At 30.2% G+C, this 120,538-nt stretch overlaps 2 protein-coding genes across 3 annotated transcripts; both read left to right on the forward strand.

Annotated features, from left to right (window-relative positions):
- Positions 1 to 44,603: 44,603 nt before the first annotated feature.
- LOC148313045 (uncharacterized) lies at positions 44,604 to 108,872 on the forward strand. 2 transcript variants are annotated; one of them, XM_088269543.1, is made up of 5 exons: positions 44,604 to 44,702; positions 105,076 to 105,108; positions 105,308 to 105,361; positions 106,773 to 106,946; positions 108,737 to 108,872. In XM_088269543.1, exons 1-5 carry the CDS (start codon positions 44,697 to 44,699, stop codon positions 108,821 to 108,823), a joined length of 354 nt encoding a protein of 117 aa, XP_088125669.1. In that variant the 5' UTR covers positions 44,604 to 44,696; the 3' UTR covers positions 108,824 to 108,872. The 2 variants fall into 2 exon arrangements, with proteins under 2 accessions (XP_088125669.1, XP_088125662.1); XM_088269536.1 differs by lacking the exon at positions 44,604 to 44,702 and adding an exon at positions 104,522 to 104,573.
- A 2,053-nt stretch (positions 108,873 to 110,925) lies between these two features.
- LOC148313046 (uncharacterized) lies at positions 110,926 to 119,401 on the forward strand. The gene is made up of 11 exons (XM_088269500.1): positions 110,926 to 110,995; positions 112,800 to 112,856; positions 112,956 to 113,030; positions 113,582 to 113,749; positions 114,074 to 114,145; positions 114,226 to 114,318; positions 116,169 to 116,336; positions 117,164 to 117,235; positions 117,602 to 117,694; positions 118,191 to 118,358; positions 119,258 to 119,401. The coding sequence occupies exons 1-11, from the start codon at positions 110,948 to 110,950 to the stop codon at positions 119,333 to 119,335; spliced, it is 1,092 nt and encodes a 363-aa protein (XP_088125626.1). The 5' UTR covers positions 110,926 to 110,947; the 3' UTR covers positions 119,336 to 119,401.
- The last annotated feature ends 1,137 nt before the right edge of the window (positions 119,402 to 120,538 follow it).

The raw sequence follows: 120,538 nt of genomic DNA on the forward strand, positions 1-120,538 counted from the left end.
CTTGCTTTATTTCTTTTGTGTTTATTACCATCATTCGTGTTTATTACAAACGATCTAAATTAATTAATTTAATTTTGGAAAATTTCTAAATAATTCAAGACTTATTTTTCTAATTATGGGATCCTACAAATTTTTTTAATTAAATTAGATTAAAATATAAATCAAGGGAAGTTTATTCCTTAAAATGAAACATATTTTTTGAACAAATTCAAATATTTACATTTTTAGCACCAGCGTTTTATTTTGACATTTAAATGTATGTAAGTGTATTTGATTATTATTTTAGAATTCTTTACATGTTCAGTAGTTTAAGGTATTTCAATATTTAAACGTAAAAGTAATAAATCGTAAAGAAGCATATATTAATATTTGAGTTACAGTCAAGGTTTTGTAAGAAAATAAAATAATTATTCTCATTTTAAACCCCTAATAGCTCTGAGGCATGCTGCTTAAAAAATATTATCGTCAACTCCCAGAAAACAATAAAAAATGGGTGGAGCATAAGGATCGATCACTACATATTTAATAATACACGTTTTAGTTTTTGCTGTGTTTCAAAAAGTTCCTGCTTACTTATTATTTGCAAAGGAAAACACGCATTTAAAAACATTTTTTGTGATAAAAATAAAGAACCAGTTTTTAAAGAAAGTTAGTTCTTAAAGATTTATTGAACAGGAAAGAAAGCACGTTATATACAAATATATTTATAATCATATATTGGATTTATTTCCTATATAGAGAAATTTATTTCCTATAAGAAATTTAATGATGACATTGAATACATATTTCCGAAATGATACAATTTAATCGAAAATAATACGTAAGTATTTGATCATCTACAAAACTTTCAACGTATTACCTACCGTCTGATTTGTTTACTAATAGCATCTTGGTAATATTTTTATACCACTTACATTTGTAACTTGTATATTTAAAATATTCAAGTACCTTGAAAGTGGTCAGGTTAGGAGTCGTAACAATCGGCGGGTATGTATGAGGAGATGCACGAACGTGGAAGAGGCGAAGAATGTTTGCAAGGACAGAGTGGTGTGGCGCTCTATTCTCTCTGCCTACCCCTGCGGGGAAGTGGCGTGATGGTTAGTTAGTTAGTTAGTTAGTTCAAGTACCTTTCGCGTACCAGTTGGAAGCACCATCTAGGGAAATTTTTGTGAAGTAAACACCATAATCCTTCTGATTTAAATGCGACATTATTTTCGATTTATAACAGTCTATAAGCACTTAAATTTGACATGCTTGACATCACTAGCCATCTTTGCTGTTCTTTTTAACTACCTACTTAGACTCTTTCATTTTATAAAAATTAGTTTATATTTACAAAGGTGTATATATAATATATATATGAATAGATATTTTCAACATAAACTATTTTCATATATTATATTTAAGTTTACATGGTAAAAACCACTTCATACGATGTATTTATCATACATATTATGTAAAACTAAAAAATACAGTCAAAATGAAAAGATATTAACATTAAAAGAATGGAAACTCAAAAAACCTTTTTTTATTTATTTAAGTATTATTCTATTTCCAATTAACAACATTAATAATAATTATTATTATCTAATTTAAAAAATATGATTATGATCATAATTTATTAAATTAGATTTTTTTTAAGTTAGCTATTTTAAAACATCTTCGAAGAATATTAAAATATTATTTTAATTGAAGGCATTCCCGTGTTTTGCATAATTCCTATAAGCTTGATGCCATTTTTCTTTTGATGCCATCAAAACTTTTGATTGTAATTATTTTTAATTTACTCTTCCTCTCATGAATATTCTATTTCCCATTTTTCACTCATCGCCATCTTCAATGTACATGTTTTGCTTTTATATTTTTAAAATCATGTCATTTATCAGCAGGATTTTTTGTGTGGTCTGGGAAAAAATGAGGGATTGCTTATTATTTTTATCCCCGAAAAGTACACAAATTCCCCAAAATTATCTTATTTTTAATTTCGTATTACAACATGCATTAAAATATTCATTGACCCATAAATGTTACATATCATAAAGAAAAGAGATATCCACTCACAATGAATAACAGAAACCCGGTTATTTATAGATGTATCATTGGTTTTTTAATTTATTATTTTAAACTCTGTATAACATTCAGCAAAGTGCCAATGATTGAATTTATTTATCGATTTGATTTTTAAAGTATGTTTATTCTAAAAGTATTGTAAAGTATGTTTATTTTAAAGTATGTTATTGTAAAATGCTGTTATATTTGCAACGTTTTGAGTGTGTCCAAATACTTGTTCACAAAATCTGGATTATCTCCAATTACAGGAGTTATTTTCATTTTATTTTTTGACATCTCATCAAAGATGAAGAAGAATATGGATGTCTGGGTATTTACTGGGCTGACGACCGTCATAGGCTGGTTTAAGTGATCACTTTACACACGTGTCACATTCATCAATTCTACCCATTATTGACAACCACACTACTCAAATTCTTGGAAGTTCTATATATAAGAACCAATTTAGAAACCTTGTTCTTGAATCTCTAGAACTTCACTACAGACATCTTTTTTTTATATTTGAGTGGTTTGATGTACTCCATCAATTTGAGAAAAATTCACTCCATCAATCAATACAAAAATCGGTCAATATTTGAAATTTTCAGAAAAAAATTGTTGGTTTTGTACACAGGTAATGGAAAGGATCATTTTTCCAAAAAAGTCCTGAGCATTTTTAACATACATAAAATAATAAAAAATATCAGCAGTAGAACGGTTAATAAATATAGAACCATTAAAATGTTTAATGTAGAACCATACTGAAGGACCTTATTCAATAAATAAGCGCCATCTCTGTTAGTTCCTATCAAGTGAAGATGAAAATTCTACATTCAAAAGGTCTAAGCTCAAGAAATAAGATACGTACATCTATGAATGCCGAAAATATTGAGATTCACAGGAGATACGTCTTTGAGATAATGGCATGGGACGTTTGTGAGTGCCTACCTCTGTACTTTGAAGCCTCATGATGGGGAATTAGATTCCCAATTTGAATAAGGTGCCATGTGACCCTCATTGTCGTGACGTCATCACCTACGTGCAGGGGCATTCAACGAGAAGAGCAATTTGACAAATATTGTGTCTTCGTTTTCTAGGGATGGAAAGATTGATAAAAATATAAAAGAGAGTGAATGCTTTGAGCAGAGTGAATGGAGCACTGAAATCAGTTACAACAAATAAGAACCTATCAGCGAAAGCTAAACTAGCAGTACAAAAGCTGAAACGAGTCATTGTACAAAATTCAATGTGTGTAGGTGAAGCTTGGAGTTGGCAGAAGAAAGATGAAAGTAGAGTAAAGGCAGTTCGAATGTGTTGCAAAGCAATGTATTTCTGTTTGATTTTCCCTGAAATTCGAACCAGGGACCTCAAGTATGGCAGCCAATCGCGATAACTACTACTGTGGAAATGGAAAAATATGTTTAAATCATTATAAAAAAATGCAGAGTTTAAATGTTCCAAAAAGTTTTCTTTAATTCTTTTATATTATTTTTGTGATGTAAATATTGTAAACAGAGATTAAATGAATGAAAAAAATAGAATATAATAATTACATTTTTTTTAAATATTTTTCACAGATAAACACGTATAACAGATACTTTGTGGTACATTTTATAAACTTTGTAGAACAAAACTACTTTGTTTTTAAACACGGTTATATTTGAAGTATTTTAATCCCGCCCACTCACCTACATAAATATGAATACTTCAATACTTTAGATTTAGAACATATTTAACCCTGACGATAACAAGGTTCTTCTCAAACCCAGTTGGAGAAAAGTACCAATAAAAATGGTTAAAACCAAATAACATTCTCTTTATCATTCATCGTCAACAATACTTTTATATGCGAAAAAAATATTTATTTACAGCCGTAGCCAGTTTGTAAATTTTAAATAAAATACATGTAATAATTGTTGTATAAAATAATAATCTCTTATAAGTATATTAAATAAGTATAAAAATATTGGACAAATACATCAACCTGAAGTATTGTAATAATATTTTATAAAGATAATAATCACAACATTTTGAGTATGTCCAAATACTTGTTCACAAAATCTGGATTATCTCCAATCAAAGGAGTTATTTTCATATTATTTTTTGAGATCTCATCGAATATGATCAAGAATATGGAAGTCTGGGCATTTACGGGGCTGACGACACTGAAATTGGTGAATGTTACGTGTGTAAAGTGATCATTTAAACCAGCCTATGACGGTCGTCAGCCCCGTAAATGCCCAGACTTCCATATTCTTCTTCATCTTTGATGAGATGTCAAAAAATAATATGAATATAATCACAAGTTGATTCCAATTAAAAGTTTGATTGATATAATCTCCTTATTCCTGGAAAAATATACAATCTTAAAACATCTGCAGTAGACGCAACCTTATTGGTGAACGGCTACCCACAGCCGCATGGGGTGGAATGTTGAGAGCATTTCAATGTAAAGCCTACCACCTCTCCGAGTATCAATTCCACCCCACCCGGAACACCTGCTGTGGAGAGGGAAACATTACAACTCATTTGCAACGGCGCGAAAATTGAATGCATTCCATTATTGTTGTTAGGCTGATCCGTAATTTGCCACAAAGCCTATCTACTTATTCATTTCCCGTGAATCCGCACCGCGAAATATATATTTCCTGTTTTTTTTATATCTTTGAGACGCACTTCGATATGATTCTCTATACCTTTTAAACATCGCCGTCAGCGGTTCCCTATATCAAAGTACAATATGCAAGCCTAAGATTTTTTATTCTACAAATATATTTTGAAGTATATATTTTTTTATTTTAACACTTATAAAAAATAAACAGCTACAGGTGAAAAGTAAAAATTTACTTTTTACCTGTACAGCCATAAATTTTCCTAAATATTTTTACCTATTTATCATTTTTTATACATAAATATAAATGGACTCAGGTGGATAGTTTCACGGATTTGAAATCAGAGGCTTGACTCCTACTAATTGATTTTTTTCAAACAAAAGCCTTGTAGGCTTACGTGAAAAAAGGATTGAATCAAAATATTAGCTACAACATTTTGAGTGTGTCCAAATACTTGTTCTTGTTAATATAAGAGTTTCTGCTTAGTAAAAAGCTTCTTTACGTCTCACCAATAGATGTCTCTAGTGAAGTTCTAGTGATTCAAGAACAAGGTTTCTAAATTGGTTCATATATATAGAACTTCCAAGAATTTGAGTAGTGTGGTTGTCAATGATGGGTAGAATTGGTGAATGTTACACGTGTGTAAACTGATCACTTAAACCAGCCCATGACGGTCGTCTTTGATGAGATGTCAAAAAATAATATTAAAGTATTAGCGTAAAATTCATATTATGCAGTTCTACAAATCAAACGCCAAATCCAAAAATAATAAATTAAAAAATAGAAGATATAAAAATTCTCAAGAAAAAAAATAATGCCCATTACATATAAATCTTGAAAAAATATATAAACAAAAGACTTTTATACCATTAATTATAAATTACATTAAACCTTGAGTGTAGAACCTCTCCAAGCACAAGAGCTCAGTATCTTTTTTGGAGAGGCACAGCGATTCTAAAACTATAAGTTTGCCATACATATACATATATATATATATAAATGTTTAGAAATTGTATTATGTTGTACTTAAAAATGTAACTATATTAATTAAATAAATAAATAAAAAAAAAACAAATAATTTTATTACTCCTTAATTGAAAATGCGTGAATTTCAGAGAGTAATAATCTCATTGTTATTGAAATGTGACTGAAATATGGGAATAGTTTTTTTTTTCATAACTTCACAGTAAAGCGTTAAGCTCTCTCTTCTATTCAACAGCGATCCCTTCCTGAAAATCTTTTCAGCTAAAGAACAGACTTGAACTTTTCAAACAAAAAGCATTCCGGATGCCAGACGATTTCGATGTAATGTTTTGCTAATTTCAGGGCAACGCAGATGTGCAAAAGCAACAAAAGAGTTTTTCAGCCGGGCAGATAATTCTGCATAATACATATAATAAGAAACGCCGACTTTAGACGCAGGGATACTCCCGGAAAATTAAGGAGGAGAGCAGACTCGTTCTTTGGGAGAATGCCAACTATATTATACATTGCACACAAAGCGTAGATTGATATCTTTCTACTCGCGACTTTTGTTTCACCTACTTTTTGTATGTGGACCAGATTACGTCTGCCGGAGCTTCTGGGAAAAGTGGGGACAATAGCACCGTACAAAAGATGCACCAAACCGCTGCAATATCCCGACGTTTCGGATGCACCCATTTTGTTTTTGGTCTAGCCTTTTGTGATTCCTTCCTTGCGCGGAGCAATAACTGGCTGAATACTGATTTGCCGGTCGGTCTTCGTGGTTTTCAAACATTTCACGGATATTGGTTCCAATTGGTCCGCGCGATCGAAGGAACTGACGCGGAACATAGAGCTTTAATTAAATACAACGTAACTATCTTAGTATCTATCTAACAAGCCACTCACTCCCTTGCAGGAGTAAGTAGAGACAATAAAACGCCACACTATTCTGTATTTTTCAACAATCTTCGACTCTTCCATATTTAAGCTTCTCTTCATACTTAAATCACGAATTATCACGACTTTTGACCAAACCACTTTCAAGTTCTTTACATACTTGATCATTCCAAGTTTTTCTCAGTCTTCTTCTGTTCCTATTTATAACTACATTTGCTTTGTAAATTTGTTTTACTGTTCTTTCTTCACTCATTCGTTCTACATATCCTAACCATCTCAATAAACTTTTCCTAATTTTATCGATAGTGCTTAACAGTATTGAATCTCAGTCCATATTTCACTAATCTCAAAAAAAAATTAAATAATTTTATCTTCAAACGAGCTTAAACAAACATTTTCTGTGTGCAATAAAATTGATGTTAGTGCTTCAAATATTGATTATGTTATATTGAAAATTGTGTAAAAAGGGATTTACAAAGAAAATTTTTAATGGTATTTACCATACCAAGTATGTTAAAAAAAAATAAAAACAAGAATAAAAACAAAAATTATTTAACAAAAAATGCAAATTTGGTGCTCCAAATAAAGATTTATAATCTATTTTCTAAAAATCGTATCAAAAAGTGACAAATCACTGTACTTCAACCTTTTTAAAGTAGTATTTTTTGACGACACCATCTTCACGATTTTGTTGTCTTTTCAAATGGCAAATATTTACATGCTAACGTTACATATGCACTGCATATGCAGCCGAAGGGAAAGTTTTCATGGTTTATTTAAAACATCATAACACTCTAATTTCCGTAAATATTTGAGCATCAGACTCGCAGCGTAAAGCAGCTAAATTCTATTTGCTAGCAGCTTGTCGCGTCTCTGAGTAGGGGGAGGTTTAGAACTGAAAAAGAACATGAAAGTGTATCTGGGATTGGAAATAGCTTTCAGTTTAACGCTCCATTGATCGGATAATTTACAACGGCGATGGCTGTTTACTATTTACGGTATCACGTATCACCATGTTTAGCGCACTGAGTATTTCCATGCAATTCCGGATAAACATGCCAAATGCCGCTTTATGTGCGGCTGTGGATTTACCGGATTTTATTTTTATATCATATGCGGATTCAGATTTGCTTTATCGAATATAATAAACATTCAAATAAACTCACAGATGTATATATTTTTGGACTTGATAGTGCTTTTATGATTACTTTTGGAATGAAATAAATACGAGTTATTGTGCCATAAATTTCATTTCAAGATGAAAGATACGGTGTTTGAAAATGATATAAAAAAATAGTGGTATTTACTAAGTAAAACTTGAAAATGAATGAATTTAATTTTTACATATAAATATAAATACCCACATTTAATTCGATGCAAACATTTTTTCAACTTCATGCTTTTTGAAATTTCGTGATAACTTTTGTACGTGAAAATGTACTTTTTTCAAAATATGTAATTGAGACGTCTTACTTTAATTTATTTTCATGAAATAAGCAATAAATAAAGTAAGACAACAATTATGCACTTGGTTTTTTCTTCTTTTATTTTATTTGAGTACTTGTCGAGATTCATCGTTACCAATATCACCAGATTAGTCTGATATTGTCGGTAATGAAGAAATCTGGTCATTGATCAAATCAAATAAACGTGTAAAAAGCTATCGTTATTTTTTTTTATTGAAAGTCAGTTTCACCAAAAAATATCAGGTCAAAACTTTAATTGAAGCATTTAATAATTATAATATTTTATTAAACATAAAATGTTGAGATTGAACTTAAAAAAATGTAAGATGTTAGATTTTTTTTTACAATATTGTAATCGTTGCAAACTTAAACAATTTTTGTTGAAAATAAAACTTTATACTAAAAACAAAACATACAAATAATTGAATGACGGATGTTTATAAAGTATATCAAGAGTGACTTAATCTGAATAAATTTTATAAGTCTATAATGGAGGACCCCCTCTTCTTAAAAGTTAAAGGATTTCATTTAGTGTCAAATGCACAAAAAAAGAGATGCGAACAAGTGTTCTCGATATCTGCTCCCTTTTAAGAGAACAAAGCCCAAAAGACACAATCAAATAATTTTCGGACGAATCTATCCGAGCTCTTACCAGGCAGAGAGGAATGGGAAATGGCATCACCCTTTATCCAAAAATCCCGAGTGTCGATTGCTCGGGATAGCCAGGAAGCACTTGAGCTATATCCCCACAAGGCATTCGGGATAAACAGATAAAACTTTAGCCAACTTCAGCCGTTATTCCGCCTCATGGACAGGTGTTGAGATGAAATTTGTAGCAGCTTTGTACTCCATTCTGAGAAGCGCGAATTTGTTTATGATATTTTTTTCGAGTTCAGAGTTTGAGAGATATGATCTGTTTTTGTTCTGCAAAATTTATCACGTAGAGGGGATTTTTTTAAGAAAAAAACAAGGCAGAAGGATGCGTATATATCTCTCGAGAATATTACATCGCTTTATCACTTGAATGTATCTACCCCCTTAAAAATTTAAGCCTGAGTCAAATTTCAAATACCTTTAGAAAATATTTAGAATGGTATCTCGTTGAAAAACATTTTCATTAGACAAAAACGTATTATTTGTAAGACAAAAATACATAAGCGTTTTTATATTGAGTAGTAATATATACATAAGTGTTAATCAATTGAACACTTATGTATATATTACTACTCTTGAAACTATTTATGAAAAAGGTAAACAATTGAGAAAAAATCCAAGGATTAATAATGTCTGAAAAGCTGCCAGAAAGTTATAAAAATAAAAGAAAATTAAATGATTTACAAAAATATATTTTTATAACTGTAAGAATGCTAAATGGGTTATTGGATACGAATGTGAAATATAGTACTTACTTAATGATTGTACTTAAAATTTATAATAACTAATATGAGGAAACAATAAAAATTAAATAAATAACATTAAAACATTATAAAATACAATTGTTTGCATTCTATCCAAATGTATTATACATATGTAACGTATGTTCCAAAAACGTAGTTCTGATAGGTGCTTTTAAGTAGTTCGAAATAAATTTCCTAGGATATTACGGTTGGCATCCTTTATCCACATTATCTAATTAGCATAAAATTAACACATTCAGTAACGAAGTCATTGATATTAATTTATGTTAATTACTTGCGTTAGAAATTCAACTGATAAAACAACTAACCCAATTCATAAAAATAACGTAGATAAAGTTAGTTTTAAAACGGTTTGGAGTTATCTTCATATCTACCAAGATGTCATTAATCGTATATATATATATACTATTAATGATAAAATATTTTTTTTAAGTACTGACCTTTACTATTTGAAAGTTTGTTTCTCAGTCCAGAGCTTCAGGTATATATAAGTTCAGGATAATATTTAATACATATTACTGCGAAAAAACACATATGTATTTTGAACTTCGGGTAATCAAATCAGGAACCTCCAGCGTAGTAGCTTTACATGCAAAGCACATCATTGTTAATATTTGAAACATTATTTTACTTCACGTCTGCGTTTAAAAAAAAAATACAAATTACATCGCAAGTAAAATAAAATATTACCAGTACAATTGTTTGATTATTGACATTAATAAAATTTGGCATTGAATATTTGTTTTTTAATTAAATTTAAGAGATACATAACAAAATTACATCAGCAGATTCTAAAAAAAATCACGTTTAAGAAGTTTTTAATGAGTGGGTACACAAATATTGGAACATCTGAGGATTCACCAAATATTCAAAATTCAAATCGAGAATTTGAAAAAAGCTCCAACCCTCATCCCCAAAGGTTATCCGAAGTTCACAGAATGATACCCCCGGCATTATAAATTAAAAGCTTACGTTCTATTGCGGCTAAATAGCTCAATTTATCATGTTAAACTGACATTCTGCGGAGTGAGAGAGACGGAGATATATATCGTGGAGGGGATGATATACCGCGACGAATTGTTGCAGACATACGTTTTCGCTACAATGCTTGTCAACGTTCTTATCTGTGACGATTTTTCCCCGGCACAATAGTGTGTTAGTGGTGCGACCGACATCTCGGGTATTTATTAGTGAGACTTCTCGATTTCGTGACTTTTAAAATCTGATAACTCCATAAAGTAAAGATATTCTTTGGCCAATTGTAGAGAAATAATTTGAAATTCAACATTTGATAAACACATCTTATATACCTATTACTGTTCTAAACAGTATCTGAAAATCAGTGATTATTTAAAATTGTTAGTTTCGGAAAAGCTCCTTACAATTATTAAACTATTTTCGGATGTGTACATGTTATATTCCATTGATTAAATGAGTAAAAATGCTTAAAAATTAAACAAATTTTAAATATTTAAAAACCAAATTTGTAAAATTAAACATGAGAAATAAGAAAATAAAATACAACTGAATATAAATTAGCTTATTTTTGTTGTTGAAAAAAGTGGCTGTTAAAAAAAGTGGCTACTAAAATTATGCTTTTTGAGCAGACATTTTTTATACATTCCATAACAAATGACAAAATGGATGGCAATTCAAACGCCCCTCACATCAAGCAAATTACTCAAAAATTGGTATTTTCTGAAAAGAATAGAACAATCATTAAAAATATGGGAATATCATTATTTAATTTTTATATGCAGTTTTTTCTGATTTTATCCGAAAAATTCGGAAGTGGAGGTATCAAATTCTGAAGCAAACTTGCCTACTTTCATTATAAGGGGTCCTGTTTTCCTCCCTGGACGAGTTATTTGGGTCGGGAAATTCGAATGACATGGGAAATTCGGTTATATATTGCACTCGCTTATTATATTTGTGTCATTAATTGAAAAGAAAAACACGACGTGCTACAAGCGACCAGAATTAATACAATGATAATAAAACCCCATTCCAACATGGCTACTATTTAGGTCTTAGAGGAATAATTGCCCTAATAAAAGCCTATGTTTATAAACAATAATATTTAACCGTGTAGTAAGGAAGGGAAAAACCTTACGATTTAGGAGTAGTGGAGTGTTATAAACCCCATTAATTATTACCAGTTCAGAGGGAATAAAATAAAATAAAACTTTAAATGTTGTTCGTTAATATTTTTTCAATCTATTAATATTAAGTCCATTTCTGTTGTGTAGTGGTCAGTGCATACCTCAAGGTACTCTAAAAGATCCATGGTTCGATTCCCGGGGGTTAATTAAATATAAGTGAACATTTTTTTCAGACATGATTATTCATCCTACAAAAAAAGTTTGAAAAAATATATGGTTACAATAGTTTTTTTTATGTAAGTTAATTTGTGGCTTTCACTAAAATCATAGAATCGCTTCATAAATTTTTGTTAATAGACCATTTGCATATTGGAATGATAATATTTCAACCGAAAATGATGCAGAATTTGACACATCACAAATCATGAAGCGGGAGCACGTCTGACATTCATCATTTTTACGGCCGTCACTGCAATCGTACAACGCACATGGCTGTGACGCTGCTATATCAAAACCTCGTAAGAATTATTTGAAGAAAATAATATTTAAATTTACACATTTAAAGCTTACCCATTTACACATCGGTAGTATTATAAATTTTGGGATTTATTCAGCTTGTACATACAAAATATAAACATAGTTAGATTGAAAATAATAAAAGGCAAAAAAATAATTTCACATATATATTATCAATATTTTTTTTTGTATTTCAAGAGAAAAGAGAAGAGAGTGTGGGTTTTTTTGAATATATGTGAGGGTGTGTGTGTCCTGAAAAAAGTTCGTTTTATTTAAGATTTAACCATTAACGAATTTTACAACTAATTTAAAAGGATAAAGCTAAAAGTCCTTTGTAAATATCATTGCAATTTTATAACTGAATAATAAAAATTAATTTTTGATCATTATTTATCATCAGTATCAACCATTTATGCAACTGTTTAGCATTCCGTTCCCAAATCGTATAGTCAAAACAAGTTTTGATGTAAAAAAAAACAAATATCCTTTTGACTAAAATATTTTTTTATCAATTGATTCGGCACTTTGTGAAAAACCTATAAATTTTTACTCAAAATTTTCTTTATATATGATGTTAATAAAATATTAATAATAATAAATAAATAAAAATCTATTTGTTATTTTTTTATTGACATAATATATTTAGACTAGTTACAGAGAATACTTCATCACTTAACGTAAATTTGGTGATAAACGGATAAGGTTAATTTACCCATACGCTATTTTGAATTTTGACTGTCCCATCGTTACACGTCACAGAGTGCACAAGGTACTTTCGGTCCAACAGATTCGAGATGAATTTGTGGAGTTTGGTCTACCATGAAATTAATGGCTTCGAATTTAATTTAGGTATGAAAAAACGCGCAGGTTGTTGGGAACCATCGTGACATATGGCGGGTCATTCGTCCAACTTCATTTCAAAGGGTGCACTATGGATCAATCTCTAACAGATAACGTCAAAAACAAATTATGTTTGGTACAGGCCTACAGCACAATGCCATCCGTTTACTGATTTCGATCATACTACATACTATTGCAATTCATTTGGTGCGGGAATATCATTAATTATTATTACATTTAAAATAAAAATGATAATTATGGATAATATTGATACATAAGTCCATTAAAATAATAGTGAAAAAAGATGTCTGAAAACAAATTGACATTGTAAACAATTTGTTATTTTCAACGTATGTTGAAAATATTAAGTTGTTTACAGAGACAGGCGTGGTGAGAGAACTGTCTGATATAATAACAGCTGTGGATGTTGGTTGATCATGTTATAATTTCCTTTTTGTATCTGTCTGAGTGTGTCCGCCTCCGTAGTGTAATAGTCAGCACGCTGAACTACCGTACTAGAGATCCCGGGCTGAAGGTGATCAGCCATCCGCTTCAGGTACCAGTCCAGTGTAATATTGAATAAATATTAGAGTGAAAAAATCACTTAAATTTTTTGACACCCCTCCTGGGAATCGAACCCGGGATCTCCATAACGGTAGCTGAGCGCGCTGACCATTACGCTACGGAGGCAGACAAAACATAGTTTTTAGCTAATTTACATAATTGATAAAAATTTCAACCTTCCAACTTAATTATTGTTTTCATAACCTATCAAATAATAATTGATACCTGATTCAGTCAAATTTGAAACCTTTTGATATTAATCATAACATCAGTTTCTCGTGTAACGAGCTGTATAATGCGGAGTTAGGCTGTCTTAAAATAACACCCCAGGTCCTTGAGAGAAACTTGAAGTATTTCGGCAGAATTTGCATAAGTAAGTAGTTATGCAAATGGGGTCTACCAGCTCGTCCAGTAGCAGTCCACTTAGGCTCCGTTAGTCCTTCATTACCTGCATTGTGAGCGAGGGTACAGAAGGTCCCTTTTAAGGACCTCCCATCATAAAAGAACGATTTCGGGATATCCTCGTGATGCGGAAGTCCATGAGAGAGAGAGAGAGAGAGATATTTTCAATATTGAAGACGTTATTCCAAATTGATTTGTTCAATTTTCATCTCAATGGAATGGATTTTATTGTATATTAATTTATGTATGTATTAGAAAAATTTAAGATTTTATTAGTTCAGTTTTCAACCGTTTAAGTACTGAGATTTTTAATTTTATTTACGACTAGTTTCGAAAACGACAGATGTTTTCATCTTCTGGTACAAATTAAAACTAATAATAATAATAAAACCCTTATCCGCACCCCAATGGTGCATAGGGCACTGCGTCATATAAACGCAGTGTTATCTTGATCGTTTACGCATGAAGGAAAGGTGATCAGCCCTCCGCTTCAGGTACCAGTCCAGGGTAATATTAAATAAATATTACAGTGAAAAAATCACTTATATTTATTTTACCTCCCCTGGGAATCGAACCCAAGACCTCCAGAACGGTAGCCGAGCGTGCTGACCATTACACTACGGAGGCGGACAAAATTAAAACTAACGAACAAAAATATATTTAGGTGTATATAGGTTAATAAATACAGGGAGGGGGTTAAAGAACAAGATTTTTTGTAAAAGGAAACATTGATAATGATGGTGACGTATTTTGAAACAGTATATTATTAATTATTGTTAAATCCGAATTCAAATTAAATTTATTTAATGAGATTTTTAATGTTTATTAGAATTGCAAAAAAAGCTTTTTAGCTTGAATGCAAAATTTTTAAGTAAATAGACATTATAAGGGGAGAAAACAATAGATTTCTTTTTTTAAAAAGTGTTTTAATTAAAAATTACTCAAATAATACATTAATGCAATAATTAATTCATTCATTATTTTTTTACAGAGTTTTTGGTAAGGGAATGTAATTAACTATAAGTATTTTAATGTTTTTAATGTTTAAGAATTAAATAAACTCTGATGATGACAAGGTTCTTGTCAAAACCGGTAAGTTAAAGTGTACTTTTATTAAAAAGTGGTTAAAACAAAGTTGTTTAATTTTATAAAGTTTTTAAAATGTGCTACAAAGTATCTGCGAAAAACTTTCAAGAAATAAAAATCAACAGCTCTAATGAAAAATAAGGACTATGAAATAATAAATATACTTGGATTTTTTAGACTTTCATTGTCTATGATTTATCAATGCATATGTTTTAGTAACAAAATAAATAATGCTTTTAAAAATTTTATAGCTCTCTGGGCGGATTTGTTTAAACACATTAATAAAATGTCATTAAGTATAAATTTGAAAAGCGTTTAAAACGATAAAGGGTAGACAAATGATAGGTGTAATAAAACGGTCATAAAATAAAAATATCGGAAGTATGAAAAGCTCCATACTAAAGTTAATTCATCCACGAATATTTTAAAGAGTAAAAAAAAAATCACAGTAATTTTGCATCTAATGGCGATATTAAAAACCTTGGTAATATCGATAAATTTATGCATGATACAAAGCTTTAAGCACATAACTACAAGTGAGTATTTTTTAAACGGTAAACTTTTTGCTAGCTTTTTTTGTTTTCATTTAAATATTTTTTAAATTATTGTTCAACAAAACTATCAAATATAATGTCTTGAGAAAAATAAAATAAAATGAAATTAGAAGTATCTGAATTATTTTTTAGTATGTAAGGGTGAAATGGGAGAGTGAAAATCGGGGTGCATAAATTAAGGGATAAAAAAATGTTATTTCTCAACCATGTATTATCGAAAATACTTATTTTTTATTTTTTATTTTTGACAATCTTAATATTTTGTTTGCAATTTCAAGATGCATTAGTATAATAAAACAAATAAGTATGTAAAGTTAATCATTTTTAGCAAAATAATATTTTTTCTCAAAAATAAAAAGAAACACTGACGTAGTTCAAATTATATCAACAAGGATATGTAAACAATATATTTATGTATTGAAACATAATTAAGGTGACAAATGTTTCGTAAATAAAATTTAATTAACCGAACATCATTTCAACGAAGAAATTTCTTTTCTCAAACATAAAGAGATACACAGAAGTGGTTAAAATTTTATCAACCGGGGCATGTTGATAATATTATGATTTTTTTTTAAAAAAATTGGAAATTATACAGCCTGTAAAAATTAGTTAAATTGACAATAATAAAATCAAATGAACAAACATTCCACATGTATGTATGTTATGAAAACTGTTGTATATTAAGAGACAAAAGAGAAGAGACGATATGTGCGTGTGAGTGCGTGTGTGAGGATGTGTACACGTGTGTGTGTGTGTTTGCGTGTGCGTGTGCGTGTGCGTGTGCGTGTGCGTGTGCGTGTGCGTGTGCGTGTGTGTGTGTGTGTGTGTGTGTGTGTGTGTGTGTGTGCGTGTGTGTGTGCGCGTGTGTGTGCGCGTGTGTGTGCGCGTGTGTGTGTGCGTGTGTGTGTGCGTGTGTGTGCGTGTGTGTGTGCGTGTGTGTGTGCGTGTGTGTGCGCGTGTGTGTGTGCGTGTGTGTGTGCGTGTGTGTGTGCGTGTGTGTGTGCGTGTGTGTGTGCGTGTGTGTGTGCGTGTGTGTGTGCGTGTGTGTGTGCGTACGTGTGCGTACGTGTGTGTTTTAAAGTGACCATACAATTTTTGTAAGATAAAAGTTTAGTAAGTATGTGAGATTTTAATAATTTAATATTTAATTTAAAGTTCATTTAAAATATATTTTTAATGGATTTTAAAAAACGCATTCCAATAAAGCTCTGCCTTGGAATTGTATTAATATAACTATCACTCTTTCTATTGTATATCAACCGCTTGACAGGGAGATGCGCTTTTGCAGCGTCGGCGTCGGCCGGATGCCACGCGACGCCGACGCTCGATTTGGTGGAGGAGGTCGATCAGTATTGTGCCAGAATGTTGAACTGTTATTTTGTGGTTCCTGACTGCGTGCGGAGACGCAATTTATCACTGCACCATTTCCGATTATTCGTAAATATATAAATCTTATCCTTTGACTTGATTTTAGTAAGTGTATCTTATTTTAAATTTTAAAATGGTTACCAATTTTTACTTAATATTATTTTCAATTTTTAGTGAAAATGAATCAATTTTATAATGAAAAATATTTTTGTTTATTTAGACAAATTATACTTAATTGTAAACATTGAAATAAGGACAAGCTTATCAACAGATACCCCTACCGTTGATATAAAAAACTTCTTATTCCTCTCACACATAAAAACCCTTGTCTCATATGGAAAGACATATTTATATTGCATATTTGAATGCAACGTTTTGTCAAAATTTTAAAAAAGATTTTGTAAAACAAAAATCTTTAAAAATGTTGATAAATATGCCCCCTTAATTGAAATCTCTTAAATACTTTTCATCGCAAAATTACATTTATGGACTTTAGTTTACAGTTCAATGGATAGAGTTGCAAATGCACATCATTACATTATACAGTACCAGAACAGAGAGTGGCAGACAGTGTCGATTTATTGGAATCGTATATAAGGCAGACGTTAACGATATGTCGACGGAATCCATTTAGGTATACAAATTACACGTATATTGCATTTCCGATACGATGTGCAATTTCTTCTGTCATTGTTTTATCCACGTTATTTATTCAAAGCATTATATGACATTTTGACAGAACCACCTGCATATGTCTGGACTAAAACTACCATTGCACACACACATACACATATACACACACTCATACATTGAATACCCATAAACTATGTAATTTATAACTTCAGCTAGACTGATTTGAGTGCCTTTCATCGTTTTTCCTTCATTATTATTTTTTTCATTGATACAAATAAAATTTGGACGTGTATATTTTATTTAAAGATTTTAATGTTTATTTATCCTTTACATTTAGTATTTTAATTGGAAATTCATAATAGTTATTTATAATTTATGTGAAATTAAATATTTTCTATTTTATAACTGAAAAAAAGAAGACTCAATTAAAAAAATATATATATTTGACATTGTATTTTTCATAATGTATATTTCAACTTATATAAAACCTACATATAAAATAACTAAATAGAAAAAATCATAATATTCACGTTCATTTTTTTTGGCAATGTTTTGAAAATGCTTATATAAAAAAAATATGTGCAGTATAGTGAGTTGATTATAAAATGTTACTAAATAAATATGTACATCCGGTTTTCACTTTTAAATTTCTTATGAAAAATACCGAAGTTAATAAAATGTGAAAAAATATATTTGAATTATCTTGTTATATTATGTGATGGCATATAACAGTCACATTTATTATAATAGTCAAATAGCAATAACATAAATCAAAGTACAAATAAATAAAAGTCATTACAATTGCATTATTTTAATTGTTATGTATTCTGTATGTACATGTTGATTATTTTAAAAATAAAAAATAAATTATACATTTTCCTATTATAATTATAATTTACGACTATGCTTGTCTCAGCATAATACAACATTCAAGTAAATCGTTATTGCATTAATGTATCATTTGTAGCGAGTACACGTAATGCATACCGTTTAAAATATTCATGCAGTAGCTGTCACATTAGGCCACGGTTGCCTTCATTAGCCAGAGATGAATCAGTGTTAAATGGCCCGAAACTAAATAATAGATAATGCAAAGCGCCCTATAAAGGGAGCTTTTCTAGTTTAGTTTGAAAGATAGCTTGAATGTAAAAGCTTTTCTTCCCCGCACGCTGCACATCTAAATGCACTTCCCGGAGCCCCAAAACATGGTATTCGTGAAACCATTATTGTAAAACACTTCAGGTTTGTATATTCTTGTAAGAAAGCAGACAGCCACCGCCATGAAGTTTGCGAGAGTAATTTTCCAGGCACGTAAATATAAAAGTTGAGTTAAAGCATTAAAATTAAATGCATTAGAGAGAATTTTAATAACATATATTATGTGCAAAGTTTATATATATTTTTATAAGATTCAATAGTTAACCGCTTCTTTTCAAGGCTGATTAATATTAAAACACTATCGACTTAACAAAATTCTAAACATTTTTGGCCATTAGGTAAAAGAGTTTGGATAGATTTAATTTTTTAATTTTTTTTTATTAATATTTGTGTTTTTATTATTTACAAAATTATTTCTATTTCATCCTATTTCTGTGAATTATAATAAATCATTATAAGAAATAGGTATCAAATTGTGGTACAGTGGGCTCGAACCGAGAAACTCTGACTTAAAAGTCTGCGACACTAACCACGGGACCACAACCTGACTTTTTTATTTAGATTTTGCATTTATATGTGCAGCGTGCGAAGGAAGAAAAGTTTTAACATTCAAGCTTTTGTGTTTTATTATTAATCAGTCTTGAAAATGAAGCGGTTAGCTTCGAGACCGGTAGACATTATAATTAAATTGTAATTCAATATTAATAGTGATTTTTGAACAAAGTTACATTTTAATTACAAAATGGAAAATCACAAAGTTAGTGCTTCAAATATAAATTTAAGAACTTGGTTGTGTATAAGTTTTGCAATTCACTATTAAAAATGTAATTTTGACTTATATCTATGTAATTTTTATCCTGATATTCGTTTAAGATCTTATTTTTTTTACAAATACGAAGTTTAAACATACTTTCAGACTGAGTATCAATTAAATCTACGAATTAACATAAAGTACGTTGTCTAATTTGTCCTACTCATTCAACTCTTCCCTCAAATATAATACAACAAGAGCGTGTTACGGACGCGATTAGTACTTAAAAGTGATATATAGACAGAACTTAACGAACGCATGTATAACACTATAACGGGGAGGATGCCTCAAAACGTCCCCTCGATCCATTCAGCGCTAACAGCCCCATTCGGGCAACTGCGGAATGCAAATATACGACTGGGTGGTTGCTTATCAGATTTTTTCATTAAACATTTTACGGAATTACATTACTGGCTTTTGTTATTTTTATTCACGACATCCAAAGATAAAAACTATTTTAATTTATAGAAAAATAAATTGTTCAAGATTAAACTAATTTTCCGGAGGGTTGGAAATTGGCAGTTTATGAAAATTGTAGATTCGAGATTACAACTTATTAATTAAACGCTTGAATATTATTTTGAGATAATTTTGATAAAATATATTGGAGTAATATTCATTTATGTTAATTTTATTATCATTCGTGTTTAAATACCCGAATTTGTATAAAACATGGTTTCATTAATTCAACTCTTTTAATTAATACTTACATGGGTATCAAAAGCACTTGTCAATGTACCAAAAATACAAATTTGTTACAAATACTTTTGTAGATTTAATCTTCGACGAATCGTAATTGTGATATTGGTATCTCATAGAGAAAAAATATTTCTAAATATTTTTTTAGATAGAGAGAACTAACTTATTGTCCGCAGGGGTAGGCAAAAAGAATAGAACGCCATACCAATTTGTCTTTGCAAACAATCTTCGCCTCTTCCACATCCATGCATCCCTTCTTATTCATCCCCCAGTTATCCCAATGCATGACCTGACCACTTTTAAGTGTTTGAAATACTTGATCGTGCTAAGTTTGCCTCGGTCTTCCTCTGCTCCCATTTTCTACCATATTCGTTCGACAAATTTGTTTCACTGCTTCTTTTCACTTTTAAAAAACAGTCAAATTTATTAATTACATTAAAAAAAAACATCTAAAATAGTGTCATCCTTAGTGTAGTTGTAAAAGCATTTATTTTAGCTATTGTGCTAGAGGTCTCGGGTTCGATTTCTAGGGGTGTTTAAATAAATATACGTGACTTGTGTGTTTGTACTTGTGACTGGTGTTTTTGCCTATGAAACGTAAAAAACATGATTTTTTACCAACATTTTTTTTGACCGCAATGAGAGCGCCATTTATTGAACATTGCAGTAAAACTCGCGGTACTAAACATTGTTCATGGCGGACAGCGAGTTTCTTGACAGTTGCTGTACTTAGTATTATCAATGTTCGCTCTTATATTTTTTCATAGATTTTAATTATTTTTATTGCTCCACAAGCATTGCGAAATTAGACATATTGAAAATGTTAGCTTTTTTATTAACTTTATCTTGTATTTGTCAACAGAGTAACGGTATCGCGTAGCTAAATACATCTTGAATTATACGAGTATCAAGAAGGTAGACAATGTTTTTTTTCTCCTTTGTAAAACAGTATCTTATATTCTCGTAATAATAAATTTCCTTCCGCTATTATTTTTGCTCACAAAATGGTAAATTCGTTATTAAATTTCTCCCTGTAATTAATTTCAAATATTTGCTCTGGTATTGAAGCAGGTTAAGCGGCCAACCTTTGGAGGTCATTTGCCTTGTGCCTCGCACCCTGTGCCCATATCGCGTACGCGAAGAGCTTTCTTTATACTGCAGACAGGTCGTTAAATTTTAAACCAATACCCCACAGGGGTGCATTCATCCCCCACCGGGGAGAGGGTTAAACAGATTATGAATTACGATATTTGAACGGGGTCCGCGCCGACCCCATAGAGACAAAGGGTGAATCGAGGTTGGGTGGCGCATTGTGCGGCGGGCTTTTTTTACTACCCATATCCCTGCGATCACTAATTGTAAAATGGATACATCCACTGCAGGTTTGACAATTTAATTTTAAAAGGACAAAACAATGCAATAACGACACCTACCTACGTTATTAAACACCTTTTTTTCAGTATACAAATATTGATATGAAAAGGGGATGCAATATATATTTGGTAGAGCTTAAGTCTACCAACATTTCTTTTTTTTTAGATGGGAATTGCATTTATCATTTACTTTACTTATTATGTACAAGATTCAAAGATCATTAAGTGGATTTTCGTTTCTTATAACTAAATAAATATGTTTTTATTTCAATCTGTGTTGGGGACAGGAAGGATAATCTAGTGTGGGTATTTCTGGGTGTATCCAGATCCTAGTTCACATATCTAAGAAAAGATTCGTGGACCTAAAAATGTTGTTAACAAAATCGGCTTCATACTGTTTTTGGGCGATTCCATTCTAAGTTGTTTTTTGGAGTTGCTACGCAATGTACAATAAAAATTACATTTAGTAGTTTTTTAATCAATTTTTTAAATAATATTTTTTAAATCATATTTTCATATGGTGTACGCAGTGTGTGGAAGTTTTTGATAAGGGAACGTAATTAACTATGAGTATTTTAATGTTTTCGAATTTGATAAACCCTGATGATGACAAGGTTCTTGTTGAGACCGGTTGGTTAAAGTGTACTAACAATAAAAAAGTGGTTAAAAAAAAATTGTTTAATTTTAAAAAGTTTACTGAATTATTCACCCTATGAATGATAAAGGTATCTTAACTTGAGATGAAACATCTATCATTTAAAAAAAATATTGAGTTCTTAGCATTAAAGAGCTTGGCTGGCTTGGATGATAACTTTTTACACTCGTTTAACCTTTACCACTTCACAGAAAATCTCAGAAAAAATTCTACCTTTTTCATGAACCTTAGGGTTGGTATCCAGACTCCTTAACGACTAAGCTAAGAATCTGTTTTGGTCTTAAAAGACAAATAAATAATAAAGGAAAATCTGTAAAGTAAAAATAATAACCTATTTCCTTTGTTACGAAAAACCATTTACTTGCTTATTAAGGGCATCGTAAATAATGAAACAGGTATTATGAAACCCATTCAGGTATTTAATTCAGTATTTATTGACATGTATAACAAAAGACCTATTAAGGTATTTGATTCAGTATTTATTGACATGAATAACAAAAGAACTATTGGGAACCGGTTGGAAAATAAATTTGAACTAAATTTTGTATGAAACAGATATAAAAACACTGTATTCAAAACAATAAATTGGCTTTTGTTGTCAAATACTGCTAGTCAATAATGTTATTTAAAATACAACATTTTGCGTGTGTCCAAATATTCATTCACAAATCTGGATTTGCTCTACTTATTTTTATGAGTTATTCTTACATTTTTTGACATCTCAATATAGATGAAGAAGAATATGAAAGACTAGAATATTTACAGGGATAATGACCAATCATAGGCTTGTTAAGTGATCACTTTACACACGCGCAACATTCACCATTCTATCCATGATTAAGCAACACATTATGTAGCAACATTAATGAACGATCAATCTCATCACACGGTACAAAAGAGTTCACAACAGCCATCTTTGTTGGATAAAGAATATATTACATTATGTTACAGTACGGTACAGAGGTAATTAAAAACAGCAAACCAATTTTGTCTCCATGTTCTTTTTTACCACATTGGTTTACATAACTTATTTTACATGAATTCATTATAAATTTAAGTTTTAATATATTTTTCGAGAAAAATATATTAAAACCCTCTCATTCATTAATATTTCCAACAATGGCTTTAAACTATGAAAGAAAGTAATTACTTAGTTAAACAAAGATTAAAAATGGATAAATTTTACCAACAAGTGACTTTTGAATCAATTAATGAAATAAAATGTCATATTTATGTACCCAAAAGAAGGTATACAGAAATTTCCATTCTTTATGTGTATAAATCTGTCTAAAATCTTAAATATAGTTAAATATAGTAAAAATAATATTATTAAAAAAATATTGCAATTTTGTTTCACGGATAGATGCTTTGGTTATCATTTATAGCACTTTGTGAATAAATGGTACTGACCAGTGTTCACCTTCAGATGAAGTGAAATCCCCATTACTTCCAATTCACACCGATTTAGGCACCAATTGGACCGTCCCTTCAATCAAATTTCAATCACAGCTTTGGTGGCGAGCGGTGGCCAGCCGTAAGGCGCGAAATTGTTAGATGATATGGAAGGGGTCATATCCATCTGGACCAAGGTTGGAGTACCAACACACCTGAACAATGTGATTGTTCAGGTGTGGACTTTGTGTGATTTGATGTTTTATATATATATATATATATATATATATATATATATATATATATATATATATATATATATATATATATATATATATATATATATATATATATATATATATATATATATATATATATATATATATATATATATATATATATATATATATATATATATATATATATATATATATATATATATATATATATATATATATATATATATATATATTTATATATATATATATATATTTATAAATACTTGCGTAAAACAGTAGTTGGTATCAAGAACTCTTGAGTCGGAGTTTCTGGGTTCAAACCCACTATACCACAATTTGATAACTATTTTTCAAAAATGAGTCGTTTAGCCTCACAGAAAAAGTATTAAATTGAAGAATAAAAACATAAATATTTCTATTTAAAAAAAATGAAATAATAGAAAATGTGAAGAAATATCGGTAAAAAAAACAGTCCATGAAACTATTCGTGTTTATTTTAATAAACAAAAAAAAATCATATTATTACAAAAGGTCATACTAAATCAATAAATAAAATATAATATTTACGATTTATGTACCACAAAAAACCCTATTAAAATTGTCTAATTCTCATGTATTCATTTTGTTTTTAAATGTCAACAAACTTTTTCACGACATAATCTTTGTATTTATCAATGACCCGGTATACTTAAAATCATTAAATATCTTTTTTTATGTAACCAAAAATCATCTTAAGTGTTTTAAATACCTCCATTATAATGTTTAAGACAAACTAACTTTACTAAGTTACTTTTAATGTGTCAGTATTTAATTCAAGAAGAGCTTCAAAGTTGTAAGACAGGTCCATAATTACCTCACGTTTGTCGATAAATATCCTTCCCCCGGTGGAGGTATGAGTCATCACCCTAAATCCGAGATCGCTTCAACCCTTAGTTAATCCCTGCTACCTTCCTGAGACTTATCACTCCAGTAGCGACACTTTGGAAAGTCAGCAGTTGATTCTCTCGCTCAATAGAACCTCAACTTAGATTCTAGGATCGCTTTCAATTAAAATATAACAAGTTTTTCAAGTGGGCTATGAAATTGCAGCTTTCGCTTTATTGCAGTAAATAATATCAGTTTAAATTACAAGTAAAAAACATATTTTAATTGCAGATAATCCAGATTTGTTAACAGCTATTTGGATACACTCGAATTCTGTAAATAAATTACAAGGATAAATGATAATGTATGAATTCAATTAAAATTTATTTTAAAACAGCGTTCTTAAAACAATAAAATTTAAAACGTAAACTGAAAAATTTTAATACGAAAAGTCTTAAACTTTTAAAACAATGGGAACTCATAAAATTAAACCCATAACATTACACAACGACTAAACTCATCCTATTATACATGTGTTTGCTTATTTAAAAAAATCTCTTCATCATTCAACGTCTCAACAACTCTTCTAAGAGTAGGGTCCACATACATACGATATTTAATAATGATGCTGAAAGCATTAAAGGGCGTGTCACAATAGATTTTAAGAAAAAAATGGTATTAATCAATCCTATTACATATATAGATAAATAAGAATATCGAATCAATAATTAATATTAGTAATCTTTTATAAATAATAAAAAAAATATTACATTTTGAAACGATTCAAATGGGATAGGGTCATTTGCTTGAATTAAAAAATCCGTATTTGATGCCAAATGCTTTAATTGGACTCTTATTTTTAAACACAAGATTTTCATGAGAATTGAATTATTTATAAAAAAAAATATGTAAATAAAATCGAATAAAGTAAACAACGCGAGATATTTCATAGGAAATTGGTTTTCTGAGTTATTATGCAAGTTTCTTAAGTTCGCCTCATTGACAAGCTGCGTTTTGGGCCATAATGCAGCGTTAATCACCCAATACTAAAAAAGAAAAGCTCTATCATCAGTTAAATTTGGATCGCGTATTCCAACATTGATTCGAATCAACCATTGTTTATACAGATTGTCAATAAAATATCCAAATCCGCTTCGATTGGTCGCGGATCGTCCATTTAGCAGAGAGAAGCACAATGGACCTTTGCAAAACATTAAATGACATTGGAGGGCTTTGTAAATACGGCATTTAGAAGCTTCGGATGCAATAGCTGGTGTTTGCAAACAGCGTGCGGCTGACAGAAGCCATTGGTGAGATTCCTTGTTCAGTCGGAACTGAACCTGAAAACTGGAGGAAAATTAAAACGTATCTTTTAAAATTCACTTTTAAAATAATATTTACAACATTTTGAGTGTGTCATCTCACCAATAGATGTCTCTAGTGAAGTTCTAGTGATTCAAGAACAAGGTTACTAAATTGGTTCATGTATATATAGAACTTCCAAGAATTTGAGTAGTGTGGTTGTCAATAATGAGTAGAATTGGTGAATGTTACATGTGTGTAAAGTGATCACTTAAACCAGCCTATGACGGTCGTCAGCCCCGTAAATGCCCAGACTTCCATATTTTTCTTCATCTTTGATGAGATGTCAAAAAATAATATAAAATAATGACATTAATTGATTTTGCATTTACTTTGTGGATTGACATGTTGATTATAATTTTTTTAATAAAATATGCGTAAAATACCACTTATTGAGTTTTATTTCATTACACAAGACTAGTTTTGAAAAGTACAATTGTTTTCATCGACAGGGGAACAGTAAAACTAACAAGCAAAAAAATATTTAAGTTTATATACAGAGGTTGGTAGGGTAATAAATAGAGGGAGGGGGGGCTAGGGAACGGAATTTTTTTAAAGGAAACTTAGATAATAATTGTGACGTATTTTAAAAAAGCATATATGTAATAAATAAACGTTTAATCAGGATTTAAATTTTTATGGATTTCTAAATTTTCTAAATTGTTTGTAACTTGAAAATTAAAAATTGTTTTTGACTGAGTATATGTGACATATTATACTTTAATTATTTATTTTGATTGTATCCCTGTGCGCGAGATGAGACGTTCGCATGGTATCCAATTTGTAAAATATCACTGTTAAAAATATTTTTAACTGAGTGTAGTGGTTAATACATTTGGATACTTATACATATTTACATATTTTAAATCCCGAGGTTTTCGTTTGCCAGGGCAACAAAATAAATGCTAGTGATTTTTCTTTCTTGTATTAATAATGTTATTTATTGTTTCAGTATTCTCTTTGTGGTAAGCAATGATAACATAAATAAAACACTTGTCTTTTTACTACCTGAGTATTATACTAGTTTGAATATAAGCTTTTAATATAAGTAAAGAATTTAAGTTTATAATGGAAGCATCTGTAGCTTCTAAAATTAGTCGTTATAATATAATATAAGAGGTAAAAAACAAGTGTTTTTTAATATTACTCCAGACTTTTATCGCGCAGGGACATTTCCTACGGACAGTTCAATGATTAAAATAACACTGCGAAGAAGTGCTCTATGCACCATTGGAGGCAGAAAAGGGTTTAAGGGTAGAGTAAACTGTAAATATTTTTAAAAATGTATCAACCATATTTTGAAATTTTCGCGTAGCGGAAAATACGTCACAAAGCTTAAATTTTATCGTATCAAGCGATGGATAAGGGCTGTATCGTGATTGATTAAGCGCGGGATGTATGTAATCATTCAAACATTAAGTCATTTGCATTTTCACGGAGTCTGTCATCTCTCAACCGAAGTGAAGTTGACAAACATATTCCTGCAAGAAAACGTTTCATGTAAGCACTCCCCAAAATGAGGGAAAAACATGATCTCGTTTAGAAGTAAAAATGCCTCACTTGGTGACGGCCCATTAAGAATAACGGGAGAAAGAGTGATGACGCGTAAAAAATGTGTTTTTCATAATTTATCACAAGTGCCTCCGCAGGATGTTGGTTTTAGCCGCAAACCATAAGCTTTCTTACCCCATGCACATTACTTTTACTGCTGAGGAAATTTCTTGTAAAAGTAATCCTTAAATACCAGGATGTCAAAAATTCTAAATTTTACGATATATTTATATATATATACATATATATATATATATATATATATATATATATATATATATATATATATATATATATATATATATATATATATATATATATATATATATATATATATATATATATATATATATATATATATATATATATATATATATATATATATATATATATATAATTATTTTTATTATTATTTTTATTAATTGCTAAAATTAAAGCCATTATGATACATTTGTCGTCTTTTGTAAAATTTTAATACAAATGTGAAATCGTAATAATTTTATTTTAATTTTAATAATTTGAATACAATAATTTTATTATAATTTTATGATCTGATGATAGAGTTATTTTCCAAAACCGGTAGTCACAAATAAGTGTTTTAAAATAGTGGTATTAAACAAGGTAAATAATGGATGGTAAGGAGAGTGTTTTATTACCATGCCACAAAGTTATCAATGCTTTTAATAAACAAAATAAATATTAATCCACCCACGTTGTGTAATGGTAACTGCATTTGACTATTATGATGGAGGTCCTGAATTCGATTCATAGGGGGGGGGGGGGATGAAAACAAATATTAGTGATTTTTCACTCTCTTATATTTATTCGATATTGCCCTGGATTAGTACCTGAAGCGGAGGGCTGATCACCTTTCCTTTATGTGTTAACGACCAAGATAACACTGCGTCAATACGATGCAGTGCCCAACACACCATTAGGTGCGGATAAGGGTTAGAATCAGAATGTTTTTGTGACAAACATTATAGATAAATTTAAGAAAGATGTGTTGAGAAGGCTTGGATATGTGAAATGAATAAGTAAGGAATGAACGGTTTATTAAATTCATGAAGCGCATATTGTTGTTAAAAAAGAGCAAAGGAAGACCGAGTAAAACTAAGTATGATCAAGTTTATCAAATACTTGGAAGCGGTCGTGTCGTTGAATGTGAAAGAGGAGAATATTGTTTGCAAAGATAAATCAATGTGGCGTACTCTGATTGCCCCTACGGAAAGCGGCGTGATGATAAGTTAGTTATTTTTAAAGCTAATTAATGTCTAAAAACGTTTTTTATGTTTTTAAAAGTGAATATTATCACATATGTACATTTTTCTTTATTTCAGACTCCTTGAATTTGACTTGGACGAAAAATTCATTTTATTTTATTGTGTTTTGCCAAAAGTATGCGTTAAATGAAAATAAATGAATATTATGCCACCAAAAAATTCGCACTTTGAGGAAAGTTAGTTCATATGTACGTACGAGTTACTTATTAATTTAAAGCAGAGAAAAAATATTTTTCAACCGAGGTCAAAGACGGTGAAACTTTATTCAAAGGTACTCTTTAAATCCTACGTTGCCTATGAACTTGGTAAGGGTTGGCGATGACACTTCCGTTCCTTAAATAAATTCATATCTCTTTCCACTGGCGAGCTTTGGCAGAAAGTTCTACGGCCAGTTATCGCGGCGTGCGGCACACAACATAAAAATTAATGGGCCTGCAATAACATTAATTGTTTTCCATTGTCCGGGATGCTTGATGCCTGGAAGGGGGAGCGTGTGGGAGAGATCGTCCAGCACTAAAGTATGATTTACCGCAGTTATCCCGTGTCCCGCGGAGCCATTCATTAATGTCCAGACTGTAGCGTAGGTGGAAAGGTACTATTATCGGCATTTAATAAGAATTGATGACAAAGGGTTCATGCAAATGTACACAATTTAAAAAATGATGCACTTTTATATATGTACATCGGAAACATCACTTTACAATATTATACTTTATAATATCTCTAATATTTTAAAAATCTTCTTACTTGTAAATTAAAATTTTAGACACTTTTTACTCAACTAGGCTTTTGACTTATATTTCTTTGAAAAATGAATAAACTTTGTTTTTACCACTTTTTTTATTAATGTAATTCAACCTACCGGTTTCAACAATACATTGTCATCATCAGGGTTTATTGTAAATCAAAAACATTAAAATACTTTCACCAAAAACTTCCACACACTCTTCAATATTTTTTATTTAAAATAAACCCTGATGATGACAATGTATTTTTGAAACAGGTAGGTTGAATTGTATTGATAAAAAAGTGGTTAAATCAAAGTTTTGTTTTAATTTTATAAAGATATTATAAAATGTACCACAAAGTATCTGCGGAAAACATTCAAGAAAAAATATTTCGATTATTTTTTTAAACTTTGTTTTCCTATCGGACGTTACATGTAATCATCGGAGATATTGCTAGAACCAAACAATATTTATTTATTAATCTTTTTCTTTTTTATAGACCCTAGGATGTGTCTGCTCCGTTATCTATCTCTCGTGATGTAGATTACCAACGTCCAAAAAATATGAACAATAACTCCTATAATTGGAGATAATCCAGCTTTGTGAACAAGTATTTGAACACGCTCAGAATGTTGTACAGTAATTTTCAAACAAATGTTATGTTTGACATTCGTTTGAAAATGCCTTAACTAAGCGAAACAATCATCACAAAATCGATTTTTATTGGTTTTTTTAACAATAAAATACCACTTTGTAGATTTAAAAAATCAGTGTAAAATCAATACATATGTTTTATATATATAGAAAGTACCAATGTATGCTTAGTATTTTTTTGAGGGTGTTAAATCGTTTGTATTCTATCGAGCATTTCGCAAATGGGAGTTTCGTAAAATGTTGGGACTTGATAGAGATGTATAGAAAATAAGTTATTTTGTTGATCGGCCCACGCGACACTGGCGATGACGTATCGACAATAATACCAAAGGTTGGAAGGAATTTCTTTGCGAGTCCCCCACATAAATCAACGCCAAAGGTGATCACGCTGCCTGGTCCTCGGTCTGACCCTTTCAAACCTATCATTTCTCAACTGTCACCAACCCGATCCAATATAATCCTTCATAAACCCACCTGGAAGAAAGCGGATGGAATTGAAAAAATGTTTATCGATTTCGCGACAATTTTGCGGACGTATTGAGGTAAATCCCAAAATCTAATGTTTTTTTTATGAAGAAACATAGTATTAAACAATTTTCTATTTCAAATAGTATGTGGTGGTAGAAATATTCATTATATTTTATGATTTTATACATATTTTTTTCGATGTTGCACAATGTTTATTGCTATTATTAAAGAAAACACTTGTTTTTTACCACTTGAGTTTTATTATAGACTACATGTTTCAGAAGTTAAACTTCCATCATTCAGATCTGTATAAGTTATTATACAGACCTGAATGATGGAAGCTTAACTTCTGAAACATGTAGTCTATAATAAAACTCAAGTGGTAAAAAACAAATGTTTTCTTTAATCATCGTAACATGTCTTACCACAAAGTTAATGCCGAAACAATAAATAAAATATTTATTGCTACTGTTTATTACTTATTATTTCCTACAAAAATGGTACAAATGGAAGATTATTTTTTGTTTTAACGATTTATTCAAACAAGCCCATCTTTGACTTAATAATATCTATGAACAAAATTAATTTATAATTTTGACTTCACATAAAAATAACACAGTTATTTAGGAAATATTTTTATTTTATTTAACTTTCACTCGGTAAATACCACTATTTCCTAATATCTATTATACGTGACACGTGTTTCCATGTATTTAGAGAGAATAGAATGTCACACTACTCTGTCTTAGAAAATAATCTTCGTCTCATATACATTCATGCATCTGTTTCCTCATACATACCCGCCAATTATTTCATCTCCTGATCCGATCACGTTCACGGATGTAAGGTAATAATGAAATACGCCGCGCGCCGCGGCGTAGTTGGGTAAAGACAAGCCTTTGAAAAAGAGACTTTATGAGTTATTCCCTTTTAAAAAAATTGAAAAAATTAATTAACTGTGCTTTTTAAAGCACGTAGGAATAGTATGATCCGAAACCCATTTTTTCAGTCTCATTCGAAAAAACAATGGTATTGTAATCACATTAATCTAACTCGGTTACCTTTGCATATTTCAAAATACGGCAGCGACACAAAAACACTCAATTTCCCTCCATTAGCAATGTATCATGTAGCGCTGTACCTGACAATCATTCACCACCAGCGCCGGTTGACACTAAGTGCAATTCACCTCCCAACCCTGCTGTTATCCTGGTACCCGGGCACCCTGGTAGCTGACGGCTACCTGCCGCAGCTGCGATATAATCTGCATACGTTACATCATAAATAAAAATATGCCGTTCCTTGTTCGAGTATGTTTTTAGCTGATTAAAACTAGAACGGAATACATGGTAATTTGAATTTCATTGCAAATTAGCTAGATACGCGAAAATCATAACAACTAAAAATATTTTTTGTAATATTTAATTATAAGTTTTATTTGGTAAATACCAATATTTGTTAAAATCTATTGTAACACGTATTTTTATGCATTCCGCATCATTTTCAAACACCATAAGCCATAACCAAAAACACTTTATTTTATTTGTATTTTTAATTTAGGTTTTACTAAAGTACCACCATTTTTTAAAATCTATTATGACACGTACTTTTTTACATTCCGCATCATTTTCAAACACCGTATGTACAAGTTCGCAGGACAATTTGTTAAATGCGCAATATGTTTTACCGACGTCATTTTGTAAAATGATAATGTTTATATTTTAAAATCATAACCCATGTAAACAAAACACGTATCACGATAAATTTTAAGTAAAAATGGTATTTACCGAGTGAAACTCAAATAAAATAAGGATAGATATTACCACATAGTGACTGCCTAATGAATCAATTAAAACTTTTTGTAATATATATGATTTATTTAAAAAAAGCGTAAAAATACAAAAATAAAACATTTTGTGAATTTATTAATTTAAACGTGACTTTCGAGAATTAAAATATTCTCATCCACAAAATAAAATAGAAACTTTTATGTTTTACAATAATGAACTGAAAACTGGTATTTCAAAAGTTTTTTTTTAATTTTATTAATATCATAATGTTATTCCATAAAGTGAATGCCAAAGCAATAAGTAATAAAAATAGCAACTTATCTATGCTTAGTCATCAAACTCATGTTTGGTTAATCTAACCTTACTTTTAGCATAACCAAAAACCCTTAAGATTTTAAACATTAAAGTTTCATATTATTTGATATATTTTTCCTTCAGAGATTTAAATAAGATTAAACGTTAATTAACAAAGCCATTTTATTTTGATTGAATATAAAATAATGAAGGCTGGCATATGCGTAAAGGCTGTGGTGACGTGTCCTAGAAATTTCACTATCAATTCAGGTCCTATTATTTTTTATTGAATCTCCGCTTAAGAAGTTTCAATTCAAAAACGGTATTTTAAGTCATTAAATTGAAAAGCATCAAAATTTAATTTGCTTGTTTTTTATCATTTAACCCATTTCCCCGCGCCAGGTATGCTAAAAGGGGACTTTGTACTTTAGAGACGGGATATGCGGGACCATACTTTGCATTTTTGCACAGGGGTGAATTCAAATGAACAATGCCTGTTGACTCGCTATGAAAACAACAAAACGCCAAATACCGAAGCTTGGAGAATGAAACAAAATGAATTCACTATTTTCACTCGAACGAAATCGGTGTCAGCAACACGAATCAAACACCAAACTTGTTTTTATTTAAAATTCTATTATGACAATAAAAATTAATTTTTCCTCAATATTTCCCGTAAAAGTTTTTACACTACCAATTAACAATAAGATTTAATTATTAAATAAATAAAAAAATCAACATCATACATCAAAATTAAATCAATGTACTTATGTTCTATCATAATTATCATATTTTTGTTAACAGTAACACATGCGATACTGAATATTCTTCATGGTGGACAACGTGCTTCTTGACAGATGCTGACAGTTAAATGTTTTCAATTTCATTGGTGTTTCATAGATTTAATATATTTTTATAGCTTCACAAGCATTATGAGATGAAGAATATTGAAAATATGTGTTCACTTTATTCTTTCTTTTCTGTTAAATTAGACTGAGCCACAACAACGCGCAGGTGGACACATCTTGTACAAAATTAACTCTGTATCTAAATTAAGACCACTGAAATCGTGTTTTATTTATTTTTTTGTCATTAACTTTGTGGTAAGACATGATGAAATTATAAAAGAAAAACACTTTTTTTACTATTAAGTTTGCTTTATTAAAACGACTAGTTTCGGAAGTAATGTTTATATTTAGACCTGAAGAAGAAGCATTGCTTCCAAAACTAGTCGTTATAATAAAATAAGCTCATGTGGTAAAAAATAGTGTTTTTCTTTTATAATTAAATCGTATCTTATTAATAAAACAGTGAAGTAAGAAATTTACTTCATGCCGTTATTCAATATCAGTTACAAACGAGAGTAAACTTATTTTTGATCTGTAAAATGTCTGAAAAATACCCATTTCATATCAGATAAGTAGATCGAATGTTATGAAATACTAATCACTTTTAATTCATTCAAAATCACCCACATAAGTACTGAAGAAAACACTCGTAAACCTCTAGAACGTTGTCCCGGAAAATGTTGCAATATTCGCGGGGACCATAACTTCCAACTGCCCTCTGTTGGCTCTAATATATGGCTTATAAAGTGCGCCTATGGAGGGATATCAAAAGCTTATGCATTTTTACGACCACAATATATTGCGCATTTTTCTTCACCTTTACAAAACTTTTGTAAAGAATTTTCTCGATATATTTTATCTTAAAGCATTCGACGCGACGTTTTGTTGATAAAAATAATAAAATGACGTTTTTGAGAAAGGAACCATTAACAAAGAGAGATTTATAAAGGAGGTTTAGTGATCGAGGATATTACGTTTTTACTGGATAGTGTGATTGTCCCTCATATTTGATTTATCAGTTTTGATTCTTGTCTGTATACATATTAAAATTATATTTATATCCAATGAAATATATCATTCAATCGTTATACGAAGTATTCGTGTATATTGGGATCAAAATAACATTTAAATCGAATAATGTAACAAACATATACAATAAGTCCAGTACGTTTAGTTTTCATTTTTGTATGCATGTAGATTCAAATACGTACGTGATGTTAATATGTACAACGGTAACGTTTGTTTTTACCTGTTTAAGTTAAAAAAATAAACGGATTTTAAACCGCAATGGCAGAGTCATCTGTTTAAAAAAGCAGAAACATATACAAAATTAAGAATTGTATCATGGCAGACAGTATATTTCTTGACAGGTGCTTTGATATGGAATACCCTAAAACATTATATTTATTCGAAATGTGTGTTTTTTATTTCTGTCTTTTCTATTTAATCAGCCACTGAGCCACAGCAACGCATGTTCGGGTACAAATAGTTACTAATAAAAATGGAGCAATGCCAAAAATGAGTTTGCCGAGAATGCAGGCATTTTTGCCGTGAAACCGTTTTAAATTCAAATAAGTAAAAGGCAGCATACACGAGATATACGATAAGAGTTACATAATCGGGCTATAAATTCGCTTTACGTTTGGCTGTAGTAATTCATGATTCTTTGCTGAAATTGTTCTTTGAGATCTGCAAGATAATGTTCGCCGAGCCTATTTCCAAAAGAATTGCTGGCGATTTAAGCGAAAACCACGCCGAAATATTTATTTGTTTCTCCCAAGAACAGATTTTCTCACAAAACTTATTTTCCATCCACGAACCTTAATTGTTCTTGTAGATAAAAAAAGTTTTTATTACTTTTTTGAATTCACTACTTACTTTTTCTTCTTCTAACCCTTATCCGCATCTCAATGGTGCATAGGGCACTGCATCGTATAGAAACAGTGTTATCTTGATCGTTAAATACACGAAGAAAAGGTGATCAGCCTTCCGCTTCAGGTACCAACCAGTCCAGGGTCATATTAAATAAATATTAGACTGAAAAATCAATAATATTTATTTTGACCCTCTTGGGAATCGAACCTGGGACCTCCAGCATGGTAGCCTAGCGTGCTAACTACTACACTATGGAGGCGGGTACTCACTACTATTAATAATATATTCTTTTTGTTATGAATATTGACCACATTCAATTGGTCACCGTGGTATAGTCGGGTAGACGCTTAACCGGAAAACTACTGTTGCGGGTTTGATTTCCACCAATTGCAAAATGAACACAAGAAATATTTATTTCAGTTAGTCTGGGTGTTTGTAATGTGGTTTGTCCGCCTACGAAGTGTAATGGTCAGCACGCTCGGCTCACGTAAGAAGGTCCCGGGTTCGATTCCCAGAGGGGGAATGAAATAAATATAATAATTTTTTTCACTCCAATATTAATTCAATATTATCCTGGACTAGTGCCTAAAAAGAAGGGGTAATTACCTATCCTTCATGTGTTAACGATTAAGACAATACTGCATTTATATTATTCAGTGCCCTATGCACCATCAGGTGCGGATGAGGGTTAGAATAAATGAATGTTTGTCATATTTTTTTATATCTACCATCCCTTTTCTAGCTATCTTTTCTCCAGACACACCGTTATTCCTTTCTAAAAATAAAAATTAATTTGATCATATGACCTGTAAATACACAGACATCCATATTCTTCTTCATCTATGTAGAGACATCAAAAATGTATAAAAAGCCCTTAGTGAAGAAACCCAGATATGTGAACAAGTATTAGGGCACACTGAAAATATTGTAAAAAAAGTATTGGAAATACACCTTGAAATGCTCCTTTTTATAATGTTGTATGTTTTGTTACTCACATTTGTTACTAATGGGACTATATTCATGCACCATAGTATCGCTTTACGGTTGGACTCAGATAGTCGAGAGTTTCTAGGTTTCAATCTATTCTACTATAATTTGACACCTTTTTTCCATATTGATCCGTTGTAAATTTTATCGTACACTTTAAATAATTATTTATTTAAACCATTGAATTTACCTTCTTGTATTTATGCATTTTAAAATAATAACTTAACCGTTATCTTTGTTTTCGCGGATAAAGGAAAAACTATATACATATTTAATATGAAAGCACGCCGTACTGTAAGTTGTTTTTCTTTTTCACGGCGTCTCCATGGAAAAAAACCTTCATCTCTTTAAAGTACTTTTTAAAATTTTAACTGAAAGCTTTCTATCTCGTTGTCTGTGTTTTATCTGTGAAAATTAGTTCACGATAGTAAAATGCAAGATAAGTACATATAAAAACAGTTAATGTAAGTGTTTTTTAAACGCCAACTACGTATATGAGTTTAATATAATAATAATAAAACCCTTGTTATCATGATCGTTTTACTTATGAAGGAAAGGTGATCAGCCCTCCGCTTCAGGTACCAGTCCATGGTAATATTGAATAAATATTACAGTGAAAAAATCACTTATATTTATTTTTACCCCCCTTGGGAATCGAACCCGGGACCTCCAGAACGGTAGCCGAGCGTGCTGACCATTACACTACGGAGGCGGACTGATATACAAATATGAGTGATATACAATACATGGATTCTGTGAACGTTGATTCACACATCTCTATTAATTAATAGATGGATTTTTTTTTATTTCTTTGCGTTTGTAATATCAATGATTTTTTAGAATATTTTTTTTTACCCAGTAAATGATCCCCACTATAAATATATAAAATATTACATTTAAAAATAAACTTAAAAATATAACAGTGAAACCAATAAAAAATTACTCTCACATATTACGAGAATGCACCTACCAGCAAAGCACACAAATCACACACTCTATCGTAACTTTGGTAACTCATTAAAAAATCCAAAACACATCATACAAAATTTAAACTACCGCTTTTGGTAAAAAAAACTTAGATTATTAAGAAACTTCCATGTTATTAAAACAGAAACTAAATATTATATAAAACACTTATAAATATGCAGTTGAAGTGGGTAGATCTAGAATCTATGGCATTATTTGGTCATGTCGTATTTAATTATGTACATGTCATAAACAACTTTCTTTAACAACATTTTGGGTGTGTCGTAAGCCTCGTAAATGCCCAAACATCCATATTTTTCTTCATCTACGTATGTTCAGATGACAAAAAATTTAAATATATTTTTAAATTTTATAAATATATATTGTATAATGTGCCCTCAGCACAGGAAATCTCAAATTCTTCAATTCGTAAAGAGTAGTTTAGAAAGCAATTTTTTAAAATGGAAAATTAAGTTATTTTTAATATAACGGATATTAATGACTAAACAATAATAATAATAATAAACCCTTATCCGCACCCCAATGGTGCAAAGGGCACTGCGTCATATAAACGCAGTGTTATCTTGATCGTTTACACAAGAAGGAAAGGTGATCAGCCCTCCGCTTTAGGTACCAGTCCAGGGTAATATTGAATAAATATTACAGTGCAAAAATCACTTATATTTATTTTACCCCACTTGGGAATCGAACCCGGGACCTGCAGAACGGTAGCCGAGCGTGCTGACCATTACACTACGGAGGCGGACAATGACTAAAAGTAAAAAGAATATTAAAACCCTCTAATATTTATTAAGAGTATGTAATATCAAAACGGTATACCCTGGATTGTAAATACCGTATTGCAGAGGTCATTAGCGAGGCGGTATAATAATGAAATAATGTATTTTTAATAAAAAATAAATATGTTTTTAATTCTGAGACTGTACCTTTCACAGTCGTAGAATTTACATTTGAAATATCATTTTATCCAACAAGTAAATATTTCTACCTGTCTCATATCGTATAGTTTATTCTCAGATAAAACAAAGTTGAATAAAATACCAATAAGTTCTCAAATTAGTTTCAATGCAGCATCATACCTCCTAGGAGCTACATTGAGAGGCAGTCTATGGTTGCCATTAATAATACAAAATGACACGGTTATGAATCTCAAGAGTGCCATTAAGAGACGTCTGTGTATGAAACACGTGGTGCTAAAGTGTGCAACGTAGATTTTTAGTGCCGTGAAAAGCGTCCGGTGTTTCATATAACTTAATAATTCCAGCAAAATGAGAGGTATTCTATATTATGCTCAAATAAATATTTATATTTATTTGTGTAAACCATTTTAATAGTTTAAAATAAAAAATAATAATAAAAATTGCAAATGAAATCAAAGCACGCTTACTTATTCCATTTGTTTTTATCTGTTGCTCATGGCAGCATCTCATTAGGCAAAACAGCTCTTACAATATAAAAAAGTCGTGTATTTTTTTTCCATGAATGATATTTGATGTTTACAAAACTTTCAAACTAACATAAACGTATACAAGATTATTAACCACAACATTTGAGTCCATATACCTGTTCGCAAATCTGGATTTTTCCACTAAGGAGTTATTTTTACATTTAAAATAAAAATTATACTGCGGTGATTAAACCCAGATCTGTGATCAAGTATTTGGACACACTTAAATCCATATATCCCGTCAAATTATTACCTGCACAAAATTTAAAATCGGGTTTTCAGGCGTCTTCTACTATATAAAAAAAAAATGGTTTAAAGCTTGCATTTATGCTAATTAAAATGTCCCTTAAAAAAAGCTTTCTCAAGCCAACCATAGATGGCTCCAATAAACAAACACGTAAAGCGTCATGAGATTTACGATATGTGTAGGAGTTTTAAAAACTTGACTTGCTTGGTTTTCAATCATGGGCATAATGGTGAATGTTGCAGGTGTGTAAAGTGATCACTTAACCAGTCTATGATAGGTCGTAAGCTCTGTTAATACCCAGACTTCCATATTCTGTTGAGATGTTTAAGACTTTTAATTAATTTCTTAATGATTTTCGAAAATAATACTCAGTATGTGATCGGTGGATGAGAGACCTTTGCACGAGAGGAATAAACAAAAACCGCACATTTGATTAGCATTTCAATGCCATTACCACGTGACCCAAGCCAATATAAAGACATCCCCCCTTCTAAGCCACACCAATCTTAATTCCCTTTGTTACTAATTTAATTTCGTTTGCGGCCACACTTGGGTCACTTTTGGGCCGACTTTTCCTCCGAAGTATGTCTTCCTTCATTCAATTAATTCAATCGTTTTATTAAAGGCCCGAAAGACAAAAGGTGAAGTCCGTTTTTATAGCTTGAAAGTAATGGAAGACTTTTTGTTATAATAGAAATTCGCTGTAAATCACAAAAATAAAAGAAACTTGAAGATATAAATTTTACAGAACGACTACTTAAAATGGAATTAGATGAATTATTTAGGAAAAATTAATATAACATTAAATCGTAAAGTATTTTGCCAGTGAACATAAAATGATGAATAAAAGTTAGCAAATATCTCAAAAATGTAAACATAATTAAGAGAATCTAATCTTCGTATATTATTTATTATGGATATTGATAATTTTTGTGTATTTTTAAGTAGATACGAGTAACTTAATTTTTCTCAGTTTATTAATTTTTAGTTTTTTCCGTTCTTCTGTCTTACTAAATATTTCAAATACATCAGGAACTAGATTTACGTTGCACGTAAATAATTTTGTGCACAAATGTGAGACAACCTCTAAATAATCGAATCTTAAACCAGATTTAAGTTACATGATTTAAGCTACAGTATTTAAAAAAAAAAGTTATTTTAAAATTCGGTTTTAAGATAACCCATGTCTAGTTTTTAGTATCCACAGTTACTTATTAAAACAAATCTACTTATTTAGAGAATTAATAAATAATATATAAATACTTTCTTTCAAAACGTGAAACGATACATGTCTTTCAAACTGTATTTTTTAAAATAGACAATTTATCCGAATGAAATTAGAAGCGAGATTATAACCACTCAAATTAACTCTTGGTAAAACGTTGTGATAGGCATACATGTCTTACCACAAAGTGAATGAATCATTTATGATAAGTTTTAAGTAAAAGTTGACTGATTAAAATAAGTGTACTTATTTAAAAAATATACATAAAAAATATTCATATACTTTCTTTAAAAACGTTAAAAGATACATATTATTCATACTGTATTTTACTAAATAGACAATGAATCCGCCTGACAATGTTTTTTTTAAGAATTTAGAAGCAAGATTGTAACCACTCAAATCAACCCTTAGTAAGCTTTGTGATGGGCCTAGACCACTCCCAGTGACCACATTTACATTTGTTCCACTTTATCTTGCAATTCCTCTGATGAATTCCCTCCAAAATCACAGCTGTTCCCTGAAAAGATGGCCCTTGGATTTGATGTTTATCTCGTTTCAATTCAATTTGGAATATTTCACTCAAAGGGTTGAATATACACGCCCAGAGAGACTTCTAGTATCGAGGGGCGAAAACGGAAACAAAATAGACGACATTTTTGAAATATCTTCTTTTTATGAAGTACATACGTTGACATAGGAACCTACCATTCACGGGAAATCGAATGAATCATTTCAACAAATTAAATAACTTACGTTTATAAAAATAAGGAAGTCTTTAATATTTCAAATAATGAAAAAATTATATTTCATTAAACGATTATTTATATTTTGTAAGTACCTAGTGCTATTTTTTTATTATAAAAGCGAAGAGAAATGGGCATTGAAGGTATCTATAAAAAGTCAACCCTGAATAAATATACGATATTGATATTTTATACATTTTTATAATGGGTATAAAAATATCCACATTCGAAAGGTTGCGTTCCTAATTATTTGACACTTATGTAAATTTTAATTATTACATTCTATTAAATTGATTGTAAAAACGTACACGTATTTCAAATATATTTATATTAATAATTTTGAGATTAAGTTTCTTACTTGAAATCCAGTCTTTACATTTTCAATGGAATTCAATAATTTTTTGATATTTCATCAAAGATGAAGAAGAATATGAAAGTCTGGGCATTTACGGGGCTGACGACCGTCATAAGTTGGTTTAAATTTAAACACAATTGATCGCTTAAGCATTTAGCTGGCTTAAGCGATCACCTTATGCATTTGTGTAAAATAGAAGAATGATACATGTTTCATATCAATGTAAGCACCTTTAGCTACAACATTTTGATTGTGTCCAAATACTTGTTCAAAAAATCTGGATTGTCTCCAATTACAGGAGTTATTTTCATGTAATTTTTTTTTGACATTTCATCAAATAATCATTCCAGAATAATGTTTCAAAAATTAGTTCATATATATAGAACTTTCAAGAATTGGAGTAGTGTGGTTGTCAATAATGGGTGGAATTGGTGAATGTTACATGTATGTCTTTACAAACTTAAACCAGCTTATGACATCACTTAAACCAGCCTATGACGGTGGTCAGCCCCGTAAATGCCCAGACTTCCGAATTCTTCTTCATCTTTGATGAGATGTCAAAAAATATATTTCATAATAACCTTTAGATACCTTTAAAAAATTGACATCTCATATGTAGTGTTAATTATCCAGTGTCCAATATTATTAATGCTATTAATATTGTGAAGAATCAACTCTCGCTAGCAATTTTCTTTTCCAATTGTAACATATGAACCATATAAGTCGTAAAAGCTTGCAAACTTTACCTCAAGGTTTAGAATAAAGGTAAGAAAATACTGATCTTTGTCTTTTATCATAAGTATAGAAAGTAAAACGATATAGACGTTCTGTAAAATTGTTCACATCTGCAGGTGAAGTATATCGTTCTATCCTGTGTCTGCATCCTGTTCATTCAACGTGTCTGATGGGTTGGTTAGACCGCTGAATTTATCACACAGTAGGGGCGGCTAATCTAGTTTATTTCGCCATTAGGGCGCAAACACACGCAGACTGTACAAAAGGCTACTAAAACCTAAATTCGGGTCACTTCCCAAAAAGGGTACGGGTGATATAAATCAAATATGATCCATTTTAATTAATAAATACAATAACTTTTAAAAACTAACGAAATTGGTGAGAATTAGCATGACAAACAGAATTAGCAGAATTAACATAACAATAATCATTACTTTAAAATATGTGAAAAACTTTTAAAATAAACTCTTACAATATGAATGATTCACAATTAGATTCATATATTGCAAAAATTACTTGAGTGTGCTGACAATCGAAGTGCAAGAGATTACATTACTTTAATATAATTTGCAAAACAATGACTTTGCAAATAATCTTCTTCTCTCTTATGTACATTCATGCAACTCCTCGTACTTACCCGCCGATTATTCAGCTTTCTGACTTGATCACTTTCATTTTACAATACTTGATATTAAAAAAATCTCGGTCATCGTGTAAGACCAAGTTTTAAGTTAATTAATAAAATCATGACTTGTTTCGAGCTTACTATTTTAACCACGACCACTATTGGGCTTACTAGTTTAAACACGACTAGTTTTGAAAACTAATGGATTATTATCAACGTGGGAAAAAACAAACGATTATATTTTCACCTGTTTGTAAGAAGACCTATAGCTCTTAAATTTGGTCATATTTACGTTAATAAACACAAAAAGTGGTCTTATTGGATTGTTTTATTTTTACATTTTATAACATGTTAATAAACCATTTTTCTTTTGTTTCATTAATGATATTTTGTTTTTAACACTGTGTTTACTAAAATGGCATAAATAAAATTGTAAAATAAATAAATTTCAAGAAAAAAAAAAATTTTGTTACGTACAATTTAAACGTTATTGTCCTCTTTGTACGTTAACGTTCACGTCTCGTTTAATGTGAGCAATGCTAACTTACGTGTACTTTATCATTTCCATTTCGGGGAGCGAAATGGTCACTCTGTACTTGGGCACAATTAGTATCTGGTAATACGCGGCCGGGTGACAGTTGACTGCTGCAGGGTCGGCGCTAGGGGTGGGCGGCAGCCCAAAGGGCTGGCGGAAGATCTTTTGTAAACGGAAATGTCTCTGACGTACCCCGAACCCCGCCAGTAATTTAAACCGTCAGTATACAATGTCACGGTGAAGACAATGTAGTCGTGTTGTGGGTACCAGTTTTATAAACCATTGTTTTATTTAATATCTCATTATTTACAAGGGTAATAAAGATATTCTATTCTCCTACAAATAAACAAGACCAATTCGTGAGTATAAGTATCTTAGATCCTTTATACAAAATCATCGGTTAATAATTAAGAAGCATTCTCAAATAACTAAAAAAAAAAAACCTCCCAGAGAAGAAGATTCATCACATTGCCTTCGTTCAAGTAAAGATCTATAAAACATTTCGTCAAAATCATACAGTGCCCTATGCACCATTTGTGAATAAAAGTATGTTAATAAGTGATCCCCGAATAACTTCATTTAACTTCATGGAAAAAATGTGTTGTATTGACAAAAAAAAACAAAAGAAAAAATCATTACTTAAAGCTATGTTAACAATTTTTTGGTGACTGTTAGATTTTTACGACTTCGATTGATAAATACAATGTAGATAAATCTGAGGAGACGTTTAAAAAAAATGGTTTAGTTTAAGAGTTAGAGATAATCGTCAAATAATAATACTTTCATTAATTGATTCGGTAGTACTTTGTTTTAATATCTATCCATTTTATATTTATGTTTACAAACATTTTTTTTAATCTATTGTGACACGTGTCTTGATGCATTCCACATCATATGGTGTTTGAAAATGTGTCGGAATGCATCGAAATACGAGTCACAACTGATTTTAAGAAATAATGATATTTATCAAGTAAAACTTGAATTGAAAATAATATTTACTTTTTTTTAATGAATCATCTCATATACAAAATGTTACAAAAAGAGTGAGATAGGTCATCAGGTGCACAATTTTAAATTATCTAAATGACATTTTAACTAACACACCTCAGAAATTTTATTGCCTTTTCTCTGCGCTTTGTGAATAAATAATACAATTATCTTTGCTTCCATTCCAGTTGCCATGGTCTAGACAAGGCCGTTAGAATAGCCCGGTGTGGTGTATCGGTTGACTTATAACCAGGGGGTAGCAAGTTCCATCCCCCGTTCCTCTTCATCCCTTCGTAAGCGGAAATGGAGGTATGTACATTACACGTAGCGCTTGGTGGTTTGCAATGGAAAGCCTATTCCGAACAACGACTTTAATTTAACAGCCCGTTAAACAAGCATAACAAGACATTGGTGTTATGACAACATATCAAACAATTCAGTATTTTAACTCGCTAAAGAAGTCCCTCGTAATGGTAAAACGCCGGAAGGAGGAAATTATATATTGTGTTAGCCCAAAAATTATTATAAAGGTAATTGAATTATCAAGTTATATTTGTGAAAAAAAAAAGACATATAAAATGTGGAAATCGTCACATAAAATGTTTAAAAACACTTTCTTTATCACTCATCGTTCATTTTGTGTAATCCCTTATTTGTATATTTTTTTATATCAAAAGCATTGATAGCTTTGTGGTGTATGGTAATAAAAAAATGTAGTCACGAATAAGTGTTTATAAAAGTGGTATTACATAAAGTAAACAATGGATTAAAACGATTGTTTTTTTCCCTTATTAGTAGCTTATTTGCCTTTACTTTACTTTTCAATATTCACAAGTTTTTAAATGGATTTTAAAATCGCATAATATTAAATCAAGTAACCTTTAATCGAATTTCTCTCGCGTTTCATAAAAAAATATTGTTTAGGTTATGTGTGAGGTCACACGCTGAGTACTCTCAAATTAAAACACCTCTGATTGCCAGTTTTTTTTGTTATTTTTTGTTGTTGATACAATTAAGTATTTGACGAAATTGTGTTCGTAAATAAAAGCTTTGTTGAAATATTATGAACCCATATATTAAGTATCCAAACATAAAAATTGAGAACACAATGTCTAGTAGACAAATTTTTTCACCTAATTTTAATACCAAGTCGTATGAATTTAGTAAGTAAATAATTATAATAACAGTTTGAATTATTTCCTAATATTTTTTTAACACAATGTTCTGGAATCCTGGGTTTATTTAAATAAACTTAACGATATTAATTATTATTCTAAGAATACACTCGTAGCTAAGAAGAAATAATGTTAGTTTAGTGTAATCACAGACAAATAGTACGTTATCGTGAGATACCTCCGCTTAATATCGTTTTATTGAATTATTCATGATTACTTTATGAATAATTATAGGCTGTTATTTCTATAATACTAAAATTAGCTGAATTTAAACAATATTTATATTATAAATTTCACAATTATGTGATAGTCAACTGAAATGTATTTTACTATAAATATTATGTTTCAACTCACAAAAATATAACATTTGTATTTTTTCATAGTTCAAGTAACTGAGTATGTACCTGAGAAAATAAGACTTTTTCGCATAAATTTGAATTTTACTGTTGTTAGTAAGAGAAGTCAATTTATTTAACTTATAATTTAAAATGTGCATACACATACACACAATAATTTGATGGTGGCATCCACCGTATGGCATGTTGCACCATCTTGTTGAAAGCACAGCTGTCACATAAATTTTATTCAACTGAGGTACGAAAAAGTCTGTTATTATGGTTCTGTAGCGCTCTCCGATGACCGTAACATTTTGGCTGGCATCGTCATTTAAAACCGACATTTAAAATAATATGGGTCAATGATTCCACTCACCCATAATACACACCAAACAGTGATTTTAAATAAATGTAATTCACTGTTACCCTTATGGTCTAAGAAAAGCTCTACGCAACCATGATAACCTGACTTCTCTGTACCTCAGTTTAATGGCATTGATGTGACAGAGCTGTGGTTTCAACAAGATAGCACAACATGCCACACGGTGGGTGCCACCGTCAATTTTTTGCGGGAAATTTGATTTTGTGTACCTCTTAAAAAAACACCCTATATATATATATATATATATATATATATATATATATATATATATATATATATATATATATATATATATATATATATATATATATATATATATATATATATATATATATATATATATATATATATATATATATATATATATATATATATATATATATATATATATATATATATATATATATATATATATATAAATAGTGTAATATATAATTTTCTGATGGTCTTTATAACAACATTAAAGGTTCTCTCTCCTCAACAAAGTCGATAAACGACTGATCAATTAAAACTTATAATTCTATTACTGGGTTCAGAATATTTGTTTAAACATGAACAAACCTTGCGGTTTTGTCTTTTACCAATATTGTTGCGAAACTAACTTTAACATAATCCGTGGAACACAGCCCAAAATTATTTAAAACTAAAATGAGACTTTTTATAACCTCACCTCTTAACCACGTTTAAAAGCAAATTAATAAAAACGAAATGATTTTTTTTATATTTTATCAAATCTGAAAAAAATATCAATCAATCTGTAAAATGAAGTAGATAATTGGTGAAACTGCTTATTGATATCTTTAAGATGGGATAGTCAATAGTCCGTGACTTAATTAAGGGTAAGAAGAGATAAGATTTAACGTAAATGCATTCTTGTTGAAACACCGTTTTTGTATTGTAAAATTAAGTTTTTCTTCGAAATAAATACGTTATTCAACGGTTAGGAGTCAAAAAAATAAAAATAAAAATTATTTCAATGTAAATTTAAAAAAAAATAAATATGTTTGTATATACTCTGAAATAAAATTGTGCACGAAGACACGTCTAGATCCTCACGCATCGATTGACAATTGACGAATTATCAATATTTAAAAAAAATAAACAGTTGCATAATAACCACTCAATGAAGTTTATTTTCAATGGGTTTAATTAATGAGTTAAATTGTTTTTTTTTTTAACAACATGTCATTCTACAATGCTAATGCCGAATTAAAAAAATAATATATTTTCAATCAATACTCGAGGGGCCATTGATATCTATTCCAAGACTAATTTTTGAATAATATACATATATACAACAACAAAAATAGGTTCAATTTGTTAACATTTCCTTACGTTCCGTTGTACGCAATATATTCTTAATAAAGGCGCATTTAACGTAAATTCTCGTTTGTTTTTTTTTAGGGAAACATTGTTTCCCGAAGCTGTAAATTGTGAATAATACAAACAAACGAGCTGGAGGCATTTTTGGCAGGGGCTGTGGAAAAAGTCGCCCCTATTCAATCGGCAAACATTTAAAAGCGCGAACCTTCTCGGACCCACACATTGCACGCATAATTACCCGCTACCTCGGGGTATGAGATGAAACCCGTTACTGACCACCATAAACCATGTATCTATTATATTTTCTAAGTAAGCATGTGAATGCTCAAAAGAAATCATATTTTTGATGACTATATGGTAAATTAAAAGTTAATAAAAACTCCGTAAAAATAATTTTGAAAATAATCAATATGTTGATTCGCATTTATTACAACACCAACAGATAGTAAGATTTATATGTAACTAAAAATTATACTCCTTGATATTCTTTATACCATACTAGTTTATAATTAAGCATGTATCACGGTACACATTTGAAATTAAAACTTTATTATTTATTGTTCTATTATTACTTTTTTTATTTGATAGAGGTATCGAAGGTTGCATTTTATCAAATGTTACTAAAAAAATGTAAGATTTAAAAATTCTCTTTAATAAAGATTTTAGAAAAAAGTGAAAATTCTCTTTAAGAAAAATTATAAAATAAGTGGCCTGAATAAGAAAATAGTAATTTATATTTATATTACTTCGATTAATACGATTATGTCAAACTTAACATAAAGATAAACGCGTTATTTCTATTATTTAACAAAACTTAAATTTTACACGAAAGAGGGTTAAAATTTTTTATCAAATTTAATAGAAGGTATATGTTTATAATGTTATTTTTTACTTGAAATGCACACATTTTCATATTATACTTCATCATGTTGAGATGGAATAAAAAATAAAAATTACTTCTAATTGAAAATAATCCAGATTTTTTAACAAGTATTTTGATACACTCAAACTATTCATACAGTTTTATAAACAAGTATTTTAAAATGTGCCTTTGGAACACGAAATCCCTGTGAAGCACATTATTGTGAATCGTTATTATCTGTCAAAAAAAAAACCTTAAAAAAGTTACTTTCTACTGCATTTTTTCGTATTTTCAAATACTATAATCAAAATACCTGAAATGTAGGTGAAGATAATAAACAAGTAAGAGTTTTGTTTTGCACCGGACCTTGCGAACAATACGTCTACCTCGATAAATTTATTCCGGTGGGTGCAAAGGCGTGTCCCCAGTACTAGTGTACAATGGTAAGCAAAAGGTCCCTCCCAACTCGCCTCCGAAGGTGTAAACATTCTTTTGATTACGGCGAAACAGGCACATCGGGCGCTGTACTTGGCAAGCGAACCCATTGTAAAATAAAAACATCGCCGAGTTGAAGTAAATCAGCAAAGGGTTGAAATTTCGCTTCCTTGTTTTGCAATGGATTATTTTCGCACACGACAACGTTGTATATTATTCAACCCTATTTCTTTAAACATCTTATATGGTTTGGATTTTATACGTACATGTATACGTGTGGGGCACTGGTGTATAGGGCACATCATCGTATCAACGCAGTGTTATCTTGATCGCGAGTTGCATAGAAGCAAGATGATCAGTCCTGCTCTCAAACTTTAATCCAAGGTAAAAACAAATATACATGAGAGTGAAAATTACTTAAAATCAGCCAAACTCGCTTAGCACTACACTACGGAGACGAAAAAAACAGAAAGAAGGTGGACTAAAACATACCTGAAAATAGGATTCAATTAAAGTATTTGTGAGTATCTTGCGAAAAGAAGGCTAAAGAAGAAAAGTACACTTAAAAAATTATATTAAAATAAAACTAACCATCTCTTCGGGTTTTTGGAACTTTCTCTTACAAATATTGTAACAAAGAAACATTGCTACGTATATTGCCTAGCGGCAGGCGCTTACATTTTAGATACACCTTTATCAAATATGCGTTCCGTTATGTAACCATATGATTACATTATAATATAAAATACTCGGTAGCATGTATCAATGTCTTCAGCCACACACCATCAGCAATATTAGTGGAAGAGATCAGACTAGAACTGAACAACTTCTCTAACTTTCTCAGTAACCATTAGTATTCGTCCACAAGTACGGAGGAGCGTGTATATTTCACATAATTCCCACGACTCAAATATTCAAATGAACCTCACAAAAAGGTATAAAGTGATGTTATGAAGAGCGTTTCATCGGAATCCCAGAAATATCTCTTTCTACCTAATGGCAGAGGTCTTGAAACGACGGGGGAAACGAGGTCCTAGGTAGATGAGCAAAGTTTCAGCTCAAACGATCCAAACGCTTCGCGTTACCGATGTTCAGGCATCACGGAAAACTGCTGTTTAGTGTTACTTTACTTCAGTAAAAATTACTTTTCTTCTTGGCTCGATTTCTTCTACCTATAAAGTAATCCATGCCACAATTTCTGATCTCATCGTCTTAAATTTATCAGAAAATTTGATTTCTTTATTAGAATCATAAAGTTTAAAAAATATTTTCATACCGTATTGTAAGTAAATCAGAATCACCTTTGTATAAATATTTTTTTTTTTTAAATTAAATCATTTGAAATATCGTGTACATGTTACAATAATTGTTTGATTAATATTTGATTTTCTAAGCGGAGAAGGGTAGAATTTATGAAAATTCCATATTTTTTTTTCTCCATTAGGTTACCGTTAGGTGAGGTTAGATTTTTTTTCAGAATTATGAATTTTAAAATGTTTTTCAAATCACATTGTAACTGAATCAGAATTACCTTAAATGTGTTTTTTTTTCAATGATTTTCAGTTGTTTTAAAAAATTTCATAAATGTATATGTATATTTTATATTAAATGAATTATTTGATTAAAATTTAGTTTTTTTAATCAAAGTGGGGATAAAATTAAATGAGAATTTTCTTTTAATATAATTGAAACTATCCATTATATTATGATGATTTTTTAACTTAAAGTTAACTTTTAACTTATCAACTAAAACGAAGCATTTGCAGGGGTGGCAGAGAGAATGTATGCCACACAAATCTGTTTTTGTAAACAATCTTCGCCTCTTCCACATTCAAATGTAAACTTAATTAAGGCAAAATAAGCACACTGATTTAATAGACATTATATTATCCACTGTTTGGGGAAGTTCTTAACGCTAACGGAATGTGTAAATTATTCCGAAAAAAACAACTATTATATATTTTATTATATAACATTAAACCACGAGTGTAAGTCCCTCTTCAAGCACAAGAGCACAGTCTCTTTTATGAAGAGGCACAGCGAATCGAAATATAAAAGTTTTCCATATGTATATATGATTCAAATGTATTATATTTTAAATAAAAATGTAAATATTTTATATAATAAAAAATTAAAAAAAAACAATTTGTTAAATATACTCTACAAACAAAATTTATACAATTTAATTTATTGATGTTTCTCGGGAGTATTAAGTGAAATAAAATTAAAGCTTCAAAACATTAACCTTCCTATCAAAAACATGGTCATATTTGATTATGTAATGCTTATTCCAATCCTTGTTTTTTGGTGAAAAATAAGAAGAAAAAATCCGATTAAATAAAATTGTTTGAAACAAACAAATTTTTTTTCAAACAAGCGATTTTTCCAGTCTTGATTTTAAAGCTGTACTTTATGGAGGAGGCAGGGAATTTGGACAAAGGGCACTTCATCATCACTCTCGTTTAAACGATGAAAATTTCTATTCTTATATCACGAGACATTGCCTTAATCCAGAAAGCACGATTTAACCCGTGTCATGCGGTCTGTAGTATAAAGCAGTGTTTCTCAAACTTTTTCTGTTCAAGATACACCTGCCAAATTAAGAGTTTTTAGAGGTACACCAAAGAAAAAAAATGAAGTTTATTTAAAATTGATTTATTATTATAATAAATAATATATGAAAACATGTAAAACATATGATGTTTAATGCGAATTGTGAGGCTATTTAACTGAGCACAGGTGATAAAAATTAGAGCAATCGTTGATAAAGCTGCTCTTACTTCTACGTTGATCGTCCACAGGCGTTCTTTTTTAAAAAAAAAATAAGAGAAGTCAAAGTCAAAAATCCCAATTCGCACGATCTTCACGCAACAAAGCGCCTCGCTCGTATAGCTTTTAGCTATTTCTTTTTTTAATAATGAAAATATTTGTGATTTTATTATTTACAAAAATAGTTCAATTTTATACTGTTTATGTGAGCCTAAGTGGATCATTATTAGAAATAGGTATCAAATTGAGATAGAGTGGGTTTGAATCGAGAAACTCTAGCTCAAGAGTCCGCAACACTAACCACGGGACCACAATCTGACAGAGATGTGTTATCTTCACATAACTAGACTTTTTTTCGCGGCACAGCAATTAATCACCACGGTACACCAGTGTGCCACGGCACAGACTTTGCAAAACACTGGTATAAAGGGTTACTCCTCTGTCTCCTGCGCTCCCGTCACGTGTCGTACTTCTGCAGGGCGTGACATCCGCACAAAATGCCGGGAAAGGGCGAACTTCTGACTGCGAACGCTAAAGGGAGAGCTCTGTTCTAGGGGACATTTGCATTTATTGGCGTTTTAGTGCCTCTGGAATATGGAAAATTTTACGACAAACGTTACAATTCTGACGTGGTGGTGATATGCGACATCTTGATATGAAAACATCTCGATAACGCCCATCGTAAAATAACTGTGCCGGTTTGTTAGGAAACAATTCGATAGAGAAGCACTTGCAAATTTACTGCTGCATACACAACAGTATAAAACTGTACACACAAAATCGTCTAAAATATAAACGTTTCATAAAACATACCTTGTGGTAGAATTTTATTTTTCGATTTTCCTGATAATTGAAAATACTTACATTTACACAACATTTTCTACTAGTGATACATTTACCATTTAACTAAATTTCATGAATTTTCAGTGACTTTACGAAATGCTTGTACATATAATGTGTTAGTTTTCAGTTTTCTAGTAACATTTTTTGGCGGAGCCGGATTTTAAAATAAAATGAAAAATATGCATTTTTTATTAATTTTATTTTATTTGACCTTTTTATTTTATTTGACTTGGCATCATCGTTACTGACATCATCAGACTGAAAGAAGGCTAGATTATTTTTTTGTGTAATATTCACAACAAGGCAGGGGCTGAAACCCATGATTTTATATACAAAGAAAAATAATATAAAATCATGGTTTGTCACAAAAATGACTAGCCTTCCACAGTTTAATGATATCGGAAATGATGGAAACCTGGTGACTTGTCAAATACAATGAAAGTGAAACTATAAAGTTATTTACATTTTGAGTGCATCCAAATACTTCACAAATCTGGATTATCTCGAATTAGGAGTTAATTACAGTCTATGAAAGTCGTAAGCCCTATTAGGGCCCAGAATTCCATATTCTTCTTTATCTTTACTAAGATATCAAAAATAATATTATATAAAGTTATTATTTTATTATGTATTATGTTAGCTGTATAAGCCGATATCTGAAATTTGGGGAGATAATTCGTTGGAACAAAATTGTTTCATGTAAATTGATACACTGTGATTCCATTCAACCCAGTTACTCGTACAATCAGCGCATCACCGCTCGTGCACTAGGCCGATAGCCGTAGGGTTGATCGGGTCGCAGCGACACACATGGCTCCTGCAAATAATATAATATTCCAATATACCCAATACAGGGTCCCACAGCGCGCCAGGTGGTCGTTCCGTAATTCGATTGCTTATTAATATTGATGAACGGGGTTGTTTTTATGGGACACACACCACCTTTATGAGCTAATGACCGAGCGTGCGGATAATTTTGGGAGTTTTGTTTTATTTCCATGGAAGTTTCCTTGGTTTACTGTTATTGTTGTTTTACGGTGGATAATGGTAGCGTTATCGGACCGGATACTGTCAATTTTGGTACGGTTTGTTGTACCGGAAGTGTTATCAAGCTTTTGTTAGTGCGAAACCTATTAATAGGACCTTCGTTAATGCGTGAAGCTTTCGGCGTTCCACATAGCAAATAATGTTATTCAATCCGCAATATCAATGTTCCGTGAATTTGACATTTATCATTATAAATGATCATTTTTATTGTAATTTGACTAACACAAGCAAATATTAGTAATTTATTGAGAGGATATTGAAGGTTAATCAATCAAAATAAACCTTTTTATTTCAGTATTTTTAATATATCTTTGACTTTTGTTAATGTATGAAGTTTTTGGCGTCCCACATAACAGATAGTATAATTCAATTCCCAATATCAATTTTCCATGAATTTGATTTTTACTATTTAAATATGACCATTTTTATTATAATTTATTAAGATTTAACAATAAAAAAACCTTTTTATTACAGTATTTTTATGGCGTATTCAGCATTAATTAGTAGGTGATTAAATTAAAAAGGAAAATATATTTTTAAAGGCAGTTTATGGATTAGTTCACTTTAAACTAATCATGCCAATCGATACACAAATTTTGTTACGGATTGCATTATCTAGGTCGTTAATGACTTAAAAGCAAGTTAGTTAGTCTAGCCTTTCAATCCATAGTGATATGAAATAAATATTAGAGTGAAAAATAATTGTTTTTATTCCAACACCCCTAGGAGTTTAATCCATGACCGTTGTTTGGTAGAAATTTGCCTTAACCACTGTGAAATGGACGCCCAGATTTTTTTTTCAAAAATTGCATGATGAATGAGAATTTCAACCTCTATTACTTACACTTAATTACCCTTAAAAATCTTGTACATGAAACTTCAATAAATTACCAAAGCACTAATAAAAGGCTGACTATATCCAAACGCATTCTTACACGGAGTTCCAGCCAATACTGTTCAAATGGGCCCGAGCTGTTATAAAACAAGAATGTTTTAAAAATGACTCATAAATTTCTTTTCTGTAAAGCGTGTCACACGAAAAGCTCGAATTCATTTCAACATTACGCAGTGTTCAATTCAACTCCATGAAAAATATTTCAAAGACCAACCGAATAATTTATTATTTAACAACCATCCATTGACTTGGATTATATATAAATTTGAATAAATAACTATTTTCAGACTACCCAAATTCTAAGCATGAAATCAAATACTTACACAAGTTTAATTCGTTCTACGTAGTTTCCACCCAATTAAATAATTCAATCGGTTCATATTTAAAATGTACGATATTTAACTATATTAATTTATTTCTATACCTTGTTTGATATAATTAACAGCAGTAAGCTTTAAATTAATATTAAATTCGAAGACATCTAATCATACACCTATCAATCTTCTATTTAAATAAAAAAATCAAATGTTCATTTGTTAAGAAATTTAAAGCTTTTAAAGTAAATTAAAACGACGTTTCATTTAAATACGCATGTGACATGTGTTTTTACCTGTCATAGATAAAAAACTATTATGATCAAACTGTCATAGATAATTTATATTATGTGTGTATTTACTAATTCGTTTATTAAAGCAAAGTTACATGAAATCGCCATTGTTTTCCAAATATTTTCTTATTTTATCCCTACATATGAATTACAGTCAGCAATTACCTGTATAATACTTGTAAAAATATTCAAATGTTATTTATATGCAAAATTAAAATAACGCGAATATAATAAATATTATAATACGCGAATAAAAATAACCAAAACTTTTAAAAAATTAAAAAAATATATATATTTTAGCCCTCTGTTCAATGATCAGCACTTATAGACAACAACAAAAGTACAAATTTATTTTTCAAGAACATAAATAAATTTAATAAAAAAAAACAGGGACTAAAGCCAAATGAAGACAAAAAGTGTATAATTTTTGCAAAAATGCTGAAAGATTTTAAAGAATTGTCAAGAGAAATCTGTAATTTTGTTGTTGTTGCTAAAAATGTCACGTCAACATGTTTAAATAACAACATGCAATTAACTTGTTTAAATTAATTAAATTACGTTCAACTTTTTACATGTTATATACCTACTTTTACAAATATTTTTATATAAATAATATTCACTTCGCTGAAATTTTGTTTACGTCAGATAAGCTTGATACCACAGATATAATTATCTTTTTTATCCTTAATGACGCCAAAGATTTCAATATATTTTCAATCAGACAAATATTGTATCCAAAAGAGTTGACGCAAATATGCTTAATGCTACACAACGAAGCGGACAAAATTTAATTTTGTTAATTTCAATGTGACATATACTATTTTAGTAAATTTATACTGGTTATACTTATTAAATGTATCTTCCATGCGAAATTCTTTTCTTTTTGATATCTCAACAAAGACGAAGAAAAATATGAAAGTGTGGGCTTTTACAGGGCTTACGTCCGTCACAACCTTGGTTATCTTCTTCATCTACATATCTTAAAATGTCAAAAAATAATGAAAAAGAAACTCCTAATTGGAGATTATCAAGATTTTTTAACAATTTCAGTTTGAATATACTCAAAATGTTGTAAAATTCGTCGTTTGTATTCGTTTGATTTAGATTATTTTATTATTGAATTTTGATTTATCCGTGTTTTTATTTATTTATTTTTTGATCATTTTAAATATAAATACGGGTGAGTTGCCGTATTTGAACTAGCCAGGGAGAACCGAGTACATTTTGTTTGTTATTTATATTTCCTTTTAGTCTCGGTAGGAAAAACCTAGAGATACGGGCTCGCCAACAACGGGCTAGAGTAGTCAACTTGATACAAAGTAAGCCGTGTTCAAAGTTGGGCATAGTTTTATGACGTACTCGGCAAGACGATAAAGTCCACACCTGCGGAGACTAATGACTCGCAATATCTGGCCATCTCACTACTGCCTGTGTCCGAGGGGTCGAGATAAAGAAAAGAAAGGAAAATGAAGGGCGGTGAATCTCGCGTGTTGAGGAAACCCCAAAGGGAAAGATGGGAAGACGGGATGAATCTCTCTCTCTCCTGCGAAGGGTGATAAATGTCGCACGAATAACGTTAAGTGCCCTCTACTACACATACGCGGTACTAGACGGATTAATCCATTTTTCAAATGCGTGGAATGTTATTAACTTTTAAGGACACGATCATATATCTTAGACTGGGGGGCCTAGCCGAAGATAGTGCATTTTTGCGAAATATATCCTGCACGCGTGTGCTTTACTCTTGTTTCGTTTATGATAAAAAAGCTTATAAATTATCCAATTTAATAAACGCATTATTTAGATTTATACAGCAAAGATACATTGATAAGGGACGCCTATAAAAATCAGCATATTGAAATAACATATCAAATGAGCCATTGTATTACATGCTTCAAAGCCTATGTAATTTTTCAAAGTTTAATGTATCAGACACTGGTTTATTAAATTATTTATAGATTCGGCATTAACTTTGTGGAATGACATGATGGTTATTTAGAAAAAAAATAACCTTTTTGTAATACTATTTTTTGACATATCATGAAAGATGAAGAAGAATATGGAAGTCTGGGCATTTACGGGGCTGACGACCGTCATAGGCTGGTTTAAGTGACCAGTGTACACAAAACTAAGTAAAACACTTTACACAATATTCGATATTAATTAATATAATGAAAAAACAATTTTAATGTTGTCTAATGTTTGTACACACGTTTCTACACAACAAATAATAATTTCAGTGTTATAAAATTTAAAATATACCAAAAAGCATAAAAGGTTTGAAAAAAAAATTTAGTTTTTCTCAATTGAAAATAGTATTGAAATTATATTATTTTAGATTTCCCGTATCAGTTCCTCTTAATAATATTTAAAGGATCGTGATATCAATACAAACATAATGAAGACAATTTTCGTGAGATATAGTACTTAAAAATGGAAAATGTATTCAAATGGCTGAAAAAATAATGCGAAGGTAATAATACTATTTAAAAATTTCGATTAAATCACCAGATAAGGTGCCATCAAATTGGTAAATCTTTAATCTGCTACTTTAATCTAATTTCATAATTAAATTTGATTTGTCGTATTTATAAAAAATGTATACAGCTGCCGCAAAATAAATCACCTTATCAGATAATGTAATAATTATTGCAAATGGCGTCATACGTCAACCATACTTGACGTTTGTGAACTAGACTGCTGCAGTATACAAACGGATTAATAAAACGGGCATAAACGTGTATCAACACTGGCGGCAGCCACTTGACAGATATCATTTTTTTTTTTCTTAACAAAAAAAAAAATTGTCCAAATAAAGATACCAACCATTGAATAAATATTATTTGGTAAAAAAAAATTCAAAAACAAAAATTGATGATTAATGTTGCGCCAAATTATATCTGTGTGTACTGCAGCTGTCTAATTCACAAATGTTAAACATGATTAACGTATGACGCCATTTGCAAAAATTATAACATCTTCCGAGAGAGGGTAATTAATTTTGTGCCACCGTGTATAAGTATTCATATATGTTTTGACAGGTTCGATTCCCAGGGGGGTGAGAATAAATATTAGTGATTTTACACTCTTATATTTATTTAATATTACTCTGGACTGGTCCCTGAAGCGCAGGAGCGATCACCTTGCCTTTATATAACAAACGATCAAGATAACATTGCGTCAATACGATGCAGTGCCCTATGCACCATTGGGTGGAAATAAGGGTAAGAGAAAGAGAATGTGTTTACTATTACATTAGAGAAACGGAGGATTGAAATTGATCCTCATAATGTCGAACTGCTACTGAATATGATACTGTAATATCATTGCATAAGCGAATTGTGTAGCTTAACTTGGAATGCATATAATTTGATGTAAATGTATGTACGAAATGGTAATCCTCTCGGCATCTCCGTCAGTCCGTCAAACCAACCTCCAGCTAGTCTATGGTCAGTTGGACAGTAGATAGAGCGACCCCACTGTCGATAAATTGAATTAAAGATCTTTGACTGACGCCCTAGGGTGGTATTGCCAGAGTGACATCGAGAAGCGACAGGCGTTAGCTTAAATTGTTGGTACAGGTTATTTGTCGTAAAGTTGTAACTTCGTGAAATTTTGGTTGTTTGATGTAAATCAACATTGCTATTATCAGAAGTTAAACTAACATCAATATTTTATTAAAATTAAACACTTCAATAATCCACTTAATAATTCATGTTCTGGTACAAATTAAAACTAATTAATCAATAAATAATATAACATCAATATGTTTTTAATGTTTTTGTTTTGTTGTTTTTTTGTTTTGTTGGTCTCTTGATTGTAATTACTATGACTTTAATTAAAAATTCATCCAAATGTAAAAAAAAACAAAAACGTATGATTTTAAACCAACGAAGATATCACTACTTCAATATAAATTTTACACAATACACTATTTTAACTAGAGGGATTTGTTTTATTTTTTTTGAAGATTCTATTTGAAAAATTAGTATTTTGAAAAAAAAACATTTATGTAAATAAATACAAAAACACAATTGAATTATGTATATAAATATATATAATTCAATTGTTTTTTTTTACATTTATTCTCTATCAGACATTGTATTTTTTACTCTACCGAGATAAGATATATCCATATTTAGTGTATTATAGAGGTTTCAACTAAGATATAAATCTAGGTTTGTTACCACAGTTTTTAAAGGACAAAGTCTGTGCCATGGCTTAAAAGATCACTTTAAGCCATGGGATGCTCATTTAAAAAAGGTAACGTAATTTTTTTTTAAATAGGTACTTTTTCTCGATTTAGACAAATTCAATAAAAAATGCAGTCAATTTAATTCAAATTTTAATGATTTAGCTGCTGTTATTAAAAACAAAACAAATTTGTCTTGACACAACTGTTTATTTTGAAGTTCATCATTCATCTCTTGAAGAAAATATATGTGTATCATTTTAAAATGACATCATTAATTGTTATTTCATATTTAATAAATAAAAGTATTGGTTCCATAAGTGAAGATACGTGAATAATTAAGAGCATTAATGTATCTATAAGTTCCATAATAAATAACGAAGTATAAATTAAATAATATCAAAGGCAGATTTATATAACTGAAAGCATTTTTGTGATAAATTTCTACCCTCTTTAATCATTTTGAATCATTCACTTCCTTATATCTTAAGTGACTTTTTATTTTAAGATGCAGTATTTTTACGTCACGTAGAATACGTCATCTTGAGCAGACTCCCCTACAGCATGGCTATACTAACAGCTGAAACCCCTCACACTCGCAGACAGAGGGACACGGAATAATTTCGTTATGAATTGCATGAACGCCAAGAGAGAAATGCGAAGTTACAGACACACGGTCAAATGGAGTTCGGACGGCTCTAAAGCACACTTCGTGTTGCTTTTGGGGGTGTATCATGATCCTACTTAAGCGCTAGCTTCCTCTATCTGGAAACGTGCAGTAACCGCAGTTGACGTGAATTTTGAAGGTATTAAACTTTTTTATAAGAATGTCGAAGCTAGAAATACATAAGATGAAAACACTCGAGATTTTTAGTTTTTTTTTTCATCATTATTTTATTATATATCTATGGATAAAATGTGTAACAGTGTTTTCTTAAAATATAATATTATTTTATCAGTATTTTTTAAAGCCGCCTCCACCTCCATAGTGTAGTGGTTAGCGCCCTCAGCTACCATGCTGGAGGTCCCGGGTTCGATTCTCAAGAGGCTCTAAATAAATATTAGTGATTTTTCAATCAGTTAGTGATCATTTAGTGACCCTGGACTGGTAACTGAAGCGGAAGGCTGATCACCTTTCCTTCGTGTATTTAACGATCAAGATAACACCGCTTCTATACAATACAGTGCCTTATGCACCATTGGGTGTGGATAAGGGTTACAATTTTTTACAACATGTTTAGTGTGTCCTTGTTATGTGATTTGTTAACACAGTAAGATAAATATTGAATTTGTGACAGTTACTTGTTCAATAATCAGGGTTTTCTCCACAAAGGAGTTATTTTTTACATTTTTTGACATCTCAACATAGATGAAGAAGGAAATGAAAGTCAGAGTATTTACATGTCATAAGCTGGTTAAGCGATCACTCCACATACGTGCAACATACACCATTCTACCACGATTGACAACCACACTACTCAAATTTTGTTGAAGTCCAATGAAATGTATATCATTATTCTCGTGACGCTGTACGCATGAGTCCACATGAGCCATTCATGTTAGATTGAGATTGCTTTTAATAAGCAGATTTCGACACATTCAAAACATTGTCAAAAACTATTATAACTTACTTAATTCATGTGTATGTTATGGTGTGTGTTTGTATGTGTATTTTTTAAACAGCAATTATGAGAATGAATCGAATATTTCTTCTCATAACTGCCGTTATGAGAATTTGTGAATATTCCCTCTTAAAACATATGGTTTTTGATATCTCTCTTCTATGATTCATATGTATATTTTTTCTTTTCACCCCTTCATCCCTCTACCCCGAGTCTGAATCCGAGGTCACGTGACGTAGGAGCACGTTGTTCGTACATTTATCATTTCGAGATAAAACAGCGGTCATGTATGACTTAAGTGTGACCGTGATATTATCAGAAATTCAGCCCTATCGAACCGACATTCCGTTTTATTTATGAAATGCATTTTTAACTTTATAATGCAATAGTCCACATGTGCAAATTAAAAATATTGGTTTGTTTTTATAGGCTATGGTCGTTAGGATGTCAGCTTGTTTAGTGTAGGAGTAAGAGCATTTGACTCACATCCTGGAGGTTTGATTTCTAAATGGGTCGAAACGATTGTATGTAATTTTTCACTTTAACGTTTATTTAATATCACCCTGGACAGGTACCTGAAGCGCGGGACTGATCAATTATTTAACTGAAGATCAATTAAGCATTGTGCCAGTGCCATCGAGTGCTCTATGCACAATTTAATTCTAAGGAATATTCACCAATATTACTCATTATTGACAACCATTAAAGTTTTGGAACTTCTAGTTATAATATATTGATGAAACCCGTGACATAGTACATGTGAGTTTCCAACAACCATCTATGTTGGAATAGGGAAAGCTTTTATTCAGACCCTTTCTATTTGTATGCAAAGTTTGAATTTTGAGTAAAATTTACACACTTGAAACCCGTCTGAAAACATGATTTTACGCACCTTAAATGTTGTGTATACATAATATTTAGAGGACAAGGAGATTGGACGATCACGATCCTCAGTAAAACGGAAAGTGAAGCAGAAGAAGAAGAAGAAGAATGTAATTTAATAGTATTTGTTTCATACAATCGAGTTTGAATCCCATGTGATTGCAGAATAGCGAAAATGTAATTTATCGATCACCGGCAAGCATTGAAATATTCATGGACGCTGGCAGACCCATGTCAGTCGGAGTACTGCATCTAGTCGCCGGTCGATCACAGCCAATACTAATCCTACACGTGCAGTTATCTACTTACATGTGTATCTCTATGTAGTTTCGATTTATGGGCTCCTGGTACCGCAATCAAATATTTGCCTCTAAAAATAGATGCAGGTCATTACAGAGTGGAATATCCTCTCGGCAATAATCCCCGTAAACAACAAACAGAACTGTTCAATCAAACCCGATAAAATAATCGCACGAATTGGATAAAGCTTGTTCAGAATTTTGGTTAAACTCTCAATAAACAAATTCATACTTCAGTTCACGCAAAATGTTTCTAGATAATTAACATCGCTTTAGTTTTTGACAATCATTTCGGATTTTTGTATTGGAATATAAATACAATCGAAAATATCTTTAACATATTTTCGAAAAAAAAAACTTTAAAAACACAGAATTTTAAGGGTGTTTTAAACCTATAAAGGTTTTTTAAAAAAAAAAAAAATTTTTTACCATGTAATTCTGACATTTTCAACGATTTCAGATGTTTATTTTGTACCCAAAGCATACAAAATGTGGAACAAAGCAAAATAATTATTCTTAATATTATTAATATTTAAAGCATTTACTTAGTGGTTAGTCATTTTTAATTGCTTATTTTTTTACAAAAATGTTAATAAAATTAGTATATAAGAGACGGGTACGTCTCGAAACCGGTAGACATAAAAATCTCGGTGAGTGGTTAACTCACACGTATGGAGTCATGAGATTAGTTAGATGAGTTCCTTAAATTTGAGTACCTAGTGTGGTTATCAATCATAGGTAGAATGGTAAATTTTGCACGTGTGTTAAGTGATCACTTATAAAGCCCTGGAAATACCCAGACTTCCATATTCTTCTTCATCTACGCTGAGATGTCAAAAATGTACTCTCATTATCATTTATCGTTCACTTTGTGAAATACCACATAAAACTCTATTTCACGACTAACGGTTTCGGAATAACCATTCCGTCATATGAAATGGTAATTCTGAAACCAGCAGTCGCAAAGTTTTTAAATGGTATTACACAAAATGAATGATGAATAATAAGGAGAGTGCTATATCACCAAACCACAAAATTAACAATTCTTTTGAAATACATTTTTTATTACACGCCTAGTGTTTAAATAAATTATACCAATAATTACAAACAAAAATATACTCCTAAAATAATTTTTAGGTCAGTGCTTCGCAATAAAATTAAAGTAATAAATTTTCTTTTCACTTCATTAAAAATTTTAGATTTCCCAAATGACTAAATATTTTTTATGACTAAATATACATTAAAACATTTGGTGTTGTCGGGGAATTATTATCTCCGTTTTGTTTTTCATATTAATTAAAATGAGAAAATTTAACACGGAAGATATGTATCTTAACGGTATTATTCAATTCTTATCTTCGTAAGAAATTGGATAAAAATAAATCATGAAAAAACATCTGTTGATATCAGGGAATAACTAGATTCTTTAAATGTAGATTGTATAAAATTCATCTTATCAATTGTAAGATTATCACTTCGAAGATTAATTTTACATATGAAATAAAATAAAATGTGGTTTACCTTCAATATCTTCAAAATTTTTGCTGAAATGCTTAGCTGGATATGAACATACCTGAAAAAAAATGCATACATAAGTTTGTGCATGGAATATTTTATATAATTTAAATTTTTATGATATTTATTATTATTGCCCTCATCCACACCCAATGGTGCAAAAGGAACTGCATCAAATTGACGCAATGTTAATTCGATAATTTATTACATGAAGGTAAGATGATCAGTACTGCGCTTTAAGTACCAGTCCAGGGTAAAATTAAATAAATATTACAGTAAGAAAAAAACACTTAATTATTATTTATTTAACTCACAGATATCAATATCACTTTCATAAGAAAATCATTTTCTTCTTCTAACCTTTATCCGCATCCAATGGTGAATAGGGCACTGCATTGTACTGACGCGGTGTTATCTTGATCGTTACTTACATGTAAGGTGATCACAGTAAAATCACTAATATTTATTTTCATCCCCCCTGGGAATCGAACCCGGGACCCTCAGCACGGTACCAAATACGCTAATTACTACACTACGGAGGTGGCCATATAAATTACTTATAATATATATCTTAATATATCATCGTTAGGGTGAAATAAATATCAGACAGTATTTTAATTTTAATTTTAAACTATTGCAATAAAAATACAAATGAAATAAATAAATAAAAATATGTGACGAATACCTTATCAACAAATCTATGTGGGTACTTAAAAGTAATCGAGATAATTGTGTTTTGAAAAACGTCTGTTGTCTCATAAGTTATATTAAAGTAATTTATTTTTATGACACAAGATAAAATCTTGCAATTGGAATTAATTAAATTCAATCGTGATAAACAGGTGACGAAAACAAAAAATTAATATAATAATCAAAATAATTACATTTATATTATTTGTGTTTTTTCTTAAGTAAAGGCTGTTTGCTCACAAAAGAAAATGTTATCACAAAGTTCTGGAACATTCATAATAAACATTTTTAAGAATAAGAAATGAAGACTCTATGAAGCATATCAGGTAAGAGAATTCGAGATAGAATAAGAAACGCTAGGATAAGGGAAATATGCGAGATCGAAGATGTCGTTAGGTGGGGAAGGCAATGAAGGAGGCAATGGTATGCGCATATGAGGAGAATGGAACCATCTAGACTCCCCCACATCGCACAGTACGGCCAACCCCATGATAGACGACTCCCAGGCAGACCATCAAAGAGATGGATCGACAGCTGGGAATCGACATCGCAGGAGGTTAATCCCTCTTAAAAACAGGCCACAAGGCCTACTACACGAAGAAGAAAAAGAAGAATATGAAAAATTGTAAAAAGATATCATATTTTCTATTGATTATGGTTTGATTCACACAATGTTTGCGGCATACGTTTTAAAGCGTCTTTTACATACTTTTGGAGAGAGCGGGAGACGCTTATTCCATTCTATTTGCTTACTTTTTGTAAAGCACAAGATGCCAAAAAAATGTGAAGATCGAAATTGGAATGTGGGTTTTTGTGAAAGGGTAACGGGTGATTGGTTTTCATCTTCAAACCCTCATTCGCCCCCGATGGTGCATAGGGCACTGCATCATATAAAAGCAGTGTTATCTTGATCGTAATACACGATGGAAAGGCATCAGCCTTCCGCTATCCAGGTTAATATTTAATAAATATTAGAATGAATAAATTCATTGTTTTTATTTGACCCTCCCCTCTTGGGAATCGAACCCGGGTCCTCCAGTACGGTAGTCAAGCTTGCCGACTATTATGCCTCTGAGCTGGACAAAATTGTGATTGGTAAACGACCATAATTAGTACTAATTACGGTCGGGGTTGATAAATAAAAAACATCGAAAACAATTATTTAATAATTGTGTCTTTAAATAATATTGTATCTTTTATTATTGCATGGCATAAAAAAAATACACCTGCACACAAAATTTAATTTCATGCATAAGATGGTCGTAGAAATCTTTTGTTTAAAGTAAAGGAATGATACGAAATTTTGAGAGGGTTTTTCGAGAACTTGAAACGAGACGTGAAAGCGATAATTTTACACGCATGATTGGGTAATATATGCAATAAACGACTGATTTATCATCATCTTGGAGTAGATATTACGTATAAAGGGGGAGAGAGGATTAAACGCCACACTTTTATGTCCTGACACATATAAATATAAATATAAATATAAATGTATATATATATATATAAATATATATATATATATATATATATATATATATATATATATATATATATATATATATATATATATATATATATATATATATATATATATATATATATATATATATATATATATATATATATATATATATATATATATATATATATATATATATATATATATATATATATATATATATATATATATATATATATATATATATATATATATATAAATATAAATATAAATATATATATATATATATATAAATATATATATATATATATATATATATATATATATATATATATATATATATATATATATATATATATATATATATATATATATATATATAAATATATATATATATATATATATATATATATATATATATATATATATATATATATATATATATAAATATATATAAATATATATATATATATATATATATATATATATATATATATATATATATATATATATATATATATATATATATATGTATATATATATATATATATATATATATATACACATATGTATATTATATATATATATATATATATATATATATATATATATATATATATATATATATGTATATATATAAACTAGGTAGGCAGAGAGAATAGAACGCCACACCACACTACCTTTGCAAACATTCTTCGCCTCTTCCACGTTCATGCATCTCCTCATACATACCCGCCGGTTGTTACGACTCCTAACCTGACAACTTTCAAGTATTTAGCATACCTGATCGTGCCATGTTTTTCTCGGTCATCCTCTGCTCTTTTTTCTACTTACATTCGCCTCATAAATTTTCTCACTCATTCGTTCTACATGTCCAAACCATCTCAACACACCTTCCTTAATTTTATCGATACTGCTTATCTCAGCGTATATATATATATATATATATATATATATATATATATATATATATATATATATATATATATATATATATATATATATATATATATATATATATATATATATATATATATATATATATATATATATATATATATATATATATAATATATAAACATATATATATATAAGTTTTAAATATTTTACCTAGGCTTTTCGTTAGTATAAATATAATGATCAATAATTATCGTGTCTAGTAACATACAAGTTAAAATATTTTAAGTGTAAAGAAGTCTACGAAAACTGGTCTTATGGGCTTTATCTAAAATATATTAAATTCTTAAATCAACAAAATATGTTCAGTTTATTGCCCTACTTTTTTCGTTCATCCCTAAGCTTGATTAAAGGAATCCAGCTTTGTCTTGAAAAAAGGTCTCCGGTGATTTTATAAGGAATTTAATTCTCGTCACATGTCGATAAAATATCCAATGCGTGTATTTCAAGCAAAATCCAAATTAAATGAAAATATTTTTTCCCGATAAAGGAAATTGTTGACAATTTTCAGATACTTCAAGCGTCCCTTGTGATTTACTGACAAAAGTCTGAAAACTCATGGTATTACATACTTAACGATAAATTGCTGACAAAATTATAAACATGACATCTCCTCTTTTGTGAATTCGTAAAAACGCAAAAAATATATTATTTTGATTATTCTTAACATACATTTCCAGACGCCTAATTATTTAAATCATTCACAATCGACTGCTAATAATGCTGTGCTTTTAATAACATAATTTACGTAAGAAGGTTATTTTAATTATTTAAGGTGTAAAAAGAAATGATTGCATACGCAACATACTAAATGTATTTAAATAAAAATGATATATCTGTAAATACGTCAATAAGATGAAATATACCTCTTAACAAAACCATTATCTTTTAGTCTTAGCAGATTTTACTGATAAAATGAGGAGCATTTGTATGACATCTACGTTACTTAAATTCCTTACTTACGCTACATATATTAAAGATTATTATGATTAAAAATTCAATTCTTACGTGGCTGATATTATATTTATGATAATGTGAGTAGGTTAAAAAATACATTTCTATATTTTATGATATCTTATCTGTAGTTATTTTTGTTCCACTGGAAAAATGATATGTTTTATATTTGAGACAAAGGCTTGTTATTGATACTGAATTTAAGGAAAATACGTAGTATGTTTTGTTTCAATATATTTAAACAATTCTTTCGGATTTTTTATTTATGTTTTAAGTTGTGTTCCGACATTTCTTGATGAAGCTGCATTTTATTTATTAAAGCAAGAAGTACTTATATATTTTTTAGTTTCCACGTTTTTTTTATTTGACCACTAACTGGGTTTCGTTGTTACCAACATACTGGTAATCAGACCAATCTGTTGATGTCAGTAACAACAACGTTCAACCAGTGTTCAAATAAAATAAAATTGGAAAAGACTTTAAAGTCTTTGTTTTATTACATGTATTTTTCTTCCATTGAAAATGTTGTAAAATTAGGATTTCATATCGCTTACTCCTTTCAACAACGTCATATATCAAAAAACTTGATTTTTCAGGAGATCTTTTTAAAAGTGTAAATATATAATAAAATGTATTAAAAATAAATATTAAGCCACTTATTGAACTTTTTACTGTGCAATGGATCTTTTACGTAAACCTGAACGTTTTTTCTCCATTTCAAAAATATTAAGTTTACTTAAAAAAATTTTAACAATAATTTTTTTTCGACATACAAAAACAACACTTTGCGCCCTGTAGCGGGTAAATATTATGTTTTAAATATGCCGCTTTTGTTGCGATATAGTACATTTCTAAGCATTCCGAAAACATGCACAACTGGAAATTTACGATGTTTGATATATGACGTTGTTGAAAGGAGTGAGCGATATCATATGTAGTTGTTATATATTTTTGACATCAATAAAAATATTTACATTGAGACAAACTCGAATATTATCAAGTAAAACATTAATGGCATATCTGAATAAATTATTTAAATTTGAGGATATCGATTCTCCCAAGATCGATATAGTTGACAAACTTCTAAAATGTGAAAATTCTTTAAAAACATGTCTTAACTGAGTTTAAACCAAAAATGCTTTTGTCTGGTTCGTTTAAAAAAGATTAAGTTACCAGGAGACCAGAGAGAAGTAGAGAAGAGACGTAAAGAGTGTACCGTAGCCACCCGCAACATTTCTATTAAGATACTCCGCAGAGAACCATTTATCAAGGGAAGAAGCCGTCCGCTGGCAGCTACACACGAGTTCTTCATTTACAGTTCCTTTACGATTGTTAACACAATCAGCTAAAAACTTCCATGTCGGCTGCAGACGTATTGTTCTGCGGACATGTGATATATTATTTTCCGCTCTTTCTAAAGCTTCCCTCTGGCGACTGATTGTTACATACCTTCTGGCCTACATCAACACCCACACACACTCATGCCTTCGCCCAAACACCAGGCCTGTAACACATTCATTTATCCTTACAATATGAGTTTGTACGAACGATTTATATTGTGTCCGCTCCATGTGAAGTAGCTCCATACAAATAGGAAAAGCGACCTTAAATTAATTCTAAAGCAGGGTTTGTTTAATTGTTTCAATTCTTAAAAAAATATTCAAACGTTTTATATTTATTTATTTTTTTGTAATGCAATTGGACTGCTCATACTCTTTTCAATTACGCTATCTGAGTAACTAGGATTTTTTTGACATTTCAACAAGATGAAAAAGAATATGGAAGTCTGGGCATTTACGAGGCTGACGACCGTCATAGGCTGGTTTAAGTGATCACTTTACACACGTGTAACATTCACCAATTCTACCCATGATTGACAAACACGTTACTCAAATTCTTGGAAGTTATGGAAGCTATAAATATGATCCAATTTCGAAACATTGTGCTTGAATCACTTAAATAATATGAAAAATAACTCCTATAATTGGTGATAATTTGTGAACAAGTATTTGGACACACTCAAAAAGGGTAAATTCACGTACGTCAAATCAGTTTTATCTTAATAAAATGTAATAAAGAAAATTGTAAGATAATTTTTTCTTTATGCAATTGAAAGAGAATGATATTTTTGTAGATTTGATTATAAGTAAGAAATTGATTTCCTAGTCTAAGTAAAAAATTAATATTCATTCAAAATATGCCCTAGCTTTGACTGAAATTGATTTCCAGTATCAAAGTTTTCAAATTATTTTATTTTGCTAGAACGTAACAAATATTTTTTGTTTTACTTTGAATGTCGAATTCGTCCGCTTCCGTAGTGTAATGATCAGCACGCTCGGCTACCGTTCTGGAGGTCCTGGGTTCAATATAAGTGATTTATTCACTCTAATAATTATTCAATATTACACTGGACTGGTACCTGAAGTGGAGGGCTGATCAACTTTCCTTCATGTGTAATCGATCGAGATAACACTGCGTTCATATGAAGCAGTGCCCTATGCACCATTGGGGTGAGGTAAGGGTTTAATTAAAAAAAAATTAATGTCGAATACAATTTCAATAAATTGTGTTTAAATAATAATAACGGAATAAAAATTTATAAATAATTGACTTTCATTACACTGATAACTTTCTCGTGATCGATGGGTTAGTGACGCATTTAAAATATCTTGTGATTATGATATATCAATCAAAATATATTTGGACCTGTTTTATCAAGTTTTGGAAAATAGAAAATAATCAGTTGTCAATATTTTAAAGAGATTAGACTCGTAAATATTGTATTATTTTACATGTTTTCTACAACTTGTCATGTTTTTTTAATGATAGGATTGTACGAGTTAAGGAGTATTAATTGTGATTTCAACGCGTTCTTTAATTATTTTACTGAAAAATATAAATTGATTGAAGCCAGGTTTTAAGCCCTATTTATAATTAAACTTTTATATACATATTTATATATGTCCGCCTCCATAGTGTAATGGTCAGCACGCTCGGCTACCGTTCTGAAGGTCCTGGGTTCGATTCCCAAGGGAGGTAAAAATAAATATAAGTGATTTTTTTCACTGTAATATTTATTCAATATTACCATGGACTGGTACCTGAAGCGGAGGGCTGATCACCTTTCCTTCATATGTAAAACGATCGTGATAACACTGCGTTTATAAGACACAGTGCCCTATGCACCATTGGGGTGCGGACAAGGATTTTATTTGTATTATTATATAAATATATATATATATATATATATATATATATATATATATATATATATATATATATATATATATATATATATATATATATATATATATATATATATATATATATATATATATATATATATATATATATATATAAATATATAATTATATATATATATATATATATATATATATATATATATATATATATATATATATATATATATATATATATATATAATTATATATTTATATATATATATATATATATATATATATATATATATATATATATATATATATATATATATTTACTTTGACTAACCAGAAACTTTAATAAATGCTTTGAATATTAATAATATTGAGGACATAGTAAAATTTATATTTAAAAACACAACATTCCACAGTTTAGTGTGCTGATTTAGAAAAAAAAATACTCACGAGTATAATGCTTAATTAAAAAACGATTAAATCGAAAGAGTGAGACGATGTAAACTAATTACAGGGTTGCACTTATTCAACTGTCCAAAAAGATCCGTAGTGTACAGTTACAGTAAATCTCTGGTCCCCAGTCTTGTTGCGGACCGCAAACAACTTAACTGAAGAACACAAATAAAGCGGTAATCGCTACTATAGATCCACAACTTTAGCTGTTTGGTCACCTTTTTGGAATCTCGTTTTAAATAGGCAAGAGCCGAGCCAAGTTACCTCCGAAAGAAAGTTTATTAACCCTATTAATACTTCGCAACCATCTTAGTTAGTAAAAGTTAATTCTATTTATACTCTGAAACACTTGTGGGTAACGTTGCTCCTGCTTGATAACGTTTCAGAGTTTTGAATAATTTGTTTACGAAAGTTTAACATTGATACTCGAAGTATAATGTTTATATTTTCGACAAGATATCTTAAATTATCCCAAAAATCTACGATGAATATAAAATTTTGTATTATTTTTTGACATCTTTTCAAAGATGAAAAAGAATATGGAAGGCTGGGCATTTACGGGGCTGACGACCGTCATAGGCTGGTTTAAGTTGCAGTTACTCAAGCTGTAAATGCCTAGACTTCCATATTCTTCTTCATCTTTGATGATATGTCAAAAAATAATATGAAAATTAACTCCTATAATTGGAGATCATCCAGATTTATGAACAAATATTTAGACACACTCTAAATGTTGTAAATAAAATTTTATTTGTATTTTTTATAACAATGCTGTATTTCAACAAACAAAAAAAATCTTTTCTCCACGAAAGTAGGTACACTCAAAATGTTGTGTATTAAAATATCTGGTCAAATTATAAGCTACATACATGAAAAAAAAATTCAATCAATAGGCGTTTTGTAGTAAGAATATAAAAATAATCCGGATTTTGGATCATGCATAGAAATAGTCTCTGTTAATTTAAAGATTTTTTCAATCCAACAAGGATGGCTGTTGTGAATTCATATGTACTGTGTCACGAGTTGATCAATATATCTGAGGGTTCCAAAAATTTGAGCAGTTTGTTAATCAATCATGGGTAGAATGGTGAATTTGTACGTTTGTAAATTGATCACTTAACCAGCCCACGACAAGTTATAACCTTGTTTATTCCCAAATATAATTTATTGTAGTTTAAAATATTAATCATACAAATAAAACGAAATGGCAAAATAAGGGTTCAAATACATATACATATGATTATATTCATTCTTGATATACATATCATTCGTAGGGTGAAAAATCCAGTGGCTGATATTAAATAAATAATAATAAAATTGTCTCATTTTTTATAATCACAATGTGCTATAGCAATCAGCTAGTTCTCATACTTTTTTTTTATTCAAATAAACATAATATATATTTTTTTATTTTTTTATTTTTGGATGCGGACCAAACTCGATAACCTTTTTTTATCGCACTGAAAGGGATAAGCATTATTTTCTGCAGAAAACTTTGAAAGGGCAACGGAAATAAAACATAATTGGACAAAAATAATATTATCATTCTTCCTTTGGGATGTTTTTTCAAGCTAGCGCCAAAGCAGACCCCGATTTCCTTTTGCTCGTCATTCTTCAAAGTACCACCCCAAGTGATCCCGATAAAACTCAGTTCATTTCATACCGAGTACGTGTTACCAGCGGTATTGCATTATAAATAGTACATAATAAAATACATCCTAACTGTAACGCATTGGGAGAAAGGACAAGCAAAAAAGGATTCTGATTGTCAAATAAATATGTATTTCCGACTGGATAAGGCAGTCCAATAAAGAGCTTCTTTAGGTCTTCCCCTAAGATAGTGAAAAAATACTTTTGGAAGAAGATATATTATTTTTCCTTTAAATTTGTCTTAAATAAAGCTGAAAACTTCATATTTTCTTTTATATAATGTAAAGGGATTTACCATAAAATATGTTTCATTTTTTTATAACCGCTGTAATATAACTTTAAAGGGTATTTATAAGAAAAAGGGTTTTAAAATATCACATTTTTAAGGATTTATTTATAAATGTATATTCGTGTAACTTAATTATTCCGCCATAACGAATTTTTCACATTCTTTTTTTTCCTCTTCTTCGGTTCATTTGTTTGTTTGATTGTTTGATACGGTAAATATTTTGTACTGTAAACCAGCCAATGAAAGGTCCTTATCTCTTTAAATACATACAACTCCATATTTTCTTACCAACAACTTCTTCATCTATGTAAGGATGTCAATAAAATCTTAATAGATGCCATTTTGTAGCGTCAAATCCATCTTTTTTTTTTAAATATCACTTAAATATTACCAATTATGACTTGAGTTAAATTCTCACAATCTGTCCAGCTCTTTAAGTATCGGTCGTGGTGTAATTATTTTAAACCTACATATTTATTTTAACCTCCCAGGAAAGCGAACGAGAAACCTCAAACGAAGTAGTCAAATACGCTAACCATTACACTTTAGAGGCGGACAAAACGTTAATTCAGTGATATATTAAACCTAAATTATTAAAACGCAATGTAACAATATTTAAAATAATTAAGGAAACACCTGTTTTTATACCACTTGAGTGGTATAAAAACAAGTGTTTCCTTATTTAACATGTCTTACCACAAAGTAAATGCCGAAAATATTAATAAAATAATATTTTTTCATTGATTGATTCGGCAGTCACTTTGTGGTAAAATCCATCCATTTTTAATTAATGTTTTACTTAGTTAAAATATAAATAGTGGTATTTACTAAGTAAAACATTAATTAAAAAAATAATATTTTTTATGTTATTTAATGATTTGGCATTACTTTGTAGAATAACTTGTTGATTATTAAAAATGAAACACTTGTATTAGACCACTAATTAAGTTATATTTTACACGACTTGTTTAAAAAACAGCAGATGTTTTCATCAACAGGTGATCACAAAAACTTTATTAAATTAAACTCGTCAAAAAAATTATCTCTTTTTTTTCACTTTCTTATTTGTGTTACAGTCTTGTTAATATTAAGCTTTTGACCCAAAATGAGTTGTGGAGATGACTCTTTGTGATTATTTTATACATATGTGACTTGTGTATGTAATTTGTTTTGATAAAAATGCATATCAATTATAATTGGATATAATCTAGATTTTGTGAACATGTATTTGGACGCACTCAAAAATGTTATTAAAAAATAAGTTTTTATGATCACCTGTCGAAAAAATATCTGTAATTTTCGAAACTAGTCGTGTGAAATAAATCTCAATTATTGATCTGATATAAGTGCTTAATATTTAATAAATAATAATTTTAATGCTTCATATACAAATAAATAAACATATTACAATGAGTTCACCTGGAGTCAAACACGGCACCTTTTGTATGGTAGTCAAGAGTGCTAACCAGTATACAACGGAGACGAATAGGTACATATGATATAAATGATCTGATATAAGTGCTTAATATTTAATAAATAATAATAATAATAATATTAATGCTTCAGATACAAATAAATAAACATATTACAATGAGTCCATCAGGAGTCAAACACGGCACCTTTTGTATCGTAGTCAAGGGTGCTAACCAGTATACAACGGAGACGAATAGGTACATATGATAAATAATGTATACCAGGATCTCAGAAAGTGAAATAGTAACAGAAGACGATTCTTTGTTTCTTTGGTGGGGTGCATCGGAAATAAGAAAAGTAATTTACTATAGTCACGGCGCAAACGCCTTCACATTAACAATGCTATTCCCGTGGGTGACAAGCGGTGCGTATTTTCCCCGGGAACGAATCTTTATTTGGACGAATCCCTTTCGCTTTTGTACTATTGGATGACAGGATTAATTTATAGATATACGCCAACCCTCGAATGACACACAAAAAACAATGGTAAATCTAGAAACTGTTATGCATCGTTTAAAGTGATGGCCATTTATACATTTTTCACATCTCAACGTGGATGAAGAGAAATATGGAAGTCTCGGTGGAAGTGATCACATAAACCACAAACGATATTATTTATAGATTCTGCAATAATTTTGTGAAATGACATGTTGATTATTTAAAATTTAAACTTATTGACTTTTATTTCATTACACAAGACAAGTTTCGAAAACTAAAGTTATTTTCATCGACAGGTAAATATTAAAACTCACTTTGTTTTTGTTATCACCTTTAGATGAAAATAATTATTGTTTTCGAAACTAGTCATACTCAATTAATGGTATTATACTTGTGTTCAATTTTTAATATAAGTAGCAACAAATGACATAAAATTAGCCATGTAAATGACCAGACTTTCATTTTCCTACCTCAATAGACTCCTTCGTCTATAATAGATTTATATTATCCACTGACACTTCGTGATGGAATTGCATTTTTAATAAATAATTAGATTAAAACCAATATTTTTAGTTTTTCCACTTTATTTCTATTTGACCAGTGACCGGGTTTCGTCGTTACCGACATCATCAGACTGGTGGGAGGCTATACAAATTGTTATGTTATATATAAAACAAGGCAGGAGTTGATAACCATGGTTTGATATAATTTTAAAATTAAATCAAATTCATTAATTATTAATTTTAAAAATTATATCAAATCATGGTTATCCTTTGTCTATGGTAAAATTTAATTGAAAAAGTTTTTTATTCTAGTTTCAAATTACATAGTTAAATTAATTTCCAACATTTTGAATGTGTCCATTGTTCATAAATCTGGGATTCTCCACGTAGGAGTGATATTTTTATTGACATCTTATGAAATATGAAGAAGATTATAGAAGTCTGGGTATTTACTGGATCCACGACCAGTTATAGGGTAGTTGTGTGATCACTTTACACACGTGTAACATTCACCATTCTACCCATGATTGACAATCACACGACTCAATTTTTTAAAATATGATTGATTTCATAAGGTTCCGTGATTTAGTTCACAGCAGCCATATACGATTGGATTTAGAATAACTCCTATGATTAGAAATCTGGATTTGTGAACAAGTATTTGGGTGTACTGAAAATGTTAGCATACCATTCGCTGATTTTTTAACAGACAAGTTTAGATGTGACATATAACATGATTTTTCACATTCTTACCTTTACCTTAATGGTTGTAAAATAGATATAAGGTTAGGATTTGCTTGAAGGAGGAAAATAATAACTCAATCACGTTATTCGATTGATTAATTTACGCTATTAGACTTGATAAACTAAATAGTGGTTTTTGTGATCGATTGACCAAGAACGCGCAATGGCAACACCGATAAAATTATTTTTATGTTAGTAAACCTGCATTAAGTTACATCTCACAAGTTGCATTCTATGTTTCAGATATCTAGAGGTTGAAAATTTCGACGGCTGTAGTGATTAATCTGAGATGAGATCACAAGATGGAAAGCCTATTTATTTTTAGAAAGTGGTCGCAAAGATGCAATGCGCCACTTGTAATTATTTTATGCGCCAAGTTTGGCGCATGCGCTACGGTTTGAATACCCCTACCATATAATAGGTTATAAAAATCGTAAGCAGTTGCTAGAGAGTCATTTACCGAAAATTGTCATAACAAAAACGTGTGTACATAGTTACATGATTAATAACATTGAAAGGTGCCTTAGTAAAGTTGGGAGAATTAATATAGTATGTTGTATCTACATATACTCCAAACATATTAATTTATAGTTTATATATACCAAATCATATTTCTTAATTAGTAAAAATGTTCACTTATTAAGAACCTACTATGACAGTAGTAATATACTGACAACTAAATATCTTACAAGATATTGTCTTTGATATTTTTTCTCTTCTAATAACAACTTTTGGTACATTTATCTGAATCACTTGTTCTTTGGGTGCCCGTTAAATGAAGGCCACTCCAGCTTCTTTTCAGATCTTTCCAGCATTGACATTCCATTTTTCACTAATATCTTAACGTTATCAACCTCCTCTAACAAACTTGTATTTAAAAAATGTAAATCACTAGAAATTAGTTGTATGAATTTGTAAAGGTGTATTAAGAATGCTAAATAACTTAATCATTGAACTAACAGTAAAACTAATAATAAAACTCACCCTATCCCGAACAATAACATTTTAAATTCAAATGAAAAAAGGGGAAATAAAAAATAACTCAATACTGGCTAGAACATTCTGGAAGGATGAAAAGCCACAAAATAGAAGAATAACAGTGCATTTATAATACGTTATGTATATTTTCAATATTATTTGTATAAATTACAGAAGTAACATTAAGTTAAATCAAATAAATTAAAATTTGTTGAAACTTAATGTTGATTAAAAAAAGGGAATAATATATAACTCCAGTAACTTCGAAAAAACCCCGAATAAATACCGTGTGAATTTGGCTAATTCTATCAAATTCCAAATGCGAATGTATTTATCGCAAATGTTTTGTGTAAGGGATGGGGGTGAGGGGTGGAAAATTTATACGCGCGACCCCAAACACCGGCACAGATTTAGGCAATGTATATTAAAATATCAACAAAGCGGAATACAATGGGAGTAAGCCATGCGCTGGCAAACGGAAAATGTTTGGCCTCCATTTAAAAGTTATGGTGGATTCTATTTCACCATTATTTGGTTTCTTTTTGGACTAAACCAGTGTTTTTTGGGTATTACCCGATACAATACAAAAAATCCTCAAGCAATATCTTGCGTTGCTAACAGGGATATTATTATGAAAAAAAAAAATTATCGGAATTATTTTTCATTGCTATTTAACACTTCAGTATTTCATTGGAATTATACAAGCACTTTGGTAACCAAGATGCATTTTTTGAGTAGTGTGGTTGTCAATCATGGGTAAAATTGATAAATGTTACACGTGTGTAAAGTGATTACTTAAACCAGCCTTTGACGGTTGTAAGCCCCGTAAATGCCTAGATTTCCATATTATTCTTTATCTTTGTTTGGATGTCAAAAAAATAATTAACAAATAACTTCTAATTGGAGATGATCTATTGTTCATTTCGTTCGCTCCTTTTAAGAAGGTCATAAATCAAAAATCGTCAATTTTCAGTTATATCCCAGCAAAAGAGGAATATTTTTAACTAAATATTTACCCGCTACAGGGCAGAAAATTTTGTTTTTGCATTTTGAATAAAAGGTATTGTTTAATTTTTTTTTAAATAAATAAATTAACTGATTATTTTTCAAATGGAGAAAAAACCTTCAGGTTTTACCTACAAAGATCTGTTGCACAGTAAAAAGTTCAATATTATAAATTTATACATAAATATTAATATTTTAAATATTATATTATTAATATTACATTAATATTATAAATATTATATTTATACAGTGTGTTATATTTTTAAACTTTAAAAACGTTCTCCAGAAAAATCAAGTTTTTTTTATTTATGACGTTCTTGAAAGGAGTGAGCGATTTGTGAACATGTGTTTGGACAGACTTAAAATTTTGTAAACAATATATGTACATTGATAACATTGTTAAAATGAATATCATTAGGAAAAAAATATCGGTTTTTCTTTTATATTAAAGTCATATCAAAATCACGTTTTTCATTCCAGTATATTTCAATTGAAATGCTGTTTACATTATATCACATCATGTACTTTTCATCCAGAAATAGCCAAGAAATTCCTGCAATATTCCCACGACAAGGACGAATAACCATCTATAACCAATCGAATGGTAACAATAAATCACAGTCATATGACAGGACTACCAGGAGCAGAGGAGGCGTCCATACATCTTATTGCATGTCCTCGGGCCATCGAGGCGAGGCGATAATCTTACATTCGTACACAAGGACACAGAATTTTATCTCTGCCGAATTTATTATTGCCTGGACAAATTATCCAAGAGAAAATAATATGATCAAAAAAATATTTATAACATTTAAAGTGTAGCCAAATCCTTTTTCACAAGTGCTTGATTTTACCTCATACCATAAAGGGGTTGGTATCAATATTTTTATTCATATCTTACATAAATGGGTAATATTTTTAGTGTGTTTGAAACATAAACCACATACATTTTGATTTTGGAATACATATAAACACAACTAGTATAAAAATTGCAGATGTTTTCATATATAGATGAAAATAAATACAGAAACTAGTCGTGTTTACGTTAATAAACTCAAAAAGAAGTTTTATCAAAGCGTTAGTTTTTTATTTAAATCATCATACTATTCCACAAAGTTAATGCCAAATAATAAATATTGAAATATTATTCGTATTTTATTACAATTATTTATTTAATATTAAAATCCAACATTGATTTTAAGAGTCTACCAAGATGTTTGTTTTATTTTTGAAAACATAAAAATGTAACATAATTAAATTCGTGATATTGGTTTCACCTTGTTTAGGCATTATTTTAATTGTGACGAATTTTACTGTGTTAATTTTTTATGTTTTTAAAAGTAAAATATTTTACTCAGTGGACCCTAAAACTCAGTCGTTGATTTTTATAATTCAATTAAAATTTTTGAATTTCAACAAATTGAACGCCGAATTAATACATTAATAAATATTTAATTTTATTTCAGAGTATATATCGCTCACTCCTTTCAAAAACGTCATAAATCAAAAAACTTGATTTTTCAGAACGTTTTCAAAGTTTAAAAATTTACTACAACTTATTAAAAATAAACATCAAGCCACTTATTACTGCGCAATAGATCTTTTAGGTTAAACCTGAGGGTTTTTTCTCCATTTGAAAAGTAACTTGTTTATTTTTTTAAAATTAAACAATACCCTTTCTTCAAAATGCAGAAACAATACTTTCTGCCTTGTAACGGGTAAATATCAAGTTAGAAATATGCCACTTTTGCAGGGATATAGTACATTTTCTGGGCATTCCGAAAACATGCACAATTGAAAATTTACGATTTTTGATTTATGACGTTCTTAAAAGGAGTGAGCGATATACTACTACGTTTGATTGTGGTGGTATTTTTTGTGCAATCATTGTTATTCTGGCGCCAACCATCAGAAGAACTACTAAATCAGGGAACGCAATATAAAATTAATGCTTTTCTTTATCTCTCCGCGTATTTACAACACAACAACATAAAAATACACATTATGGACTGTCGGATCTGTTTCAGGGGAGGACTATCCCTTCACGCAGTGAAACGCCAACAAATTCCCCAAGGGTTGCCTTTACCCGACAGGACTCCGAGCTCAAATTAAATAGTAAATACACTGCAAATTCAGGACAAAATGAATTCCATGTCTGCCTAAATATTTTATAAATCGAATTATTATATATTAAATTTAAGGTTTGCGTGATAAATCAATCATTGAAAATGATGGGAACAGAGTGTATAATGTACTAAAATCAGTTATGGCAAATAAAAAACCAATTATCGAAAGATAATCCGGCAGTACACAACAGAGTCATGGTTTTTACCCTAATGTATGGAATCAAAGCATATGATTGGCAAAATAAGGATGAAAGTAGACTGGATGCAGTTGAAATGCGGCTATTGAGATAAATGTGCGTCAAAACTATGTATGATAGGTGTTGTGGAAATTGAATGCTTGCGCAAAAGCAACGTGATGGTTAGTTAGAAAAGAAAACGTTTATTTTTTTATTTGTTTTTATACAGTAAAACGAGGTGATTGATTTTACGCTTCTAATTTTAGGAAATAAAATTAAATATATTTTATAGCCTTTTGAAGATGTAAGTAAACGAGCTTAGAATGGAAGAAAATTATTGTTTTTTTACGAATAAAATGAAGAAGGTATATTATATAACAATAAATAGAAAAATAGTTTAAATGACTAACGCATTCGGAGTTGCATACCTGTACTTGTTTAAGCTTGTGTAGCCAAATATGTAATTGTTTTTTGAGATATCATAAACACGTCATTGTAATGTAAGCAGTAGTTGAAATGAAATTATAAATGGCGTATTTGAATGCAACGTTGTTATAAAATTTCAATGTAATCGGTGAGTAACAAACTTTTAACAAAAATAAACTAATTTATTTATTTATTTATATAGATTTTTTTATGACATGGCATGGATTGATAGAAAACAATATTACAAATTCAAATAAACTTTTCAGCTATCGTTTGAGTTATAATTTTAACTTTTGAAAAAAGGGCGATACAGTGTGTGTATAATATGTTTATCGTACAATTGGAGGGTGAAGTGAAAACCGCAACTAGAGGGCTAAGGATTCCTCTGGGAGGGGTTAGTACTATTCCATACATATTAATTTGTACATTAATACTAACGTGCTGTCAGTCCATGAAACTTTAACGAGATAAAAACAATTAAACATGATTTGCTTGTACTTTACGAACAATTGAAAAAATCGTGATAAAATGTCAACATTTTATTTTCATTAAAAAATCATGACACATAATGTTGACGTTATAAATCGTCTCTGTTGTACACAATTGTATTTTTTTGTGCACTTTAGATAAATGTATGGTGTTGTGTGGTGAACCATTTTTTTATGGTACCTTTCCAGAAAGGCATTGAATACATAATAATTTTTTAGATGGAAATTCAAATCAAACCCTGGACATTTTTATATTAATATTGAGTATAAGATAAATTTTCTGAGATAATTTTTAAGGGAAAAAAATTATATATCCATATATCAATCTTAAAACCATCAACACCCATTACGCCACCCTGTATTTGAATGTTAAAAAAATAAAATTACATCGAAAAGATGTTGAAAAGACTAACATTTTTAATGCTACATTGATCTTCGAGTAACCATAAATTTATTTATCCCAAAATAGTTGCCCGTGAGCCAAAAGAGTTTGAAGACGATTTTTTGAACAAGAAAAATGCGTCTTACATTTAGTATATCTGTAATAACACTAAACACACCTATTGCGACACCCTGATGACAAAAAAACTAACGATTTTAATGATACATTGATCATCAAGTAGCCATAAATTTATTTTTCCCAAAATATAATAGTTGGTCGTTAAGACAAAAGCGTTTAAGGCGTTATTTTAAGGTAAAAATGCGTGTTACCACCTGGCATATCTAAATATATTAACACTTAATAATCGTCAATAATCCGTCAATAATCAATAACGGTACCCTAATATTTAAATGTGAAAACAGTAAATTCATAACAAAAAGATGATGAAAAGATTTAATGCTATATTGATCTTCGAGTTACCATAAATTTATTTATCTCAAATAGTTGCCCGTGAAGCCAAAAGCGTTTGAACGCTCTCAAACAATATTAGTTAACATGATAAGGGTGTGACCGGGTGCCGGCGGGCTAGCGGTAGCAGGGGTGGATAGAGCTTGGCCAGCCCGACCTCGGATGAGGGTTTGCGTCTATTGTTAGCCGACTCCAGGCCGATCGGTCTGCGGCCGCGCTAACAAACTACCAGAGCATTGTTCGCGAAATTATCTGATGCCGATACACATATCGCAGGCGGATTTATCCGGCATGTATAAATTAGTTCGGGTGTCTCGTGAGCGCGGTAACGCCTGCACTGACGAGCAATTAGTACGTAGTTCCGTCTCTCAAATCTAACCGCGTTCGGATGCTTGTTTAGTCGTTCTTTGTTTTCGATACGCCAGATTTCTCTGCAGTTGATGACGTCAGATTTCAAATATAAATGCTCTTCAATTGAGTTTTGAACTTTTTCAATTGACTGCATTCCAATTCGGATGAAAGTTTTATTTGAAGTGAAACTGTTTTCGGCACGGAAATACAAATTCCTCACGGTCAGCATGCTTGGCTACCGTACTGGAGGTCCCGGGTTCGATTCCCAGGGAGGGGGTTAAGTGATTTTTTCACTGCAATATTTATTCAATATTACCCTGGACTGTACCTGAAGCGAAGGGCTGATCACATTTTTTTCGTGTGTAAACGATTAAGATAACACTGCGTTTACATGATGCAGTGCAATATATTATAATACGATTGGAATATAATACGGTAATAAAATAATTTAAAATCTAATGTATTTCATTAAAATACCGTTTTTTTGATGATGAGATCGTAATATTTAATAAAGACAAATGAAATCAATACTGCGAAATAAAAAGAAGTACGTAATTTAAATATGATGACGTGAATAATAACGTTTTGGTTAAAATGTGGTTATAAAAATAATTGTTGGAATAAAAAATGGTTTATGTCAATTGAACCAGACAGTTTTGTCTATCTTCAATGTTTACAAGAGCATGTAAACACAATTTACATAATGCACATATATCGGCATTCGGTATATGGTTGAGCATACAAACGTACGATCGTTTGACATGTAAATTCTCCAATAAAGCGATTGCGGATATACGTTGCTCAATGAAATGAAATAAATTCAATAAAAAAAATTATGTTTTTGGTATGATATTTTTAAATTATGTTATTTAAATCAATAACTCGAAGGTAACATTGTTTTTTTTAAAGAGGTCAAAGGATGTTGCATCTCTTGTGTCACTGCGACCATATTGTGACCTCCGTGAGGTGAGTCATGTAACTCAAGACAGGTCTTAGTGATTAGGAGCTTCACCTTCTCGAAGACCAGTAGTGACCCTCTAAGAATGTGACTAGCGAGTACGTCACAATTATACAGAATGTAGATAGGTGTTTCGCTATCCTCCATACAAAATCTGTAAACTGGGGATTCAAACAGCCCAGTAGTTTGTGTACCTAGTTATTTTAATAGACAGATTTCCAGCTCATAAAGTACAAGGCGTCATGCTGAAAATCTGGATTGGCAAGTCTTATGTATTTCATACCAAAAGCTCACAGGAGCTGCCAAGATTACGTGCCGGTAGTGTTGGATACTGGCCAAAGGAATAATCGACAGAGCTAGTTTCTTGCACTATTATCATGAGGTTAACTAAACCGTCAAAATAATATGCTAATTTTGACTAATTCAACAAGTTAGGTAAATTTGTCTAACAAATTTACAAAAAAACGAATATTACATACATTTTTTTCATTAATCGCTTTGGCAGGCACATTTTGGTAATATCTATATATTTGGTGATATTTAAGATAAAATTTTAATTGATAATTTCCACTTTTAAAAGAAATATATTATGATACTCGATTCGATGTATTCAGTGTCATGATGCTCAAAACATCGAAACACATATCACAATAGTTTGTTAAGATTAAGCTGTATTTAACAAGCAAAATATTAATTAAGAATGTAAATGTTTGTTTCACCTGTGTATAATTACCTGTTTTCGACAGTTGGGATACCATTACGAAGGAAATTTGAAGGTACCATGGTTTCAAATTTCGTGGTGTAAAGTTCTGGAAAACCTGACTCAGAAGAAAGAGCTTTGAAATGTGCTTCGTGGAAAAAGTCTAGTTCTTAAATTAACCGTAAATTTTCGAATTTTATTTGCATGTATAACAGACAAAAAAGACGGTTATTTTAAGTACTTTACTATAATACATATACATGTGCAGAGATGAGAAGTATAATTTTGTTGGGTAATATATCCAAAATTAAACAATTGTATTGGATTGAAATCTGCTTTTATTATTTAATAATTAATTATTTTAAGACTAATCAAGCAGTGTTTGATAATGTCTTAATGAGACAAAACGCGTCACGTATTATCATATATATGTAAATAAAAGTAGAATATAATCCCAACAATTACCCAACAATTCAATATGGAATTCTACCAAATGTCTGCAGTTACAATAAATAACTACAATGTTTCTATAATTATTGGAATTGGTGAAATAAACGTTCACAATTAAGTTTTTTTTAGTTTTCATTATATGCACTTATTTAACGTTTATTCATGCTTATTCAAACAAAACGTTGGACATAAAATAAATAAATTTTGAGTCCTTAGCTAAGGGAGTTTTGGCGACAAAGGGAACTTTAAATGATTCACAAAGCCCTAAATAAGACATATTTACCTTTAAATGAGGGCCATTATAATGGAAATCCTACCTTGGAGCATTGCCTTGATAAATTAAATCGTTAAATATCTCTTTAAATCTTAACGCTTCAGATATGAACAAAAGAATTTCACAGATCATCTGGTACGGGGTGTAGGCAGGATACTGCCGTAATTAGCACTGGCGTTTAATCACGAGTTCCTCCTTACTCGCATATTTCCCCCGGGTCCAGTTTTAATTATACGTATTGCTTGCTTCGAGCCATTATTCAGTGCTATTATGCAGGAACTTTTTTATAAGAATAATGAACACTGATCAGTGGACAAAGTCACTGATGTCTACATCCTACTTCCGACTACGTGACTGCTGCCTACTCTGCATAGAAGGCATGGGCGAATTAAATAACGACTCATTTAGAGGAGTCGGTGTTTAATTCGGTTATGGATTAGATCGTTTAAAAATAATCGCGACTTAGACTTCATTTTAGAGTTGTTTCCTTAGGATGTTCAAGAATCAAGAAGAGAGTAGAAACTATTTTTTTATCACAGGAACATACCAAATAGAAGGAAAGCTTTAGTCAGTGTCATATTGTAAATTGTGGGTATATTATTAATCGTATTTTTATGAATTTCTTTTGTTTAAGAATGTTACATTTAATGACATTTAATGACACTGATCAGAATATCCAGATTATTCATTTCATGCATGTGATTAATATCTTTGAAATAATTAGCCAATCAGAAAATTAGTTATTTATTGTAGTGGTATTTACTAAGTGAACTTTAAAATAAAAATTAAATGATATTACCACAAATAGAATGCCCGATAAATTTATTAAATTATCAATAATTATTTCGAAAAAAAATAAAAACCAAGACAAAATTACGAATGACAATCGAGTTACCGAAAAAGTAACAGTTACCCACTAGCCACATCTCTACGTCCATAGCGGCTTAAATAAAACCGAAAGCAGGAACGTTGCACGGCGCTAATTAATTACGTTAAAAAAGCAGCATTAATGCCATATGAATTTTAATTTTTAATTATGTAGCAAAAATAATATGAGCAATGAATATGCGTTGGAAATGGAATCTTATAAGGCTTATAAAAAAATATAAGATGTATTAATTACGACGAAGAATATTATTATTCAAAGAACATTTGTCGAGGTCCTCATCAAAACGTTAAATTTCTATTATAATTTTTTAAGTAATCAGGAATTCTAGCTTGTAAAATTGTTACGTTTTGGTGTGATTTAATGATTTCATATTGGTTTAACATGGAATCGGTCACGTTTTGTCGCAACTTTTTTAGATTTTTTAAAGATTTCGATAGAATATAGTAAAAAAAAAAACAGATTTGCATTTGAAGGATTTTTTGTGCAATATTGGAAATGTATTTTTTGGTGAGGACCTCCACTTTTGTGTCTAGGTATTTTTTTGTTTTTGTTTTATAGGTCAATATTTATTTTTGACTGCATTTATTGATTTTTTGAATTTATTTTCGGTAACAAAATAACACTATGATTATCTGAAGAGTAAACCTAAATTAAATCATACTGATAAAATTTATTTTTATAAAACCTTTTTGATTGAGTATATTTATATAAAAATCTGTTTTATTTTTAAACAAAAGATGCAGGAAACAAAGACTTGTTTTCATTTAGGATAAAAATATTTGCATACCACCACTGAATTACGCGTTCTGACATATCTCGAAATTTCAAGTGTTGTATATTACTTTAAGTTATCATCCCTCTTCCTTGTAGTGCACCCTCTGCTGGAGCCGCTCCGAGTAAGACAAATACAGGGGGTGTTTAAATAAAATATGTACACATGCAATTGTTTATTTACAGGGTGGTTCGATTAAAAACGCGGTTTCCCCGTCTGGTTTATTTGTGACCGCAGGCACGCAAGGTTGCCTATTCAAAGCGTGATAAAAAATTCATCCTCTCAGACTACAAGACCCCAGTGCTTATGCAATTGCCTAGAGCGATGCAATAAATTGCGAACTCGGAAACTATTCAATCGAATTAAATTTATTATTTAGCGTAAAAAAAATACTAAAGTTTCTTTAATGAATATCATGTTATATGGTACATATTCAAACATCTATACCAGTGATTGAAATTATCAGCAGTGTATGTTTTATTTTTTTTTATATATTTGTTTGTTTCAATAAACGAAATAACGCTAAGCATTAAACAAATAAAACCATTTTTTTATTATTATTTTTTTTAATTATTTTTATCTGCTGAAATGCGAATGCTTAGATGGTGAGATGGACCATCCCTTAGAGATAAAATAAAGATATATATTAAACATTTAAAGCAATAACTTTGTTGATCATTGTTATATATTATTTGAATAAATAATTAAAAAAATTAAGAGTTTTTTTTTATTTACCCAAATAATTTATATAATAAAGAGTTCACGCACTCATGAAACCCGTGTGTAATCGATATCAATAGTTAGGTAGAGAAAAGGCAATTGAGATGGTATTAACACTAAGGACGTAGAGAATCTGAACATATTGTAAACCAGGCGATCGCAATGGATCTTCCCCGAAAGACTAGAAGAAGACCAAAAAATTCAAGGATGTTTTGAAAAAATAACATGTTTCGAAGGCATAACCTAGGTGATATTGATTTGATAGAAAGACCTACTACCTGAGGACGAGGAGAACTGACCCTTACAGTCTACAAAGACGATAAGTTGGGATGGATAAAGGAAGAAGAAGACTTTTTAAATATTATAATCCTGAAATACTTTTTTATTATTTTCATTATATTTGTAAAAATACTAATAATAAAATATAATTTCAAGAAGAAGAAAAATAAAATACTAGCTTTATATACTATATTTTGATGCAATGAATTTTGATAAAATTTATGTACTTACAAGCATGCGTGTAAAGTTTTGAATAACAATAAAAATAATAAAACGTATAAAAGGAATATTTTATCGTTTTAAAAATCCGAATGTTTTAGAACCGAAATACCACTGAGCCATTATTTGAAAATAAACATGATCACTAAAGCCAATTTTAAGTACATCATAATGTAAAAATGCTCTTTTCCTTAAATCAATCCTCTTGACTAAATCGAAATACCAATAAAATAAAGGTCATTCTCATGGGAAATATTGGATTAGAATTATGAATGTAAATCGAAAAAAGGTATCTTCAAAAACGATATAAGTCTCTTAGTACGTGGCCTATTTCTTTAATCTTCTCGTCTGGCATAGGTACTTAAAACATTTTGAAACATTATACTGTACGCTCCTCAAAAATATTACCTTTTTCTTTGCTTTTATATTAAATTAAATTACTGTAGTTGGCTGCAGAGATAGGTAGACAGAGTAGAACGCCACACCAATCTGTCTTTGAAAACAATTTTCGCTAATTCCACAGTCATGCATTTCATGCATAGGTTTGTTGGAAATATAGCACAAAAGTCAAAAAGAAGCCAAACAAACACATTATTGAATCATGAATTGAATTAAATAAAATTATATCTGGGTATAAAACCTGTTAATGCATTTATTTTCACATATTTATACGTTTTACAAAATTAGAATTTATCGAAATGACACAGAAATGAATTTTTATTGATATAAAACATTTTCATGATCAACTTGCAATACCGACGAGTGACATATCCAACAACCTTATGTTTAATAGATTTATATTATCCACTGACACTTCGTGATGGAATTGCATTTTTAATTTATTATTAGATTAAAACCAATATTTTTAGCTTTTCCACTTTTTTATTTGACCAGCGACCGGGTTTCGTCGTTACCGACATCATCAGACCAGTCTGATGATGTCGGTAACGACGAAACCCGGTCGCTGGTCAAATAAAAAAGTGGAAAAGCTAAAAATATTGGTTTTAATCTAATAATAAATTAACCTTATGTTTCGCAAACAAACATATCCTTAGGTGAAAATATTCGAGCTGGGCGGATGAACATTGAACAGTTCCTGTATTAAAAAACAAGAGGGGATAACGGAGCAAACATATTTCATCGTTTACATAAATGAACATCTGAAAGGATTTCGCCCATTTGCATAATGTGAACGGGGGTCAGTAAACCACAGAGCTTATCTTCGAGACGCACAGATGGAGGAACGAATCCTTCTTTTTAGGCTCTTAGCGTCTGTAGTTTCAGGATAAACCGTTCCTATTTACATAGGGGCAAAGGAAAACAATAGCAAACAGACGAGAAGTGGATTACGGCCCCACACTGCTAAGGGCGCAGGACTTTGACCATTAGATCAACAAATGTAAGGAGTATGACCTTTCTTTCCCCATTTAAAAGTCAAGAAGATTTCGGGGAACTCTTTTTTACATCGTGGAAGGATGTTTTATTAATGGTTAATTTTCCTTCTCCCGCTGTTGTTTTATTTTTTCAAGGGGAATTAGCGGGGGTCGCTTCTTGATCGGATAATGGGGTTTTGGGCTTAGCTTTACCTCGCAGTAACATAATATTAAAGGATATAAAAACATCGTCAGTAAGCACAAAATAAAGATTGTACTGATTTTTTACATGGGAGTGAATAGTGCACTCGAATAAGTTAAAACTAACAAAATCCTATCAACTTCAATAAACTGACAGTGCAAAACGGAGTCCTGATTTTAACCCTAATATATGAAAACCAAGTATGAAGTTGGCAAAATAAGGATGAAAGTAGACTGAATGCTATCGAAATTCAATCTCTGACGAATCTGAGTTTGTCTAATTAGGAGTGACTTATATTTACGTCTAGCAGAATGTGGAATGCTACACACGTATAAAGTGATATATTCACCAGCCCATGACAGTTATAAAGCCCTTCAAATTCCGGAATTACCATTTTATCCTTATGTTTGTTAAGATTTCAATTTAAATAACTCCTAAGTGGACAACCCCTTTTTTTTGACACAGATTTGAACACACTCAAATACGGTGGAAAATATTGTTATACTGATCAATAAAAAGTCCAATTTACCAAGCAATTTTTTGGTTAATACGCTTTATTATTGATCATCTTTTATTACGCAAATATAGAAACAAATCAAACAGAGTTGATTGTTGAAGAATGAACCATTAAAACACAGCTATTTGAACACAATCCAATATGGTAGAAATTTTGTAATACCGATCAATAACAAGTCCTATTTACTAAGTAAATTTTTGGTTAGTAGGTACGACTTATCATTGATCATCTTTAATTACTCGAATACAGAAGCAAATAAAACAGAGTTGATTGTTGAAGAATGAACCATTAAAACACAGCTATTAGTGGCTAATCACTCAAATTGACTGATGCCCTTTTCCAGATATAAATGAATAATCGTCCAAAGTCAAAAGGATCGACTCATTTGATCAACACCGTGAACGACCGTGACTTTGATCTTAGATTTGTGCGAAATGGCCTGATTTACACACCGAGCAAACCTTTCCGTGGCTAGTTAGCGAGATTGAACGCAGTTACGAGACTAACAAACAATAAACATGCAATCATTCACCCATTTGTGCGGTGCGGACTGCGGAAGTCAGACACCGGGCGGAACACCCTTAGCAAAGGTATCGGGGTAGATTTACGATTTAGGTTATGCGGTAAATTTACCTATGCATACAATCAACACGGCCTTTGGGCCACTTAAAACACCAACAAGGACTGGATGATGTAAACTGATGATAACTAACTTTGCGAATATTAACAAGTGATTACTTTCGCTGCGAGCTAAATTTAACAAATAGAAGTTAAGCCGTGTACTACTACATACTACTACTTCTTCTACTACTACTACCATCAGAGGGACAGTGGGGTACGCCACACTCTTCTATCCTGACACTCAGGCAAGAGAAGTCAGGACAGAAGAGTGTGGCGTTCCGTGCCCTCTGCCTACCCCTGCGAGAAACGGCGTGGTGGTAGTAGTCTTAGAAGAAGAAGTGGTGGTAGTACACGGCTTAAATCCTATTTGTTAAATTTAGTAACACTCCTCGCTTCCTCACATCCATACATCTAGTCACACATGCCCTTCGATTACGCAGACTTTTGACACCATCAGATTTTGGGTTCTGATTGATCTGATCGTGCCAAGTCTTTTTCTACTATCCTCGTTCTGTTCTCTCGCTCACATTCACCATATAAACTTTCTTAGTCAAACCACTATAAGTATCATACTTCCATAAAGAACTATTTCTCTTCTTAATCTTTTCATATCTCCCTAGTTAGCCTAACATTCCCTTCTTATGTCTTCGTTATTAATTCTGTCATACAATAATTTTCCACACTTTCGTCTGAGCGATCTCATTTTACAGCATATATTTTATATAAAGTCACATATTAAATTAAGCTCCGTAGATATTCAGATTTCCTATTTCATCCTCACTTTATTCACTTTGTAGCACATAAAATATTTAGTAATTAAAAACCAAATATAAAGAAAGGGTTTAATTTCTTCGATTACTTAAATTTTCCCGTTTATTTCTCAATGTGTTCATTTTCTAAAGAGAAGCAAATAATTTTATCGTATAGAGAAATGTAATTTAACAATGATAGTATCTTTTTTACCTTACCTGATTGATTTTATCTAACGATGTTAACAGCATTCCTCGTGAACTTAATAATAAGAATACTTCTGTCCGAATGCTGATACTAGGAGATCAGTAATGCGTAGAGATGTCTACTGAGTTTTTTTTTCAATTCGTTCAGCATAGTAACTCCCCCAGTTATGTCTAAATTCTCGAATAAATGAACATTTAATTCCACGAAGTAAATGCGAAATTAATAAATAATGCACTGCACACATATGAACATGTTTCAAAAATTGGTTCATATATATAAAGAATTTCCTAGAAATTGAATAGTGTGGTTGTCAATAATGAGTAGAAGTGGTGAATGTTACACGTGTGTAAAAAGACACGGTTGTCAGCCCCGTAAATGCCCAGACTTCCATATTCTTCTTCATCTTTGATGAGATTTTAAAAAATAATGTGTATTGTACATACGTATCTACGTCTATCAGCCATAAATATATAATGCAACATATAGTAAATAACATATAGTAAACACTTTGCATATAGTAAATACTAAGAGCTTAAGTGTAAGAAGGAAAGTTATGCTCTCTTGAGACGACATTTTGCGAAAATAGTACTTTATTAATTAACCAAATAAAATGTTATGTCTGCATTTATAGAATACGTTTTTAAAATTAATTTTTAAAATTTAATATAAATTTGATCAGATTAAAACACTAGATGTATGTACCTTATAGTCACTCGAAAGTGCTATTTTCCTTGGTTTAACGCTCTTATATGCGGTACTATAATATGATCGTTATAGCGGGCACTTTACGAGTTTATTATAATATTAACGGCACCTATTTATCGCTCTCCCCATACACGGTGCCTTAGTTACACATAAAATCATTTTCAGTACTTAATGAGCTCGGAATAAAGTGTTGGTTAAACAGGCTAGTACGGCGGTGGTGGTTCCGGGCAGGAGGGATGACTGCGAGGGGTAGCGGGAAGGGGTTGCTATAATTGAACGAAAGTGTAATCTTATTATCATTACCGGGTACCGGAACTACGAAATAAATTATCTTAAGCGCGTGCGCGGAAAGCCCTTAAAATTTACTCATAACTTTATGTCACCGATATAATTATTGCGTTGGAAATAATTTAAATTTTGTTTATTACTATAACATAGTACTAGAAATGAGAATAAAATATGACTGCCATTTTTGAAAAAAACGGAGTCGCTAATTTTTTTGGTGTTACGGGTTTGAAAATGTATGAAGAATGAAAAGAGACTGAAAGAATTTAAAAATAAATGTTTTGTTTATTGTAAGAAGATATAGGATGTGTGTATATATAAGATGTAAATTAAGTGTAAAAATAGTTTGTATTAAGTTTATGTAAAATGAGCTTACTAAAAAGTAAATTAAAACAATAAAAAAAAGGTTTTTTAACTTATATGGTATAAGGCTATTACATTTATAAACCTTTTCATACCGCAAATAAATAACGCCGCAGTGTGATGAGCAGTGTGATGGCCAAGTATTTTTGCAAAAATTAAAGGTGTCTAGAAATATATTATTTTGTTATATTTATTAAATAACAATTAATTTCTTCTTCTTCTTCTTCAACTTTTTCATCTTTTTTTTCTTCTTGGTGTAGGCCTTGTGGCAATTTTGTAAATTTGGAGTTAATGACCTGAGATGTTGTAAGCGTTTACAAAAAAAAAATGTTTAACAAAATTATATTTACTCGTACATAATTTAAAATTAATTATATGAATGATTATACTGCAAACTGTGACTCAACTCGTATCGTAAAGCAAGGATACATTAAACATCTGATATTTATTTAAATGAACATTTATATCAGTCGATTAATGTAAGGTCAAAATTGTTATAAAATATATTTCTAATAAAATATTCAGACCAAAGCGACGCGATGCTTAGTACCTGTCAAAGGAGATAAATTAACGACTCTGTTATCAAACGAGTAATCTTATCAAAATTCTTAATTACCATTGTTTTTTGTAAAATTTCATATTTTCAAATTACAGATGAAAAATTACATCGATGAAACGATATAAAAGTAAAATATTCATTCTTTTACCATACTTTTTGTAATCTTGAAAATTTCCTAAATTTTAAATGATCAATCAAAAAGAAATTTCATTTTTAATCATTTTTCTGATAAATGTATTCAAATGCCTAAGACCAGATTACATGAAAGTCAGTATTTTATCCAAGCTTAGAGTAAAGATTTTAATTTCACATTAATAAAATTAGAATAAAAAGAATCAAATAGATGAGGTATTATCAGTGGAATGTTAAATTTTACACGTATATGAAAAAACTACTTAAACTAGTATAAAGCAGTTCTTCAGACCTTTAAAACACCAGATAACCATTTTTTTTTCATCTTTATAAAGATATCCATAAAACAATATTTATAGAAACATCTCCTAAGTGAAGCCAAATCCAGAATTTGTGAACACGAATGTAATCACACTCAAAATATTGAAAAAAAAACTGGTTAAAATATAAGTTTTATACAAATTAAAAATTATTTTTACAGAAATCTTTCAGTATTCGAGTAATTGGAAAAAAAATCATGCATTTTATGAAAGTGCATGGTATTAAAAAAAAACTTACCTATTTCGGCCACAGATGTCGTAATAGTACGTTGACGATGTTTTCGATTGCAACATAAATATGACTTCCGAAATTTGAGTCTGGTTGTCAATCATGGGTAGAATGGTAATTATTACACGCGTATCAAGTGACCACTTTAATCAGCCTTTGATAGGTCAAAAGCCTAAACCTCAATATTTGTCTTCATTTATATTGAGATTTCAATAAAAAAGTTGTTTCATATATATAGAACTTCCAAGAATTTGAGTAGTATGGTTGTAAATAATGAGTAGAATTGGAGAATGTTACAAGTGTGTAATGTGATCACCAGCCTATGACGGTCGTCAGCCCCGTAAACGCCCAGACTTCCATATTCTTCTTCATCTTTGATGAGATGTCAAAAATAATATAAGTGGTTTATATTTATACCTGTAGATGGAAACATCTGTAGCTTCCAAAACTATTTGTCACAAAATAGAGATAAAAATCACGTCATACTGAATACCGAAGCAATAAATAACTTATAGTTTATTTTAATAAATTCAACATATAAAATTTACGAACGTATACATACGAGTACTACAAAATTTTGATGAAGTGAGGTGTAATAATTTACAATTTTATTTCCGGTTAACGAATGTATGTAGCATCATTCATCGTAACAACAGGTGCATTTATTTTTAAATATACAGATATCACCCTTTGTTTCGTACCATAGTACCAAAGTTGTATTGTTTACAAGTTAATTTATAAAACAAGTCCTTTAATTTATTGCAGTCAGCATCCTTTAACTGTCCAACACAAGACTGCAGTTTACAGACACAGGTACAGGCGGATGTAGTACTTATAAGCCTTTCTTACTGAATCCAGGCTAAGTGCAAGGATAAAATGCAGCCACCGGAAGTAGACACGTAGAAGCAACTTCCATAAAAGCCTCAATGGGGGTCTTACTTTACGCAAATGGGCTGGGTGATAATTTCAGGACTAAGAGCTGAGAGAACAGGTCCTTGAGGATAAAATTGAAACAATTATCGTTCTATTGTATTTTGTAAACGGTACAGCGAGGAAGTTGCTCTCTTAATAAGTTAGTCGTGTTAAAAAAGGTTCATAGTTGTATTTTTTTATAATCAATTGAATGTTAATTTACTCTTGTTTTTCCATATTTTTATTTTTATTAACTAATATTCAAAATAACCCTGGACCTCAGGACAGGTTTCAATGTACCTTAACCCTAGATTTATTAAACCATCCTAAGAGTGACGTTCTTATTAAGCATTCGTGAAAATTTCGACATACTATTTAAATAAAACAGGAATAAATAAGATCAAAATGTTTTATTGGCCCTCGTAATTTTACGATTTTTTAGTATTCTAGGGTTAATACAGGATTGTCACAAAATTTTCAATATTAAAAATAACTCACATTTTACCAAAATCGTTTAAAATAAGTACATTTTTTTAAAAAAGCTTTAAATAAAAAGCGAACAAACAAAATCGGTACCTACCAACAAAGATAAATGCTAGTTGTCAATACATTCTTTACATATTTTGCCACGGTATTCCCCACAGATAAGATGTCGTTGTAAATTATACGAATGTATTGTAACCTAGGATTGAAACCAAATTACTTTAATACTAAACATAAGAAGATTATGATTATCATTTACAATATCTCCCCTGTTAGTTTTTAAAACTTTCTCTAGTTTAATAATTATTTTTAGTTGTTAAAATAAGAAAATAGTTTTTACACTTTTATTATATTAAACCACACCTCAAAAAATAATATTATTAAATAAAGTTTTTTGTTTTCTTATTCTCATATCAAATGTTGCTCTGCCAAGAAATATCAGTAAAAACTTTAATCTAAAAATAAATTAATTAAGAATATTATGTATAATTAGTATATTCTACGAAAACGAACAAGTGTCTATCAGTGAATCGTTTGTGATACGAAGAGCATTAATGTTATCAACTTTGATGAATTGGTCAATCGATTTATAAACTCATTTGACGTATTTTGATAATTTTAGCAACAGACGTTTTACTTGGATATACTATTTCTTATTATTTTTGGTACTTAAATAACTTCAGATAGTATCAACAAAGATATTATTTAATTTAGTAAATACCCGATTCTGCTTTTCAAAGATTTGTTTCATAATTCAAGGTTTTTACGTGTTGCTACCTTAATTTATCAGATTTATAATATGACACAAACAAAAAATGCCTATAGGAAAGATTTTCATAAAAATCTCTAAAATAGTATTTTGTATTTTTTTATTTTTTGACATCTCATCAAAGCTGAAGAAGAATATGGAAGTCTGGGCATTTACGGGGCTGACGAACGTCATAGGCTGGTATATTTTTTTAATTTATATTTTCCCAGAACTTTATTTAACCTTAGTTACACCAACGTCTGCAAACTGTCGAAAAATTTTTCTGCAGCACTATTTTATGTATTTGAATCTTTTGAAACATAAAAATTTATTGAAATAAATATGATCATGGATTCATAATGCTGACTATTATTTTTTTTTGTATTTGGTTAAAAATTATTTTTAACATTATATTTAACAGTAACAATATGCAAATATCCAGACAGGAATCCTAAACATAAGGAGAACAGTGTGCACTTGTATTTACAAAAATAAATTTTATATTAATTCATATTTTTAATATTGTTTTAGCGTTATGAAACTTCTTACTTTGTGAGCATCTTGTAACTGTTCGCAATATATTAAATCCAGTGAATTCGTTAAAGAAATAAAATAAAAATGGAAAAACATTTTATTATAATAACTTAAATAGTATTTACGTTATAAAATGGTTTTATGTATGTGTATGTTTCTACGCTCATACGTGAGATATATAGATCATATAAGCTCAAAACTGCCTACTAGTTAATCAAATGATTGAAGTATTGAACTTTATTTTAAATAAAAAATACCTTTCACTTCTTTATATACGACATAACTTTTTTCATTAATCAGATATATGAGGATTTATTTCTTCTACAAAGCATGGCCTGGCACCTACAAGTTAGCTATTAGAAAACTTTGAACGTATTCGGTAACGACTAAAAATTGCATCGAATTATATAGCGAGCAGTCCCAACTTTATTACAATTGCGGTATAACTTTTTAACTACAGTCTTGGCCCATACATTTGAAACCTGGTACAGGATGAAGCAGCATTTGATATCCTGACTTCATAATGAGATGAAGGGAAACGGGAGTGTTCGTAAGAATTTTATCCGAGTCTAAGTGGTATTTCGTTCGGTTGGAATACCACGCCGCAGTTCGCAATTATTGCAGTTTAAACATGAAGCTCGGGGCACCACGCAAAGATCTTTCTTGTTTCATTGTGTGACTTGAAAAACTTTTGCCATTTGGTGAAATAAGTCTTACGGGCGTTTAACTTTGTTCCATCCACACAATTAATAAAATTACAATAAAATAGATTACAATAAGAGAGAAAATTCATTTACACTTCATATTTAAGCATTTCATTATGTTATCATAATTTATAATTTAAATAAGGTGTTATATGTGAAATCATAAAGTAATACTTAAGAGGTATGTCGGGTTGTGGTCCTGTGGTTAGTATCGCGGACTCTTGAGTCCACCATAATTTAATACCTATTTCAAATAATGAGTTGCTTAGGCTCACAGAAATAATATGAAATCAAAGTATTTTTTTTTTAAATAGTAAAAACACAAATTTTTATATTTTTAAATTAACAAAAAAATACCTACAATATTGATTAAATCACGTACATCTTTCAAACAAAATCTATATAGTGTATATTTATAATGAATTATTAAAAAACTGTTTGATTTTCATGTATTTATTATGTTCTGATACTTTTGTTTTCATTCAAAGCAAGAAATAAAGTTGTTTAAAATATTAAATACAAATAAGACTTATCATCATTGGCACAATAAGCACTCTTATCATCTTTTCAAGCAATCAAATAATTTCGAATATGACTTCATCATTGTGAAACAGACATTCTTGTCATCTTTTCAAGCAATAAAATAATTACGATTTGGACTGTTTATTTTTGTTTCAATAAATAATCTTGTCATCTTTTAAAGCAATAAAATAATTTTAAATATAACGGTAACTACGATTGAAGAAAACACTTGTTTTATACCACTTGAGTTTTATTAAAGACTACATGTTTCAGAAGTTAAACTTCCATCATTCAGGTCTATAAAGTAACTAAAATATAAAACAATTATTATTAAATATAAAAAAAAAATATTTATAGAGCAATTTTATATTTTATATTTTATTTATTATACAGACCTGAATGATGGAAGTTTAACTTCTGAAACATGTAGTCTTTAATAAAACTCAAGCGGTATAAAACAAGTGTTTTCTTTAACCATTGTAACATGTCTTACCACAAAGTTAATGCCGAAACAATAAATAAAATAATGGTTACTCATTGCAAAATTGAAAATCAAGAATACTGTGAGAAAAATAAAATAATAATATTATAGCGACAAAAAAATGAGACCTATCTCCACATTTTACATAATATGAAGAGTATAATATCGTCATGGGGTTACTGCTACAGCCCTTCCTGAAACCCTTCCAACTCTCTTATAATCTATGGCGGGTCCTTATTTCTCCTTACTTCCTGTAGCTAGGGATGTAAGAGTAACACTTGCACACCCCTCAAAGGATACGATACATGTCAATTTTCAAAAGATTTAAAATATTTGAACCATAATTTTTAAAGCATATAAATCCTGAATAATATTTTGAGGATAGAAAAACAACACCTATACAGCTTTTTCCACTTCCCTATAATGATAGGGACGTAGAAAAAGGTGTATGGGTATTGTTTTTATATACTCAAAATGTTGTTTAGAAAACATATGCTTTAAAAATTATGATTCGAATATTTAAGTAATGATTATCCACGCTGCTGAAAAGCCTAAAAAAGCAGAGCCTTTGAGGGTTATTTCGCTAAAAAATATGCATATGGATACAATACATTTTTTAAAATAATATTAAAAATAAATAAAAATTAACACAGAAATATAAGAATAAAAAATCACAATTGGACATTGAACACTGTCAAATAAATCTGACGTTTTATAAAGAGCAGGTGAATTGCGACTTCCTCTCTATTTTACAAAATCCGGACTGAGGTACTTTGAATGCAAAACACAATAGAACTAGGGACGATATAGAGGTCTTTCTCTGAATTGTAACGTTAACATCCCTAACGCAGATAGGAAATATAGTGAATGTAGTGAAAAAATATTTGAAAAATCACTTTTATCGTTAATTTATTTTAAAAATTAAACACACGTATAAAACCACTATTGAGTTTTATTTCGTTACATACGGCTATAACAAAAATGGTTTTGTACTGGCCGTGTGAAATTAAATAAAACTCAATTAGTGGCATAATCCAAATGTTTCATTTTTTAAATAACAAACATGTCATTCCACAACGTCAATGCCGAATCAGTTAATAATATCGTAATTTATATTACTTCTGACGATTCTTTTTTTTTATATTTTAATTCTGGGATATTAACTTTGTTCAACTACTGTTTTTCATGCTTAAAAACACTTATATTTACAACGAATTAAATTAAAATAAACTAACTATAACTAACTAGCCAACTATCTATCACGCTGCTTCCCCGCTGGGGTAGGCAAAGAGAGAATAGCGCTAAACCAATCTGTCTTTGCAAAAAATCTTTGCCACTTCCACATTTCACATTTAACACCAAAATATACCAAACGGATATTTTTGTCGTAAAAACTCACACGGAAACAGTTTTACACCATAAGTTCTCTATATTATTTCGAGAAATAAAAATACTTTGTGTTTTGATCCACTCACATTTTTACTAACCAACTAGTTTCGGCAACAATCTGTCGCCCTCTTCAGGGTTTAATTTATGACTTATAAATAAACCCTGAAGAGGGCAACAGGTTGTTGCCGAAACTAGTTGGTTTATAAAAATGTGAGTGGATCAAAACACAAAGTATTTTTATTTCTCGAAATAATATATCAATATGATCCACAAAGTGAATGCTTTCAATATTCAAAACTAACTAACTAACTAACCATCACGCCACTTGTCCGCAGGGGTAGGCAGAGAGGATAGAGCGCCACACCACTCTGTCCTTGCAAACATTCTTCGCCTCTTCCACATTCATGCATCTCCTCATACATACCCGCCGATTGTTACGACTCCTAACCTGACCACTTTCAAGTATTTGGCATACCTGATCGTGCCATGTTCTTCTCGGTCTTCCTCTGCTTCTTTTCCCACTAACATTCACCTTATAAATTTGTTTTACCGTTCTTTCCTCACTCATTCGTTCTACATGTCCAAACCATCTCAACACACCTTTCTCAATTTTATCGATAATGCTTATCTCAGTTTTGCATTCCTTCCTTATTTCACTATTCGCACATCTATCATACATCGTTTTGTCGCACATTCTTCTGAGAGATCGCATTTCGACTGCATTCAGTCTACTTTCATCCTTCTTTTGCCAACTTCATGTTTCACTTCCATACATTAGAGTTGGAACCAGGACTCCGTTGTGCACTGCCAGTTTAGCTTCCGCTGATAGGTTTTTATTTGCTATAACTGATTTCAGTGCACCATTCACTTTGTTCCCAGCATTCACTCTCCTTTCTATGTCTTATTCAAAACATACAAATTCTCTTCTTATACCACATATTTAGAAATTTCGTCGCATATTTATACCGAAGTCTTACTATTATTATATTACATCTTACAAGTAAATATTAAAATTAATTATAAGTTTGTGTGTGTTTTATGAATAGTTCAAGAAGCCTTAATTAAAAAATTGTTTTTATTGTTTTCAAACCCAAGGATCATTTTAGTTTTTTGTTCGACGTGATAAGTCAACAGCAAGAGCTTTGTTCAGCAAAAATTGTCTTCATGAACCCCTTAATGAATATGAATAAGATAAAGATTGTTAGACCGGAGCTTCCGTAATTTAATTAAAATTATTCATTGCCACTCTAGCGAAGCCGAAATTGAAGGAGAAGTGCATTCATTTCCCTTTATTTAAAAAAAAGAGGATGATATCGAAGGAAATTATTCATAAAAATATGCGTTTTTATCCGCGCACATCGAAAAAGGAAAAAAATACTGTTGTATGAAAATGAATAAACTTGTTTTTTTAGACATTTCATTCCCTATTTTAAGAATCGTCTCTGGAGTATTTTTTTTTTAATGTCAAGAAAAAACATTAAATATAAAGGTAACCTCAAAAATCTACGTTCGTAAGTATAAAAATTACATAATTATGAATCTGAATATTGGTTTCATTTTTATAATAATAATTATAAATGATTCTATGGATCAGTTAAATACATGTTATATGTACATCGGTCGTTTGTGAACTACCAAATCATATTTATTCGATTAAATACTCTGTTTATGCGACCCGATTTGAATTTTTAGTGAATCTTTTTCACGAATGATGATCTGTTGAAGTATCCTAGGTTCTGGATTCGATCTAATGAATGAGTTTTTTTTAATAGGTTACTAGGTCTTTAACTTACTGATTCAACGGATCGCTGATAATTCAACTAAATCGTCAACTTATTTTTTCGTATTTTTTGTTTGATTTTTTTGGTAAAGTAAAATACTTATTAAAAATACCGTCTTGACGACGGTAAAAAAATCCTTGAAAGTCATCCGTGCTTTTCCATCTCCTATATTTTCATCACCTTCAATCAATTGTTTTTCCATAGCTAGACTTTCATAGTATTGCAAAATAAGTTTTTTTTTTCAGTGAAAAATCTAAACACTTATTATTCAAAATAGTAGCTTTATTTTTTTTAAACCCTACCTCTTATTTAACCACTTTTGAGGGGAAATTTTCTAGAGTTGTATAAACAAGATACCTTCCTAAATTCAGTATCCTAAGTTATAGGGTTCGAAATAGGCATTGATGAGTCAATTATGTAGTCAATCTGTCTAGCATTAAATCAGTCAGTTGTTTCTTTTATATATTTGGACAACACTGCTTTATATATTTATATATATATATATATATATATATATATATATATATATATATATATATATATATATATATATATATATATAAATATATATATATATATATATATATATATATATATATATATATATATATATATATATATATATATATATATATATATATATATATATATATATATATATATATATATAAATATATATATATATATATATATATATATATATATATATATATATATATATATATATATATATACATATATATATATATATATATATATATATATATATATATATATATATAATTATATATATATATATATATATATATATATATATATATATATATATATATATATATATATATATATATATATATATATATATATATATATATATATATATATATATATATATATATAAATATATAAAATATATGTACTACTACTTAGTATTACTACCATCACGCCGTTTCCCTGCAACGCCATATTCTTCTGTCCTTACATACACACCAAACTTCCTTCACAACCACACCACCAGATTTTAGGCTATGATTGATCTGGTCGTGCAAATTTTTTTTTTCGGCCTTCTTCGTTTCTTTCCGCCGTTCACATTCGCCAAATATACTTCAATAATCATTCTATCGCTATCCGTTCGCTCCACATGTCTTTATTACCTCAAACATTTTTTCTTAATGTTTAAAATTATCCCTAGCCACACATTTTTTCTATTACAGTTAAAAAGGAATTGTATGGGATTTAACATTAGTAAAAAAATGTTATAAAAGAATATGATAAACACCGTTTTTATATTTACACAACTGATTGCCAATTTGGATCATAAATAAAATTCTGAATTTTATCTTCTGCACATTTCAGGTTTTGAATTAACGTTTTTCATCCCTCACGAACAGATATTTGAGTCGATTTTTTTCGAAAACACTACTCACAATATCACTCTGAAAGCCGTAAAAGAAAAAGATTTGTTTGAATATATGGATTAGATAGATTGATCGCTGCAATATGTCTAGATGCATAAAGTAGAGCAAACAGAAACCTTTTTTCCATCCACGATGTATGTTTAACCCTGATCCTTCTTTTAAAAGATTTTTCACGTGTGTACATTTCCCGGTTTTTTGTTATTGGTTGACCCGAAGCCTTTGTTCGAGTTTTTGCATTTACTTTATCCAGATATATCAGCTTACTTTGTTCCACTTTGTGTATGCGTTTGGGTATCAAATAAATATCTGAAATCGTTGGGAATGACAAAATTACATGGTCAAGGAAAATCTGCTTCTTTTTCAACCCTTTTAGTGACCTTTGAATTTCCTATAAAAAGGGTAGAAATACCCTTTAAAAAAATATTTAAGTATTTTTTAATAAAAATATTTACTTCGAAGATAAATTGTTAAAAACATTTCCTAAGGTTTATAAAATAATTAATAAGTAATAATAATAATAAAAAATATTACAAATAAGAACGTATTTTTATTTTATAACAAAAAGAGACAAATCAAACTATATGAAGAAGAAAAAATAAGCTGAATATTTATAATATGAATTTTTATAATTGGATCTATTTATAAGTATATTAAATATTTTCTAGTATTTTGTGAACAAATATTTATGAGAATAAAATAAAATTATTTTTGTGACTGCTTATTATTTGAAAAAAATTAGAACACTTAATTTAAAAAACAAAGTTTTAGTTTTAATTTTTTTATATAATTGATATTCTAAGTAGATCAAAGATGCAAATTTGAATTTTTGCGTGATATAAACAGCGTTTCGCTATCGATACTTAAGGTTTTTGAATTTCACAAAATTTTTAAGAATTTCAGAAAAAAGCTATTTTAATGGTTGCCCTAAGGATTAATTTAAAAGTTTTTCGTATGGTTAACACGACATCAGTGAATGATTCTATAGAGATGAGATACTCTTGACAAGATTAAAATTTAAAAATATACGGATAACAAATAATACATAACGGATAACTTAAAATATTGATAATACGGGAAAATGACATACGGTTTTTTTCTACAGTGATTTTCCGATGAATCGATGATAAAAAATATCTTATAATATCTTAAAGATGCATAATATTAGATATGAGATGAACAACGAACCATATAAGACGAAATAATTTTCTTAATTGTTTAGTTTGTCGATATTCTCCACATCATCATGAAGGGTTTCGTGGTCTTCTTCGCTCTTTTCTTCGTCGCCTTTGCGGTAAAATTAAACATATTTCTACGTATTTATTTATTTTATTGATTATTTTTCACAAAAAATTAACATTGACTATAAAGAGATTAAAAACACAAACAAAATGTCCCATTTAAAAACAATAATACAACAAATTGACCACGCGATGATCTCTTCGATTTCGCTGAAAAAAAAGCTTTCTTTAAATTTATATTCATTTTTAAATTTTCTAACACACGTGTATTTTGGATCGCTTTGGCAGAGCTGAAGTACAGCCGAAGTACTTGAATGAATGATTTGATTATAAATGTAATGATTTTTTTTATTACGTAAACCATTCATTTTTATGCTATATAATCGTATTGGAAACTTCATTGCTTGCATTTTTAAAAATATTATATGTGAGAAATTATAATATCATGTTTATTAAAATAAGCCGATTGCGGAAATAAAATAAAATTTTGCTATTAAGTGTGTCTTATATTAATTCATAGATTTTTTTAAATAAAATAATCTTTTTATGTTCCAGAACGCTGATGTCATCAACAGGGACCTTCAGAAGGTAATATTTTTAATGTTGAAAAATCTATTATTTTAAGTATTATTTTATTTGATCATTGTATACAGTTAGATTTGTTTTTTAACCTAAATTCTTTGAAACAATGAATTACAATAATTTGGGTGCAAAATATATGGTAATTTAAAATTATTAAATAATAATTATGTAATAAAATTATTTTATTTTATTTTGTTATTTTCAGGGACCTATTGAAGATCTTAGGGAATGCGCTCTTGGTGTAGCAAATGCTATAACCGTAAGATATGTTTATTTACATTTATTTTTAATTTTTATATTCACTATCCGTACTAGATTGGCGCATTGGATACGTAACTTTTTTGTGACGTTTATTCATAATATGAGACGCCCAGGCCTGCTTCTTACGATTGCAGAGGGCATGTGTGTAGGCATAAACTACAGAGGACGACTAGTTTTAAATACAATTTTTCTTCTTCTAACCCTTATCCGCACCCAATGGTGCATAGGGCACTGCATCGTATTGACGCAGTGTTATCTTGACCATTACTCATGTGAAGGTAAGGTGATCACTCCTGCGCGTCAGGGAACAGTCCAGGGTAATATTAAATCAATATAAGAGTGTAAAAATCACTAATATTTTTATCACCCTCCCCTGGGAATCGTACACGGGACCTCCAGCACGGTAGCTCAACACGCTGACCATTACACCACGGAGGCGGACCACTTAAACTAGTTAAAGAAACGAGCGGAGGATAGAAACAGGTGGAGACTGATTATGAAAGAAGCAACCCAATCATCATACAGATTACACTGGCCAACAATTTACAACTTTTATAAAATACCTGATCTTTATGCACTTTGCATACCTAAATTAAAAAACGAAAGCAAAAAATGAATAAAATGTCAGATTTTTTAGCTATGGGTATTTTTAATTCTGATAATGACTACAGTTTATCGTATTATTTATGTATAAAACATATAATGCTATCGTATTCAATATTAATAAGTTGATATATTTCCGCTATTACTCCAAACTTATCAATACTTTTTTTTAAAATCCCTTAGACCTTAAACTAAAACATATCTAAATACCAACCACTATTACAGTTTCAACGTATAGATTCTATACAAACAATTTGACCGTAACATCAAATCTTGACGTGACACAAGCTTGTCACCATATAGACTTTGAATAAGAACGATTAGTCCAAATCAGTCATCAAAATTTCAGTTACAAAATCATTATTGCCCAGTGTTATAACCCATGGAGAACGTTAACCTTTGATATTTTTATTTATTTAATATACTTACATTTTAAGTACAACATAGTACAGTTTCTAAACATTTATACATATGGCAAACTTATAGTTTTAGATTCGCTGTGCCTCTCCAAAAAAGAGACTGAGCTCTTGAGCTTGGAGAGGGACTTACACTCAAGGTTTAATGTTTTATATAAAAATGGTATAATAGTCTTTTTTATATTTTTTATCAAGATTTATATGTAATGGGCATGTAATTTTTGCTTAAGAATTTTTATATCTTCTAATTTTTTAATTTCTCTAGGGAGTTTATTGAAATATTTAATTCCCAAATATTTGAAGTTTTGTTGAAATTGTTTAGTATTACATGATATGAAATATATGAAATTTAAATGGGCTGAACAATAAACTATTTGAAATGACTTTCAGGAAATTTCTAATGAAATCTTGACATCCATTGGCGGTCTTCAAGCCGTGATCCAGAAGTACTCCGCCCAAGCTGAACAGTGCTACGAAGACAACACAACCACAGTTTCGATCGCAACTTGTCTCATTGGCGTCTATCAATTGCTCGCTGGTGAACTTCTCGAAGTCGTCCATGAAGTAAGATAATTTATTCACAAAATTTGGGTTTGTCAAAATCCTTGTTCACAAATCTGGGTTTTGTGAACGAGGATATTTATATTTTGAAATCTTAACATAGATGAAGGGGAATATGAAAGTGTGGCTATTTATAGGCTACGTAAAAATTCAGGATCACGTTTTTAGGTGTCTTTTATATGTAAAATAATCCATTTATTGATTCGGCAGTCAATTTGTGGTAAAATCTATTCATTTTTCATTAATGTTTTACTTAGTAAATACCACTATTTTAAAATCTACTGTTACACGTGTTTCGATGCATTCCGCATCATTTTCAAACACCGTATTGTTTGAAAATGATGCGGAATGCATCGAAACACGTGTCACGGTAGATTTTAAGAAATATTGGTTTTTACTTAGTAAAATATTATTTAAAATAATCCATATATTATTAGATTAAAACCAATATTTTTAGCTTTTCCACTTTATTTTTATTTGACCAGCGACCGGGTTTCGTCGTTACCGACATCATTGGACTGGTCTGATGATGTCGGTAACGACATCAGACTAGTCTGATGATGTCGGTAACGACGAAACCCAGTCGCTGGTCAAATAAAAATAAAGTGGAAAAGCTAAAAATAATGGTTTTAATCTAATAATATATTAAAATGCAATTCCATCACGAAGTGTCAGTGGATAATAGATTTATATTATCCACTGACACTTCGTGATGGAATTGCATTTTTAATTTATTATTAGATTAAAACCAATATTTTTAGCTTTTCCACATTTTTATTTGACCAGCGACCGGGTTTCGTCGTTACCGACATCATCAGACTACCAGTCTGATGATGTCGGTAACGACAAAACCCGGTCGCTGGTCAAATAAAAAAGTGGAAAAGCTAAAAATATTGGTTTTAATCTAATAATAAAAAAATAAAAAATAATAAAAAAAAGTCAGTGGAAAATATAAATCTATTAAAATAATCCAGTTAGGGTATTACATACATCGAAATAAAAATGTTTTAGACATATAAAAAAATCTTTCTAAAATTAACCATAGATGGCTTCAGCAAAATCACACATGAAGTGCCATGAGATTTATGATATATGTAGGAGCTCCAAAAATTTAAGCAGTGTGGTTGTCAATCATGGGTTAAATGAAAAATGTAACACGTGTGAAAAGTGACCACTTAATCAGAAAATGACATGTTATTATAAGCCCAGTATAATTTCCATATTTTTTGAGATGTCAAAATGTTAGATGAATTAACTAAATTATTAGGAAATAAATAGTGTGATCAAGAATTCTGTACTATTTACTTCTAAGTGTTTCTTTTGACTGTATACATATTCCAAAATTGTAACTTTAAATATGGCAGAACACGTGTGAATAAGACCGATTTTTGAGTTTATAAATGTAAACACGACAAAATTTTCAAAAACTACAGATGTTCTTTATTAAAAGGTAAAAATACAATACAGCTTTATATTTTGTGAACATCTCATAGTTATTAAAACTAGTTGTGTTTGTGTATGAATTAACTCAAGAAAGTGGTTTAATACAAGCGTTTTATTTTTATATTTAAATCAACGTATTATTCCAAAAGTTATTTAAACAAATAAAACTTGCAACATATACTGTAAAGATTTATAGTTTCATCGATTAACGTTAAAGTAATATAATTGATGAAACATGAAGCAAAACTGATTAACATTTGTAAAATATATTACATTTACTAAATGTGGATATTGCATCTTTTGTACACTGTTGTAAATAACTTTAATAAATATTTTGTTTTAACGTTTAGGTTCAGGAAGCTCTTCATGGTGTCGCAGTTCTCCCCGGTATGTTGAAGGAATGCTTGGACAACATCCAGCTTCCAATTCGAGCTTAATCAAATAAGTTCTACCACCAATCACAACTTAACTGTAACCAATAAATGATTCTGCGCATACAAACAGATTTTTATTTTATTTTCGTACCCTGAAAACCCTTTTCATATAAAATTGCCTTCAATTTTGTTATCTAATTAAATTGTGATTATTATCATATACATACGTCATTTATATTTAAAATACTAATATTTATCGACAAACAATAAATCATTCCATATCAGAGTGAAGATATAAGATGTCATGAATAATAATAAATATCTTTGCGAGATAAAAAAATAATGTACTAGTACTCAATATGAAATAAATACTTGAATGTACATATGTTCGAAATCCTAATTCTTCTTAATTAATTCGGCAATTGTTTTGAAATATTGACACAACGTATTCATTCAAATACATACGGGATGCTCTTTCTTTTCCATTGAAGCAGACTGAGACACAGTAATAGGTCGCTGGGTACAGCTTGTACCTAGCCACCCAGCTTGTAAAGCATTACTAAAAATGTCTCTGCAATTTTAACATTAAGGCACCTCGCTCACTCCTTTAAAGAACGTCATAAATCAAAATACTTGACTTTTCAGGAGAACGTTTTTAAACTTTAAAAATATAATACAATGTATTAAAAATAAATATCAAGCCACTTACTGAACTTTTTACTTTGCAACAGAACTTTTTAGGTAAAACCTGAAGGTTTTTTCTCCATATGAAAAATATTTAGTATATTTAAAAAAAATAATTAAACAATACCTTTTCTTCAAAATGCAAAAACAACACTTTCTGCCCTGTAGCGGGTAAATATTAAGTTAAAAATATGGCTGAACTATTTTGCTGGGATATAGTACATTTTCTGGGCATTCCGTTGACATGCACAACTGAAAATTGACGATTTTTAATTTATGACGTTCTTGAAAGGAGTAGCGATATATCTTACTAACTCATCTTTTTGATCTAATCTAGCCTAATATCTACTATTATTATAATAAAATTACCCAACATAAACCTTAACCCTATTATATGGAAAAACATAATTTGATTTGCCTTTTTTAACGCAATGGCAACGCTATTATTTCATCGTAACAGCAAAAGACGCAATACTAAACATTGCTTATATCGAAAAGCGTACTTCTCGACAGCTCTGGTCACTTTAGCATTTTTGCTGTTTGCGATTGCATTATTGTTATTGTATAGATATTTCATATTTCCTTTGCTTCACAAGCATTGTAATATTCAATTTATTTGAGATGCATACTTAATAAAACACTACAAAATTATAATTCATATTTCTTAAAACTGGTGATTGAAAACGATGACGTATATTTAATAAATGGTCCAGAGGTACTCACTTTATTCTCATTTCATTTGAAAAATATAACTCTAAAATAAAATATGGTTTATCCTTCAAAAAAGAGAAATATGAAAGATTTTTTAAGGACAAATGAAGAATTCTTAGCCTTGTATTCCAGAAAGAAAGAAAAATAGGGTGTAGGACCTATTGGAATGCTGAGGTACCATAAAAAACTACAGAGGATAATGCACGTTTTTACGTACAACGCATATCTTGGATATTTTATAGAAATAAGAGAATATAGGGTAAAATACCGTAAGAAGACCAAACGAAAATATATTTTCCATACATGAGTTAAGCGTGATGTAACCTTCCATACATAAAGGGAGTTAAGGAAGGGGCTTTAAAATACGTTTTTTTTTATTAAGCCTGCTCCAATTGATCTTTTGACGTGAATCACAACAAAACCAAATGCTTAATGTTCACGAATCTGGGTTTCTTCACTTAGCAGCTATTTTTACATTTTGACACTCAACATCAATGAACGACATGATATGGAAGTCTGGGACTTTCCAACTCCATGCTTTAATTTCATACGTTATTAATAGATCTGTTAGTTGATAATCAATCAGGGTCACACAATGAGTTCCCAAATATTTATCTATGACGTAAAACTCCTGATTGATAACTATTTAATACGCAAAACCATTTTCAATCAATTTTCAAAACAAAATCGGATTATTAAATCAATGTTATCTATCAAATTGATAGTTTTTTGGGTATATAAGGTGTACATATAATAGGAGCTCCAGGTTCTGTGGTCGATACAATCTTCAAGATGAAGGGATTTATGGTTTTCTTTACTCTCGCCCTTGTGGCTTCAGCAGTGAGTTTATATTTTAATTATCTACTTTTATAATATTTAGCAACATAACATAACGTTTGCATAGTTTACACACGACATGTTTTCTCTAAGAAACAACTAGGTGATTTTTAGAGACAAATATGTATTTGAAATATTTTGGAATTATCTTCTTTTTTTAAAGCTAACATTTTGTAAGATTTCAATAAACAATATTTTATTTTAACGAAATTAAAAAGCCATCCAGTTTTAAAAACAGCTTCTTTTCCTAAACTATATTTATTACAAAGAATTCCAAGATTCATGCCTTACCTGTGTGAATCGATGAATTTTTTATATCCTTGTAGTATTTTTGATATAAAAATATTTATGTTTTAATTTAAAATCAAACACAGATTTTTTGAGTCTACTAAGTTATATTTTATTAACAAAAACACATTTAAAATTATATTGTGACAATTTGTGACAAAATCTGTGTTTGATTTAAAATTAATACATAAATTGAAATGGAGTTCTACAAATTAAACGCCAAATCAATAAATAATATGAAAATAGTTTAAAAGAAGAATGTAATGATTTTATAACAAAGCTACTATAACTGTTATATTTTTGTAGTCATTCAATTTCATTTGTAAACTATAAAAGCCGTATTACTAGTTATTTCATGAAAATTAAAAATTAAATTTATATTAAATTGATAGAAAGTTTTAGCTTCCGATAGGTTGTTTTAATTATTTTTATTTGTGGTTGAAAAAAATTTTTTGAAAAAAATTGTAGTATACTTTTCGATCAAATAACAAAATGGGAAAACATATGGAAACAGGACGGTGTCAGAAATGTGAACTTTGTGACGATATTGAACATTAAATTAATTAAATAGTCTCTTATATTATATTCTCTTATATTATAGTCTCTTATATTCTCTTATAGTAAAGTCTTTTATGTTATATTAATCTACTCTTATTTCAACTGCTTGATAAAACGAATCTTTTTTATTTTAGTGGTAGTATATAATTGATAGATTATGAAAAAAAATATATTTTCAACTACGCAGCGCCTTCTTCTTCATCGACATTCATCGTCCATTATATTGATTTATACCGTCCGTAATACAATATGCGTTCCACTTATCTATGCATATTTTTCTCAATGTGTTTATTTACTAATTCATCAACTTTGCCCAGTCTTCCTGTAGACCATCATAAATGTTTGTAAATGAAAATGCAAGAACTTAATTTCAAAAACAACACCAATACCAGCGTTCATCCGAGACATCCAAATTATGCATTGGATATACGCTGAATAAAATTTATTTGTTTGTGATCAATTCATGCCTTTTAGTAGGTTGCTCTGGATTCCTATCTTTGTAATTGCAACAAAGAGAAATACGTAACAATGACTTTGGTTTTACGTTTTAGATATGACGCAAAACATTTCTAGATTCTTTAAATCCTGAAATAATATCTACATGTATAACTTTTAAGATATTGGAATGTGAAAAAAAGAGTATATTAATATCGGTATAATAATTAATAAAATGACCTACATGATAACTAAAAACTGACAAGAAAGATGAAAAACGGTTTTTAAAAAAATGCGAAAAGACTATTTAATGATCTTTTTTACCGATTTTAACATTTTTACTTTTATAAATAAACGAATATTCCATCTGTACAACTTTCTATTATTATACTTTAATTTTGCCATACATTTTATGCTAATATAATCGTATTATAAACAGATATAAAATCGCAGTTCCAAAGATTCCAATTACTAAAGGATAACGTCATTTGCATTTTTATAATATATTTATATTTTTTTATTTTAGAGTGCTGGTACCCACAAAATTCAGGATCAAAATATCAAGTCTTTCCTACCCATCAAGGTAATGAAACGTTTTTTTTTAATCAATACAATTTTTATTTAAAAACAAAAAGAATTTTTGTCATGGTGCACTTTAAACCATCAAAAATATGCTTTTCAGGCTGACAACAAGGGAATCATCGATGATGTTCTCGCCATGAAGGAATGCCTTGAAAAATCACTCGCCACCATTCAGGTACATAACAAATATGAATTTATTTGATTTACGCAGAAGTTACAGCGCCGTTTATTTATTTATAACTAACTAACTAACCATCACGCCGCTTCCTCGCAGGGGTAGGCAGAGAGAACTGAACGCCACACCACTCTCTCTTTGCAAACATTCCTCGCCTCTTCCACGTTCATGCATCTCCTCATACACACCCGCCGATTGATTCGACTCCTAACCTAACCGCTTTCGAGTATTTGGCATGCCTGATCGTGCCAAGTTTTTCTCGGTCTTCCTCTGCACCTTTTTCCAATTAAATTCGCCTCATAAATTTGTTTTACCGTTCTTTCCTCACTCATTCGTTCTACATGTCCAAACCATCTCAACACACTTTTCTTAACGACCCTAATGTATAGAAGTGAATCATGGAGTTGGCAAAAGAAGGATGAAAGTAGACTAAATGCAGTCGAAATGCGATCTCTCAGAAGAATGTTCAAATAGTGAAATAAGGAAAGAATGCAAAGCTGAGACAAGGATTATCGATAAATTATTTATTTCGATGTATTTTATTCAATCAGGGAGCCGTCACCGATCTGTTGGGAACAGTCGGCAAACTCCAGGCTCTGGTCACCTCCAGCATGGACGAGTTCAACCGCTGCCAGACTCTCGGAGTCATCAGCCAGGCTGCTTGCATGATTGACTTGGTCAACTCTGTCCAGGCTAACGCAAACGCCCTGATCGCTGGTGTAAGTATATACAATACAACATTTTGAGTGTGTACAAATACTTGTTCACAAAATCTGGATTTTCTCTAATTATGGGAGTTATTTTCAATTTTTTTTTTGACATTTTATCAAAGATGAAGAAGAATATGACGAAGGCTGACGACCGTCAATACCACTATGACATGATTCTTCATCGTCTTTGATTTTCCATATTCTTCATTAGACTTCCATATTCTTCATCATCTTTGATGAGATGTCAAAAAAATATATATACAATACAACTCAATGATGTTATGGCTTTGAATATTTTTTATTATGACAAATTAAAATTACTTCATTTTTTAGGTTCAAGCAGACATTAACATCCTCATGAATTCCGTCAATATGATTTCTTCATGCATATCTCCCGCTCCTGAGGTAAATTCATTTTTCTAATTTTATTTAACATAATTTAAGTAATGTAACAGTTATTTTCCTAATCAATCATTTTTGTTTAGACTGGAGTTCTGTACAAGGCTGACAACAAGGGAATCATCGATGATGTTCTCGCCATGAAGGAATGCCTCGAAAAGGCACTAGCCACCATCCAGGTATGCAAATAATAAAACCACTTTTTAAATATTTTTAAATTGACTCCCCAATAAATACGTACTTATCAAAAACAACTCGAAACAAGTCGAACACTGCAATATATCGTTCCGAACATTTTTAATATGTTGCCGACGGATGTTAGACGTCAAAATAAAATATGGAACAAAGGGAAAACAAAGGAATGGGTAAATGATCAAGAGTTAATTATATGAAAATTGTAAAATATTTATATTCTTTATTTTTCGCTCTTTTTTTGTGTGTATATTAGGTTAAAATCGTTAAGAACAATTTAAATGTAATAAAAAAGAAATCCACTGACAAGACACACAAGGTGGCTTGGTGGATCTCTGCAAAAAAATGTTCTAAAAATGTTAAAATTGTGATTGAAATAAATGTAAACAAATAAAAAAAATTAAAAAACAAAACAAAAAACAAAAAAAAATACTGACGGGAGAATTTTCTTTGATCCAGGTATATGGTATTCTCTATAGTTCATGTATTTTTGTCCGCCTCCGTAGTGTAATGGTCCGCACGCTCGGCTACCATTCTGGAGGTCCCTGGTTCGATTACCAGTGGGGGTCAAATAAATATAGTTAATTTTTTGCACTCTAATATTTAATCAATATCACCCTGGACTGTTACCTGAAGCTAAGGGCTGATCACCTTTCCTTCATGTGTTAACGATCAAGATAACACTGCGTTTTTATGCAGTGCCTATGCACTATTGGGGTGCGGATAAGGGTTTGAAGAAGAAAAAAAATTATAAAATTATTTGATTAGTTATTTGTCTATCGTGAGACGTGTAATCATGTATGACATTGTGTGACGTATGTATTCAAATCTACCCACCTTCATTATCTTTTTTGCGAGTGTTTTTGACTAGAATTTTCGCTCATGAGTTACATGAAATTAAAGTAACTTTAAACATAAAGAGTAAATCCACTCACAAGTAGGCATAGGCTATGAAACTTATAAAGTTGAAACCTGAGTAGGGACATGATAAACGGTGTTGTATAAGCCGTAGCTAGATTTCAGAGTCACTTGGACGTTAGGTAATTTAAAAAAAAAATTATTATCTTATAATGAAAATCTTTTTTTCATCTCGTTACTTAATGATTTAAGAAAACACTTGTTTTATACCATTTGAGTTTTATTAAAGAATACATGTTTCAGAAGTTAATCTTCCATCATTTAGGTCTGTATAGTAACTAAAATATAAAATAAAAAATTGTTCTATATATAAGGAGAGGGGAAAGTTAGAGGGAGGGGGTTAGTCCAGGGGCGGAGTTTGAAAACAAAGCAAAAATGGAAAGCAAAGGTGAAGAATTTTGAAACAACATTTTATTTTGTTTGAATATTGAAAGCATTAACTTTGTGAATCATATTGATATATTATTTCGAGAAATAAAAATACTTTGTGTTTTGATCCACTCACATTTTTATTAACCAACTAGTTTCGGCAACATCCTGTTGCCCTCTTCAGGGTTTAATTTATGACTAAACATATAAATAAAAAAGAAACAGTGTAAGAGTTGTTGGGTTTTTTGAGTTGTTTGGTTCTTTTGAAACCCAATATTATTTATTATTACATTTTTAAATACCCAAGTATTTTCATTTCTCGAAATAATATATAAATATTATTTAATAAATTATTTTTAGAATTAAGGTTTTTTTTGGATTTCTAAATTTTCTAAATAAGTCATTATTCAATAACTTTATGGATACTAGAAGCACTATTTACAGCCTTACTGGGAAACAAAGTTCCTTAGATAAGCGAGAATTGTGTTAGATTTTGTTTGATGTATTTTATTGTTGTGCATGTATTGATTTTGAGTTTTTTTTAAATCAGGGAGCCGTTACTGATTTGTTGAGCACCGTCAACAAACTCCAGGCTCTGGTCACCTCCAGCATGGATGAGTTCAACCGCTGCCAGACTCTCGGAGTCATCAGCCAGGCTGCTTGCATGATTGACTTGGTCAACTCTGTCCAGGCTGGAGCCAACGCCCTGATCGCCAGTGTAAGCCCCTATCAAATTTATATTAAGATTTTCTCGCCTCAAAATATTTTTACTACGATAATATACAACATTTTGAGTGTGTCCAAATACTTGCTCACAAAATTTGGAGTATCAAAAATTGTGAACAAGTATTTGGGGACACTCAAAATGTTGTTAATAAATTACTTATTACTTACTTATAACCCTTATCCACACCCAATGGTGCATAGGGCACTGCATCGAATTGACGCAGTGTTAACTTGATCATTACTTACATGAAGGCAAGGTGATCACTCTTGCCTATCAGGAACCAGTCCAGGGTAATATTAAATAAATATATCAATGTAAAATCACTAATATTTATTTTTACCCCCCCTGGGAATCGAACCCGGGAACTCCAGCACGGCAGCTAAACACGCTGACCGTTACACCACGGAGGCGAAAATAAATTATCTGGGCAAATTATAAGCTTAAATAATAAAAATAAATATATTTTCCGGAGTTTCTCATGTGTGTGATTATAATCCAGGATTCGGAACTCACATATTAATATAAGAGTTTCTGCTTAATAAAAAGCTTCTTTTCATCTCACCAATAGATGTCTCTAGTGATTCAAGAATAATGTTTGAAAATTAGTTCATATATTTATATAGAACTTCCAAGAATTTGAGTAGTGTAGCTATCAATAATGGGTAGAATTGGTGAATGTTACACGTATGTAAAGTGAACTTTTAAACCAGCCTATGATGGTCGTCAGCTCCGTAAATGCCTAGACTTCCATATTCTTCTTCATCTTTGATGAGATGTCAAAAAATAATAGGAAAATATAAAATTATTTTTATTTTCAGGTTCAAGAAGATATCAACATCCTTATGGGTTCCGTCAGTATGATTTCTGCATGCATTTCTCCCGCTCCAGAGGTATGTTAAATAAGAAAATTGAAAACTGATTTACTGTTTTTGACAGTCAACTTTGTGGTAAAATCTATCCATTTTAAATTTAAGTTTATCTTGTTAAATACCACTATTTCGTAAATCTATTGTAACAAGTGATTCGATATACTCCGCATTATTTGAAAATGATGCGGAGTGCATCGAAACACGTGTCACAGTAGATTTAAAGAAAAATCGTTATTTACCAAGTAAAATAAAAAAGTTGCATATTTTATTATTATAACTTTATATCATATCAATATTTTACACAAGAAGTAAATAAATAGGAGAGTCCAACAGTTATATACAAATTGATGTGACTTTAATTTATTGTAATAAATTATTTTCATTTAGACTGGAGTTCTGTACAAGGCTGACAACAAGGGAATCATCGAAGATGTTCTTGCCATGAAGGAATGCCTCGAAAAGGCACTCGCCACAATCCAGGTAATTGTATTTGTTATTTTGGCTAAAAATGAAATCGAATATAAAAATACAAATTAACAACATTTCTAGTGTGTTCAAATGTGATACATGAAAATGTAGTAAATAAAATAACTGGTCAAATTAAAGCTGCATAAAAAAGAGAATCAAGTTTTTTGGAGGTATCTCAGTATGTAATTAATCCGAGGTTAAAATTTTGCATATACCCAAATAAAAGGTCTTTGTTACATAAAAGCTTTCTCAATTCAACCATTATGGCTCCAGCAAACTCATGAGATTAATGGTACATGTAGGAGTTCTAAAAAAAATAGAATTGTGCTTCAATCATGGTTAGAATGGTGAATGTTGCACACTATTTATGCTGGCTAATAAGGATTTGCCCACAATGATTTATAGCATATTCAGTTTATATATCTTCAAAATGTAGGCAGTATATTATTACATTGTATTGAATTGATGTAATGGGTTTTATTTATTTCGATGCATTTTATTCAATCAGGGAGCCGTCACCGATCTGTTGGGAACAGTCGGCAGACTCCAAGCTCTGGTCACCTCCAGCATGGATGAGTTCAACCGCTGCCAGACTCTCGGAGTCATCAGCCAGGCTGCTTGCATGATTGACTTGGTCAACTCTGTCCAGGCTAACGCAAACGCCCTGATCGCTGGAGTAAGTACAATTCTTTAAATCCGTATGTAAAACAGACCCCATAAAATACTTTCGTCATTAAAAACAGCAACACCAAACCGATTTTTAACAGAGAAATTCATCACTTTAATCCAAGAGGACGTAAAAAAATACATGTGGAGCCGATAAACACAACTGAGTTTGGATTAAGTTCCTTACAATATATTGACTATTCCCAAATTAACTAGCTGTCTTACATATCGCTCACTCCTTTCAACAACGTCATATGTCAAAAAACTTGATTTTTCAGGAGATCGTTATAAAGTTTAAAAGTTTAAAAATATAAAAGAATGTATTAAAAATAAATATCAAGCCATTTATTGAATTTTTTACTATACAACAGATCTTTTTAGGTATCACCTGAATGTTATTTCTCCATTTGAAAAATAATTAGTATATTTTTACCTTTGCTTCAAAATGCAAAAACAACACCTTTTGCCTTGTAGCGAGTAAATATTAAGTTAAAAAGATTCCGCTTTTGCTGGGATATAGTAAATTTTCTGGCCATTCCGAAAACACAACTTAAAATTGACGATTTTTAATATATGACATCGTTGAAAGGAGTGAACGTTATGGTATGTATATAAAATAGAACCCACTCAAGGATCCACAATGATTATACTGAAAAAATTCTTTATGGAAAGATATATTCACATCTAAAGTTTTTAAACGCCTATTAACTATGGTTTTTATTGCTCTATATTTTACATTTTGCTCTGGTTTTGTTACTTTTTTTTATTTATTTTTCAGTCTTGTTAACCTTAATACCATGTCCTAAAATGATTTATAGAAATTCGTCATCGGGGATATTAGATATGTGATTTATCTATGTTCTTCGTTTAAATAAATAAATAAATTTTAATGTTTAATTTATTTTTCAGGTGCAAGCAGATATCAACATCCTCATGAATTCCGTCAATATGATTTCCTCATGCGTGTCTCCAGCTCTTCTGGCTTAAGTGGTTTAAAATATTATTATCGGAATATATGTATATTATAATTCAATAAACTATCATTCAATTCTACCCACTGTTTTATTTTAATTTATTTAACATAATTATAAGAAAACAATAAATTCGTTTGCTAGAGATTTGTACTTTTGACAATCTTGAAATTAGTTACGATATTTTCTCCAAAAAAAAGACTAAGCTCTTGTGCTTTTTTTATTTGTAAGCATTTATTTAAATCATAATTTTTACCCACCAAGACACATTGTGTGTCTTGTCGGTGGAGTTCTTTTTTAGTATATTTTTTATTGTTTTTAAAGATTTCAACCTAATATACACACAAAAAAAGAAAAAAAATTGGAGAGGTACTGCATAAATCTTATTATGTCTTGTTTGTTTGTGAGTGACATATATTTCGAATAAAATTTATATGAGGCATTTCATTTATTGTTTAGCATTTTAGTGTCTTCATTTTTTTTAAAGAAGGATTCTGAAGTATTTGGTTGCCAAATATTAAAAGTTCAGTTGGAATTGTTTAGTATTGCATTTCGGTCTACTTGTCCATGGTTTTTTTTTTGTTACTAACCCTTGAAGTAGTACGCATTTTGACCTAAAAATATAATAGTTGGGTGAAGATATTTGTTTCTCAAAATATTGCATATTACGCGGTAACCATATATGAACCTATAAATCACATACACGCACTTAAAGAGTATTATGGTATCCTTTAGAAGCACTTGCGTGTACGTCAGTATCCATCTTGGCAATGTTTGCGGCTTGTATTACATTTGGGGCATTACGGCATATGATCACATATATATGTATTTATATTTATTTATATAAATATGTGTATATTTTATATATATTTATATATACATATATATATATGTATATATATATATATATGTATATATATATATATATATATGTGTATGTGTGTGTGTGTGTGTGTGTGTGTGTGTTAACAGTTGTAAAATACTATAAAACAAATAAGAGTTTCTGCTCAATAAAAAGCTTACTTTCATCTCACCAATAGTCTCTAGTGACGTTCTAGTGATTCAAGAACAATGTTTCAAAATTGGTTCATATGTATAGAACCCCCAAGAATTTGAGTAGTGTGGTTGTCAATAATGGGTAGAATTGGTGAATGTTACACGCGTGTAAAGTGATCACTTAAACCAGCCTATGACGGTCGTCAGGCCGGTAAATGCCCAG

Source organism: Brachycentrus maculatus, unplaced genomic scaffold, assembly GCF_059751285.1.
Source record: "Brachycentrus maculatus isolate JH-2025_06_01 unplaced genomic scaffold, ASM5975128v1 h1tg000024l, whole genome shotgun sequence".
NCBI lineage: Eukaryota > Metazoa > Arthropoda > Insecta > Trichoptera > Brachycentridae > Brachycentrus > Brachycentrus maculatus.

Excerpts from the sequence above, each read along its gene's own strand:
- LOC148313045 (XM_088269536.1), top strand. The coding sequence starts at position 104,526 with ATGAAGGGTTTCGTGGTCTTCTTCGCTCTTTTCTTCGTCGCCTTTGCG. Across the intron at positions 104,574-105,075 it reads TTTTCTTCGTCGCCTTTGCG|AACGCTGATGTCATCAACAG; the intron begins GTAAAATTAAAC and ends TTTATGTTCCAG. Across the intron at positions 105,362-106,772 it reads GTGTAGCAAATGCTATAACC|GAAATTTCTAATGAAATCTT; the intron begins GTAAGATATGTT and ends AATGACTTTCAG.
- LOC148313046 (XM_088269500.1), top strand. The coding sequence starts at position 110,948 with ATGAAGGGATTTATGGTTTTCTTTACTCTCGCCCTTGTGGCTTCAGCA. Across the intron at positions 113,750-114,073 it reads CAAACGCCCTGATCGCTGGT|GTTCAAGCAGACATTAACAT; the intron begins GTAAGTATATAC and ends TTCATTTTTTAG. Across the intron at positions 118,359-119,257 it reads CAAACGCCCTGATCGCTGGA|GTGCAAGCAGATATCAACAT; the intron begins GTAAGTACAATT and ends TTTATTTTTCAG.